We start from the raw sequence: 142239 nt of genomic DNA, 5'->3' as shown, positions 1-142239 counted from the left end.
GCTGCCTCCACTGCTATTTCCATGAGACCATCCCCAAACATAGGCTGATTTTCCTTCCTAGCGTTGAGGTTTGAGTTAGGCCTAGGGTTAGAGTTTTTTAACCAGAAAGCCCTGAGTTCCAAGAACACAGCAGCTGCGAAGGACTACCCAAGAAGAGCACAAAAGTACCACCACATGCCTGCCTCCACTGCTATTTCCTTGGGGACATCCCTAATTCCTGGCTGATTTGCCTTTCTCGTCGTCGGGTTGGGGTTAGGTAGGCCTTGTGCTAGGATTTTGAAAATCAGGAAGCCCAGACCTCCAGGCACACTGGAGCTGTGAAAGGCATCCAAAAGGGAGTGCAAAAGTGCCACAACATGGCTGCTTTCACAGCTTTTTCCTTAGGAAGAACCCTAATACCCGGCTGATTTACCTTCCTAGGGTTACTGTTAGGCTTAGGCCTAGGACTTTTAAAACCAGGAAGCCCTGTGCTCCAGGCACACTGCAGCTGTTCAAGGCATCCCAACGGGAGTGCAAAAGTGACACAACTTGGCTGCCTCCACTGCTATTTCCATGAGACCATCCCCAATTTTAGGCTGGTTTTCCTTCCTAGCGTTGAGGTTTGAGTTAGGCCTATGGTTAGTGTTCTTTTAACCTGAAAGCCCTGAGTTCCAAGAACATAGCAGCTGCGAAGGACCACCCAAGAAGAGCACAAAAGTACCACAACATGCCTGCCTCCACAGCTATTTCCTTGGGGACATCCCTAATTCCTGGCTGATTTGCCTTTCTCGTCGTCGGGTTGGGGTTAGGTAGGCCTTGTGCTAGGATTTTGAAAATCAGGAAGCCCAGACCTCCAGGCACACTGGAGCTGTGAAAGGCATCCAAAAGGGAGTGCAAAAGTGCCACAACATGGCTGCTTTCACAGCTTTTTCCTTAGGAAGAACCCTAATACCCGGCTGATTTACCTTCCTAGGGTTACTGTTAGGCTTGGGCCAAGGACTTTTAAAACCAGGAAGCCCTGTGCTCCAGGCACACTGCAGCTGTTCAAGGCATCCCAAGGGGAGCGCAAAAGTGACACAACTTGGCTGCGTCCACTGCTATTTCCATGAGACCATCCCGAACCATAGGCTGATTTTCATTCCTAGCGTTGAGGTCTCAGTAAGGCCTAGGGTTAGAGTTTTTTAACCAGAAAGCCCTGAGTTCCAAGAACACAGCAGCTGCGAAGGACCACCCAAGAAGAGCACAAAAGTACCACAACATGCCTGCCTCCACAGCTATTTCCTTGGGGACATCCCTAATTCCTGGCTGATTTGCCTTTCTCGTCATCGGGTTGGGGTTAGGTAGGCCTTGTGCTAGGATTTTGAAAATCAGGAAGCCCAGACCTCCAGGCACACTGGAGCTGTGAAAGGCATCCAAAAGGGAGTGCAAAAGTGCCACAACATGGCTGCTTTCACAGCTTTTTCCTTAGGAAGAACCCTAATACCCGGCTGATTTACCTTCCTAGGGTTACTGTTAGGCTTAGGCCTAGGACATTTAAAACCAGGAAGCCCTGTGCTCCAGGCACACTGCAGCTGTTCAAGGCATCCCAACGGGAGCGCAAAAGTGACACAACTTGGCTGCCTCCACTGCTATTTCCATGAGACCATCCCCAACCTTAGGCTGATTTTCCTTCCTAGCGTTGAGGTTTGAGTTAGGCCTAGGGTTAGAGTTTTTTAACCAGAAAGCCCTGAGTTCCAAGAACACAGCAGCTGCGAAGGACTACCCAAGAAGAGCACAAAAGTACCACCACATGCCTGCCTCCACTGCTATTTCCTTGGGGACATCCCTAATTCCTGGCTGATTTGCCTTTCTCGTCGTCGGGTTGGGTTTAGGTAGGCCTTGTGCTAGGATTTTGAAAATCAGGAAGCCCAGACCTCCAGGCACACTGGAGCTGTGAAAGGCATCCAAAAGGGAGTGCAAAAGTGCCACAACATGGCTGCTTTCACAGCTTTTTCCTTAGGAAGAACCCTAATACCCGGCTGATTTACCTTCCTAGGGTTACTGTTAGGCTTGGGCCAAGGACTTTTAAAACCAGGAAGCCCTGTGCTCCAGGAACACTGCAGCTGTTCAACGCATCCCAAGGGGAGCGCAAAAGTGACACAACTTGGCTGCCTCCACTGCTATTTCCATGAGACCATCCCCAACCATAGGCTGATTTTCCTTCCTAGCTTTGAGGTTTGAGTTAGGCCTAGGGTTAGAGTTTTTTAACCAGAAAGCCCTGAGTTCCAAGAACACAGCAGCTGCGAAGGACTACCCAAGAAGAGCACAAAAGTACCACCACATGCCTGCCTCCACAGCTATTTCCTTGGGGACATCCCTAATTCCTGGCTGATTTGCCTTTCTCGTCGTCGGGTTGGGGTTAGGTAGGCCTTGTGCTAGGATTTTTAAAATCAGGAAGCCCAGACCTCCAGACACACTGGAGCTGTGAATGGCATCCAAAAGGGAGTGCAAAAGTGCCACAACATGGCTGCTTTCACAGCTTTTTCCTTAGGAAGAACCCTAATACCCGGCTGATTTACCTTCCTAGGGTTACTGTTAGGCTTGGGCCAAGGACTTTTAAAACCAGGAAGCCCTGGGCTCCAGGAACACTGCAGCTGTTCAAGGCATCCCAACGGGAGTGCAAAAGTGACACAACTTGGCTGCCTCCACTGCTATTTCCATGAGACCATCCCCAACCTTAGGCTGATTTTCCTTCCTAGCGTTGAGGTTTGAGTTAGGCCTAGGGTTAGAGTTTTTTAACCAGAAAGCCCTGAGTTCCAAGAACACAGCAGCTGCGAAGGACTACCCAAGAAGAGCACAAAAGTACCACAACATGCCTGCCTCCACAGCTATTTCCTTGGGGACATCCCTAATTCCTGGCTGATTTGCCTTTCTCGTCGTCGGGTTGGGGTTAGGTAGGCCTTGTGCTAGGATTTTTAAAATCAGGAAGCCCAGACCTCCAGGCACACTGGAGCTGTGAAAGGCATCCAAAAGGGAGTGCAAAAGAGCCACAACATGGCTGCTTTCACAGCTTTTTCCTTAGGAAGAACCCTAATACCCGGCTGATTTACCTTCCTAGGGTTACTGTTAGGCTTGGGCCAAGGACTTTTAAAACCAGGAAGCCCTGGGCTCCAGGAACACTGCAGCTGTTCAAGGCATCCCAACGGGAGTGCAAAAGTGACACAACTTGGCTGCCTCCACTGCTATTTCCATGAGACCATCCCCAACCTTAGGCTGATTTTCCTTCCTAGCGTTGAGGTTTGAGTTAGGCCTAGGGTTAGAGTTTTTTAACCAGAAAGCCCTGAGTTCCAAGAACACAGCAGCTGCGAAGGACTACCCAAGAAGAGCACAAAAGTACCACAACATGCCTGCCTCCACAGCTATTTCCTTGGGGACATCCCTAATTCCTGGCTGATTTGCCTTTCTCGTCGTCGGGTTGGGGTTAGGTAGGCCTTGTGCTAGGATTTTTAAAATCAGGAAGCCCAGACCTCCAGGCACACTGGAGCTGTGAAAGGCATCCAAAAGGGAGTGCAAAAGTGCCACAACATGGCTGCTTTCACAGCTTTTTCCTTAGGAAGAACCCTAATACCCGGCTGATTTACCTTCCTAGGGTTACTGTTAGGCTTGGGCCTAGGACTTTTAAAACCAGGAAGCCCTGTGCTCCAGGCACACTGCAGCTGTTCAAGGCATCCCAACGGGAGCGCAAAAGTGACACAACTTGGCTGCCTCCACTGCTATTTCCATGAGACCATCCCCAACCATAGGCTGGTTTTCCTTCCTAGCGTTGAGTTTTGAGTTAGGCCTAGGGTTGGAGTTCTTTTAACCTGAAAGCCCTGAGTTCCAAGAACACAGCAGCTGCGAAGGACTACCCAAGAAGAGCACAAAAGTACCACCACATGCCTGCCTCCACAGCTATTTCCTTGGGGACATCCCTAATTCCTGGCTGATTTGCCTTTCTCGTCGTCGGGTTGGGGTTAGGTAGGCCTTGTGCTAGGATTTTGAAAATCAGGAAGCCCAGACCTCCAGGCACACTGGAGCTGTGAAAGGCATCCAAAAGGGAGTGCAAAAGTGCCACAACATGGCTGCTTTCACAGCTTTTTCCTTAGGAAGAACCCTAATACCCGGCTGATTTACCTTCCTAGGGTTACTGTTAGGCTTGGGCCAAGGACTTTTAAAACCAGGAAGCCCTGTGCTCCAGGCACACTGCTGCTGTTCAAGGCATCCCAACGGGAGTGCAAAAGTGACACAACTTGGCTGCCTCCACTGCTATTTCCATGAGACCATCCCCCACCATCGGCTGGTTTTCCTTCCTAGCGTTGAGTTTTGAGTTAGGCCTATGGTTAGTGTTCTTTTAACCTGAAAGCCCTGAGTTCCAAGAACACAGCAGCTGCGAAGGACTACCCAAGAAGAGCACAAAAGTACCACCACATGCCTGCCTCCACAGCTATTTCCTTGGGGACATCCCTAATTCCTGGCTGATTTGCCTTTCTCGTCGTCGGGTTGGGGTTAGGTAGGCCTTGTGCTAGGATTTTTAAAATCAGGAAGCCCAGACCTCCAGGCACACTGCAGCTGTGAAAGGCATCCAAAAGGGAGTGCAAAAGTGCCACAACATGGCTGCTTTCACAGCTTTTTCCTTAGGAAGAACCCTAATACCCGGCTGATTTACCTTCCTAGGGTTACTGTTAGGCTTAGGCCTAGGACATTTAAAACCAGGAAGCCCTGTGCTCCAGGCACACTGCAGCTGTTCAAGGCATCCCAACGGGAGCGCAAAAGTGACACAACTTGGCTGCCTCCACTGCTATTTCCATGAGACCATCCCGAACCATAGGCTGATTTTCCTTCCTAGCGTTGAGGTTTGAGTTAGGCCTAGGGTTAGAGTTTTTTAACCAGAAAGCCCTGAGTTCCAAGAACACAGCAGCTGCGAAGGACTACCCAAGAAGAGCACAAAAGTACCACCACATGCCTGCCTCCACTGCTATTTCCTTGGGGACATCCCTAATTCCTGGCTGATTTGCCTTTCTCGTCGTCGGGTTGGGGTTAGGTAGGCCTTGTGCTAGGATTTTGAAAATCAGGAAGCCCAGACCTCCAGGCACACTGGAGCTGTGAAAGGCATCCAAAAGGGAGTGCAAAAGTGCCACAACATGGCTGCTTTCACAGCTTTTTCCTTAGGAAGAACCCTAATACCCGGCTGATTTACCTTCCTAGGGTTACTGTTAGGCTTGGGCCAAGGACTTTTAAAACCAGGAAGCCCTGTGCTCCAGGCACACTGCAGCTGTTCAAGGCATCCCAAGGGAAGTGCAAAAGTGACACAACTTGGCTGCCTCCACTGCTATTTCCATGAGACCATCCTGAACCATAGGCTGATTTTCCTTCCTAGCGTTGAGGTTTGAGTTAGGCCTAGGGTTAGAGTTTTTTAACCAGAAAGCCCTGAGTTCCAAGAACACAGCAGCTGCGAAGGACTACCCAAGAAGAGCACAAAAGTACCACAACATGCCTGCCTCCACAGCTATTTCCTTGGGGACATCCCTAATTCCTGGCTGATTTGCCTTTCTCGTCGTCGGGTTGGGGTTAGGTAGGCCTTGTGCTAGGATTTTTAAAATCAGGAAGCCCAGACCTCCAGGCACACTGGAGCTGTGAAAGGCATCCAAAAGGGAGTGCAAAAGAGCCACATCATGGGTGCTTTCACAGCTTTTTCCTTAGGAAGAACCCTAATACCCGGCTGATTTACCTTCCTAGGGTTACTGTTAGGCTTGGGCCAAGGACTTTTAAAACCAGGAAGCCCTGGGCTCCAGGAACACTGCAGCTGTTCAAGGCATCCCAACGGGAGTGCAAAAGTGACACAACTTGGCTGCCTCCACTGCTATTTCCATGAGACCATCCCCAACCTTAGGCTGATTTTCCTTCCTAGCGTTGAGGTTTGAGTTAGGCCTAGGGTTAGAGTTTTTTAACCAGAAAGCCCTGAGTTCCAAGAACACAGCAGCTGCGAAGGACTACCCAAGAAGAGCACAAAAGTACCACCACATGCCTGCCTCCACAGCTATTTCCTTGGGGACATCCCTAATTCCTGGCTGATTTGCCTTTCTCGTCGTCGGGTTGGGGTTAGGTAGGCCTTGTGCTAGGATTTTTAAAATCAGGAAGCCCAGACCTCCAGACACACTGGAGCTGTGAATGGCATCCAAAAGGGAGTGCAAAAGAGCCACAACATGGCTGCTTTCACAGCTTTTTCCTTAGGAAGAACCCTAATACCCGGCTGATTTACCTTCCTAGGGTTACTGTTAGGCTTGGGCCAAGGACTTTTAAAACCAGGAAGCCCTGGGCTCCAGGAACACTGCAGCTGTTCAAGGCATCCCAACGGGAGTGCAAAAGTGACACAACTTGGCTGCCTCCACTGCTATTTCCATGAGACCATCCCCAACCTTAGGCTGATTTTCCTTCCTAGCGTTGAGGTTTGAGTTAGGCCTAGGGTTAGAGTTTTTTAACCAGAAAGCCCTGAGTTCCAAGAACACAGCAGCTGCGAAGGACTACCCAAGAAGAGCACAAAAGTACCACAACATGCCTGCCTCCACAACTATTTCCTTGGGGACATCCCTAATTCCTGGCTGATTTGCCTTTCTCGTCGTCGGGTTGGGGTTAGGTAGGCCTTGTGCTAGGATTTTGAAAATCAGGAAGCCCAGACCTCCAGGCACACTGGAGCTGTGAAAGGCATCCAAAAGGGAGTGCAAAAGTGCCACAACATGGCTGCTTTCACAGCTTTTTCCTTAGGAAGAACCCTAATACCCGGCTGATTTACCTTCCTAGGGTTACTGTTAGGCTTGGGCCAAGGACTTTTAAAACCAGGAAGCCCTGTGCTCCAGGCACACTGCAGCTGTTCAAGGCATCCCAACGGGAGCGCAAAAGTGACACAACTTGGCTGCCTCCACTGCTATTTCCATGAGACCATCCCCAACCTTAGGCTGGTTTTCCTTCCTAGCGTTGAGTTTTGAGTTAGGCCTATGGATAGTGTTCTTTTAAGCTGAAAACCCTGAGTTCCAAGAACACAGCAGCTGCGAAGGACTACCCAAAAAGAGCACAAAAGTACCACAACATGCCTGCCTCCACAGCTATTTCCTTGGGGACATCCCTAATTCCTGGCTGATTTGCCTTTCTCGTCGTCGGGTTGGGGTTAGGTAGGCCTTGTGCTAGGATTTTGAAAATCAGAAAGCCCAGACCTCCAGGCACACTGGAGCTGTGAAAGGCATCCAAAAGGGAGTGCAAAAGTGCCACAACATGGCTGCTTTCACAGCTTTTTCCTTAGGAAGAACCCTAATACCCGGCTGATTTACCTTCCTAGGGTTACTGTTAGGCTTGGGCCAAGGACTTTTAAAACCAGGAAGCCCTGTGCTCCAGGCACACTGCAGCTGTTCAAGGCATCCCAACGGGAGTGCAAAAGTGACACAACTTGGCTGCCTCCACTGCTATTTCCATGAGACCATCCCCAATTTTAGGCTGGTTTTCCTTCCTAGCGTTGAGGTTTGAGTTAGGCCTAGGGTTAGAGTTTTTTAACCAGAAAGCCCTGAGTTCCAAGAACACAGCAGCTGCGAAGGACTACCCAAGAAGAGCACAAAAGTACCACCACATGCCTGCCTCCACTGCTATTTCCTTGGGGACATCCCTAATTCCTGGCTGATTTGCCTTTCTCGTCGTCGGGTTGGGGTTAGGTAGGCCTTGTGCTAGGATTTTGAAAATCAGGAAGCCCAGACCTCCAGGCACACTGGAGCTGTGAAAGGCATCCAAAAGGGAGTGCAAAAGTGCCACAACATGGCTGCTTTCACAGCTTTTTCCTTAGGAAGAACCCTAATACCCGGCTGATTTACCTTCCTAGGGTTACTGTTAGGCTTGGGCCAAGGACTTTTAAAACCAGGAAGCCCTGTGCTCCAGGCACACTGCAGCTGTTCAAGGCATCCCAAGGGGAGCGCAAAAGTGACACAACTTGGCTGCCTCCACTGCTATTTCCATGAGACCATCCCCCACCATAGGCTGATTTTCCTTCCTAGCGTTGAGGTTTCAGTAAGGCCTAGGGTTAGAGTTTTTTAACCAGAAAGCCCTGAGTTCCAAGAACACAGCAGCTGCGAAGGACTACCCAAGAAGAGCACAAAAGTACCACAACATACCTGCCTCCACAGCTATTTCCTTGGGGACATCCCTAATTCCTGGCTGATTTGCCTTTCTCGTTGTCGGGTTGGGGTTAGGTAGGCCTTGTGCTAGGATTTTTAAAATCAGGAAGCCCAGACCTCCAGGCACACTGGAGCTGTGAATGGCATCCAAAAGGGAGTGCAAAAGAGCCACAACATGGCTGCTTTCACAGCTTTTTCCTTAGGAAGAACCCTAATACCCGGCTGATTTACCTTCCTAGGGTTACTGTTAGGCTTGGGCCAAGGACTTTTAAAACCAGGAAGCCCTGTGCTCCAGGAACACTGCAGCTGTTCAAGGCATCCCAACGGGAGTGCAAAAGTGACACAACTTGGCTGCCTCCACTGCTATTTCCATGAGACCATCCCCAACCTTAGGCTGATTTTCCTTCCTAGCGTTGAGGTTTGAGTTAGGCCTAGGGTTAGAGTTTTTTAACCAGAAAGCCCTGAGTTCCAAGAACACAGCAGCTGCGAAGGACTACCCAAGAAGAGCACAAAAGTACCACCACATGCCTGCCTCCACTGCTATTTCCTTGGGGACATCCCTAATTCCTGGCTGATTTGCCTTTCTCGTCGTCGGGTTGGGGTTAGGTAGGCCTTGTGCTAGGATTTTGAAAATCAGGAAGCCCAGACCTCCAGGCACACTGGAGCTGTGAAAGGCATCCAAAAGGGAGTGCAAAAGTGCCACAACATGGCTGCTTTCACAGCTTTTTCCTTAGGAAGAACCCTAATACCCGGCTGATTTACCTTCCTAGGGTTACTGTTAGGCTTAGGCCTAGGACATTTAAAACCAGGAAGCCCTGTGCTCCAGGCACACTGCAGCTGTTCAAGGCATCCCAACGGGAGTGCAAAAGTGACACAACTTGGCTGCCTCCACTGCTATTTCCATGAGACCATCCCCAACCATAGGCTGATTTTCCTTCCTAGCGTTGAGGTTTGAGTTAGGCCTAGGGTTAGAGTTTTTAACCAGAAAGCCCTGAGTTCCAAGAATACAGCAGCTGCGAAGGACTACCCAAGAAGAGCACAAAAGTACCACCACATGCCTGCCTCCACAGCTATTTCCTTGGGGACATCCCTAATTCCTGGCTGATTTGCCTTTCTCGTCGTCGGGTTGGGGTTAGGTAGGCCTTGTGCTAGGATTTTGAAAATCAGGAAGCCCAGACCTCCAGGCACACTGGAGCTGTGAAAGGCATCCAAAAGGGAGTGCAAAAGTGCCACAACATGGCTGCTTTCACAGCTTTTTCCTTAGGAAGAACCCTAATACCCGGCTGATTTACCTTCCTAGGGTTACTGTTAGGCTTGGGCCAAGGACTTTTAAAACCAGGAAGCCCTGTGCTCCAGGCACACTGCAGCTGTTCAAGGCATCCCAAGGGGAGTGCAAAAGTGACACAACTTGGCTGCCTCCACTGCTATTTCCATGAGACCATCCTGAACCATAGGCTGATTTACCTTCCTAGCGTTGAGGTTTGAGTTAGGCCTAGGGTTAGAGTTTTTTAACCAGAAAGCCCTGAGTTCCAAGAACACAGCAGCTGCGAAGGACCACCCAAGAAGAGCACAAAAGTACCACAACATGCCTGCCTCCACAGCTATTTCCTTGGGGACATCCCTAATTCCTGGCTGATTTGCCTTTCTCGTCGTCGGGTTGGGGTTAGGTAGGCCTTGTGCTAGGATTTTTAAAATCAGGAAGCCCAGACCTCCAGGCACACTGGAGCTGTGAATGGCATCCAAAAGGGAGTGCAAAAGAGCCACATCATGGGTGCTTTCACAGCTTTTTCCTTAGGAAGAACCCTAATACCCGGCTGATTTACCTTCCTAGGGTTACTGTTAGGCTTGGGCCAAGGACTTTTAAAACCAGGAAGCCCTGGGCTCCAGGAACACTGCAGCTGTTCAAGGCATCCCAACGGGAGTGCAAAAGTGACACAACTTGGCTGCCTCCACTGCTATTTCCATGAGACCATCCCCAACCTTAGGCTGATTTTCCTTCCTAGCGTTGAGGTTTGAGTTAGGCCTAGGGTTAGAGTTTTTTAACCAGAAAGCCCTGAGTTCCAAGAACACAGCAGCTGCGAAGGACTACCCAAGAAGAGCACAAAAGTACCACCACATGCCTGCCTCCACTGCTATTTCCTTGGGGACATCCCTAATTCCTGGCTGATTTGCCTTTCTCGTCGTCGGGTTGGGGTTAGGTAGGCCTTGTGCTAGGATTTTGAAAATCAGAAAGCCCAGACCTCCAGGCACACTGGAGCTGTGAAAGGCATCCAAAAGGGAGTGCAAAAGTGCCACAACATGGCTGCTTTCACAGCTTTTTCCTTAGGAAGAACCCTAATACCCGGCTGATTTACCTTCCTAGGGTTACTGTTAGGCTTAGGCCTAGGACATTTAAAACCAGGAAACCCTGTGCTCCAGGCACACTGCAGCTGTTCAAGGCATCCCAACGGGAGCGCAAAAGTGACACAACTTGGCTGCCTCCACTGCTATTTCCATGAGACCATCCCCAACCATAGGCTGATTTTCCTTCCTAGCGTTGAGGTTTGAGTTAGGCCTAGGGTTAGAGTTTTTAACCAGAAAGCCCTGAGTTCCAAGAATACAGCAGCTGCGAAGGACTACCCAAGAAGAGCACAAAAGTACCACCACATGCCTGCCTCCACAGCTATTTCCTTGGGGACATCCCTAATTCCTGGCTGATTTGCCTTTCTCGTCGTCGGGTTGGGGTTAGGTAGGCCTTGTGCTAGGATTTTGAAAATCAGGAAGCCCAGACCTCCAGGCACACTGGAGCTGTGAAAGGCATCCAAAAGGGAGTGCAAAAGTGCCACAACATGGCTGCTTTCACAGCTTTTTCCTTAGGAAGAACCCTAATACCCGGCTGATTTACCTTCCTAGGGTTACTGTTAGGCTTGGGCCAAGGACTTTTAAAACCAGGAAGCCCTGTGCTCCAGGCACACTGCAGCTGTTCAAGGCATCCCAACGGGAGTGCAAAAGTGACACAACTTGGCTGCCTCCACTGCTATTTCCATGAGACCATCCCCAATTTTAGGCTGGTTTTCCTTCCTAGCGTTGAGTTTTGAGTTAGGCCTATGGTTAGTGTTCTTTTAACCTGAAAGCCCTGAGTTCCAAGAACACAGCAGCTGCGAAGGACTACCCAAGAAGAGCACAAAAGTACCACAACATGCCTGCCTCCACAGCTATTTCCTTGGGGACATCCCTAATTCCTGGCTGATTTGCCTTTCTCGTCGTCGGGTTGGGGTTAGGTAGGCCTAGTGCTAGGATTTTGAAAATCAGGAAGCCCAGACCTCCAGGCACACTGGAGCTGTGAATGGCATCCAAAAGGGAGTGCAAAAGTGCCACAACATGGCTGCTTTCACAGCTTTTTCCTTAGGAAGAACCCTAATACCCGGCTGATTTACCTTCCTAGGGTTACTGTTAGGCTTGGGCCAAGGACTTTTAAAACCAGGAAGCCCTGTGCTCCAGGCACACTGCAGCTGTTCAAGGCATCCCAAGGGGAGTGCAAAAGTGACACAACTTGGCTGCCTCCACTGCTATTTCCATGAGACCATCCCCAATTTTAGGCTGGTTTTCCTTCCTAGCGTTGAGTTTTGAGTTAGGCCTATGGTTAGTGTTCTTTTAACCTGAAAGCCCTGAGTTCCAAGAACACAGCAGCTGCGAAGGACTACCCAAGAAGAGCACAAAAGTACCACCACATGCCTGCCTCCACAGCTATTTCCTTGGGGACATCCCTAATTCCTGGCTGATTTGCCTTTCTCGTCGTCGGGTTGGGGTTAGGTAGGCCTTGTGCTAGGATTTTTAAAATCAGGAAGCCCAGACCTCCAGGCACACTGGAGCTGTGAAAGGCATCCAAAAGGGAGTGCAAAAGTGCCACAACATGGCTGCTTTCACAGCTTTTTCCTTAGGAAGAACCCTAATACCCGGCTGATTTACCTTCCTAGGGTTACTGTTAGGCTTGGGCCAAGGACTTTTAAAACCAGGAAGCCCTGGGCTCCAGGAACACTGCAGCTGTTCAAGGCATCCCAAGGGGAGCGCAAAAGTGACACAACTTGGCTGCCTCCACTGCTATTTCCATGAGACCATCCCCAACCTTAGGCTGATTTTCCTTCCTAGCGTTGAGGTTTGAGTTAGGCCTAGGGTTAGAGTTTTTTAACCAGAGAGCCCTGAGTTCCAAGAACACAGCGGCTGCGAAGGACTACCCAAGAAGAGCACAAAAGTACCACCACATGCCTGCCTCCACTGCTATTTCCTTGGGGACATCCCTAATTCCTGGCTGATTTGCCTTTCTCGTCGTCGGGTTGGGGTTAGGTAGGCCTTGTGCTAGGATTTTTAAAATCAGGAAGCCCAGACCTCCAGGCACACTGGAGCTGTGAAAGGCATCCAAAAGGGAGTGCAAAAGTGCCACAACATGGCTGCCTCCACAGCTATTTCCTTAGGAAGAACCCTAATACCCGGCTGATTTACCTTCCTAGGGTTACTGTTAGGCTTGGGCCAAGGACTTTTAAAACCAGGAAGCCCTGGGCTCCAGGAACACTGCAGCTGTTCAAGGCATCCCAACGGGAGTGCAAAAGTGACACAACTTGGCTGCCTCCACTGCTATTTCCATGAGACCATCCCCAACCTTAGGCTGATTTTCCTTCCTAGCGTTGAGGTTTGAGTTAGGCCTAGGGTTAGAGTTTTTTAACCAGAAAGCCCTGAGTTCCAAGAACACAGCAGCTGCGAAGGACTACCCAAGAAGAGCACAAAAGTACCACCACATGCCTGCCTCCACTGCTATTTCCTTGGGGACATCCCTAATTCCTGGCTGATTTGCCTTTCTCGTCGTCGGGTTGGGGTTAGGTAGGCCTTGTGCTAGGATTTTTAAAATCAGGAAGCCCAGACCTCCAGGCACACTGGAGCTGTGAAAGGCATCCAAAAGGGAGTGCAAAAGTGCCACAACATGGCTGCTTTCACAGCTTTTTCCTTAGGAAGAACCCTAATACCCGGCTGATTTACCTTCCTAGGGTTACTGTTAGGCTTAGGCCTAGGACATTTAAAACCAGGAAGCCCTGTGCTCCAGGCACACTGCAGCTGTTCAAGGCATCCCAACGGGAGCGCAAAAGTGACACAACTTGGCTGCCTCCACTGCTATTTCCATGAGACCATCCCCAACCATAGGCTGATTTTCCTTCCTAGCGTTGAGGTTTGAGTTAGGCCTAGGGTTAGAGTTTTTAACCAGAAAGCCCTGAGTTCCAAGAATACAGCAGCTGCGAAGGACTACCCAAGAAGAGCACAAAAGTACCACCACATGCCTGCCTCCACAGCTATTTCCTTGGGGACATCCCTAATTCCTGGCTGATTTGCCTTTCTCGTCGTCGGGTTGGGGTTAGGTAGGCCTTGTGCTAGGATTTTGAAAATCAGGAAGCCCAGACCTCCAGGCACACTGGAGCTGTGAAAGGCATCCAAAAGGGAGTGCAAAAGTGCCACAACATGGCTGCTTTCACAGCTTTTTCCTTAGGAAGAACCCTAATACCCGGCTGATTTACCTTCCTAGGGTTACTGTTAGGCTTGGGCCAAGGACTTTTAAAACCAGGAAGCCCTGTGCTCCAGGCACACTGCAGCTGTTCAAGGCATCCCAAGGGGAGTGCAAAAGTGACACAACTTGGCTGCCTCCACTGCTATTTCCATGAGACCATCCCCAATTTTAGGCTGGTTTTCCTTCCTAGCGTTGAGTTTTGAGTTAGGCCTATGGTTAGTGTTCTTTTAACCTGAAAGCCCTGAGTTCCAAGAACACAGCAGCTGCGAAGGACTACCCAAGAAGAGCACAAAAGTACCACAACATGCCTGCCTCCACAGCTATTTCCTTGGGGACATCCCTAATTCCTGGCTGATTTGCCTTTCTCGTCGTCGGGTTGGGGTTAGGTAGGCCTAGTGCTAGGATTTTGAAAATCAGAAAGCCCAGACCTCCAGGCACACTGGAGCTGTGAAAGGCATCCAAAAGGGAGTGCAAAAGTGCCACAACATGGCTGCTTTCACAGCTTTTTCCTTAGGAAGAACCCTAATACCCGGCTGATTTACCTTCCTAGGGTTACTGTTAGGCTTGGGCCAAGGACTTTTAAAACCAGGAAGCCCTGTGCTCCAGGCACACTGCAGCTGTTCAAGGCATCCCAAAGGGGAGTGCAAAAGTGACACAACTTGGCTGCCTCCACTGCTATTTCCATGAGACCATCCCCAACCTTAGGCTGGTTTTCCTTCCTAGCGTTGAGTTTTGAGTTAGGCCTATGGTTAGTGTTCTTTTAACCTGAAAGCCCTGAGTTCCAAGAACACAGCAGCTGCGAAGGACTACCCAAGAAGAGCACAAAAGTACCACCACATGCCTGCCTCCACAGCTATTTCCTTGGGGACATCCCTAATTCCTGGCTGATTTGCCTTTCTCGTCGTCGGGTTGGGGTTAGGTAGGCCTTGTGCTAGGATTTTTAAAATCAGGAAGCCCAGACCTCCAGGCACACTGGAGCTGTGAAAGGCATCCAAAAGGGAGTGCAAAAGTGCCACAACATGGCTGCTTTCACAGCTTTTTCCTTAGGAAGAACCCTAATACCCGGCTGATTTACCTTCCTAGGGTTACTGTTAGGCTTGGGCCAAGGACTTTTAAAACCAGGAAGCCCTGTGCTCCAGGAACACTGCAGCTGTTCAAGGCATCCCAACGGGAGCACAAAAGTGACACAACTTGGCTGCCTCCACTGCTATTTCCATGAGACCATCCCGAACCATAGGCTGATTTTCCTTCCTAGCGTTGAGGTTTGAGTTAGGCCTAGGGTTAGAGGTTTTTAACCAGAAAGCCCTGAGTTCCAAGAACACAGCAGCTGCGAAGGACTACCCAAGAAGAGCACAAAAGTACCACCACATGCCTGCCTCCACAGCTATTTCCTTGGGGACATCCCTAATTCCTGGCTGATTTGCCTTTCTCGTCGTCGGGTTGGGGTTAGGTAGGCCTTGTGCTAGGATTTTGAAAATCAGGAAGCCCAGACCTCCAGGCACACTGGAGCTGTGAAAGGCATCCAAAAGGGAGTGCAAAAGTGCCACAACATGGCTGCTTTCACAGCTTTTTTCCTTAGGAAGAACCCTAATACCCGGCTGATTTACCTTCCTAGGGTTACTGTTAGGCTTGGGCCAAGGACTTTTAAAACCAGGAAGCCCTGTGCTCCAGGCACACTGCAGCTGTTCAAGGCATCCCAGCGGGAGTGCAAAAGTGACACAACTTGGCTGCCTCCACTGCTATTTCCATGAGACCATCCCCAATTTTAGGCTGGTTTTCCTTCCTAGCGTTGAGTTTTGAGTTAGGCCTATGGTTAGTGTTCTTTTAACCTGAAAGCCCTGAGTTCCAAGAACACAGCAGCTGCGAAGGACTACCCAAGAAGAGCACAAAAGTACCACCACATGCCTGCCTCCACAGCTATTTCCTTGGGGACATCCCTAATTCCTGGCTGATTTGCCCTTTCTCGTCGTCGGGTTGGGGTTAGGTAGGCCTTGTGCTAGGATTTTGAAAATCAGGAAGCCCAGACCTCCAGGCACACTGGAGCTGTGAAAGGCATCCAAAAGGGAGTGCAAAAGTGCCACAACATGGCTGCTTTCACAGCTTTTTCCTTAGGAAGAACCCTAATACCCGGCTGATTTACCTTCCTAGGGTTACTGTTAGGCTTAGGCCTAGGACTTTTAAAACCAGGAAGCCCTGTGCTCCAGGCACACTGCAGCTGTTCAAGGCATCCCAACGGGAGTGCAAAAGTGACACAACTTGGCTGCCTCCACTGCTATTTCCATGAGACCATCCCAATTTTAGGCTGGTTTTCCTTCCTAGCGTTGAGGTTTGAGTTAGGCCTATGGTTAGTGTTCTTTTAACCTGAAAGCCCTGAGTTCCAAGAACACAGCAGCTGCGAAGGACTACCCAAGAAGAGCACAAAAGTACCACCACATGCCTGCCTCCACAGCTATTTCCTTGGGGACATCCCTAATTCCTGGCTGATTTGCCTTTCTCGTCGTCGGGTTGGGGTTAGGTAGGCCTAGTGCTAGGATTTTGAAATCAGAAAGCCCAGACCTCCAGGCACACTGGAGCTGTGAAAGGCATCCAAAAGGGAGTGCAAAAGTGCCACAACATGGCTGCTTTCACAGCTTTTTCCTTAGGAAGAACCCTAATACCCGGCTGATTTACCTTCCTAGGGTTACTGTTAGGCTTGGGCCAAGGACTTTTAAAACCAGGAAGCCCTGTGCTCCAGGCACACTGCAGCTGTTCAAGGCATCCCAACGGGAGTGCAAAAGTGACACAACTTGGCTGCCTCCACTGCTATTTCCATGAGACCATCCCCAATTTTAGGCTGGTTTTCCTTCCTAGGCGTTGAGGTTTGAGTTAGGGCCTATGGTTAGTGTTCTTTTAAGCTGAAAGCCCTGAGTTCCAAGAACACAGCAGCTGCGAAGGACTACCCAAGAAGAGCACAAAAGTACCACCACATGCCTGCCTCCACAGCTATTTCCTTGGGGACATCCCTAATTCCTGGCTGATTTGCCTTTCTCGTCGTCGGGTTGGGGTTAGGTAGGCCTTGTGCTAGGATTTTTAAAATCAGGAAGCCCAGACCTCCAGGCACACTGGAGCTGTGAAAGGCATCCAAAAGGGAGTGCAAAAGTGCCACAACATGGCTGCTTTCACAGCTTTTTCCTTAGGAAGAACCCTAATACCCGGCTGATTTACCTTCCTAGGGTTACTGTTAGGCTTGGGCCAAGGACATTTAAAACCAGGTAGCCCTGTGCTCCAGGAACACTGCAGCTGTTCAAGGCATCCCAACGGGAGCGCAAAAGTGACACAACTTGGCTGCCTCCACTGCTATTTCCATGAGACCATCCCGAACCATAGGCTGATTTTCCTTCCTAGCGTTGAGGTTTGAGTTAGGCCTAGGGTTAGAGTTTTTTAACCAGAAAGCCCTGAGTTCCAAGAACACAGCAGCTGCGAAGGACTACCCAAGAAGAGCACAAAAGTACCACCACATGCCTGCCTCCACAGCTATTTCCTTGGGGACATCCCTAATTCCTGGCTGATTTGCCTTTCTCGTCGTCGGGTTGGGGTTAGGTAGGCCTTGTGCTAGGATTTTTAAAATCAGGAAGCCCAGACCTCCAGACACACTGGAGCTGTGAATGGCATCCAAAAGGGAGTGCAAAAGAGCCACAACATGGCTGCTTTCACAGCTTTTTCCTTAGGAAGAACCCTAATACCCGGCTGATTTACCTTCCTAGGGTTACTGTTAGGCTTGGGCCAAGGACTTTTAAAACCAGGAAGCCCTGGGCTCCAGGAACACTGCAGCTGTTCAAGGCATCCCAACGGGAGTGCAAAAGTGACACAACTTGGCTGCCTCCACTGCTATTTCCATGAGACCATCCCCAACCTTAGGCTGATTTTCCTTCCTAGCGTTGAGGTTTGAGTTAGGCCTAGGGTTAGAGTTTTTTAACCAGAAAGCCCTGAGTTCCAAGAACACAGCAGCTGCGAAGGACTACCCAAGAAGAGCACAAAAGTACCACAACATGCCTGCCTCCACAGCTATTTCCTTGGGGACATCCCTAATTCCTGGCTGATTTGCCTTTCTCGTCGTCGGGTTGGGGTTAGGTAGGCCTTGTGCTAGGATTTTGAAAATCAGGAAGCCCAGACCTCCAGGCACACTGGAGCTGTGAAAGGCATCCAAAAGGGAGTGCAAAAGTGCCACAACATGACTGCTTTCACAGCTTTTTCCTTAGGAAGAACCCTAATACCCGGCTGATTTACCTTCCTAGGGTTACTGTTAGGCTTGGGCCAAGGACTTTTAAAACCAGGAAGCCCTGTGCTCCAGGCACACTGCAGCTGTTCAAGGCATCCCAACGGGAGCGCAAAAGTGACACAACTTGGCTGCCTCCACTGCTATTTCCATGAGACCATCCCCAACCTTAGGCTGGTTTTCCTTCCTAGCGTTGAGTTTTTGAGTTAGGCCTATGGTTAGTGTTCTTTTAACCTGAAAGCCCTGAGTTCCAAGAACACAGCAGCTGCGAAGGACTACCCAAGAAGAGCACAAAAGTACCACCACATGCCTGCCTCCACAGCTATTTCCTTGGGGACATCCCTAATTCCTGGCTGATTTGCCTTTCTCGTCGTCGGGTTGGGGTTAGGTAGGCCTTGTGCTAGGATTTTTAAAATCAGGAAGCCCAGACCTCCAGACACACTGGAGCTGTGAATGGCATCCAAAAGGGAGTGCAAAAGAGCCACAACATGGCTGCTTTCACAGCTTTTTCCTTAGGAAGAACCCTAATACCCGGCTGATTTACCTTCCTAGGGTTACTGTTAGGCTTGGGCCAAGGACTTTTAAAACCAGGAAGCCCTGGGCTCCAGGAACACTGCAGCTGTTCAAGGCATCCCAACGGGAGTGCAAAAGTGACACAACTTGGCTGCCTCCACTGCTATTTCCATGAGACCATCCCCAACCTTAGGCTGATTTTCCTTCCTAGCGTTGAGGTTTGAGTTAGGCCTAGGGTTAGAGTTTTTTAACCAGAAAGCCCTGAGTTCCAAGAACACAGCAGCTGCGAAGGACTACCCAAGAAGAGCACAAAAGTACCACCACATGCCTGCCTCCACAGCTATTTCCTTGGGGACATCCCTAATTCCTGGCTGATTTGCCTTTCTCGTCGTCGGGTTGGGGTTAGGTAGGCCTTGTGCTAGGATTTTGAAAATCAGGAAGCCCAGACCTCCAGGCACACTGGAGCTGTGAAAGGCATCCAAAAGGGAGTGCAAAAGTGCCACAACATGGCTGCTTTCACAGCTTTTTCCTTAGGAAGAACCCTAATACCCGGCTGATTTACCTTCCTAGGGTTACTGTTAGGCTTGGGCCAAGGACTTTTAAAACCAGGAAGCCCTGTGCTCCAGGCACACTGCAGCTGTTCAAGGCATCCCAACGGGAGTGCAAAAGTGACACAACTTGGCTGCCTCCACTGCTATTTCCATGAGACCATCCCCAATTTTAGGCTGGTTTTCCTTCCTAGCGTTGAGGTTTGAGTTAGGCCTATGGTTAGTGTTCTTTTAACCTGAAAGCCCTGAGTTCCAAGAACACAGCAGCTGCGAAGGACTACCCAAGAAGAGCACAAAAGTACCACCACATGCCTGCCTCCACAGCTATTTCCTTGGGGACATCCCTAATTCCTGGCTGATTTGCCTTTCTCGTCGTCGGGTTGGGGTTAGGTAGGCCTAGTGCTAGGATTTTGAAAATCAGAAAGCCCAGACCTCCAGGCACACTGGAGCTGTGAAAGGCATCCAAAAGGGAGTGCAAAAGTGCCACAACATGGCTGCTTTCACAGCTTTTTCCTTAGGAAGAACCCTAATACCCGGCTGATTTACCTTCCTAGGGTTACTGTTAGGCTTGGGCCAAGGACTTTTAAAACCAGGAAGCCCTGTGCTCCAGGCACACTGCAGCTGTTCAAGGCATCCCAACGGGAGTGCAAAAGTGACACAACTTGGCTGCCTCCACTGCTATTTCCATGAGACCATCCCCAATTTTAGGCTGGTTTTCCTTCCTAGCGTTGAGGTTTGAGTTAGGCCTATGGTTAGTGTTCTTTTAAGCTGAAAGCCCTGAGTTCCAAGAACACAGCAGCTGCGAAGGACTACCCAAGAAGAGCACAAAAGTACCACCACATGCCTGCCTCCACAGCTATTTCCTTGGGGACATCCCTAATTCCTGGCTGATTTGCCTTTCTCGTCGTCGGGTTGGGGTTAGGTAGGCCTTGTGCTAGGATTTTTAAAATCAGGAAGCCCAGACCTCCAGGCACACTGGAGCTGTGAAAGGCATCCAAAAGGGAGTGCAAAAGTGCCACAACATGGCTGCTTTCACAGCTTTTTCCTTAGGAAGAACCCTAATACCCGGCTGATTTACCTTCCTAGGGTTACTGTTAGGCTTGGGCCAAGGACATTTAAAACCAGGTAGCCCTGTGCTCCAGGAACACTGCAGCTGTTCAAGGCATCCCAACGGGAGCGCAAAAGTGACACAACTTGGCTGCCTCCACTGCTATTTCCATGAGACCATCCCGAACCATAGGCTGATTTTCCTTCCTAGCGTTGAGGTTTGAGTTAGGCCTAGGGTTAGAGTTTTTTAACCAGAAAGCCCTGAGTTCCAAGAACACAGCAGCTGCGAAGGACTACCCAAGAAGAGCACAAAAGTACCACCACATGCCTGCCTCCACAGCTATTTCCTTGGGGACATCCCTAATTCCTGGCTGATTTGCCTTTCTCGTCGTCGGGTTGGGGTTAGGTAGGCCTTGTGCTAGGATTTTTAAAATCAGGAAGCCCAGACCTCCAGACACACTGGAGCTGTGAATGGCATCCAAAAGGGAGTGCAAAAGAGCCACAACATGGCTGCTTTCACAGCTTTTTCCTTAGGAAGAACCCTAATACCCGGCTGATTTACCTTCCTAGGGTTACTGTTAGGCTTGGGCCAAGGACTTTTAAAACCAGGAAGCCCTGGGCTCCAGGAACACTGCAGCTGTTCAAGGCATCCCAACGGGAGTGCAAAAGTGACACAACTTGGCTGCCTCCACTGCTATTTCCATGAGACCATCCCCAACCTTAGGCTGATTTTCCTTCCTAGCGTTGAGGTTTGAGTTAGGCCTAGGGTTAGAGTTTTTTAACCAGAAAGCCCTGAGTTCCAAGAACACAGCAGCTGCGAAGGACTACCCAAGAAGAGCACAAAAGTACCACAACATGCCTGCCTCCACAGCTATTTCCTTGGGGACATCCCTAATTCCTGGCTGATTTGCCTTTCTCGTCGTCGGGTTGGGGTTAGGTAGGCCTTGTGCTAGGATTTTGAAAATCAGGAAGCCCAGACCTCCAGGCACACTGGAGCTGTGAAAGGCATCCAAAAGGGAGTGCAAAAGTGCCACAACATGACTGCTTTCACAGCTTTTTCCTTAGGAAGAACCCTAATACCCGGCTGATTTACCTTCCTAGGGTTACTGTTAGGCTTGGGCCAAGGACTTTTAAAACCAGGAAGCCCTGTGCTCCAGGCACACTGCAGCTGTTCAAGGCATCCCAACGGGAGCGCAAAAGTGACACAACTTGGCTGCCTCCACTGCTATTTCCATGAGACCATCCCCAACCTTAGGCTGGTTTTCCTTCCTAGCGTTGAGTTTTGAGTTAGGCCTATGGTTAGTGTTCTTTTAACCTGAAAGCCCTGAGTTCCAAGAACACAGCAGCTGCGAAGGACTACCCAAGAAGAGCACAAAAGTACCACCACATGCCTGCCTCCACAGCTATTTCCTTGGGGACATCCCTAATTCCTGGCTGATTTGCCTTTCTCGTCGTCGGGTTGGGGTTAGGTAGGCCTTGTGCTAGGATTTTTAAAATCAGGAAGCCCAGACCTCCAGACACACTGGAGCTGTGAATGGCATCCAAAAGGGAGTGCAAAAGAGCCACAACATGGCTGCTTTCACAGCTTTTTCCTTAGGAAGAACCCTAATACCCGGCTGATTTACCTTCCTAGGGTTACTGTTAGGCTTGGGCCAAGGACTTTTAAAACCAGGAAGCCCTGGGCTCCAGGAACACTGCAGCTGTTCAAGGCATCCCAACGGGAGTGCAAAAGTGACACAACTTGGCTGCCTCCACTGCTATTTCCATGAGACCATCCCCAACCTTAGGCTGATTTTCCTTCCTAGCGTTGAGGTTTGAGTTAGGCCTAGGGTTAGAGTTTTTTAACCAGAAAGCCCTGAGTTCCAAGAACACAGCAGCTGCGAAGGACTACCCAAGAAGAGCACAAAAGTACCACAACATGCCTGCCTCCACAGCTATTTCCTTGGGGACATCCCTAATTCCTGGCTGATTTGCCTTTCTCGTCGTCGGGTTGGGGTTAGGTAGGCCTTGTGCTAGGATTTTGAAAATCAGGAAGCCCAGACCTCCAGGCACACTGGAGCTGTGAAAGGCATCCAAAAGGGAGTGCAAAAGTGCCACAACATGACTGCTTTCACAGCTTTTTCCTTAGGAAGAACCCTAATACCCGGCTGATTTACCTTCCTAGGGTTACTGTTAGGCTTGGGCCAAGGACTTTTAAAACCAGGAAGCCCTGTGCTCCAGGCACACTGCAGCTGTTCAAGGCATCCCAACGGGAGCGCAAAAGTGACACAACTTGGCTGCCTCCACTGCTATTTCCATGAGACCATCCCCAACCTTAGGCTGGTTTTCCTTCCTAGCGTTGAGTTTTGAGTTAGGCCTATGGTTAGTGTTCTTTTAACCTGAAAGCCCTGAGTTCCAAGAACACAGCAGCTGCGAAGGACTACCCAAGAAGAGCACAAAAGTACCACAACATGCCTGCCTCCACAGCTATTTCCTTGGGGACATCCCTAATTCCTGGCTGATTTGCCTTTCTCGTCGTCGGGTTGGGGTTAGGTAGGCCTTGTGCTAGGATTTTGAAAATCAGGAAGCCCAGACCTCCAGGCACACTGGAGCTGTGAAAGGCATCCAAAAGGGAGTGCAAAAGTGCCACAACATGGCTGCTTTCACAGCTTTTTCCTTAGGAAGAACCCTAATACCCGGCTGATTTACCTTCCTAGGGTTACTGTTAGGCTTGGGCCAAGGACTTTTAAAACCAGGAAGCCCTGTGCTCCAGGCACACTGCAGCTGTTCAAGGCATCCCAACGGGAGTGCAAAAGTGACACAACTTGGCTGCCTCCACTGCTATTTCCATGAGACCATCCCCAAACTTAGGCTGATTTTCCTTCCTAGCGTTGAGGTTTGAGTTAGGCCTAGGGTTAGAGTTTTTTAACCAGAAAGCCCTGAGTTCCAAGAACACAGCAGCTGCGAAGGACTACCCAAGAAGAGCACAAAAGTACCACCACATGCCTGCCTCCACAGCTATTTCCTTGGGGACATCCCTAATTCCTGGCTGATTTGCCTTTCTTGTCGTCGGGTTGGGGTTAGGTAGGCCTTGTGCTAGGATTTTTAAAATCAGGAAGCCCAGACCTCCAGGCACACTGGAGCTGTGAAAGGCATCCAAAAGGGAGTGCAAAAGTGCCACAACATGGCTGCTTTCACAGCTTTTTCCTTAGGAAGAACCCTAATACCCGGCTGATTTACCTTCCTAGGGTTACTGTTAGGCTTGGGCCAAGGACTTTTAAAACCAGGAAGCCCTGGGCTCCAGGCACACTGCAGCTGTTCAAGGCATCCCAACGGGAGTGCAAAAGTGACACAACTTGGCTGCCTCCACTGCTATTTCCATGAGACCATCCCCAATTTTAGGCTGGTTTTCCTTCCTAGCGTTGAGTTTTGAGTTAGGCCTATGGTTAGTGTTCTTTTAACCTGAAAGCCCTGAGTTCCAAGAACACAGCAGCTGCGAAGGACTACCCAAGAAGAGCACAAAAGTACCACCACATGCCTGCCTCCACAGCTATTTCCTTGGGGACATCCCTAATTCCTGGCTGATTTGCCTTTCTCGTCATCGGGTTGGGGTTAGGTAGGCCTTGTGCTAGGATTTTGAAAATCAGGAAGCCCAGACCTCCAGGCACACTGGAGCTGTGAAAGGCATCCAAAAGGGAGTGCAAAAGTGCCACAACATGGCTGCTTTCACAGCTTTTTCCTTAGGAAGAACCCTAATACCCGGCTGATTTACCTTCCTAGGGTTACTGTTAGGCTTGGGCCAAGGACATTTAAAACCAGGAAGCCCTGTGCTCCAGGAACACTGCAGCTGTTCAAGGCATCCCAAGGGGAGCGCAAAAGTGACACAACTTGGCTGCCTCCACTGCTATTTCCATGAGACCATCCCGAACCATAGGCTGATTTTCCTTCCTAGCGTTGAGGTTTGAGTTAGGCCTAGGGTTAGAGTTTTTTAACCAGAAAGCCCTGAGTTCCAAGAACACAGCAGCTGCGAAGGACTACCCAAGAAGAGCACAAAAGTACCACCACATGCCTGCCTCCACAGCTATTTCCTTGGGGACATCCCTAATTCCTGGCTGATTTGCCTTTCTCGTCGTCGGGTTGGGGTTAGGTAGGCCTTGTGCTAGGATTTTGAAAATCAGGAAGCCCAGACCTCCAGGCACACTGGAGCTGTGAAAGGCATCCAAAAGGGAGTGCAAAAGTGCCACAACATGGCTGCTTTCACAGCTTTTTCCTTAGGAAGAACCCTAATACCCGGCTGATTTACCTTCCTAGGGTTACTGTTAGGCTTGGGCCAAGGACTTTTAAAACCAGGAAGCCCTGTGCTCCAGGCACACTGCAGCTGTTCAAGGCATCCCAAGGGGAGTGCAAAAGTGACACAACTTGGCTGCCTCCACTGCTATTTCCATGAGACCATCCCCAACCTTAGGCTGGTTTTCCTTCCTAGCGTTGAGTTTTGAGTTAGGCCTATGGTTAGTGTTCTTTTAACCTGAAAGCCCTGAGTTCCAAGAACACAGCAGCTGCGAAGGACTACCCAAGAAGAGCACAAAAGTACCACAACATGCCTGCCTCCACAGCTATTTCCTTGGGGACATCCCTAATTCCTGGCTGATTTGCCTTTCTCGTCGTCGGGTTGGGGTTAGGTAGGCCTTGTGCTAGGAATTTGAAAATCAGGAAGCCCAGACCTCCAGGCACACTGGAGCTGTGAAAGGCATCCAAAAGGGAGTGCAAAAGTGCCACAACATGGCTGCTTTCACAGCTTTTTCCTTAGGAAGAACCCTAATACCCGGCTGATTTACCTTCCTAGGGTTACTGTTAGGCTTAGGCCTAGGACTTTTAAAACCAGGAAGCCCTGTGCTCCAGGCACACTGCAGCTGTTCAAGGCATCCCAACGGGAGTGCAAAAGTGACACAACTTGGCTGCCTCCACTGCTATTTCCATGAGACCATTCCCAAACATAGGCTGATTTTCCTACCTAGCGTTGAGGTTTGAGTTAGGCCTAGGGTTAGAGTTTTTTAACCAGAAAGCCCTGAGTTCCAAGAACACAGCAGCTGCGAAGGACTACCCAAGAAGAGCACAAAAGTACCACCACATGCCTGCCTCCACAGCTATTTCCTTGGGGACATCCCTAATTCCTGGCTGATTTGCCTTTCTCGTCGTCGGGTTGGGGTTAGGTAGGCCTTGTGCTAGGATTTTGAAAATCAGGAAGCCCAGACCTCCAGGCACACTGGAGCTGTGAAAGGCATCCAAAAGGGAGTGCAAAAGTGCCACAACATGGCTGCTTTCACAGCTTTTTCCTTAGGAAGAACCCTAATACCCGGCTGATTTACCTTCCTAGGGTTACTGTTAGGCTTGGGCCAAGGACTTTTAAAACCAGGAAGCCCTGTGCTCCAGGCACACTGCAGCTGTTCAAGGCATCCCAAGGGGAGCGCAAAAGTGACACAACTCGGCTGCCTCCACTGCTATTTCCATGAGACCATCCCCCACCATAGGCTGATTTTCCTTCCTAGCGTTGAGGTTTCAGTAAGGCCTAGGGTTAGAGTTTTTTAACCAGAAAGCCCTGAGTTCCAAGAACACAGCAGCTGCGAAGGACCACCCAAGAAGAGCACAAAAGTACCACAACATGCCTGCCTCCACAGCTATTTCCATGGGGACATCCCTAATTCCTGGCTGATTTGCCTTTCTCGTCGTCGGGTTGGGGTTAGGTAGGCCTTGTGCTAGGATTTTGAAAATCAGAAAGCCCAGACCTCCAGGCACACTGGAGCTGTGAAAGGCATCCAAAAGGGAGTGCAAAAGTGCCACAACATGGCTGCTTTCACAGCTTTTTCCTTAGGAAGAACCCTAATACCCGGCTGATTTACCTTCCTAGGGTTACTGTTAGGCTTGGGCCAAGGACTTTTAAAACCAGGAAGCCCTGTGCTCCAGGCACACTGCAGCTGTTCAAGGCATCCCAACGGGAGTGCAAAAGTGACACAACTTGGCTGCCTCCACTGCTATTTCCATGAGACCATCTCCAACCATAGGCTGATTTTCCTTCCTAGCGTTGAGGTTTGAGTTAGGCCTAGGGTTAGAGTTTTTAACCAGAAAGCCCTGAGTTCCAAGAATACAGCAGCTGCGAAGGACTACCCAAGAAGAGCACAAAAGTACCACCACATGCCTGCCTCCACAGCTATTTCCTTGGGGACATCCCTAATTCCTGGCTGATTTGCCTTTCTCGTCGTCGGGTTGGGGTTAGGTAGGCCTTGTGCTAGGATTTTTAAAATCAGGAAGCCCAGACCTCCAGGCACACTGGAGCTGTGAAAGGCATCCAAAAGGGAGTGCAAAAGTGCCACAACATGGCTGCTTTCACAGCTTTTTCCTTAGGAAGAACCCTAATACCCGGCTGATTTACCTTCCTAGGGTTACTGTTAGGCTTGGGCCAAGGACTTTTAAAACCAGGAAGCCCTGTGCTCCAGGCACACTGCAGCTGTTCAAGGCATCCCAAGGGGAGCGCAAAAGTGACACAACTTGGCTGCCTCCACTGCTATTTCCATGAGACCATCCCCAACCTTAGGCTGGTTTTCCTTCCTAGCGTTGAGTTTTGAGTTAGGCCTATGGTTAGTGTTCTTTTAACCTGAAAGCCCTGAGTTCCAAGAACACAGCAGCTGCGAAGGACTACCCAAGAAGAGCACAAAAGTACCACCACATGCCTGCCTCCACTGCTATTTCCTTGGGGACATCCCTAATTCCTGGCTGATTTGCCTTTCTCGTCGTCGGGTTGGGGTTAGGTAGGCCTTGTGCTAGGATTTTGAAAATCAGGAAGCCCAGACCTCCAGGCACACTGGAGCTGTGAAAGGCATCCAAAAGGGAGTGCAAAAGTGCCACAACATGGCTGCTTTCACAGCTTTTTCCTTAGGAAGAACCCTAATACCCGGCTGATTTACCTTCCTAGAGTTACTGTTAGGCTTAGGCCTAGGACTTTTAAAACCAGGAAGCCCTGGGCTCCAGGCACACTGCAGCTGTTCAAGGCATCCCAAGGGGAGCGCAAAAGTGACACAACTTGGCGGCCTCCACTGCTATTTCCATGAGACCATCCCCAACCATAGGCTGATTTTCCTTCCTAGCGTTGAGGTTTGAGTTAGGCCTAGGGTTAGAGTTTTTTAACCAGAAAGCCCTGAGTTCCAAGAACACAGCAGCTGCGAAGGACTACCCAAGAAGAGCACAAAAGTACCACCACATGCCTGCCTCCACTGCTATTTCCTTGGGGACATCCCTAATTCCTGGCTGATTTGCCTTTCTCGTCGTCGGGTTGGGGTTAGGTAGGCCTTGTGCTAGGATTTTGAAAATCAGGAAGCCCAGACCTCCAGGCACACTGGAGCTGTGAAAGGCATCCAAAAGGGAGTGCAAAAGTGCCACAACATGGCTGCTTTCACAGCTTTTTCCTTAGGAAGAACCCTAATACCCGGCTGATTTACCTTCCTAGGGTTACTGTTAGGCTTAGGCCTAGGACATTTAAAACCAGGAAGCCCTGTGCTCCAGGCACACTGCAGCTGTTCAAGGCATCCCAAGGGGAGCGCAAAAGTGACACAACTTGGCTGCCTCCACTGCTATTTCCATGAGACCATCCCCAACCATAGGCTGATTTTCCTTCCTAGCATTGAGGTTTGAGTTAGGCCTAGGGTTAGAGTTTTTACCCAGAAAGCCCTGAGTTCCAAGAATACAGCAGCTGCGAAGGACTACCCAAGAAGAGCACAAAAGTACCACCACATGCCTGCCTCCACAGCTATTTCCTTGGGGACATCCCTAATTCCTGGCTGATTTGCCTTTCTCGTCGTCGGGTTGGGGTTAGGTAGGCCTTGTGCTAGGATTTTGAAAATCAGGAAGCCCAGACCTCCAGGCACACTGGAGCTGTGAAAGGCATCCAAAAGGGAGTGCAAAAGTGCCACAACATGGCTGCTTTCACAGCTTTTTCCTTAGGAAGAACCCTAATACCCGGCTGATTTACCTTCCTAGGGTTACTGTTAGGCTTGGGCCAAGGACTTTTAAAACCAGGAAGCCCTGTGCTCCAGGCACACTGCAGCTGTTCAAGGCATCCCAAGGGGAGTGCAAAAGTGACACAACTTGGCTGCCTCCACTGCTATTTCCATGAGACCATCCTGAACCATAGGCTGATTTTCCTTCCTAGCGTTGAGGTTTGAGTTAGGCCTAGGGTTAGAGCTTTTTAACCAGAAAGCCCTGAGTTCCAAGAACACAGCAGCTGCGAAGGACTACCCAAGAAGAGCACAAAAGTACCACAACATGCCTGCCTCCACAGCTATTTCCTTGGGGACATCCCTAATTCCTGGCTGATTTGCCTTTCTCGTTGTCGGGTTGGGGTTAGGTAGGCCTTGTGCTAGGATTTTTAAAATCAGGAAGCCCAGACCTCCAGGCACACTGGAGCTGTGAATGGCATCCAAAAGGGAGTGCAAAAGAGCCACAACATGGCTGCTTTCACAGCTTTTTCCTTAGGAAGAACCCTAATACCCGGCTGATTTACCTTCCTAGGGTTACTGTTAGGCTTGGGCCAAGGACTTTTAAAACCAGGAAGCCCTGTGCTCCAGGCACACTGCAGCTGTTCAAGGCATCCCAACGGGAGTGCAAAAGTGACACAACTTGGCTGCCTCCACTGCTATTTCCATGAGACCATCCCCAACCTTAGGCTGATTTTCCTTCCTAGCGTTGAGGTTTGAGTTAGGCCTAGGGTTAGAGTTTTTTAACCAGAAAGCCCTGAGTTCCAAGAACACAGCAGCTGCGAAGGACTACCCAAGAAGAGCACAAAAGTACCACCACATGCCTGCCTCCACTGCTATTTCCTTGGGGACATCCCTAATTCCTGGCTGATTTGCCTTTCTCGTCATCGGGTTGGGGTTAGGTAGGCCTTGTGCTAGGATTTTGAAAATCAGGAAGCCCAGACCTCCAGGCACACTGGAGCTGTGAAAGGCATCCAAAAGGGAGTGCAAAAGTGCCACAACATGGCTGCTTTCACAGCTTTTTCCTTAGGAAGAACCCTAATACCCGGCTGATTTACCTTCCTAGGGTTACTGTTAGGCTTAGGCCTAGGACATTTAAAACCAGGAAGCCCTGTGCTCCAGGCACACTGCAGCTGTTCAAGGCATCCCAACGGGAGCGCAAAAGTGACACAACTTGGCTGCCTCCACTGCTATTTCCATGAGACCATCCCCAACCATAGGCTGATTTTCCTTCCTAGCGTTGAGGTTTGAGTTAGGCCTAGGGTTAGAGTTTTTAACCAGAAAGCCCTGAGTTCCAAGAATACAGCAGCTGCGAAGGACTACCCAAGAAGAGCACAAAAGTAACACCACATGCCTGCCTCCACAGCTATTTCCTTGGGGACATCCCTAATTCCTGGCTGATTTGCCTTTCTCGTCGTCGGGTTGGGGTTAGGTAGGCCTTGTGCTAGGATTTTGAAAATCAGGAAGCCCAGACCTCCAGGCACACTGGAGCTGTGAAAGGCATCCAAAAGGGAGTGCAAAAGTGCCACAACATGGCTGCTTTCACAGCTTTTTCCTTAGGAAGAACCCTAATACCCGGCTGATTTACCTTCCTAGGGTTACTGTTAGGCTTGGGCCAAGGACTTTTAAAACCAGGAAGCCCTGGGCTCCAGGCACACTGCAGCTGTTCAAGGCATCCCAACGGGAGTGCAAAAGTGACACAACTTGGCTGCCTCCACTGCTATTTCCATGAGACCATCCCCAACCTTAGGCTGGTTTTCCTTCCTAGCGTTGAGTTTTGAGTTAGGCCTATGGTTAGTGTTCTTTTAACCTGAAAGCCCTGAGTTCCAAGAACACAGCAGCTGCGAAGGACTACCCAAGAAGAGCACAAAAGTACCACAACATGCCTGCCTCCACAGCTATTTCCTTGGGGACATCCCTAATTCCTGGCTGATTTGCCTTTCTCGTTGTCGGGTTGGGGTTAGGTAGGCCTTGTGCTAGGATTTTTAAAATCAGGAAGCCCAGACCTCCAGGCACACTGGAGCTGTGAATGGCATCCAAAAGGGAGTGCAAAAGAGCCACAACATGGCTGCTTTCACAGCTTTTTCCTTAGGAAGAACCCTAATACCCGGCTGATTTACCTTCCTAGGGTTACTGTTAGGCTTGGGCCAAGGACTTTTAAAACCAGGAAGCCCTGTGCTCCAGGCACACTGCAGCTGTTCAAGGCATCCCAACGGGAGTGCAAAAGTGACACAACTTGGCTGCCTCCACTGCTATTTCCATGAGACCATCCCCAAACATAGGCTGATTTTCCTTCCTAGCGTTGAGGTTTGAGTTAGGCCTAGGGTTAGAGTTTTTTAACCAGAAAGCCCTGAGTTCCAAGAACACAGCAGCTGCGAAGGACTACCCAAGAAGAGCACAAAAGTACCACCACATGCCTGCCTCCACTGCTATTTCCTTGGGGACATCCCTAATTCCTGGCTGATTTGCCTTTCTCGTCGTCGGGTTGGGGTTAGGTAGGCCTTGTGCTAGGATTTTGAAAATCAGGAAGCCCAGACCTCCAGGCACACTGGAGCTGTGAAAGGCATCCAAAAGGGAGTGCAAAAGTGCCACAACATGGCTGCTTTCACAGCTTTTTCCTTAGGAAGAACCCTAATACCCGGCTGATTTACCTTCCTAGGGTTACTGTTAGGCTTGGGCCAAGGACTTTTAAAACCAGGAAGCCCTGTGCTCCAGGCACACTGCAGCTGTTCAAGGCATCCCAAGGGGAGTGCAAAAGTGACACAACTTGGCTGCCTCCACTGCTATTTCCATGAGACCATCCCCAACCTTAGGCTGGTTTTCCTTCCTAGCGTTGAGTTTTGAGTTAGGCCTATGGTTAGTGTTCTTTTAACCTGAAAGCCCTGAGTTCCAAGAACACAGCAGCTGCGAAGGACTACCCAAGAAGAGCACAAAAGTACCACAACATGCCTGCCTCCACAGCTATTTCCTTGGGGACATCCCTAATTCCTGGCTGATTTGCCTTTCTCGTCGTCGGGTTGGGGTTAGGTAGGCCTTGTGCTAGGATTTTGAAAATCAGGAAGCCCAGACCTCCAGGCACACTGGAGCTGTGAAAGGCATCCAAAAGGGAGTGCAAAAGTGCCACAACATGGCTGCTTTCACAGCTTTTTCCTTAGGAAGAACCCTAATACCCGGCTGATTTACCTTCCTAGGGTTACTGTTAGGCTTAGGCCTAGGACTTTTAAAACCAGGAAGCCCTGTGCTCCAGGCACACTGCAGCTGTTCAAGGCATCCCAACGGGAGTGCAAAAGTGACACAACTTGGCTGCCTCCACTGCTATTTCCATGAGACCATTCCCAAACATAGGCTGATTTTCCTACCTAGCGTTGAGGTTTGAGTTAGGCCTAGGGTTAGAGTTTTTTAACCAGAAAGCCCTGAGTTCCAAGAACACAGCAGCTGCGAAGGACTACCCAAGAAGAGCACAAAAGTACCACCACATGCCTGCCTCCACAGCTATTTCCTTGGGGACATCCCTAATTCCTGGCTGATTTGCCTTTCTCGTCGTCGGGTTGGGGTTAGGTAGGCCTTGTGCTAGGATTTTGAAAATCAGGAAGCCCAGACCTCCAGGCACACTGGAGCTGTGAAAGGCATCCAAAAGGGAGTGCAAAAGTGCCACAACATGGCTGCTTTCACAGCTTTTTCCTTAGGAAGAACCCTAATACCCGGCTGATTTACCTTCCTAGGGTTACTGTTAGGCTTGGGCCAAGGACTTTTAAAACCAGGAAGCCCTGTGCTCCAGGCACACTGCAGCTGTTCAAGGCATCCCAACGGGAGTGCAAAAGTGACACAACTTGGCTGCCTCCACTGCTATTTCCATGAGACCATCCCCAACCTTAGGCTGATTTTCCTTCCTAGCGTTGAGGTTTGAGTTAGGCCTAGGGTTAGAGTTTTTTAACCAGAAAGCCCTGAGTTCCAAGAACACAGCAGCTGCGAAGGACTACCCAAGAAGAGCACAAAAGTACCACCACATGCCTGCCTCCACTGCTATTTCCTTGGGGACATCCCTAATTCCTGGCTGATTTGCCTTTCTCGTCATCGGGTTGGGGTTAGGTAGGCCTTGTGCTAGGATTTTGAAAATCAGGAAGCCCAGACCTCCAGGCACACTGGAGCTGTGAAAGGCATCCAAAAGGGAGTGCAAAAGTGCCACAACATGGCTGCTTTCACAGCTTTTTCCTTAGGAAGAACCCTAATACCCGGCTGATTTACCTTCCTAGGGTTACTGTTAGGCTTAGGCCTAGGACATTTAAAACCAGGAAGCCCTGTGCTCCAGGCACACTGCAGCTGTTCAAGGCATCCCAACGGGAGCGCAAAAGTGACACAACTTGGCTGCCTCCACTGCTATTTCCATGAGACCATCCCCAACCATAGGCTGATTTTCCTTCCTAGCGTTGAGGTTTGAGTTAGGCCTAGGGTTAGAGTTTTTAACCAGAAAGCCCTGAGTTCCAAGAATACAGCAGCTGCGAAGGACTACCCAAGAAGAGCACAAAAGTAACACCACATGCCTGCCTCCACAGCTATTTCCTTGGGGACATCCCTAATTCCTGGCTGATTTGCCTTTCTCGTCGTCGGGTTGGGGTTAGGTAGGCCTTGTGCTAGGATTTTGAAAATCAGGAAGCCCAGACCTCCAGGCACACTGGAGCTGTGAAAGGCATCCAAAAGGGAGTGCAAAAGTGCCACAACATGGCTGCTTTCACAGCTTTTTCCTTAGGAAGAACCCTAATACCCGGCTGATTTACCTTCCTAGGGTTACTGTTAGGCTTGGGCCAAGGACTTTTAAAACCAGGAAGCCCTGGGCTCCAGGCACACTGCAGCTGTTCAAGGCATCCCAACGGGAGTGCAAAAGTGACACAACTTGGCTGCCTCCACTGCTATTTCCATGAGACCATCCCCAACCTTAGGCTGGTTTTCCTTCCTAGCGTTGAGTTTTGAGTTAGGCCTATGGTTAGTGTTCTTTTAACCTGAAAGCCCTGAGTTCCAAGAACACAGCAGCTGCGAAGGACTACCCAAGAAGAGCACAAAAGTACCACAACATGCCTGCCTCCACAGCTATTTCCTTGGGGACATCCCTAATTCCTGGCTGATTTGCCTTTCTCGTTGTCGGGTTGGGGTTAGGTAGGCCTTGTGCTAGGATTTTTAAAATCAGGAAGCCCAGACCTCCAGGCACACTGGAGCTGTGAATGGCATCCAAAAGGGAGTGCAAAAGAGCCACAACATGGCTGCTTTCACAGCTTTTTCCTTAGGAAGAACCCTAATACCCGGCTGATTTACCTTCCTAGGGTTACTGTTAGGCTTGGGCCAAGGACTTTTAAAACCAGGAAGCCCTGTGCTCCAGGCACACTGCAGCTGTTCAAGGCATCCCAACGGGAGTGCAAAAGTGACACAACTTGGCTGCCTCCACTGCTATTTCCATGAGACCATCCCCAAACATAGGCTGATTTTCCTTCCTAGCGTTGAGGTTTGAGTTAGGCCTAGGGTTAGAGTTTTTTAACCAGAAAGCCCTGAGTTCCAAGAACACAGCAGCTGCGAAGGACTACCCAAGAAGAGCACAAAAGTACCACCACATGCCTGCCTCCACTGCTATTTCCTTGGGGACATCCCTAATTCCTGGCTGATTTGCCTTTCTCGTCATCGGGTTGGGGTTAGGTAGGCCTTGTGCTAGGATTTTGAAAATCAGGAAGCCCAGACCTCCAGGCACACTGGAGCTGTGAAAGGCATCCAAAAGGGAGTGCAAAAGTGCCACAACATGGCTGCTTTCACAGCTTTTTCCTTAGGAAGAACCCTAATACCCGGCTGATTTACCTTCCTAGGGTTACTGTTAGGCTTGGGCCAAGGACTTTTAAAACCAGGAAGCCCTGTGCTCCAGGCACACTGCAGCTGTTCAAGGCATCCCAAGGGGAGTGCAAAAGTGACACAACTTGGCTGCCTCCACTGCTATTTCCATGAGACCATCCCCAACCTTAGGCTGGTTTTCCTTCCTAGCGTTGAGTTTTGAGTTAGGCCTATGGTTAGTGTTCTTTTAACCTGAAAGCCCTGAGTTCCAAGAACACAGCAGCTGCGAAGGACTACCCAAGAAGAGCACAAAAGTACCACAACATGCCTGCCTCCACAGCTATTTCCTTGGGGACATCCCTAATTCCTGGCTGATTTGCCTTTCTCGTCGTCGGGTTGGGGTTAGGTAGGCCTTGTGCTAGGATTTTGAAAATCAGGAAGCCCAGACCTCCAGGCACACTGGAGCTGTGAAAGGCATCCAAAAGGGAGTGCAAAAGTGCCACAACATGGCTGCTTTCACAGCTTTTTCCTTAGGAAGAACCCTAATACCCGGCTGATTTACCTTCCTAGGGTTACTGTTAGGCTTAGGCCTAGGACTTTTAAAACCAGGAAGCCCTGTGCTCCAGGCACACTGCAGCTGTTCAAGGCATCCCAACGGGAGTGCAAAAGTGACACAACTTGGCTGCCTCCACTGCTATTTCCATGAGACCATTCCCAAACATAGGCTGATTTTCCTACCTAGCGTTGAGGTTTGAGTTAGGCCTAGGGTTAGAGTTTTTTAACCAGAAAGCCCTGAGTTCCAAGAACACAGCAGCTGCGAAGGACTACCCAAGAAGAGCACAAAAGTACCACCACATGCCTGCCTCCACAGCTATTTCCTTGGGGACATCCCTAATTCCTGGCTGATTTGCCTTTCTCGTCGTCGGGTTGGGGTTAGGTAGGCCTTGTGCTAGGATTTTGAAAATCAGGAAGCCCAGACCTCCAGGCACACTGGAGCTGTGAAAGGCATCCAAAAGGGAGTGCAAAAGTGCCACAACATGGCTGCTTTCACAGCTTTTTCCTTAGGAAGAACCCTAATACCCGGCTGATTTACCTTCCTAGGGTTACTGTTAGGCTTGGGCCAAGGACTTTTAAAACCAGGAAGCCCTGTGCTCCAGGCACACTGCAGCTGTTCAAGGCATCCCAAGGGGAGCGCAAAAGTGACACAACTCGGCTGCCTCCACTGCTATTTCCATGAGACCATCCCCCACCATAGGCTGATTTTCCTTCCTAGCGTTGAGGTTTCAGTAAGGCCTAGGGTTAGAGTTTTTTAACCAGAAAGCCCTGAGTTCCAAGAACACAGCAGCTGCGAAGGACCACCCAAGAAGAGCACAAAAGTACCACAACATGCCTGCCTCCACAGCTATTTCCTTGGGGACATCCCTAATTCCTGGCTGATTTGCCTTTCTCGTCGTCGGGTTGGGGTTAGGTAGGCCTTGTGCTAGGATTTTGAAAATCAGGAAGCCCAGACCTCCAGGCACACTGGAGCTGTGAAAGGCATCCAAAAGGGAGTGCAAAAGTGCCACAACATGGCTGCTTTCACAGCTTTTTCCTTAGGAAGAACCCTAATACCCGGCTGATTTACCTTCCTAGGGTTACTGTTAGGCTTGGGCCAAGGACTTTTAAAACCAGGAAGCCCTGTGCTCCAGGCACACTGCAGCTGTTCAAGGCATCCCAAGGGGAGTGCAAAAGTGACACAACTTGGCTGCCTCCACTGCTATTTCCATGAGACCATCCTGAACCATAGGCTGATTTTCCTTCCTAGCGTTGAGGTTTGAGTTAGGCCTAGGGTTAGAGCTTTTTAACCAGAAAGCCCTGAGTTCCAAGAACACAGCAGCTGCGAAGGACTACCCAAGAAGAGCACAAAAGTACCACAACATGCCTGCCTCCACAGCTATTTCCTTGGGGACATCCCTAATTCCTGGCTGATTTGCCTTTCTCGTTGTCGGGTTGGGGTTAGGTAGGCCTTGTGCTAGGATTTTTAAAATCAGGAAGCCCAGACCTCCAGGCACACTGGAGCTGTGAATGGCATCCAAAAGGGAGTGCAAAAGAGCCACAACATGGCTGCTTTCACAGCTTTTTCCTTAGGAAGAACCCTAATACCCGGCTGATTTACCTTCCTAGGGTTACTGTTAGGCTTGGGCCAAGGACTTTTAAAACCAGGAAGCCCTGTGCTCCAGGCACACTGCAGCTGTTCAAGGCATCCCAACGGGAGTGCAAAAGTGACACAACTTGGCTGCCTCCACTGCTATTTCCATGAGACCATCCCCAACCTTAGGCTGATTTTCCTTCCTAGCGTTGAGGTTTGAGTTAGGCCTAGGGTTAGAGTTTTTTAACCAGAAAGCCCTGAGTTCCAAGAACACAGCAGCTGCGAAGGACTACCCAAGAAGAGCACAAAAGTACCACCACATGCCTGCCTCCACTGCTATTTCCTTGGGGACATCCCTAATTCCTGGCTGATTTGCCTTTCTCGTCATCGGGTTGGGGTTAGGTAGGCCTTGTGCTAGGATTTTGAAAATCAGGAAGCCCAGACCTCCAGGCACACTGGAGCTGTGAAAGGCATCCAAAAGGGAGTGCAAAAGTGCCACAACATGGCTGCTTTCACAGCTTTTTCCTTAGGAAGAACCCTAATACCCGGCTGATTTACCTTCCTAGGGTTACTGTTAGGCTTAGGCCTAGGACATTTAAAACCAGGAAGCCCTGTGCTCCAGGCACACTGCAGCTGTTCAAGGCATCCCAACGGGAGCGCAAAAGTGACACAACTTGGCTGCCTCCACTGCTATTTCCATGAGACCATCCCCAACCATAGGCTGATTTTCCTTCCTAGCGTTGAGGTTTGAGTTAGGCCTAGGGTTAGAGTTTTTAACCAGAAAGCCCTGAGTTCCAAGAATACAGCAGCTGCGAAGGACTACCCAAGAAGAGCACAAAAGTAACACCACATGCCTGCCTCCACAGCTATTTCCTTGGGGACATCCCTAATTCCTGGCTGATTTGCCTTTCTCGTCGTCGGGTTGGGGTTAGGTAGGCCTTGTGCTAGGATTTTGAAAATCAGGAAGCCCAGACCTCCAGGCACACTGGAGCTGTGAAAGGCATCCAAAAGGGAGTGCAAAAGTGCCACAACATGGCTGCTTTCACAGCTTTTTCCTTAGGAAGAACCCTAATACCCGGCTGATTTACCTTCCTAGGGTTACTGTTAGGCTTGGGCCAAGGACTTTTAAAACCAGGAAGCCCTGGGCTCCAGGCACACTGCAGCTGTTCAAGGCATCCCAACGGGAGTGCAAAAGTGACACAACTTGGCTGCCTCCACTGCTATTTCCATGAGACCATCCCCAACCTTAGGCTGGTTTTCCTTCCTAGCGTTGAGTTTTGAGTTAGGCCTATGGTTAGTGTTCTTTTAACCTGAAAGCCCTGAGTTCCAAGAACACAGCAGCTGCGAAGGACTACCCAAGAAGAGCACAAAAGTACCACAACATGCCTGCCTCCACAGCTATTTCCTTGGGGACATCCCTAATTCCTGGCTGATTTGCCTTTCTCGTTGTCGGGTTGGGGTTAGGTAGGCCTTGTGCTAGGATTTTTAAAATCAGGAAGCCCAGACCTCCAGGCACACTGGAGCTGTGAATGGCATCCAAAAGGGAGTGCAAAAGAGCCACAACATGGCTGCTTTCACAGCTTTTTCCTTAGGAAGAACCCTAATACCCGGCTGATTTACCTTCCTAGGGTTACTGTTAGGCTTGGGCCAAGGACTTTTAAAACCAGGAAGCCCTGGGCTCCAGGAACACTGCAGCTGTTCAAGGCATCCCAACGGGAGTGCAAAAGTGACACAACTTGGCTGCCTCCACTGCTATTTCCATGAGACCATCCCCAAACATAGGCTGATTTTCCTTCCTAGCGTTGAGGTTTGAGTTAGGCCTAGGGTTAGAGTTTTTTAACCAGAAAGCCCTGAGTTCCAAGAACACAGCAGCTGCGAAGGACTACCCAAGAAGAGCACAAAAGTACCACCACATGCCTGCCTCCACTGCTATTTCCTTGGGGACATCCCTAATTCCTGGCTGATTTGCCTTTCTCGTCATCGGGTTGGGGTTAGGTAGGCCTTGTGCTAGGATTTTGAAAATCAGGAAGCCCAGACCTCCAGGCACACTGGAGCTGTGAAAGGCATCCAAAAGGGAGTGCAAAAGTGCCACAACATGGCTGCTTTCACAGCTTTTTCCTTAGGAAGAACCCTAATACCCGGCTGATTTACCTTCCTAGGGTTACTGTTAGGCTTGGGCCAAGGACTTTTAAAACCAGGAAGCCCTGTGCTCCAGGCACACTGCAGCTGTTCAAGGCATCCCAAGGGGAGTGCAAAAGTGACACAACTTGGCTGCCTCCACTGCTATTTCCATGAGACCATCCCCAACCTTAGGCTGGTTTTCCTTCCTAGCGTTGAGTTTTGAGTTAGGCCTATGGTTAGTGTTCTTTTAACCTGAAAGCCCTGAGTTCCAAGAACACAGCAGCTGCGAAGGACTACCCAAGAAGAGCACAAAAGTACCACAACATGCCTGCCTCCACAGCTATTTCCTTGGGGACATCCCTAATTCCTGGCTGATTTGCCTTTCTCGTTGTCGGGTTGGGGTTAGGTAGGCCTTGTGCTAGGATTTTTAAAATCAGGAAGCCCAGACCTCCAGGCACACTGGAGCTGTGAATGGCATCCAAAAGGGAGTGCAAAAGAGCCACAACATGGCTGCTTTCACAGCTTTTTCCTTAGGAAGAACCCTAATACCCGGCTGATTTACCTTCCTAGGGTTACTGTTAGGCTTGGGCCAAGGACTTTTAAAACCAGGAAGCCCTGGGCTCCAGGAACACTGCAGCTGTTCAAGGCATCCCAACGGGAGTGCAAAAGTGACACAACTTGGCTGCCTCCACTGCTATTTCCATGAGACCATCCCCAAACATAGGCTGATTTTCCTTCCTAGCGTTGAGGTTTGAGTTAGGCCTAGGGTTAGAGTTTTTTAACCAGAAAGCCCTGAGTTCCAAGAACACAGCAGCTGCGAAGGACTACCCAAGAAGAGCACAAAAGTACCACCACATGCCTGCCTCCACTGCTATTTCCTTGGGGACATCCCTAATTCCTGGCTGATTTGCCTTTCTCGTCATCGGGTTGGGGTTAGGTAGGCCTTGTGCTAGGATTTTGAAAATCAGGAAGCCCAGACCTCCAGGCACACTGGAGCTGTGAAAGGCATCCAAAAGGGAGTGCAAAAGTGCCACAACATGGCTGCTTTCACAGCTTTTTCCTTAGGAAGAACCCTAATACCCGGCTGATTTACCTTCCTAGGGTTACTGTTAGGCTTGGGCCAAGGACTTTTAAAACCAGGAAGCCCTGGGCTCCAGGCACACTGCAGCTGTTCAAGGCATCCCAAGGGGAGTGCAAAAGTGACACAACTTGGCTGCCTCCACTGCTATTTCCATGAGACCATCCCCAACCTTAGGCTGGTTTTCCTTCCTAGCGTTGAGTTTTGAGTTAGGCCTATGGTTAGTGTTCTTTTAACCTGAAAGCCCTGAGTTCCAAGAACACAGCAGCTGCGAAGGACTACCCAAGAAGAGCACAAAAGTACCACAACATGCCTGCCTCCACAGCTATTTCCTTGGGGACATCCCTAATTCCTGGCTGATTTGCCTTTCTCGTCGTCGGGTTGGGGTTAGGTAGGCCTTGTGCTAGGATTTTGAAAATCAGGAAGCCCAGACCTCCAGGCACACTGGAGCTGTGAAAGGCATCCAAAAGGGAGTGCAAAAGTGCCACAACATGGCTGCTTTCACAGCTTTTTCCTTAGGAAGAACCCTAATACCCGGCTGATTTACCTTCCTAGGGTTACTGTTAGGCTTAGGCCTAGGACTTTTAAAACCAGGAAGCCCTGTGCTCCAGGCACACTGCAGCTGTTCAAGGCATCCCAACGGGAGTGCAAAAGTGACACAACTTGGCTGCCTCCACTGCTATTTCCATGAGACCATTCCCAAACATAGGCTGATTTTCCTACCTAGCGTTGAGGTTTGAGTTAGGCCTAGGGTTAGAGTTTTTTAACCAGAAAGCCCTGAGTTCCAAGAACACAGCAGCTGCGAAGGACTACCCAAGAAGAGCACAAAAGTACCACCACATGCCTGCCTCCACAGCTATTTCCTTGGGGACATCCCTAATTCCTGGCTGATTTGCCTTTCTCGTCGTCGGGTTGGGGTTAGGTAGGCCTTGTGCTAGGATTTTGAAAATCAGGAAGCCCAGACCTCCAGGCACACTGGAGCTGTGAAAGGCATCCAAAAGGGAGTGCAAAAGTGCCACAACATGGCTGCTTTCACAGCTTTTTCCTTAGGAAGAACCCTAATACCCGGCTGATTTACCTTCCTAGGGTTACTGTTAGGCTTGGGCCAAGGACTTTTAAAACCAGGAAGCCCTGTGCTCCAGGCACACTGCAGCTGTTCAAGGCATCCCAAGGGGAGCGAAAAAGTGACACAACTCGGCTGCCTCCACTGCTATTTCCATGAGACCATCCCCCACCATAGGCTGATTTTCCTTCCTAGCGTTGAGGTTTCAGTAAGGCCTAGGGTTAGAGTTTTTTAACCAGAAAGCCCTGAGTTCCAAGAACACAGCAGCTGCGAAGGACCACCCAAGAAGAGCACAAAAGTACCACAACATGCCTGCCTCCACAGCTATTTCCTTGGGGACATCCCTAATTCCTGGCTGATTTGCCTTTCTCGTCGTCGGGTTGGGGTTAGGTAGGCCTTGTGCTAGGATTTTGAAAATCAGGAAGCCCAGACCTCCAGGCACACTGGAGCTGTGAAAGGCATCCAAAAGGGAGTGCAAAAGTGCCACAACATGGCTGCTTTCACAGCTTTTTCCTTAGGAAGAACCCTAATACCCGGCTGATTTACCTTCCTAGGGTTACTGTTAGGCTTGGGCCAAGGACTTTTAAAACCAGGAAGCCCTGTGCTCCAGGCACACTGCAGCTGTTCAAGGCATCCCAACGGGAGTGCAAAAGTGACACAACTTGGCTGCCTCCACTGCTATTTCCATGAGACCATCTCCAACCATAGGCTGATTTTCCTTCCTAGCGTTGAGGTTTGAGTTAGGCCTAGGGTTAGAGTTTTTAACCAGAAAGCCCTGAGTTCCAAGAATACAGCAGCTGCGAAGGACTACCCAAGAAGAGCACAAAAGTACCACCACATGCCTGCCTCCACAGCTATTTCCTTGGGGACATCCCTAATTCCTGGCTGATTTGCCTTTCTCGTCGTCGGGTTGGGGTTAGGTAGGCCTTGTGCTAGGATTTTTAAAATCAGGAAGCCCAGACCTCCAGGCACACTGGAGCTGTGAAAGGCATCCAAAAGGGAGTGCAAAAGTGCCACAACATGGCTGCTTTCACAGCTTTTTCCTTAGGAAGAACCCTAATACCCGGCTGATTTACCTTCCTAGGGTTACTGTTAGGCTTGGGCCAAGGACTTTTAAAACCAGGAAGCCCTGTGCTCCAGGCACACTGCAGCTGTTCAAGGCATCCCAAGGGGAGCGCAAAAGTGACACAACTTGGCTGCCTCCACTGCTATTTCCATGAGACCATCCCCAACCTTAGGCTGGTTTTCCTTCCTAGCGTTGAGTTTTGAGTTAGGCCTATGGTTAGTGTTCTTTTAACCTGAAAGCCCTGAGTTCCAAGAACACAGCAGCTGCGAAGGACTACCCAAGAAGAGCACAAAAGTACCACCACATGCCTGCCTCCACTGCTATTTCCTTGGGGACATCCCTAATTCCTGGCTGATTTGCCTTTCTCGTCGTCGGGTTGGGGTTAGGTAGGCCTTGTGCTAGGATTTTGAAAATCAGGAAGCCCAGACCTCCAGGCACACTGGAGCTGTGAAAGGCATCCAAAAGGGAGTGCAAAAGTGCCACAACATGGCTGCTTTCACAGCTTTTTCCTTAGGAAGAACCCTAATACCCGGCTGATTTACCTTCCTAGGGTTACTGTTAGGCTTAGGCCTAGGACATTTAAAACCAGGAAGCCCTGTGCTCCAGGCACACTGCAGCTGTTCAAGGCATCCCAAGGGGAGCGCAAAAGTGACACAACTTGGCTGCCTCCACTGCTATTTCCATGAGACCATCCCCAACCATAGGCTGATTTTCCTTCCTAGCGTTGAGGTTTGAGTTAGGCCTAGGGTTAGAGCTTTTTAACCAGAAAGCCCTGAGTTCCAAGAACACAGCAGCTGCGAAGGACTACCCAAGAAGAGCACAAAAGTACCACAACATGCCTGCCTCCACAGCTATTTCCTTGGGGACATCCCTAATTCCTGGCTGATTTGCCTTTCTCGTTGTCGGGTTGGGGTTAGGTAGGCCTTGTGCTAGGATTTTTAAAATCAGGAAGCCCAGACCTCCAGGCACACTGGAGCTGTGAATGGCATCCAAAAGGGAGTGCAAAAGAGCCACAACATGGCTGCTTTCACAGCTTTTTCCTTAGGAAGAACCCTAATACCCGGCTGATTTACCTTCCTAGGGTTACTGTTAGGCTTGGGCCAAGGACTTTTAAAACCAGGAAGCCCTGTGCTCCAGGCACACTGCAGCTGTTCAAGGCATCCCAACGGGAGTGCAAAAGTGACACAACTTGGCTGCCTCCACTGCTATTTCCATGAGACCATCCCCAACCTTAGGCTGATTTTCCTTCCTAGCGTTGAGGTTTGAGTTAGGCCTAGGGTTAGAGTTTTTTAACCAGAAAGCCCTGAGTTCCAAGAACACAGCAGCTGCGAAGGACTACCCAAGAAGAGCACAAAAGTACCACCACATGCCTGCCTCCACTGCTATTTCCTTGGGGACATCCCTAATTCCTGGCTGATTTGCCTTTCTCGTCATCGGGTTGGGGTTAGGTAGGCCTTGTGCTAGGATTTTGAAAATCAGGAAGCCCAGACCTCCAGGCACACTGGAGCTGTGAAAGGCATCCAAAAGGGAGTGCAAAAGTGCCACAACATGGCTGCTTTCACAGCTTTTTCCTTAGGAAGAACCCTAATACCCGGCTGATTTACCTTCCTAGGGTTACTGTTAGGCTTAGGCCTAGGACATTTAAAACCAGGAAGCCCTGTGCTCCAGGCACACTGCAGCTGTTCAAGGCATCCCAACGGGAGCGCAAAAGTGACACAACTTGGCTGCCTCCACTGCTATTTCCATGAGACCATCCCCAACCATAGGCTGATTTTCCTTCCTAGCGTTGAGGTTTGAGTTAGGCCTAGGGTTAGAGTTTTTAACCAGAAAGCCCTGAGTTCCAAGAATACAGCAGCTGCGAAGGACTACCCAAGAAGAGCACAAAAGTAACACCACATGCCTGCCTCCACAGCTATTTCCTTGGGGACATCCCTAATTCCTGGCTGATTTGCCTTTCTCGTCGTCGGGTTGGGGTTAGGTAGGCCTTGTGCTAGGATTTTGAAAATCAGGAAGCCCAGACCTCCAGGCACACTGGAGCTGTGAAAGGCATCCAAAAGGGAGTGCAAAAGTGCCACAACATGGCTGCTTTCACAGCTTTTTCCTTAGGAAGAACCCTAATACCCGGCTGATTTACCTTCCTAGGGTTACTGTTAGGCTTGGGCCAAGGACTTTTAAAACCAGGAAGCCCTGGGCTCCAGGCACACTGCAGCTGTTCAAGGCATCCCAACGGGAGTGCAAAAGTGACACAACTTGGCTGCCTCCACTGCTATTTCCATGAGACCATCCCCAACCTTAGGCTGGTTTTCCTTCCTAGCGTTGAGTTTTGAGTTAGGCCTATGGTTAGTGTTCTTTTAACCTGAAAGCCCTGAGTTCCAAGAACACAGCAGCTGCGAAGGACTACCCAAGAAGAGCACAAAAGTACCACAACATGCCTGCCTCCACAGCTATTTCCTTGGGGACATCCCTAATTCCTGGCTGATTTGCCTTTCTCGTTGTCGGGTTGGGGTTAGGTAGGCCTTGTGCTAGGATTTTTAAAATCAGGAAGCCCAGACCTCCAGGCACACTGGAGCTGTGAATGGCATCCAAAAGGGAGTGCAAAAGAGCCACAACATGGCTGCTTTCACAGCTTTTTCCTTAGGAAGAACCCTAATACCCGGCTGATTTACCTTCCTAGGGTTACTGTTAGGCTTGGGCCAAGGACTTTTAAAACCAGGAAGCCCTGTGCTCCAGGAACACTGCAGCTGTTCAAGGCATCCCAACGGGAGTGCAAAAGTGACACAACTTGGCTGCCTCCACTGCTATTTCCATGAGACCATCCCCAAACATAGGCTGATTTTCCTTCCTAGCGTTGAGGTTTGAGTTAGGCCTAGGGTTAGAGTTTTTTAACCAGAAAGCCCTGAGTTCCAAGAACACAGCAGCTGCGAAGGACTACCCAAGAAGAGCACAAAAGTACCACCACATGCCTGCCTCCACTGCTATTTCCTTGGGGACATCCCTAATTCCTGGCTGATTTGCCTTTCTCGTCATCGGGTTGGGGTTAGGTAGGCCTTGTGCTAGGATTTTGAAAATCAGGAAGCCCAGACCTCCAGGCACACTGGAGCTGTGAAAGGCATCCAAAAGGGAGTGCAAAAGTGCCACAACATGGCTGCTTTCACAGCTTTTTCCTTAGGAAGAACCCTAATACCCGGCTGATTTACCTTCCTAGGGTTACTGTTAGGCTTGGGCCAAGGACTTTTAAAACCAGGAAGCCCTGTGCTCCAGGCACACTGCAGCTGTTCAAGGCATCCCAAGGGGAGTGCAAAAGTGACACAACTTGGCTGCCTCCACTGCTATTTCCATGAGACCATCCCCAACCTTAGGCTGGTTTTCCTTCCTAGCGTTGAGTTTTGAGTTAGGCCTATGGTTAGTGTTCTTTTAACCTGAAAGCCCTGAGTTCCAAGAACACAGCAGCTGCGAAGGACTACCCAAGAAGAGCACAAAAGTACCACAACATGCCTGCCTCCACAGCTATTTCCTTGGGGACATCCCTAATTCCTGGCTGATTTGCCTTTCTCGTCGTCGGGTTGGGGTTAGGTAGGCCTTGTGCTAGGATTTTGAAAATCAGGAAGCCCAGACCTCCAGGCACACTGGAGCTGTGAAAGGCATCCAAAAGGGAGTGCAAAAGTGCCACAACATGGCTGCTTTCACAGCTTTTTCCTTAGGAAGAACCCTAATACCCGGCTGATTTACCTTCCTAGGGTTACTGTTAGGCTTAGGCCTAGGACTTTTAAAACCAGGAAGCCCTGTGCTCCAGGCACACTGCAGCTGTTCAAGGCATCCCAACGGGAGTGCAAAAGTGACACAACTTGGCTGCCTCCACTGCTATTTCCATGAGACCATCTCCAACCATAGGCTGATTTTCCTACCTAGCGTTGAGGTTTGAGTTAGGCCTAGGGTTAGAGTTTTTTAACCAGAAAGCCCTGAGTTCCAAGAACACAGCAGCTGCGAAGGACTACCCAAGAAGAGCACAAAAGTACCACCACATGCCTGCCTCCACAGCTATTTCCTTGGGGACATCCCTAATTCCTGGCTGATTTGCCTTTCTCGTCGTCGGGTTGGGGTTAGGTAGGCCTTGTGCTAGGATTTTGAAAATCAGGAAGCCCAGACCTCCAGGCACACTGGAGCTGTGAAAGGCATCCAAAAGGGAGTGCAAAAGTGCCACAACATGGCTGCTTTCACAGCTTTTTCCTTAGGAAGAACCCTAATACCCGGCTGATTTACCTTCCTAGGGTTACTGTTAGGCTTGGGCCAAGGACTTTTAAAACCAGGAAGCCCTGTGCTCCAGGCACACTGCAGCTGTTCAAGGCATCCCAAGGGGAGCGCAAAAGTGACACAACTTGGCTGCCTCCACTGCTATTTCCATGAGACCATCCCCAACCTTAGGCTGGTTTTCCTTCCTAGCGTTGAGTTTTGAGTTAGGCCTATGGTTAGTGTTCTTTTAACCTGAAAGCCCTGAGTTCCAAGAACACAGCAGCTGCGAAGGACTACCCAAGAAGAGCACAAAAGTACCACCACATGCCTGCCTCCACAGCTATTTCCTTGGGGACATCCCTAATTCCTGGCTGATTTGCCTTTCTCGTCGTCGGGTTGGGGTTAGGTAGGCCTTGTGCTAGGATTTTGAAAATCAGGAAGCCCAGACCTCCAGGCACACTGGAGCTGTGAAAGGCATCCAAAAGGGAGTGCAAAAGTGCCACAACATGGCTGCTTTCACAGCTTTTTCCTTAGGAAGAACCCTAATACCCGGCTGATTTACCTTCCTAGAGTTACTGTTAGGCTTAGGCCTAGGACTTTTAAAACCAGGAAGCCCTGTGCTCCAGGCACACTGCAGCTGTTCAAGGCATCCCAAGGGGAGCGCAAAAGTGACACAACTTGGCGGCCTCCACTGCTATTTCCATGAGACCATCCCCAACCTTAGGCTGATTTTCCTTCCTAGCGTTGAGGTTTGAGTTAGGCCTAGGGTTAGAGTTTTTTAACCAGAAAGCCCTGAGTTCCAAGAACACAGCAGCTGCGAAGGACTACCCAAGAAGAGCACAAAAGTACCACAACATGCCTGCCTCCACAGCTATTTCCTTGGGGACATCCCTAATTCCTGGCTGATTTGCCTTTCTCGTCGTCGGGTTGGGGTTAGGTAGGCCTTGTGCTAGGATTTTTAAAATCAGGAAGCCCAGACCTCCAGGCACACTGGAGCTGTGAATGGCATCCAAAAGGGAGTGCAAAAGAGCCACAACATGGCTGCTTTCACAGCTTTTTCCTTAGGAAGAACCCTAATACCCGGCTGATTTACCTTCCTAGGGTTACTGTTAGGCTTGGGCCAAGGACTTTTAAAACCAGGAAGCCCTGGGCTCCAGGAACACTGCAGCTGTTCAAGGCATCCCAACGGGAGTGCAAAAGTGACACAACTTGGCTGCCTCCACTGCTATTTCCATGAGACCATCCCCAACCTTAGGCTGATTTTCCTTCCTAGCGTTGAGGTTTGAGTTAGGCCTAGGGTTAGAGTTTTTTAACCAGAAAGCCCTGAGTTCCAAGAACACAGCAGCTGCGAAGGACTACCCAAGAAGAGCACAAAAGTACCACCACATGCCTGCCTCCACTGCTATTTCCTTGGGGACATCCCTAATTCCTGGCTGATTTGCCTTTCTCGTCGTCGGGTTGGGGTTAGGTAGGCCTTGTGCTAGGATTTTGAAAATCAGGAAGCCCAGACCTCCAGGCACACTGGAGCTGTGAAAGCATCCAAAAGGGAGTGCAAAAGTGCCACAACATGGCTGCTTTCACAGCTTTTTCCTTAGGAAGAACCCTAATACCCGGCTGATTTACCTTCCTAGGGTTACTGTTAGGCTTAGGCCTAGGACATTTAAAACCAGGAAGCCCTGTGCTCCAGGCACACTGCAGCTGTTCAAGGCATCCCAAGGGGAGCGCAAAAGTGACACAACTTGGCTGCCTCCACTGCTATTTCCATGAGACCATCCCCAACCATAGGCTGATTTTCCTTCCTAGCATTGAGGTTTGAGTTAGGCCTAGGGTTAGAGTTTTTACCCAGAAAGCCCTGAGTTCCAAGAATACAGCAGCTGCGAAGGACTACCCAAGAAGAGCACAAAAGTACCACCACATGCCTGCCTCCACAGCTATTTCCTTGGGGACATCCCTAATTCCTGGCTGATTTGCCTTTCTCGTCGTCGGGTTGGGGTTAGGTAGGCCTTGTGCTAGGATTTTGAAAATCAGGAAGCCCAGACCTCCAGGCACACTGGAGCTGTGAAAGGCATCCAAAAGGGAGTGCAAAAGTGCCACAACATGGCTGCTTTCACAGCTTTTTCCTTAGGAAGAACCCTAATACCCGGCTGATTTACCTTCCTAGGGTTACTGTTAGGCTTGGGCCAAGGACTTTTAAAACCAGGAAGCCCTGTGCTCCAGGCACACTGCAGCTGTTCAAGGCATCCCAAGGGGAGTGCAAAAGTGACACAACTTGGCTGCCTCCACTGCTATTTCCATGAGACCATCCTGAACCATAGGCTGATTTTCCTTCCTAGCGTTGAGGTTTGAGTTAGGCCTAGGGTTAGAGCTTTTTAACCAGAAAGCCCTGAGTTCCAAGAACACAGCAGCTGCGAAGGACTACCCAAGAAGAGCACAAAAGTACCACAACATGCCTGCCTCCACAGCTATTTCCTTGGGGACATCCCTAATTCCTGGCTGATTTGCCTTTCTCGTTGTCGGGTTGGGGTTAGGTAGGCCTTGTGCTAGGATTTTTAAAATCAGGAAGCCCAGACCTCCAGGCACACTGGAGCTGTGAATGGCATCCAAAAGGGAGTGCAAAAGAGCCACAACATGGCTGCTTTCACAGCTTTTTCCTTAGGAAGAACCCTAATACCCGGCTGATTTACCTTCCTAGGGTTACTGTTAGGCTTGGGCCAAGGACTTTTAAAACCAGGAAGCCCTGGGCTCCAGGAACACTGCAGCTGTTCAAGGCATCCCAACGGGAGTGCAAAAGTGACACAACTTGGCTGCCTCCACTGCTATTTCCATGAGACCATCCCCAACCTTAGGCTGATTTTCCTTCCTAGCGTTGAGGTTTGAGTTAGGCCTAGGGTTAGAGTTTTTTAACCAGAAAGCCCTGAGTTCCAAGAACACAGCAGCTGCGAAGGACTACCCAAGAAGAGCACAAAAGTACCACCACATGCCTGCCTCCACTGCTATTTCCTTGGGGACATCCCTAATTCCTGGCTGATTTGCCTTTCTCGTCATCGGGTTGGGGTTAGGTAGGCCTTGTGCTAGGATTTTGAAAATCAGGAAGCCCAGACCTCCAGGCACACTGGAGCTGTGAAAGGCATCCAAAAGGGAGTGCAAAAGTGCCACAACATGGCTGCTTTCACAGCTTTTTCCTTAGGAAGAACCCTAATACCCGGCTGATTTACCTTCCTAGGGTTACTGTTAGGCTTAGGCCTAGGACATTTAAAACCAGGAAGCCCTGTGCTCCAGGCACACTGCAGCTGTTCAAGGCATCCCAACGGGAGCGCAAAAGTGACACAACTTGGCTGCCTCCACTGCTATTTCCATGAGACCATCCCCAACCATAGGCTGATTTTCCTTCCTAGCGTTGAGGTTTGAGTTAGGCCTAGGGTTAGAGTTTTTAACCAGAAAGCCCTGAGTTCCAAGAATACAGCAGCTGCGAAGGACTACCCAAGAAGAGCACAAAAGTAACACCACATGCCTGCCTCCACAGCTATTTCCTTGGGGACATCCCTAATTCCTGGCTGATTTGCCTTTCTCGTCGTCGGGTTGGGGTTAGGTAGGCCTTGTGCTAGGATTTTGAAAATCAGGAAGCCCAGACCTCCAGGCACACTGGAGCTGTGAAAGGCATCCAAAAGGGAGTGCAAAAGTGCCACAACATGGCTGCTTTCACAGCTTTTTCCTTAGGAAGAACCCTAATACCCGGCTGATTTACCTTCCTAGGGTTACTGTTAGGCTTGGGCCAAGGACTTTTAAAACCAGGAAGCCCTGTGCTCCAGGCACACTGCAGCTGTTCAAGGCATCCCAACGGGAGCGCAAAAGTGACACAACTTGGCTGCCTCCACTGCTATTTCCATGAGACCATCCCCAACCTTAGGCTGGTTTTCCTTCCTAGCGTTGAGTTTTGAGTTAGGCCTATGGTTAGTGTTCTTTTAACCTGAAAGCCCTGAGTTCCAAGAACACAGCAGCTGCGAAGGACTACCCAAGAAGAGCACAAAAGTACCACAACATGCCTGCCTCCACAGCTATTTCCTTGGGGACATCCCTAATTCCTGGCTGATTTGCCTTTCTCGTTGTCGGGTTGGGGTTAGGTAGGCCTTGTGCTAGGATTTTTAAAATCAGGAAGCCCAGACCTCCAGGCACACTGGAGCTGTGAATGGCATCCAAAAGGGAGTGCAAAAGAGCCACAACATGGCTGCTTTCACAGCTTTTTCCTTAGGAAGAACCCTAATACCCGGCTGATTTACCTTCCTAGGGTTACTGTTAGGCTTGGGCCAAGGACTTTTAAAACCAGGAAGCCCTGGGCTCCAGGAACACTGCAGCTGTTCAAGGCATCCCAACGGGAGTGCAAAAGTGACACAACTTGGCTGCCTCCACTGCTATTTCCATGAGACCATCCCCAAACATAGGCTGATTTTCCTTCCTAGCGTTGAGGTTTGAGTTAGGCCTAGGGTTAGAGTTTTTTAACCAGAAAGCCCTGAGTTCCAAGAACACAGCAGCTGCGAAGGACTACCCAAGAAGAGCACAAAAGTACCACCACATGCCTGCCTCCACTGCTATTTCCTTGGGGACATCCCTAATTCCTGGCTGATTTGCCTTTCTCGTCATCGGGTTGGGGTTAGGTAGGCCTTGTGCTAGGATTTTGAAAATCAGGAAGCCCAGACCTCCAGGCACACTGGAGCTGTGAAAGGCATCCAAAAGGGAGTGCAAAAGTGCCACAACATGGCTGCTTTCACAGCTTTTTCCTTAGGAAGAACCCTAATACCCGGCTGATTTACCTTCCTAGGGTTACTGTTAGGCTTAGGCCTAGGACATTTAAAACCAGGAAGCCCTGTGCTCCAGGCACACTGCAGCTGTTCAAGGCATCCCAACGGGAGCGCAAAAGTGACACAACTTGGCTGCCTCCACTGCTATTTCCATGAGACCATCCCCAACCATAGGCTGATTTTCCTTCCTAGCGTTGAGGTTTGAGTTAGGCCTAGGGTTAGAGTTTTTAACCAGAAAGCCCTGAGTTCCAAGAATACAGCAGCTGCGAAGGACTACCCAAGAAGAGCACAAAAGTAACACCACATGCCTGCCTCCACAGCTATTTCCTTGGGGACATCCCTAATTCCTGGCTGATTTGCCTTTCTCGTCGTCGGGTTGGGGTTAGGTAGGCCTTGTGCTAGGATTTTGAAAATCAGGAAGCCCAGACCTCCAGGCACACTGGAGCTGTGAAAGGCATCCAAAAGGGAGTGCAAAAGTGCCACAACATGGCTGCTTTCACAGCTTTTTCCTTAGGAAGAACCCTAATACCCGGCTGATTTACCTTCCTAGGGTTACTGTTAGGCTTGGGCCAAGGACTTTTAAAACCAGGAAGCCCTGTGCTCCAGGCACACTGCAGCTGTTCAAGGCATCCCAAGGGGAGTGCAAAAGTGACACAACTTGGCTGCCTCCACTGCTATTTCCATGAGACCATCCCCAACCTTAGGCTGGTTTTCCTTCCTAGCGTTGAGTTTTGAGTTAGGCCTATGGTTAGTGTTCTTTTAACCTGAAAGCCCTGAGTTCCAAGAACACAGCAGCTGCGAAGGACTACCCAAGAAGAGCACAAAAGTACCACAACATGCCTGCCTCCACAGCTATTTCCTTGGGGACATCCCTAATTCCTGGCTGATTTGCCTTTCTCGTCGTCGGGTTGGGGTTAGGTAGGCCTTGTGCTAGGATTTTGAAAATCAGAAAGCCCAGACCTCCAGGCACACTGGAGCTGTGAAAGGCATCCAAAAGGGAGTGCAAAAGTGCCACAACATGGCTGCTTTCACAGCTTTTTCCTTAGGAAGAACCCTAATACCCGGCTGATTTACCTTCCTAGGGTTACTGTTAGGCTTGGGCCAAGGACTTTTAAAACCAGGAAGCCCTGTGCTCCAGGCACACTGCAGCTGTTCAAGGCATCCCAAGGGGAGCGCAAAAGTGACACAACTTGGCTGCCTCCACTGCTATTTCCATGAGACCATCCCCAATTTTAGGCTGGTTTTCCTTCCTAGCGTTGAGTTTTGAGTTAGGCCTAGGGTTAGTGTTCTTTTAACCTGAAAGCCCTGAGTTCCAAGAACACAGCAGCTGCGAAGGACTACCCAAGAAGAGCACAAAAGTACCACCACATGCCTGCCTCCACAGCTATTTCCTTGGGGACATCCCTAATTCCTGGCTGATTTGCCTTTCTCGTCGTCGGGTTGGGGTTAGGTAGGCCTTGTGCTAGGATTTTGAAAATCAGGAAGCCCAGACCTCCAGGCACACTGGAGCTGTGAAAGGCATCCAAAAGGGAGTGCAAAAGTGCCACAACATGGCTGCTTTCACAGCTTTTTCCTTAGGAAGAACCCTAATACCCGGCTGATTTACCTTCCTAGGGTTACTGTTAGGCTTGGGCCAAGGACTTTTAAAACCAGGAAGCCCTGGGCTCCAGGCACACTGCAGCTGTTCAAGGCATCCCAAGGGGAGTGCAAAAGTGACACAACTTGGCTGCCTCCACTGCTATTTCCATGAGACCATCCCCAATTTTAGGCTGGTTTTCCTTCCTAGCGTTGAGTTTTGAGTTAGGCCTATGGTTAGTGTTCTTTTAACCTGAAAGCCCTGAGTTCCAAGAACACAGCAGCTGCGAAGGACTACCCAAGAAGAGCACAAAAGTACCACCACATGCCTGCCTCCACAGCTATTTCCTTGGGGACATCCCTAATTCCTGGCTGATTTGCCTTTCTCGTCGTCGGGTTGGGGTTAGGTAGGCCTTGTGCTAGGATTTTGAAAATCAGGAAGCCCAGACCTCCAGGCACACTGGAGCTGTGAAAGGCATCCAAAAGGGAGTGCAAAAGTGCCACAACATGGCTGCTTTCACAGCTTTTTCCTTAGGAAGAACCCTAATACCCGGCTGATTTACCTTCCTAGGGTTACTGTTAGGCTTGGGCCAAGGACATTTAAAACCACGAAGCCCTGTGCTCCAGGAACACTGCAGCTGTTCAAGGCATCCCAAGGGGAGCGCAAAAGTGACACAACTTGGCTGCCTCCACTGCTATTTCCATGAGACCATCCCGAACCATAGGCTGATTTTCCTTCCTAGCGTTGAGGTTTGAGTTAGGCCTAGGGTTAGAGTTTTTTAACCAGAAAGCCCTGAGTTCCAAGAACACAGCAGCTGCGAAGGACTACCCAAGAAGAGCACAAAAGTACCACCACATGCCTGCCTCCACAGCTATTTCCTTGGGGACATCCCTAATTCCTGGCTGATTTGCCTTTCTCGTCGTCGGGTTGGGGTTAGGTAGGCCTTGTGCTAGGATTTTTAAAATCAGGAAGCCCAGACCTCCAGGCACACTGGAGCTGTGAATGGCATCCAAAAGGGAGTGCAAAAGAGCCACAACATGGCTGCTTTCACAGCTTTTTCCTTAGGAAGAACCCTAATACCCGGCTGATTTACCTTCCTAGGGTTACTGTTAGGCTTGGGCCAAGGACTTTTAAAACCAGGAAGCCCTGGGCTCCAGGAACACTGCAGCTGTTCAAGGCATCCCAACGGGAGTGCAAAAGTGACACAACTTGGCTGCCTCCACTGCTATTTCCATGAGACCATCCCCAACCTTAGGCTGATTTTCCTTCCTAGCGTTGAGGTTTGAGTTAGGCCTAGGGTTAGAGTTTTTTAACCAGAAAGCCCTGAGTTCCAAGAACACAGCAGCTGCGAAGGACTACCCAAGAAGAGCACAAAAGTACCACCACATGCCTGCCTCCACAGCTATTTCCTTGGGGACATCCCTAATTCCTGGCTGATTTGCCTTTCTCGTCGTCGGGTTGGGGTTAGGTAGGCCTTGTGCTAGGATTTTGAAAATAAGGAAGCCCAGACCTCCAGGCACACTGGAGCTGTGAAAGGCATCCAAAAGGGAGTGCAAAAGTGCCACAACATGGCTGCTTTCACAGCTTTTTCCTTAGGAAGAACCCTAATACCCGGCTGATTTACCTTCCTAGGGTTACTGTTAGGCTTGAGCCAAGGACATTTAAAACCAGGAAGCCCTGTGCTCCAGGCACACTGCAGCTGTTCAAGGCATCCCAAGGGGAGCGCAAAAGTGACACAACTTGGCTGCCTCCACTGCTATTTCCATGAGACCATCCCGAACCATAGGCTGATTTTCCTTCCTAGCGTTGAGGTTTGAGTTAGGCCTAGGGTTAGAGTTTTTTAACCAGAAAGCCCTGAGTTCCAAGAACACAGCAGCTGCGAAGGACTACCCAAGAAGAGCACAAAAGTACCACAACATGCCTGCCTCCACTGCTATTTCCTTGGGGACATCCCTAATTCCTGGCTGATTTGCCTTTCTCGTCGTCGGGTTGGGGTTAGGTAGGCCTTGTGCTAGGATTTTGAAAATCAGGAAGCCCAGACCTCCAGGCACACTGGAGCTGTGAATGGCATCCAAAAGGGAGTGCAAAAGAGCCACAACATGGCTGCTTTCACAGCTTTTTCCTTAGGAAGAACCCTAATACCCGGCTGATTTACCTTCCTAGGGTTACTGTTAGGCTTGGGCCAAGGACTTTTAAAACCAGGAAGCCCTGGGCTCCAGGAACACTGCAGCTGTTCAAGGCATCCCAACGGGAGTGCAAAAGTGACACAACTTGGCTGCCTCCACTGCTATTTCCATGAGACCATCCCCAACCATAGGCTGATTTTCCTTCCTAGCGTTGAGGTTTGAGTTAGGCCTAGGGTTAGAGTTTTTTAACCAGAAAGCCCTGAGTTCCAAGAACACAGCAGCTGCGAAGGACTACCCAAGAAGAGCACAAAAGTACCACCACATGCCTGCCTCCACTGCTATTTCCTTGGGGACATCCCTAATTCCTGGCTGATTTGCCTTTCTCGTCGTCGGGTTGGGGTTAGGTAGGCCTTGTGCTAGGATTTTGAAAATCAGGAAGCCCAGACCTCCAGGCACACTGGAGCTGTGAAAGGCATCCAAAAGGGAGTGCAAAAGTGCCACAACATGGCTGCTTTCACAGCTTTTTCCTTAGGAAGAACCCTAATACCCGGCTGATTTACCTTCCTAGGGTTACTGTTAGGCTTGGGCCAAGGACTTTTAAAACCAGGAAGCCCTGTGCTCCAGGCACACTGCAGCTGTTCAAGGCATCCCAAGGGGAGTGCAAAAGTGACACAACTTGGCTGCCTCCACTGCTATTTCCATGAGACCATCCTGAACCATAGGCTGATTTTCCTTCCTAGCGTTGAGGTTTGAGTTAGGCCTAGGGTTAGAGCTTTTTAACCAGAAAGCCCTGAGTTCCAAGAACACAGCAGCTGCGAAGGACTACCCAAGAAGAGCACAAAAGTACCACAACATGCCTGCCTCCACAGCTATTTCCTTGGGGACATCCCTAATTCCTGGCTGATTTGCCTTTCTCGTTGTCGGGTTGGGGTTAGGTAGGCCTTGTGCTAGGATTTTTAAAATCAGGAAGCCCAGACCTCCAGGCACACTGGAGCTGTGAATGGCATCCAAAAGGGAGTGCAAAAGAGCCACAACATGGCTGCTTTCACAGCTTTTTCCTTAGGAAGAACCCTAATACCCGGCTGATTTACCTTCCTAGGGTTACTGTTAGGCTTGGGCCAAGGACTTTTAAAACCAGGAAGCCCTGGGCTCCAGGAACACTGCAGCTGTTCAAGGCATCCCAACGGGAGTGCAAAAGTGACACAACTTGGCTGCCTCCACTGCTATTTCCATGAGACCATCCCCAACCTTAGGCTGATTTTCCTTCCTAGCGTTGAGGTTTGAGTTAGGCCTAGGGTTAGAGTTTTTTAACCAGAAAGCCCTGAGTTCCAAGAACACAGCAGCTGCGAAGGACTACCCAAGAAGAGCACAAAAGTACCACCACATGCCTGCCTCCACTGCTATTTCCTTGGGGACATCCCTAATTCCTGGCTGATTTGCCTTTCTCGTCATCGGGTTGGGGTTAGGTAGGCCTTGTGCTAGGATTTTGAAAATCAGGAAGCCCAGACCTCCAGGCACACTGGAGCTGTGAAAGGCATCCAAAAGGGAGTGCAAAAGTGCCACAACATGGCTGCTTTCACAGCTTTTTCCTTAGGAAGAACCCTAATACCCGGCTGATTTACCTTCCTAGGGTTACTGTTAGGCTTAGGCCTAGGACATTTAAAACCAGGAAGCCCTGTGCTCCAGGCACACTGCAGCTGTTCAAGGCATCCCAACGGGAGCGCAAAAGTGACACAACTTGGCTGCCTCCACTGCTATTTCCATGAGACCATCCCCAACCATAGGCTGATTTTCCTTCCTAGCGTTGAGGTTTGAGTTAGGCCTAGGGTTAGAGTTTTTAACCAGAAAGCCCTGAGTTCCAAGAATACAGCAGCTGCGAAGGACTACCCAAGAAGAGCACAAAAGTAACACCACATGCCTGCCTCCACAGCTATTTCCTTGGGGACATCCCTAATTCCTGGCTGATTTGCCTTTCTCGTCGTCGGGTTGGGGTTAGGTAGGCCTTGTGCTAGGATTTTGAAAATCAGGAAGCCCAGACCTCCAGGCACACTGGAGCTGTGAAAGGCATCCAAAAGGGAGTGCAAAAGTGCCACAACATGGCTGCTTTCACAGCTTTTTCCTTAGGAAGAACCCTAATACCCGGCTGATTTACCTTCCTAGGGTTACTGTTAGGCTTGGGCCAAGGACTTTTAAAACCAGGAAGCCCTGTGCTCCAGGCACACTGCAGCTGTTCAAGGCATCCCAAGGGGAGTGCAAAAGTGACACAACTTGGCTGCCTCCACTGCTATTTCCATGAGACCATCCCCAACCTTAGGCTGGTTTTCCTTCCTAGCGTTGAGTTTTGAGTTAGGCCTATGGTTAGTGTTCTTTTAACCTGAAAGCCCTGAGTTCCAAGAACACAGCAGCTGCGAAGGACTACCCAAGAAGAGCACAAAAGTACCACAACATGCCTGCCTCCACAGCTATTTCCTTGGGGACATCCCTAATTCCTGGCTGATTTGCCTTTCTCGTCGTCGGGTTGGGGTTAGGTAGGCCTTGTGCTAGGATTTTGAAAATCAGAAAGCCCAGACCTCCAGGCACACTGGAGCTGTGAAAGGCATCCAAAAGGGAGTGCAAAAGTGCCACAACATGGCTGCTTTCACAGCTTTTTCCTTAGGAAGAACCCTAATACCCGGCTGATTTACCTTCCTAGGGTTACTGTTAGGCTTGGGCCAAGGACTTTTAAAACCAGGAAGCCCTGTGCTCCAGGCACACTGCAGCTGTTCAAGGCATCCCAAGGGGAGCGCAAAAGTGACACAACTTGGCTGCCTCCACTGCTATTTCCATGAGACCATCCCCAATTTTAGGCTGGTTTTCCTTCCTAGCGTTGAGTTTTGAGTTAGGCCTATGGTTAGTGTTCTTTTAACCTGAAAGCCCTGAGTTCCAAGAACACAGCAGCTGCGAAGGACTACCCAAGAAGAGCACAAAAGTACCACCACATGCCTGCCTCCACAGCTATTTCCTTGGGGACATCCCTAATTCCTGGCTGATTTGCCTTTCTCGTCGTCGGGTTGGGGTTAGGTAGGCCTTGTGCTAGGATTTTGAAAATCAGGAAGCCCAGACCTCCAGGCACACTGGAGCTGTGAAAGGCATCCAAAAGGGAGTGCAAAAGTGCCACAACATGGCTGCTTTCACAGCTTTTTCCTTAGGAAGAACCCTAATACCCGGCTGATTTACCTTCCTAGGGTTACTGTTAGGCTTGGGCCAAGGACTTTTAAAACCAGGAAGCCCTGGGCTCCAGGCACACTGCAGCTGTTCAAGGCATCCCAAGGGGAGTGCAAAAGTGACACAACTTGGCTGCCTCCACTGCTATTTCCATGAGACCATCCCCAATTTTAGGCTGGTTTTCCTTCCTAGCGTTGAGTTTTGAGTTAGGCCTATGGTTAGTGTTCTTTTAACCTGAAAGCCCTGAGTTCCAAGAACACAGCAGCTGCGAAGGACTACCCAAGAAGAGCACAAAAGTACCACCACATGCCTGCCTCCACAGCTATTTCCTTGGGGACATCCCTAATTCCTGGCTGATTTGCCTTTCTCGTCGTCGGGTTGGGGTTAGGTAGGCCTTGTGCTAGGATTTTGAAAATCAGGAAGCCCAGACCTCCAGGCACACTGGAGCTGTGAAAGGCATCCAAAAGGGAGTGCAAAAGTGCCACAACATGGCTGCTTTCACAGCTTTTTCCTTAGGAAGAACCCTAATACCCGGCTGATTTACCTTCCTAGGGTTACTGTTAGGCTTGGGCCAAGGACATTTAAAACCACGAAGCCCTGTGCTCCAGGAACACTGCAGCTGTTCAAGGCATCCCAAGGGGAGCGCAAAAGTGACACAACTTGGCTGCCTCCACTGCTATTTCCATGAGACCATCCCGAACCATAGGCTGATTTTCCTTCCTAGCGTTGAGGTTTGAGTTAGGCCTAGGGTTAGAGTTTTTTAACCAGAAAGCCCTGAGTTCCAAGAACACAGCAGCTGCGAAGGACTACCCAAGAAGAGCACAAAAGTACCACCACATGCCTGCCTCCACAGCTATTTCCTTGGGGACATCCCTAATTCCTGGCTGATTTGCCTTTCTCGTCGTCGGGTTGGGGTTAGGTAGGCCTTGTGCTAGGATTTTTAAAATCAGGAAGCCCAGACCTCCAGGCACACTGGAGCTGTGAATGGCATCCAAAAGGGAGTGCAAAAGAGCCACAACATGGCTGCTTTCACAGCTTTTTCCTTAGGAAGAACCCTAATACCCGGCTGATTTACCTTCCTAGGGTTACTGTTAGGCTTGGGCCAAGGACTTTTAAAACCAGGAAGCCCTGGGCTCCAGGAACACTGCAGCTGTTCAAGGCATCCCAAGGGGAGTGCAAAAGTGACACAACTTGGCTGCCTCCACTGCTATTTCCATGAGACCATCCCCAACCTTAGGCTGATTTTCCTTCCTAGCGTTGAGGTTTGAGTTAGGCCTAGGGTTAGAGTTTTTTAACCAGAAAGCCCTGAGTTCCAAGAACACAGCAGCTGCGAAGGACTACCCAAGAAGAGCACAAAAGTACCACCACATGCCTGCCTCCACAGCTATTTCCTTGGGGACATCCCTAATTCCTGGCTGATTTGCCTTTCTCGTCGTCGGGTTGGGGTTAGGTAGGCCTTGTGCTAGGATTTTTAAAATCAGGAAGCCCAGACCTCCAGGCACACTGGAGCTGTGAAAGGCATCCAAAAGGGAGTGCAAAAGTGCCACAACATGGCTGCTTTCACAGCTTTTTCCTTAGGAAGAACCCTAATACCCGGCTGATTTACCTTCCTAGGGTTACTGTTAGGCTTGGGCCAAGGACTTTTAAAACCAGGAAGCCCTGGGCTCCAGGAACACTGCAGCTGTTCAAGGCATCCCAACGGGAGTGCAAAAGTGACACAACTTGGCTGCCTCCACTGCTATTTCCATGAGACCATCCCCAACCTTAGGCTGATTTTCCTTCCTAGCGTTGAGGTTTGAGTTAGGCCTAGGGTTAGAGTTTTTTAACCAGAAAGCCCTGAGTTCCAAGAACACAGCAGCTGCGAAGGACTACCCAAGAAGAGCACAAAAGTACCACCACATGCCTGCCTCCACAGCTATTTCCTTGGGGACATCCCTAATTCCTGGCTGATTTGCCTTTCTCGTCGTCGGGTTGGGGTTAGGTAGGCCTTGTGCTAGGATTTTGAAAATCAGGAAGCCCAGACCTCCAGGCACACTGGAGCTGTGAAAGGCATCCAAAAGGGAGTGCAAAAGTGCCACAACATGGCTGCTTTCACAGCTTTTTCCTTAGGAAGAACCCTAATACCCGGCTGATTTACCTTCCTAGGGTTACTGTTAGGCTTAGGCCTAGGACATTTAAAACCAGGAAGCCCTGTGCTCCAGGCACACTGCAGCTGTTCAAGGCATCCCAACGGGAGCGCAAAAGTGACACAACTTGGCTGCCTCCACTGCTATTTCCATGAGACCATCCCCAACCATAGGCTGATTTTCCTTCCTAGCGTTGAGGTTTGAGTTAGGCCTAGGGTTAGAGTTTTTTAACCAGAAAGCCCTGAGTTCCAAGAATACAGCAGCTGCGAAGGACTACCCAAGAAGAGCACAAAAGTACCACCACATGCCTGCCTCCACAGCTATTTCCTTGGGGACATCCCTAATTCCTGGCTGATTTGCCTTTCTCGTCGTCGGGTTGGGGTTAGGTAGGCCTTGTGCTAGGATTTTGAAAATCAGGAAGCCCAGACCTCCAGGCACACTGGAGCTGTGAAAGGCATCCAAAAGGGAGTGCAAAAGTGCCACAACATGGCTGCTTTCACAGCTTTTTCCTTAGGAAGAACCCTAATACCCGGCTGATTTACCTTCCTAGGGTTACTGTTAGGCTTGGGCCAAGGACTTTTAAAACCAGGAAGCCCTGTGCTCCAGGCACACTGCAGCTGTTCAAGGCATCCCAAGGGGAGTGCAAAAGTGACACAACTTGGCTGCCTCCACTGCTATTTCCATGAGACCATCCCCAACCTTAGGCTGGTTTTCCTTCCTAGCGTTGAGTTTTGAGTTAGGCCTATGGTTAGTGTTCTTTTAACCTGAAAGCCCTGAGTTCCAAGAACACAGCAGCTGCGAAGGACTACCCAAGAAGAGCACAAAAGTACCACAACATGCCTGCCTCCACAGCTATTTCCTTGGGGACATCCCTAATTCCTGGCTGATTTGCCTTTCTCGTCGTCGGGTTGGGGTTAGGTAGGCCTAGTGCTAGGATTTTGAAAATCAGAAAGCCCAGACCTCCAGGCACACTGGAGCTGTGAAAGGCATCCAAAAGGGAGTGCAAAAGTGCCACAACATGGCTGCTTTCACAGCTTTTTCCTTAGGAAGAACCCTAATACCCGGCTGATTTACCTTCCTAGGGTTACTGTTAGGCTTGGGCCAAGGACTTTTAAAACCAGGAAGCCCTGGGCTCCAGGCACACTGCAGCTGTTCAAGGCATCCCAAGGGGAGCGCAAAAGTGACACAACTTGGCTGCCTCCACTGCTATTTCCATGAGACCATCCCCAATTTTAGGCTGGTTTTCCTTCCTAGCGTTGAGTTTTGAGTTAGGCCTATGGTTAGTGTTCTTTTAACCTGAAAGCCCTGAGTTCCAAGAACACAGCAGCTGCGAAGGACTACCCAAGAAGAGCACAAAAGTACCACCACATGCCTGCCTCCACAGCTATTTCCTTGGGGACATCCCTAATTCCTGGCTGATTTGCCTTTCTCGTCGTCGGGTTGGGGTTAGGTAGGCCTTGTGCTAGGATTTTTAAAATCAGGAAGCCCAGACCTCCAGGCACACTGGAGCTGTGAAAGGCATCCAAAAGGGAGTGCAAAAGTGCCACAACATGGCTGCTTTCACAGCTTTTTCCTTAGGAAGAACCCTAATACCCGGCTGATTTACCTTCCTAGGGTTACTGTTAGGCTTGGGCCAAGGACTTTTAAAACCAGGAAGCCCTGTGCTCCAGGCACACTGCAGCTGTTCAAGGCATCCCAACGGGAGTGCAAAAGTGACACAACTTGGCTGCCTCCACTGCTATTTCCATGAGACCATCCCCAACCTTAGGCTGATTTTCCTTCCTAGCGTTGAGGTTTGAGTTAGGCCTATGGTTAGTGTTCTTTTAACCTGAAAGCCCTGAGTTCCAAGAACACAGCAGCTGCGAAGGACTACCCAAGAAGAGCACAAAAGTACCACCACATGCCTGCCTCCACAGCTATTTCCTTGGGGACATCCCTAATTCCTGGCTGATTTGCCTTTCTCGTCGTCGGGTTGGGGTTAGGTAGGCCTTGTGCTAGGATTTTGAAAATCAGGAAGCCCAGACCTCCAGGCACACTGGAGCTGTGAAAGGCATCCAAAAGGGAGTGCAAAAGTGCCACAACATGGCTGCTTTCACAGCTTTTTCCTTAGGAAGAACCCTAATACCCGGCTGATTTACCTTCCTAGGGTTACTGTTAGGCTTGGGCCAAGGACATTTAAAACCACGAAGCCCTGTGCTCCAGGCACACTGCAGCTGTTCAAGGCATCCCAAGGGGAGCGCAAAAGTGACACAACTTGGCTGCCTCCACTGCTATTTCCATGAGACCATCCCGAACCATAGGCTGATTTTCCTTCCTAGCGTTGAGGTTTGAGTTAGGCCTAGGGTTAGAGTTTTTTAACCAGAAAGCCCTGAGTTCCAAGAACACAGCAGCTGCGAAGGACTACCCAAGAAGAGCACAAAAGTACCACCACATGCCTGCCTCCACAGCTATTTCCTTGGGGACATCCCTAATTCCTGGCTGATTTGCCTTTCTCGTCGTCGGGTTGGGGTTAGGTAGGCCTTGTGCTAGGATTTTTAAAATCAAGAAGCCCAGACCTCCAGACACACTGGAGCTGTGAATGGCATCCAAAAGGGAGTGCAAAAGTGCCACAACATGGCTGCTTTCACAGCTTTTTCCTTAGGAAGAACCCTAATACCCGGCTGATTTACCTTCCTAGGGTTACTGTTAGGCTTGGGCCAAGGACTTTTAAAACCAGGAAGCCCTGGGCTCCAGGAACACTGCAGCTGTTCAAGGCATCCCAACGGGAGTGCAAAAGTGACACAACTTGGCTGCCTCCACTGCTATTTCCATGAGACCATCCCCAACCTTAGGCTGATTTTCCTTCCTAGCGTTGAGGTTTGAGTTAGGCCTAGGGTTAGAGTTTTTTAACCAGAAAGCCCTGAGTTCCAAGAACACAGCAGCTGCGAAGGACTACCCAAGAAGAGCACAAAAGTACCACCACATGCCTGCCTCCACAGCTATTTCCTTGGGGACATCCCTAATTCCTGGCTGATTTGCCTTTCTCGTCGTCGGGTTGGGGTTAGGTAGGCCTTGTGCTAGGATTTTGAAAATCAGGAAGCCCAGACCTCCAGGCACACTGGAGCTGTGAAAGGCATCCAAAAGGGAGTGCAAAAGTGCCACAACATGGCTGCTTTCACAGCTTTTTCCTTAGGAAGAACCCTAATACCCGGCTGATTTACCTTCCTAGGGTTACTGTTAGGCTTGAGCCAAGGACATTTAAAACCAGGAAGCCCTGTGCTCCAGGAACACTGCAGCTGTTCAAGGCATCCCAAGGGGAGCGCAAAAATGACACAACTTGGCTGCCTCCGCTGCTATTTCCATGAGACCATCCCCAACCATAGGCTGATTTTCCTTCCTAGCATTGAGGTTTGAGTTAGGCCTAGGGTTAGAGTTTTTTAACCAGAAAGCCCTGAGTTCCAAGAACACAGCAGCTGCGAAGGACTACCCAAGAAGAGCACAAAAGTACCACAACATGCCTGCCTCCACAGCTATTTCCTTGGGGACATCCCTAATTCCTGGCTGATTTGCCTTTCTCGTCGTCGGGTTGGGGTTAGGTAGGGCTTGTGCTAGGATTTTTAAAATCAGGAAGCCCAGACCTCCAGGCACACTGGAGCTGTGAATGGCATCCAAAAGGGAGTGCAAAAGAGCCACAACATGGCTGCTTTCACAGCTTTTTCCTTAGGAAGAACCCTAATACCCGGCTGATTTACCTTCCTAGGGTTACTGTTAGGCTTGGGCCAAGGACTTTTAAAACCAGGAAGCCCTGTGCTCCAGGAACACTGCAGCTGTTCAAGGCATCCCAACGGGAGTGCAAAAGTGACACAACTTGGCTGCCTCCACTGCTATTTCCATGAGACCATCCCCAACCTTAGGCTGATTTTCCTTCCTAGCGTTGAGGTTTGAGTTAGGCCTAGGGTTAGAGTTTTTTAACCAGAAAGCCCTGAGTTCCAAGAACACAGCAGCTGCGAAGGACTACCCAAGAAGAGCACAAAAGTACCACCACATGCCTGCCTCCACAGCTATTTCCTTGGGGACATCCCTAATTCCTGGCTGATTTGCCTTTCTCGTCGTCGGGTTGGGGTTAGGTAGGCCTTGTGCTAGGATTTTTAAAATCAGGAAGCCCAGACCTCCAGACACACTGGAGCTGTGAATGGCATCCAAAAGGGAGTGCAAAAGAGCCACAACATGGCTGCTTTCACAGCTTTTTCCTTAGGAAGAACCCTAATACCCGGCTGATTTACCTTCCTAGGGTTACTGTTAGGCTTGGGCCAAGGACTTTTAAAACCAGGAAGCCCTGGGCTCCTGGAACACTGCAGCTGTTCAAGGCATCCCAATGGGAGTGCAAAAGTGACACAACTTGGCTGCCTCCACTGCTATTTCCATGAGACCATCCTGAACCATAGGCTGATTTTCCTTCCTAGCGTTGAGGTTTGAGTTAGGCCTAGGGTTAGAGTTTTTTAACCAGAAAGCCCTGAGTTCCAAGAACACAGCAGCTGCGAAGGACTACCCAAGAAGAGCACAAAAGTACCACCACATGCCTGCCTCCACTGCTATTTCCTTGGGGACATCCCTAATTCCTGGCTGATTTGCCTTTCTCGTCGTCGGGTTGGGGTTAGGTAGGCCTTGTGCTAGGATTTTGAAAATCAGGAAGCCCAGACCTCCAGGCACACTGGAGCTGTGAAAGGCATCCAAAAGGGAGTGCAAAAGTGCCACAACATGGCTGCTTTCACAGCTTTTTCCTTAGGAAGAACCCTAATACCCGGCTGATTTACCTTCCTAGGGTTACTGTTAGGCTTGAGCCAAGGACATTTAAAACCAGGAAGCCCTGTGCTCCAGGAACACTGCAGCTGTTCAAGGCATCCCAACGGGAGCGCAAAAGTGACACAACTTGGCTGCCTCCACTGCTATTTCCATGAGACCATCCTGAACCATAGGCTGATTTTCCTTCCTAGCGTTGAGGTTTGAGTTAGGCCTAGGGTTAGAGTTTTTTAACCAGAAAGCCCTGAGTTCCAAGAACACAGCAGCTGCGAAGGACTACCCAAGAAGAGCACAAAAGTACCACAACATGCCTGCCTCCACAGCTATTTCCTTGGGGACATCCCTAATTCCTGGCTGATTTGCCTTTCTCGTCGTCGGGTTGGGGTTAGGTAGGCCTTGTGCTAGGATTTTTAAAATCAGGAAGCCCAGACCTCCAGGCACACTGGAGCTGTGAATGGCATCCAAAAGGGAGTGCAAAAGAGCCACAACATGGCTGCTTTCACAGCTTTTTCCTTAGGAAGAACCCTAATACCCGGCTGATTTACCTTCCTAGGGTTACTGTTAGGCTTGGGCCAAGGACTTTTAAAACCAGGAAGCCCTGGGCTCCAGGAACACTGCAGCTGTTCAAGGCATCCCAAGGGGAGTGCAAAAGTGACACAACTTGGCTGCCTCCACTGCTATTTCCATGAGACCATCCCCAACCTTAGGCTGATTTTCCTTCCTAGCGTTGAGGTTTGAGTTAGGCCTAGGTTTAGTGTTTTTTAACCAGAAAGCCCTGAGTTCCAAGAACACAGCAGCTGCGAAGGACTACCCAAGAAGAGCACAAAAGTACCACCACATGCCTGCCTCCACTGCTATTTCCTTGGGGACATCCCTAATTCCTGGCTGATTTGCCTTTCTCGTCGTCGGGTTGGGGTTAGGTAGGCCTTGTGCTAGGATTTTGAAAATCAGGAAGCCCAGACCTCCAGGCACACTGGAGCTGTGAAAGGCATCCAAAAGGGAGTGCAAAAGTGCCACAACATGGCTGCTTTCACAGCTTTTTCCTTAGGAAGAACCCTAATACCCGGCTGATTTACCTTCCTAGGGTTACTGTTAGGCTTGGGCCAAGGACATTTAAAACCACGAAGCCCTGTGCTCCAGGAACACTGCAGCTGTTCAAGGCATCCCAAGGGGAGCGCAAAAGTGACACAACTTGGCTGCCTCCACTGCTATTTCCATGAGACCATCCCGAACCATAGGCTGATTTTCCTTCCTAGCGTTGAGGTTTGAGTTAGGCCTAGGGTTAGAGTTTTTTAACCAGAAAGCCCTGAGTTCCAAGAACACAGCAGCTGCGAAGGACTACCCAAGAAGAGCACAAAAGTACCACCACATGCCTGCCTCCACAGCTATTTCCTTGGGGACATCCCTAATTCCTGGCTGATTTGCCTTTCTCGTCGTCGGGTTGGGGTTAGGTAGGCCTTGTGCTAGGATTTTTAAAATCAGGAAGCCCAGACCTCCAGGCACACTGGAGCTGTGAATGGCATCCAAAAGGGAGTGCAAAAGAGCCACAACATGGCTGCTTTCACAGCTTTTTCCTTAGGAAGAACCCTAATACCCGGCTGATTTACCTTCCTAGGGTTACTGTTAGGCTTGGGCCAAGGACTTTTAAAACCAGGAAGCCCTGGGCTCCAGGAACACTGCAGCTGTTCAAGGCATCCCAAGGGGAGTGCAAAAGTGACACAACTTGGCTGCCTCCACTGCTATTTCCATGAGACCATCCCCAACCTTAGGCTGATTTTCCTTCCTAGCGTTGAGGTTTGAGTTAGGCCTAGGGTTAGAGTTTTTTAACCAGAAAGCCCTGAGTTCCAAGAACACAGCAGCTGCGAAGGACTACCCAAGAAGAGCACAAAAGTACCACCACATGCCTGCCTCCACAGCTATTTCCTTGGGGACATCCCTAATTCCTGGCTGATTTGCCTTTCTCGTCGTCGGGTTGGGGTTAGGTAGGCCTTGTGCTAGGATTTTTAAAATCAGGAAGCCCAGACCTCCAGGCACACTGGAGCTGTGAAAGGCATCCAAAAGGGAGTGCAAAAGTGCCACAACATGGCTGCTTTCACAGCTTTTTCCTTAGGAAGAACCCTAATACCCGGCTGATTTACCTTCCTAGGGTTACTGTTAGGCTTGGGCCAAGGACTTTTAAAACCAGGAAGCCCTGGGCTCCAGGAACACTGCAGCTGTTCAAGGCATCCCAACGGGAGTGCAAAAGTGACACAACTTGGCTGCCTCCACTGCTATTTCCATGAGACCATCCCCAACCTTAGGCTGATTTTCCTTCCTAGCGTTGAGGTTTGAGTTAGGCCTAGGGTTAGAGTTTTTTAACCAGAAAGCCCTGAGTTCCAAGAACACAGCAGCTGCGAAGGACTACCCAAGAAGAGCACAAAAGTACCACCACATGCCTGCCTCCACAGCTATTTCCTTGGGGACATCCCTAATTCCTGGCTGATTTGCCTTTCTCGTCGTCGGGTTGGGGTTAGGTAGGCCTTGTGCTAGGATTTTGAAAATCAGGAAGCCCAGACCTCCAGGCACACTGGAGCTGTGAAAGGCATCCAAAAGGGAGTGCAAAAGTGCCACAACATGGCTGCTTTCACAGCTTTTTCCTTAGGAAGAACCCTAATACCCGGCTGATTTACCTTCCTAGGGTTACTGTTAGGCTTAGGCCTAGGACATTTAAAACCAGGAAGCCCTGTGCTCCAGGCACACTGCAGCTGTTCAAGGCATCCCAACGGGAGCGCAAAAGTGACACAACTTGGCTGCCTCCACTGCTATTTCCATGAGACCATCCCCAACCATAGGCTGATTTTCCTTCCTAGCGTTGAGGTTTGAGTTAGGCCTAGGGTTAGAGTTTTTAACCAGAAAGCCCTGAGTTCCAAGAATACAGCAGCTGCGAAGGACTACCCAAGAAGAGCACAAAAGTACCACCACATGCCTGCCTCCACAGCTATTTCCTTGGGGACATCCCTAATTCCTGGCTGATTTGCCTTTCTCGTCGTCGGGTTGGGGTTAGGTAGGCCTTGTGCTAGGATTTTGAAAATCAGGAAGCCCAGACCTCCAGGCACACTGGAGCTGTGAAAGGCATCCAAAAGGGAGTGCAAAAGTGCCACAACATGGCTGCTTTCACAGCTTTTTCCTTAGGAAGAACCCTAATACCCGGCTGATTTACCTTCCTAGGGTTACTGTTAGGCTTGGGCCAAGGACTTTTAAAACCAGGAAGCCCTGTGCTCCAGGCACACTGCAGCTGTTCAAGGCATCCCAAGGGGAGTGCAAAAGTGACACAACTTGGCTGCCTCCACTGCTATTTCCATGAGACCATCCCCAACCTTAGGCTGGTTTTCCTTCCTAGCGTTGAGTTTTGAGTTAGGCCTATGGTTAGTGTTCTTTTAACCTGAAAGCCCTGAGTTCCAAGAACACAGCAGCTGCGAAGGACTACCCAAGAAGAGCACAAAAGTACCACAACATGCCTGCCTCCACAGCTATTTCCTTGGGGACATCCCTAATTCCTGGCTGATTTGCCTTTCTCGTCGTCGGGTTGGGGTTAGGTAGGCCTAGTGCTAGGATTTTGAAAATCAGAAAGCCCAGACCTCCAGGCACACTGGAGCTGTGAAAGGCATCCAAAAGGGAGTGCAAAAGTGCCACAACATGGCTGCTTTCACAGCTTTTTCCTTAGGAAGAACCCTAATACCCGGCTGATTTACCTTCCTAGGGTTACTGTTAGGCTTGGGCCAAGGACTTTTAAAACCAGGAAGCCCTGGGCTCCAGGCACACTGCAGCTGTTCAAGGCATCCCAAGGGGAGCGCAAAAGTGACACAACTTGGCTGCCTCCACTGCTATTTCCATGAGACCATCCCCAATTTTAGGCTGATTTACCTTCCTAGCGTTGAGGTTTGAGTTAGGCCTAGGGTTAGAGTTTTTTAACCAGAAAGCCCTGAGTTCCAAGAACACAGCAGCTGCGAAGGACTACCCAAGAAGAGCACAAAAGTACCACAACATGCCTGCCTCCACAGCTATTTCCTTGGGGACATCCCTAATTCCTGGCTGATTTGCCTTTCTCGTCGTCGGGTTGGGGTTAGGTAGGCCTAGTGCTAGGATTTTGAAAATCAGAAAGCCCAGACCTCCAGGCACACTGGAGCTGTGAAAGGCATCCAAAAGGGAGTGCAAAAGTGCCACAACATGGCTGCTTTCACAGCTTTTTCCTTAGGAAGAACCCTAATACCCGGCTGATTTACCTTCCTAGGGTTACTGTTAGGCTTGGGCCAAGGACTTTTAAAACCAGGAAGCCCTGTGCTCCAGGCACACTGCAGCTGTTCAAGGCATCCCAAGGGGAGCGCAAAAGTGACACAACTTGGCTGCCTCCACTGCTATTTCCATGAGACCATCCCCAATTTTAGGCTGGTTTTCCTTCCTAGCGTTGAGTTTTGAGTTAGGCCTATGGTTAGTGTTCTTTTAACCTGAAAGCCCTGAGTTCCAAGAACACAGCAGCTGCGAAGGACTACCCAAGAAGAGCACAAAAGTACCACCACATGCCTGCCTCCACAGCTATTTCCTTGGGGACATCCCTAATTCCTGGCTGATTTGCCTTTCTCGTCGTCGGGTTGGGGTTAGGTAGGCCTTGTGCTAGGATTTTTAAAATCAGGAAGCCCAGACCTCCAGGCACACTGGAGCTGTGAAAGGCATCCAAAAGGGAGTGCAAAAGTGCCACAACATGGCTGCTTTCACAGCTTTTTCCTTAGGAAGAACCCTAATACCCGGCTGATTTACCTTCCTAGGGTTACTGTTAGGCTTGGGCCAAGGACTTTTAAAACCAGGAAGCCCTGTGCTCCAGGCACACTGCAGCTGTTCAAGGCATCCCAACGGGAGTGCAAAAGTGACACAACTTGGCTGCCTCCACTGCTATTTCCATGAGACCATCCCCAACCTTAGGCTGATTTTCCTTCCTAGCGTTGAGTTTTGAGTTAGGCCTATGGTTAGTGTTCTTTTAACCTGAAAGCCCTGAGTTCCAAGAACACAGCAGCTGCGAAGGACTACCCAAGAAGAGCACAAAAGTACCACCACATGCCTGCCTCCACAGCTATTTCCTTGGGGACATCCCTAATTCCTGGCTGATTTGCCTTTCTCGTCGTCGGGTTGGGGTTAGGTAGGCCTTGTGCTAGGATTTTGAAAATCAGGAAGCCCAGACCTCCAGGCACACTGGAGCTGTGAAAGGCATCCAAAAGGGAGTGCAAAAGTGCCACAACATGGCTGCTTTCACAGCTTTTTCCTTAGGAAGAACCCTAATACCCGGCTGATTTACCTTCCTAGGGTTACTGTTAGGCTTGGGCCAAGGACATTTAAAACCACGAAGCCCTGTGCTCCAGGCACACTGCAGCTGTTCAAGGCATCCCAAGGGGAGTGCAAAAGTGACACAACTTGGCTGCCTCCACTGCTATTTCCATGAGACCATCCTGAACCATAGGCTGATTTTCCTTCCTAGCGTTGAGGTTTGAGTTAGGCCTAGGGTTAGAGTTTTTTAACCAGAAAGCCCTGAGTTCCAAGAACACAGCAGCTGCGAAGGACTACCCAAGAAGAGCACAAAAGTACCACCACATGCCTGCCTCCACAGCTATTTCCTTGGGGACATCCCTAATTCCTGGCTGATTTGCCTTTCTCGTCGTCGGGTTGGGGTTAGGTAGGCCTTGTGCTAGGATTTTTAAAATCAAGAAGCCCAGACCTCCAGACACACTGGAGCTGTGAATGGCATCCAAAAGGGAGTGCAAAAGAGCCACAACATGGCTGCTTTCACAGCTTTTTCCTTAGGAAGAACCCTAATACCCGGCTGATTTACCTTCCTAGGGTTACTGTTAGGCTTGGGCCAAGGACTTTTAAAACCAGGAAGCCCTGGGCTCCAGGAACACTGCAGCTGTTCAAGGCATCCCAACGGGAGTGCAAAAGTGACACAACTTGGCTGCCTCCACTGCTATTTCCATGAGACCATCCCCAACCTTAGGCTGATTTTCCTTCCTAGCGTTGAGGTTTGAGTTAGGCCTAGGGTTAGAGTTTTTTAACCAGAAAGCCCTGAGTTCCAAGAACACAGCAGCTGCGAAGGACTACCCAAGAAGAGCACAAAAGTACCACCACATGCCTGCCTCCACAGCTATTTCCTTGGGGACATCCCTAATTCCTGGCTGATTTGCCTTTCTCGTCGTCGGGTTGGGGTTAGGTAGGCCTTGTGCTAGGATTTTGAAAATCAGGAAGCCCAGACCTCCAGGCACACTGGAGCTGTGAAAGGCATCCAAAAGGGAGTGCAAAAGTGCCACAACATGGCTGCTTTCACAGCTTTTTCCTTAGGAAGAACCCTAATACCCGGCTGATTTACCTTCCTAGGGTTACTGTTAGGCTTGAGCCAAGGACATTTAAAACCAGGAAGCCCTGTGCTCCAGGAACACTGCAGCTGTTCAAGGCATCCCAACGGGAGCGCAAAAGTGACACAACTTGGCTGCCTCCACTGCTATTTCCATGAGACCATCCTGAACCATAGGCTGATTTTCCTTCCTAGCGTTGAGGTTTGAGTTAGGCCTAGGGTTAGAGTTTTTTAACCAGAAAGCCCTGAGTTCCAAGAACACAGCAGCTGCGAAGGACTACCCAAGAAGAGCACAAAAGTACCACAACATGCCTGCCTCCACAGCTATTTCCTTGGGGACATCCCTAATTCCTGGCTGATTTGCCTTTCTCGTCGTCGGGTTGGGGTTAGGTAGGGCTTGTGCTAGGATTTTGAAAATCAGGAAGCCCAGACCTCCAGGCACACTGGAGCTGTGAATGGCATCCAAAAGGGAGTGCAAAAGAGCCACAACATGGCTGCTTTCACAGCTTTTTCCTTAGGAAGAACCCTAATACCCGGCTGATTTACCTTCCTAGGGTTACTGTTAGGCTTGGGCCAAGGACTTTTAAAACCAGGAAGCCCTGGGCTCCAGGAACACTGCAGCTGTTCAAGGCATCCCAACGGGAGTGCAAAAGTGACACAACTTGGCTGCCTCCACTGCTATTTCCATGAGACCATCCCCAACCTTAGGCTGATTTTCCTTCCTAGCGTTGAGGTTTGAGTTAGGCCTAGGGTTAGAGTTTTTTAACCAGAAAGCCCTGAGTTCCAAGAACACAGCAGCTGCGAAGGACTACCCAAGAAGAGCACAAAAGTACCACCACATGCCTGCCTCCACAGCTATTTCCTTGGGGACATCCCTAATTCCTGGCTGATTTGCCTTTCTCGTCGTCGGGTTGGGGTTAGGTAGGCCTTGTGCTAGGATTTTTAAAATCAGGAAGCCCAGACCTCCAGACACACTGGAGCTGTGAATGGCATCCAAAAGGGAGTGCAAAAGAGCCACAACATGGCTGCTTTCACAGCTTTTTCCTTAGGAAGAACCCTAATACCCGGCTGATTTACCTTCCTAGGGTTACTGTTAGGCTTGGGCCAAGGACTTTTAAAACCAGGAAGCCCTGGGCTCCAGGAACACTGCAGCTGTTCAAGGCATCCCAATGGGAGTGCAAAAGTGACACAACTTGGCTGCCTCCACTGCTATTTCCATGAGACCATCCTGAAGCATAGGCTGATTTTCCTTCCTAGCGTTGAGGTTTGAGTTAGGCCTAGGGTTAGAGTTTTTTAACCAGAAAGCCCTGAGTTCCAAGAACACAGCAGCTGCGAAGGACTACCCAAGAAGAGCACAAAAGTACCACCACATGCCTGCCTCCACTGCTATTTCCTTGGGGACATCCCTAATTCCTGGCTGATTTGCCTTTCTCGTCGTCGGGTTGGGGTTAGGTAGGCCTTGTGCTAGGATTTTGAAAATCAGGAAGCCCAGACCTCCAGGCACACTGGAGCTGTGAAAGGCATCCAAAAGGGAGTGCAAAAGTGCCACAACATGGCTGCTTTCACAGCTTTTTCCTTAGGAAGAACCCTAATACCCGGCTGATTTACCTTCCTAGGGTTACTGTTAGGCTTGAGCCAAGGACATTTAAAACCAGGAAGCCCTGTGCTCCAGGAACACTGCAGCTGTTCAAGGCATCCCAACGGGAGCGCAAAAGTGACACAACTTGGCTGCCTCCACTGCTATTTCCATGAGACCATCCTGAACCATAGGCTGATTTTCCTTCCTAGCGTTGAGGTTTGAGTTAGGCCTAGGGTTAGAGTTTTTTAACCAGAAAGCCCTGAGTTCCAAGAACACAGCAGCTGCGAAGGACTACCCAAGAAGAGCACAAAAGTACCACAACATGCCTGCCTCCACAGCTATTTCCTTGGGGACATCCCTAATTCCTGGCTGATTTGCCTTTCTCGTCGTCGGGTTGGGGTTAGGTAGGCCTTGTGCTAGGATTTTTAAAATCAGGAAGCCCAGACCTCCAGGCACACTGGAGCTGTGAATGGCATCCAAAAGGGAGTGCAAAAGAGCCACAACATGGCTGCTTTCACAGCTTTTTCCTTAGGAAGAACCCTAATACCCGGCTGATTTACCTTCCTAGGGTTACTGTTAGGCTTGGGCCAAGGACTTTTAAAACCAGGAAGCCCTGGGCTCCAGGAACACTGCAGCTGTTCAAGGCATCCCAAGGGGAGTGCAAAAGTGACACAACTTGGCTGCCTCCACTGCTATTTCCATGAGACCATCCCCAACCTTAGGCTGATTTTCCTTCCTAGCGTTGAGGTTTGAGTTAGGCCTAGGTTTAGTGTTTTTTAACCAGAAAGCCCTGAGTTCCAAGAACACAGCAGCTGCGAAGGACTACCCAAGAAGAGCACAAAAGTACCACCACATGCCTGCCTCCACTGCTATTTCCTTGGGGACATCCCTAATTCCTGGCTGATTTGCCTTTCTCGTCGTCGGGTTGGGGTTAGGTAGGCCTTGTGCTAGGATTTTGAAAATCAGGAAGCCCAGACCTCCAGGCACACTGGAGCTGTGAAAGGCATCCAAAAGGGAGTGCAAAAGTGCCACAACATGGCTGCTTTCACAGCTTTTTCCTTAGGAAGAACCCTAATACCCGGCTGATTTACCTTCCTAGGGTTACTGTTAGGCTTAGGCCTAGGACATTTAAAACCAGGAAGCCCTGTGCTCCAGGCACACTGCAGCTGTTCAAGGCATCCCAACGGGAGCGCAAAAGTGACACAACTTGGCTGCCTCCACTGCTATTTCCATGAGACCATCCCCAACCATAGGCTGATTTTCCTTCCTAGCGTTGAGGTTTGAGTTAGGCCTAGGGTTAGAGTTTTTAACCAGAAAGCCCTGAGTTCCAAGAATACAGCAGCTGCGAAGGACTACCCAAGAAGAGCACAAAAGTACCACCACATGCCTGCCTCCACAGCTATTTCCTTGGGGACATCCCTAATTCCTGGCTGATTTGCCTTTCTCGTCGTCGGGTTGGGGTTAGGTAGGCCTTGTGCTAGGATTTTGAAAATCAGGAAGCCCAGACCTCCAGGCACACTGGAGCTGTGAAAGGCATCCAAAAGGGAGTGCAAAAGTGCCACAACATGGCTGCTTTCACAGCTTTTTCCTTAGGAAGAACCCTAATACCCGGCTGATTTACCTTCCTAGGGTTACTGTTAGGCTTGGGCCAAGGACTTTTAAAACCAGGAAGCCCTGTGCTCCAGGCACACTGCAGCTGTTCAAGGCATCCCAAGGGGAGTGCAAAAGTGACACAACTTGGCTGCCTCCACTGCTATTTCCATGAGACCATCCTGAACCATAGGCTGATTTTCCTTCCTAGCGTTGAGGTTTGAGTTAGGCCTAGGGTTAGAGTTTTTTAACTAGAAAGCCCTGAGTTCCAAGAACACAGCAGCTGCGAAGGACTACCCAAGAAGAGCACAAAAGTACCACCACATGCCTGCCTCCACAGCTATTTCCTTGGGGACATCCCTAATTCCTGGCTGATTTGCCTTTCTCGTCGTCGGGTTGGGGTTAGGTAGGCCTTGTGGTAGGATTTTTAAAATCAGGAAGCCCAGACCTCCAGGCACACTGGAGCTGTGAAAGGCATCCAAAAGGGAGTGCAAAAGTGCCACAACATGGCTGCTTTCACAGCTTTTTCCTTAGGAAGAACCCTAATACCCGGCTGATTTACCTTCCTAGGGTTACTGTTAGGCTTAGGCCTAGGACATTTAAAACCAGGAAGCCCTGTGCTCCAGGCACACTGCAGCTGTTCAAGGCATCCCAACGGGAGCGCAAAAGTGACACAACTTGGCTGCCTCCACTGCTATTTCCATGAGACCATCCCCAACCATAGGCTGATTTTCCTTCCTAGCGTTGAGGTTTGAGTTAGGCCTAGGGTTAGAGTTTTTAACCAGAAAGCCCTGAGTTCCAAGAATACAGCAGCTGCGAAGGACTACCCAAGAAGAGCACAAAAGTACCACCACATGCCTGCCTCCACAGCTATTTCCTTGGGGACATCCCTAATTCCTGGCTGATTTGCCTTTCTCGTCGTCGGGTTGGGGTTAGGTAGGCCTTGTGCTAGGATTTTGAAAATCAGGAAGCCCAGACCTCCAGGCACACTGGAGCTGTGAAAGGCATCCAAAAGGGAGTGCAAAAGTGCCACAACATGGCTGCTTTCACAGCTTTTTCCTTAGGAAGAACCCTAATACCCGGCTGATTTACCTTCCTAGGGTTACTGTTAGGCTTAGGCCTAGGACATTTAAAACCAGGAAGCCCTGTGCTCCAGGCACACTGCAGCTGTTCAAGGCATCCCAAGGGGAGCGCAAAAGTGACACAACTTGGCTGCCTCCACTGCTATTTCCATGAGACCATCCCCAACCATAGGCTGATTTTCCTTCCTAGCGTTGAGGTTTGAGTTAGGCCTAGGGTTAGAGTTTTTAACCAGAAAGCCCTGAGTTCCAAGAATACAGCAGCTGCGAAGGACTACCCAAGAAGAGCACAAAAGTACCACCACATGCCTGCCTCCACAGCTATTTCCTTGGGGACATCCCTAATTCCTGGCTGATTTGCCTTTCTCGTCGTCGGGTTGGGGTTAGGTAGGCCTTGTGCTAGGATTTTTAAAATCAGGAAGCCCAGACCTCCAGGCACACTGGAGCTGTGAAAGGCATCCAAAAGGGAGTGCAAAAGTGCCACAACATGGCTGCTTTCACAGCTTTTTCCTTAGGAAGAACCCTAATACCCGGCTGATTTACCTTCCTAGGGTTACTGTTAGGCTTGGGCCAAGGACTTTTAAAACCAGGAAGCCCTGGGCTCCAGGAACACTGCAGCTGTTCAAGGCATCCCAAGGGGAGTGCAAAAGTGACACAACTTGGCTGCCTCCACTGCTATTTCCATGAGACCATCCTGAACCATAGGCTGATTTTCCTTCCTAGCGTTGAGGTTTGAGTTAGGCCTAGGGTTAGAGTTTTTTAACCAGAAAGCTCTGAGTTCCTAGAACACAGCAGCTGCGAAGGACTAGCCAAGAAGAGCACAAAAGTACCACAACATGCCTGCCTCCACAGCTATTTCCTTGGGGACATCCCTAATTCCTGGCTGATTTGCCTTTCTCGTCGTCGGGTTGGGGTTAGGTAGGCCTTGTGCTAGGATTTTTAAAATCAGGAAGCCCAGACCTCCAGGCACACTGGAGCTGTGAATGGCATCCAAAAGGGAGTGCAAAAGAGCCACAACATGGCTGCTTTCACAGCTTTTTCCTTAGGAAGAACCCTAATACCCGGCTGATTTACCTTCCTAGGGTTACTGTTAGGCTTGGGCCAAGGACTTTTAAAACCAGGAAGCCCTGGGCTCCAGGAACACTGCAGCTGTTCAAGGCATCCCAACGGGAGTGCAAAAGTGACACAACTTGGCTGCCTCCACTGCTATTTCCATGAGACCATCCCCAACCTTAGGCTGATTTTCCTTCCTAGCGTTGAGGTTTGAGTTAGGCCTAGGGTTAGAGTTTTTTAACCAGAAAGCCCTGAGTTCCAAGAACACAGCAGCTGCGAAGGACTACCCAAGAAGAGCACAAAAGTACCACCACATGCCTGCCTCCACAGCTATTTCCTTGGGGACATCCCTAATTCCTGGCTGATTTGCCTTTCTCGTCGTCGGGTTGGGGTTAGGTAGGCCTTGTGCTAGGATTTTGAAAATCAGGAAGCCCAGACCTCCAGGCACACTGGAGCTGTGAAAGGCATCCAAAAGGGAGTGCAAAAGTGCCACAACATGGCTGCTTTCACAGCTTTTTCCTTAGGAAGAACCCTAATACCCGGCTGATTTACCTTCCTAGGGTTACTGTTAGGCTTAGGCCTAGGACATTTAAAACCAGGAAGCCCTGTGCTCCAGGCACACTGCAGCTGTTCAAGGCATCCCAACGGGAGCGCAAAAGTGACACAACTTGGCTGCCTCCACTGCTATTTCCATGAGACCATCCCCAACCATAGGCTGATTTTCCTTCCTAGCGTTGAGGTTTGAGTTAGGCCTAGGGTTAGAGTTTTTAACCAGAAAGCCCTGAGTTCCAAGAATACAGCAGCTGCGAAGGACTACCCAAGAAGAGCACAAAAGTACCACCACATGCCTGCCTCCACAGCTATTTCCTTGGGGACATCCCTAATTCCTGGCTGATTTGCCTTTCTCGTCGTCGGGTTGGGGTTAGGTAGGCCTTGTGCTAGGATTTTGAAAATCAGGAAGCCCAGACCTCCAGGCACACTGGAGCTGTGAAAGGCATCCAAAAGGGAGTGCAAAAGTGCCACAACATGGCTGCTTTCACAGCTTTTTCCTTAGGAAGAACCCTAATACCCGGCTGATTTACCTTCCTAGGGTTACTGTTAGGCTTGGGCCAAGGACTTTTAAAACCAGGAAGCCCTGTGCTCCAGGCACACTGCAGCTGTTCAAGGCATCCCAAGGGGAGTGCAAAAGTGACACAACTTGGCTGCCTCCACTGCTATTTCCATGAGACCATCCTGAACCATAGGCTGATTTTCCTTCCTAGCGTTGAGGTTTGAGTTAGGCCTAGGGTTAGAGTTTTTTAACCAGAAAGCCCTGAGTTCCAAGAACACAGCAGCTGCGAAGGACTACCCAAGAAGAGCACAAAAGTACCACAACATGCCTGCCTCCACAGCTATTTCCTTGGGGACATCCCTAATTCCTGGCTGATTTGCCTTTCTCGTCGTCGGGTTGGGGTTAGGTAGGCCTTGTGCTAGGATTTTGAAAATCAGGAAGCCCAGACCTCCAGGCACACTGGAGCTGTGAATGGCATCCAAAAGGGAGTGCAAAAGAGCCACAACATGGCTGCTTTCACAGCTTTTTCCTTAGGAAGAACCCTAATACCCGGCTGATTTACCTTCCTAGGGTTACTGTTAGGCTTGGGCCAAGGACTTTTAAAACCAGGAAGCCCTGGGCTCCAGGTACACTGCAGCTGTTCAAGGCATCCCAAGGGGAGTGCAAAAGTGACACAACTTGGCTGCCTCCACTGCTATTTCCATGAGACCATCCCCAACCTTAGGCTGATTTTCCTTCCTAGCGTTGAGGTTTCAGTAAGGCCTAGGGTTAGAGTTTTTTAACCAGAAAGCCCTGAGTTCCAAGAACACAGCAGCTGCGAAGGACTACCCAAGAAGAGCACAAAAGTACCACCACATGCCTGCCTCCACTGCTATTTCCTTGGGGACATCCCTAATTCCTGGCTGATTTGCCTTTCTCGTCGTCGGGTTGGGGTTAGGTAGGCCTTGTGCTAGGATTTTGAAAATCAGGAAGCCCAGACCTCCAGGCACACTGGAGCTGTGAAAGGCATCCAAAAGGGAGTGCAAAAGTGCCACAACATGGCTGCTTTCACAGCTTTTTCCTTAGGAAGAACCCTAATACCCGGCTGATTTACCTTCCTAGGGTTACTGTTAGGCTTAGGCCTAGGACATTTAAAACCAGGAAGCCCTGTGCTCCAGGCACACTGCAGCTGTTCAAGGCATCCCAACGGGAGCGCAAAAGTGACACAACTTGGCTGCCTCCACTGCTATTTCCATGAGACCATCCCCAACCATAGGCTGATTTTCCTTCCTAGCGTTGAGGTTTGAGTTAGGCCTAGGGTTAGAGTTTTTAACCAGAAAGCCCTGAGTTCCAAGAATACAGCAGCTGCGAAGGACTACCCAAGAAGAGCACAAAAGTACCACCACATGCCTGCCTCCACAGCTATTTCCTTGGGGACATCCCTAATTCCTGGCTGATTTGCCTTTCTCGTCGTCGGGTTGGGGTTAGGTAGGCCTTGTGCTAGGATTTTGAAAATCAGGAAGCCCAGACCTCCAGGCACACTGGAGCTGTGAAAGGCATCCAAAAGGGAGTGCAAAAGTGCCACAACATGGCTGCTTTCACAGCTTTTTCCTTAGGAAGAACCCTAATACCCGGCTGATTTACCTTCCTAGGGTTACTGTTAGGCTTGAGCCAAGGACATTTAAAACCAGGAAGCCCTGTGCTCCAGGAACACTGCAGCTGTTCAAGGCATCCCAACGGGAGCGCAAAAGTGACACAACTTGGCTGCCTCCACTGCTATTTCCATGAGACCATCCCCAACCTTAGGCTGATTTTCCTTCCTAGCGTTGAGGTTTGAGTTAGGCCTAGGGTTAGAGTTTTTTAACCAGAAAGCCCTGAGTTCCAAGAACACAGCAGCTGCGAAGGACTACCCAAGAAGAGCACAAAAGTACCACAACATGCCTGCCTCCACAGCTATTTCCTTGGGGACATCCCTAATTCCTGGCTGATTTGCCTTTCTCGTCGTCGGGTTGGGGTTAGGTAGGCCTTGTGCTAGGATTTTGAAAATCAGGAAGCCCAGACCTCCAGGCACACTGGAGCTGTGAATGGCATCCAAAAGGGAGTGCAAAAGAGCCACAACATGGCTGCTTTCACAGCTTTTTCCTTAGGAAGAACCCTAATACCCGGCTGATTTACCTTCCTAGGGTTACTGTTAGGCTTGGGCCAAGGACTTTTAAAACCAGGAAGCCCTGGGCTCCAGGAACACTGCAGCTGTTCAAGGCATCCCAACGGGAGTGCAAAAGTGACACAACTTGGCTGCCTCCACTGCTATTTCCATGAGACCATCCCCAACCTTAGGCTGATTTTCCTTCCTAGCGTTGAGGTTTGAGTTAGGCCTAGGGTTAGAGTTTTTTAACCAGAAAGCCCTGAGTTCCAAGAACACAGCAGCTGCGAAGGACTACCCAAGAAGAGCACAAAAGTACCACCACATGCCTGCCTCCACTGCTATTTCCTTGGGGACATCCCTAATTCCTGGCTGATTTGCCTTTCTCGTCGTCGGGTTGGGGTTAGGTAGGCCTTGTGCTAGGATTTTGAAAATCAGGAAGCCCAGACCTCCAGGCACACTGGAGCTGTGAAAGGCATCCAAAAGGGAGTGCAAAAGTGCCACAACATGGCTGCTTTCACAGCTTTTTCCTTAGGAAGAACCCTAATACCCGGCTGATTTACCTTCCTAGGGTTACTGTTAGGCTTAGGCCTAGGACATTTAAAACCAGGAAGCCCTGTGCTCCAGGCACACTGCAGCTGTTCAAGGCATCCCAAGGGGAGCGCAAAAGTGACACAACTTGGCTGCCTCCACTGCTATTTCCATGAGACCATCCCCAACCATAGGCTGATTTTCCTTCCTAGCGTTGAGGTTTGAGTTAGGCCTAGGGTTAGAGTTTTTAACCAGAAAGCCCTGAGTTCCAAGAATACAGCAGCTGCGAAGGACTACCCAAGAAGAGCACAAAAGTACCACCACATGCCTGCCTCCACAGCTATTTCCTTGGGGACATCCCTAATTCCTGGCTGATTTGCCTTTCTCGTCGTCGGGTTGGGGTTAGGTAGGCCTTGTGCTAGGATTTTGAAAATCAGGAAGCCCAGACCTCCAGGCACACTGGAGCTGTGAAAGGCATCCAAAAGGGAGTGCAAAAGTGCCACAACATGGCTGCTTTCACAGCTTTTTCCTTAGGAAGAACCCTAATACCCGGCTGATTTACCTTCCTAGGGTTACTGTTAGGCTTGGGCCAAGGACTTTTAAAACCAGGAAGCCCTGGGCTCCAGGCACACTGCAGCTGTTCAAGGCATCCCAAGGGGAGTGCAAAAGTGACACAACTTGGCTGCCTCCACTGCTATTTCCATGAGACCATCCTGAACCATAGGCTGATTTTCCTTCCTAGCGTTGAGGTTTGAGTTAGGCCTAGGGTTAGAGTTTTTTAACCAGAAAGCTCTGAGTTCCTAGAACACAGCAGCTGCGAAGGACTACCCAAGAAGAGCACAAAAGTACCACCACATGCCTGCCTCCACAGCTATTTCCTTGGGGACATCCCTAATTCCTGGCTGATTTGCCTTTCTCGTCGTCGGGTTGGGGTTAGGTAGGCCTTGTGCTAGGATTTTGAAAATCAGGAAGCCCAGACCTCCAGGCACACTGGAGCTGTGAATGGCATCCAAAAGGGAGTGCAAAAGAGCCACAACATGGCTGCTTTCACAGCTTTTTCCTTAGGAAGAACCCTAATACCCGGCTGATTTACCTTCCTAGGGTTACTGTTAGGCTTGGGCCAAGGACTTTTAAAACCAGGAAGCCCTGGGCTCCAGGAACACTGCAGCTGTTCAAGGCATCCCAACGGGAGTGCAAAAGTGACACAACTTGGCTGCCTCCACTGCTATTTCCATGAGACCATCCCCAACCTTAGGCTGATTTTCCTTCCTAGCGTTGAGGTTTGAGTTAGGCCTAGGGTTAGAGTTTTTTAACCAGAAAGCCCTGAGTTCCAAGAACACAGCAGCTGCGAAGGACTACCCAAGAAGAGCACAAAAGTACCACCACATGCCTGCCTCCACAGCTATTTCCTTGGGGACATCCCTAATTCCTGGCTGATTTGCCTTTCTCGTCGTCGGGTTGGGGTTAGGTAGGCCTTGTGCTAGGATTTTTAAAATCAGGAAGCCCAGACCTCCAGGCACACTGGAGCTGTGAAAGGCATCCAAAAGGGAGTGCAAAAGTGCCACAACATGGCTGCTTTCACAGCTTTTTCCTTAGGAAGAACCCTAATACCCGGCTGATTTACCTTCCTAGGGTTACTGTTAGGCTTAGGCCTAGGACATTTAAAACCAGGAAGCCCTGTGCTCCAGGCACACTGCAGCTGTTCAAGGCATCCCAAGGGGAGCGCAAAAGTGACACAACTTGGCTGCCTCCACTGCTATTTCCATGAGACCATCCCCAACCATAGGCTGATTTTCCTTCCTAGCGTTGAGGTTTGAGTTAGGCCTAGGGTTAGAGTTTTTTAACCAGAAAGCCCTGAGTTCCAAGAATACAGCAGCTGCGAAGGACTACCCAAGAAGAGCACAAAAGTACCACCACATGCCTGCCTCCACTGCTATTTCCTTGGGGACATCCCTAATTCCTGGCTGATTTGCCTTTCTCGTCGTCGGGTTGGGGTTAGGTAGGCCTTGTGCTAGGATTTTGAAAATCAGGAAGCCCAGACCTCCAGGCACACTGGAGCTGTGAAAGGCATCCAAAAGGGAGTGCAAAAGTGCCACAACATGGCTGCTTTCACAGCTTTTTCCTTAGGAAGAACCCTAATACCCGGCTGATTTACCTTCCTAGGGTTACTGTTAGGCTTGGGCCAAGGACTTTTAAAACCAGGAAGCCCTGTGCTCCAGGCACACTGCAGTTGTTCAAGGCATCCCAAGGGGAGTGCAAAAGTGACACAACTTGGCTGCCTCCACTGCTATTTCCATGAGACCATCCCCAACCTTAGGCTGGTTTTCCTTCCTAGCGTTGAGTTTTGAGTTAGGCCTATGGTTAGTGTTCTTTTAACCTGAAAGCCCTGAGTTCCAAGAACACAGCAGCTGCGAAGGACTACCCAAGAAGAGCACAAAAGTACCACAACATGCCTGCCTCCACAGCTATTTCCTTGGGGACATCCCTAATTCCTGGCTGATTTGCCTTTCTCGTCGTCGGGTTGGGGTTAGGTAGGCCTAGTGCTAGGATTTTGAAAATCAGAAAGCCCAGACCTCCAGGCACACTGGAGCTGTGAAAGGCATCCAAAAGGGAGTGCAAAAGTGCCACAACATGGCTGCTTTCACAGCTTTTTCCTTAGGAAGAACCCTAATACCCGGCTGATTTACCTTCCTAGGGTTACTGTTAGGCTTGGGCCAAGGACTTTTAAAACCAGGAAGCCCTGTGCTCCAGGCACACTGCAGCTGTTCAAGGCATCCCAACGGGAGTGCAAAAGTGACACAACTTGGCTGCCTCCACTGCTATTTCCATGAGACCATCCCCAATTTTAGGCTGGTTTTCCTTCCTAGCGTTGAGTTTTGAGTTAGGCCTATGGTTAGTGTTCTTTTAACCTGAAAGCCCTGAGTTCCAAGAACACAGCAGCTGCGAAGGACTACCCAAGAAGAGCACAAAAGTACCACCACATGCCTGCCTCCACAGCTATTTCCTTGGGGACATCCCTAATTCCTGGCTGATTTGCCTTTCTCGTCGTCGGGTTGGGGTTAGGTAGGCCTTGTGCTAGGATTTTTAAAATCAGGAAGCCCAGACCTCCAGGCACACTGGAGCTGTGAAAGGCATCCAAAAGGGAGTGCAAAAGTGCCACAACATGGCTGCTTTCACAGCTTTTTCCTTAGGAAGAACCCTAATACCCGGCTGATTTACCTTCCTAGGGTTACTGTTAGGCTTGGGCCAAGGACTTTTAAAACCAGGAAGCCCTGTGCTCCAGGCACACTGCAGCTGTTCAAGGCATCCCAAGGGGAGTGCAAAAGTGACACAACTTGGCTGCCTCCACTGCTATTTCCATGAGACCATCCCCAATTTTAGGCTGGTTTTCCTTCCTAGCGTTGAGTTTTGAGTTAGGCCTATGGTTACTGTTCTTTTAACCTGAAAGCCCTGAGTTCCAAGAACACAGCAGCTGCGAAGGACTACCCAAGAAGAGCACAAAAGTACCACCACATGCCTGCCTCCACAGCTATTTCCTTGGGGACATCCCTAATTCCTGGCTGATTTGCCTTTCTCGTCGTCGGGTTGGGGTTAGGTAGGCCTTGTGCTAGGATTTTGAAAATCAGGAAGCCCAGACCTCCAGGCACACTGGAGCTGTGAAAGGCATCCAAAAGGGAGTGCAAAAGTGCCACAACATGGCTGCTTTCACAGCTTTTTCCTTAGGAAGAACCCTAATACCCGGCTGATTTACCTTCCTAGGGTTACTGTTAGGCTTGGGCCAAGGACATTTAAAACCACGAAGCCCTGTGCTCCAGGAACACTGCAGCTGTTCAAGGCATCCCAAGGGGAGCGCAAAAGTGACACAACTTGGCTGCCTCCACTGCTATTTCCATGAGACCATCCCGAACCATAGGCTGATTTTCCTTCCTAGCGTTGAGGTTTGAGTTAGGCCTAGGGTTAGAGTTTTTTAACCAGAAAGCCCTGAGTTCCAAGAACACAGCAGCTGCGAAGGACTACCCAAGAAGAGCACAAAAGTACCACCACATGCCTGCCTCCACAGCTATTTCCTTGGGGACATCCCTAATTCCTGGCTGATTTGCCTTTCTCGTCGTCGGGTTGGGGTTAGGTAGGCCTTGTGCTAGGATTTTGAAAATCAGGAAGCCCAGACCTCCAGGCACACTGGAGCTGTGAATGGCATCCAAAAGGGAGTGCAAAAGAGCCACAACATGGCTGCTTTCACAGCTTTTTCCTTAGGAAGAACCCTAATACCCGGCTGATTTACCTTCCTAGGGTTACTGTTAGGCTTGGGCCAAGGACTTTTAAAACCAGGAAGCCCTGGGCTCCAGGAACACTGCAGCTGTTCAAGGCATCCCAACGGGAGTGCAAAAGTGACAAAACTTGGCTGCCTCCACTGCTATTTCCATGAGACCATCCCCAACCTTAGGCTGATTTTCCTTCCTAGCGTTGAGGTTTGAGTTAGGCCTAGGGTTAGAGTTTTTTAACTAGAAAGCCCTGAGTTCCAAGAACACAGCAGCTGCGAAGGACTACCCAAGAAGAGCACAAAAGTACCACCACATGCCTGCCTCCACAGCTATTTCCTTGGGGACATCCCTAATTCCTGGCTGATTTGCCTTTCTCGTCGTCGGGTTGGGGTTAGGTAGGCCTTGTGCTAGGATTTTGAAAATCAGGAAGCCCAGACCTCCAGGCACACTGGAGCTGTGAAAGGCATCCAAAAGGGAGTGCAAAAGTGCCACAACATGGCTGCTTTCACAGCTTTTTCCTTAGGAAGAACCCTAATACCCGGCTGATTTACCTTCCTAGGGTTAGTGTTAGGCTTGAGCCAAGGACATTTAAAACCAGGAAGCCCTGTGCTCCAGGAACACTGCAGCTGTTCAAGGCATCCCAACGGGAGCGCAAAAGTGACACAACTTGGCTGCCTCCACTGCTATTTCCATGAGACCATCCCCAACCATAGGCTGATTTTCCTTCCTAGCGTTGAGGTTTGAGTTAGGCCTAGGGTTAGAGTTTTTAACCAGAAAGCCCTGAGTTCCAAGAATACAGCAGCTGCGAAGGACTACCCAAGAAGAGCACAAAAGTACCACCACATGCCTGCCTCCACAGCTATTTCCTTGGGGACATCCCTAATTCCTGGCTGATTTGCCTTTCTCGTCGTCGGGTTGGGGTTAGGTAGGCCTTGTGCTAGGATTTTGAAAATCAGGAAGCCCAGACCTCCAGGCACACTGGAGCTGTGAAAGGCATCCAAAAGGGAGTGCAAAAGTGCCACAACATGGCTGCTTTCACAGCTTTTTCCTTAGGAAGAACCCTAATACCCGGCTGATTTACCTTCCTAGGGTTACTGTTAGGCTTGAGCCAAGGACATTTAAAACCAGGAAGCCCTGTGCTCCAGGAACACTGCAGCTGTTCAAGGCATCCCAACGGGAGCGCAAAAGTGACACAACTTGGCTGCCTCCACTGCTATTTCCATGAGACCATCCTGAACCATAGGCTGATTTTCCTTCCTAGCGTTGAGGTTTGAGTTAGGCCTAGGGTTAGAGTTTTTTAACCAGAAAGCCCTGAGTTCCAAGAACACAGCAGCTGCGAAGGACTACCCAAGAAGAGCACAAAAGTACCACAACATGCCTGCCTCCACAGCTATTTCCTTGGGGACATCCCTAATTCCTGGCTGATTTGCCTTTCTCGTCGTCGGGTTGGGGTTAGGTAGGGCTTGTGCTAGGATTTTTAAAATCAGGAAGCCCAGACCTCCAGGCACACTGGAGCTGTGAATGGCATCCAAAAGGGAGTGCAAAAGAGCCACAACATGGCTGCTTTCACAGCTTTTTCCTTAGGAAGAACCCTAATACCCGGCTGATTTACCTTCCTAGGGTTACTGTTAGGCTTGGGCCAAGGACATTTAAAACCAGGAAGCCCTGGGCTCCAGGAACACTGCAGCTGTTCAAGGCATCCCAAGGGGAGTGCAAAAGTGACACAACTTGGCTGCCTCCACTGCTATTTCCATGAGACCATCCCCAACCTTAGGCTGATTTTCCTTCCTAGCGTTGAGGTTTGAGTTAGGCCTAGGGTTAGAGTTTTTTAACCAGAAAGCCCTGAGTTCCAAGAACACAGCAGCTGCGAAGGACTACCCAAGAAGAGCACAAAAGTACCACCACATGCCTGCCTCCACAGCTATTTCCTTGGGGACATCCCTAATTCCTGGCTGATTTGCCTTTCTCGTCGTCGGGTTGGGGTTAGGTAGGCCTTGTGCTAGGATTTTGAAAATCAGGAAGCCCAGACCTCCAGGCACACTGGAGCTGTGAAAGGCATCCAAAAGGGAGTGCAAAAGTGCCACAACATGGCTGCTTTCACAGCTTTTTCCTTAGGAAGAACCCTAATACCCGGCTGATTTACCTTCCTAGGGTTACTGTTAGGCTTAGGCCTAGGACATTTAAAACCAGGAAGCCCTGTGCTCCAGGCACACTGCAGCTGTTCAAGGCATCCCAAGGGGAGCGCAAAAGTGACACAACTTGGCTGCCTCCACTGCTATTTCCATGAGACCATCCCCAACCATAGGCTGATTTTCCTTCCTAGCGTTGAGGTTTGAGTTAGGCCTAGGGTTAGAGTTTTTAACCAGAAAGCCCTGAGTTCCAAGAATACAGCAGCTGCGAAGGACTACCCAAGAAGAGCACAAAAGTACCACCACATGCCTGCCTCCACAGCTATTTCCTTGGGGACATCCCTAATTCCTGGCTGATTTGCCTTTCTCGTCGTCGGGTTGGGGTTAGGTAGGCCTTGTGCTAGGATTTTGAAAATCAGGAAGCCCAGACCTCCAGGCACACTGGAGCTGTGAAAGGCATCCAAAAGGGAGTGCAAAAGTGCCACAACATGGCTGCTTTCACAGCTTTTTCCTTAGGAAGAACCCTAATACCCGGCTGATTTACCTTCCTAGGGTTACTGTTAGGCTTGGGCCAAGGACTTTTAAAACCAGGAAGCCCTGGGCTCCAGGAACACTGCAGCTGTTCAAGGCATCCCAAGGGGAGTGCAAAAGTGACACAACTTGGCTGCCTCCACTGCTATTTCCATGAGACCATCCTGAACCATAGGCTGATTTTCCTTCCTAGCGTTGAGGTTTGAGTTAGGCCTAGGGTTAGAGTTTTTTAACCAGAAAGCTCTGAGTTCCTAGAACACAGCAGCTGCGAAGGACTACCCAAGAAGAGCACAAAAGTACCACAACATGCCTGCCTCCACAGCTATTTCCTTGGGGACATCCCTAATTCCTGGCTGATTTGCCTTTCTCGTCGTCGGGTTGGGGTTAGGTAGGCCTTGTGCTAGGATTTTGAAAATCAGGAAGCCCAGACCTCCAGGCACACTGGAGCTGTGAATGGCATCCAAAAGGGAGTGCAAAAGAGCCACAACATGGCTGCTTTCACAGCTTTTTCCTTAGGAAGAACCCTAATACCCGGCTGATTTACCTTCCTAGGGTTACTGTTAGGCTTGGGCCAAGGACTTTTAAAACCAGGAAGCCCTGGGCTCCAGGAACACTGCAGCTGTTCAAGGCATCCCAACGGGAGTGCAAAAGTGACACAACTTGGCTGCCTCCACTGCTATTTCCATGAGACCATCCCCAACCTTAGGCTGATTTTCCTTCCTAGCGTTGAGGTTTGAGTTAGGCCTAGGGTTAGAGTTTTTTAACCAGAAAGCCCTGAGTTCCAAGAACACAGCAGCTGCGAAGGACTACCCAAGAAGAGCACAAAAGTACCACCACATGCCTGCCTCCACAGCTATTTCCTTGGGGACATCCCTAATTCCTGGCTGATTTGCCTTTCTCGTCGTCGGGTTGGGGTTAGGTAGGCCTTGTGCTAGGATTTTGAAAATCAGGAAGCCCAGACCTCCAGGCACACTGGAGCTGTGAAAGGCATCCAAAAGGGAGTGCAAAAGTGCCACAACATGGCTGCTTTCACAGCTTTTTCCTTAGGAAGAACCCTAATACCCGGCTGATTTACCTTCCTAGGGTTACTGTTAGGCTTAGGCCTAGGACATTTAAAACCAGGAAGCCCTGTGCTCCAGGCACACTGCAGCTGTTCAAGGCATCCCAAGGGGAGCGCAAAAGTGACACAACTTGGCTGCCTCCACTGCTATTTCCATGAGACCATCCCCAACCATAGGCTGATTTTCCTTCCTAGCGTTGAGGTTTGAGTTAGGCCTAGGGTTAGAGTTTTTTAACCAGAAAGCCCTGAGTTCCAAGAATACAGCAGCTGCGAAGGACTACCCAAGAAGAGCACAAAAGTACCACCACATGCCTGCCTCCACAGCTATTTCCTTGGGGACATCCCTAATTCCTGGCTGATTTGCCTTTCTCGTCGTCGGGTTGGGGTTAGGTAGGGCTTGTGCTAGGATTTTTAAAATCAGGAAGCCCAGACCTCCAGGCACACTGGAGCTGTGAAAGGCATCCAAAAGGGAGTGCAAAAGTGCCACAACATGGCTGCTTTCACAGCTTTTTCCTTAGGAAGAACCCTAATACCCGGCTGATTTACCTTCCTAGGGTTACTGTTAGGCTTGGGCCAAGGACTTTTAAAACCAGGAAGCCCTGTGCTCCAGGCACACTGCAGTTGTTCAAGGCATCCCAAGGGGAGTGCAAAAGTGACACAACTTGGCTGCCTCCACTGCTATTTCCATGAGACCATCCCCAACCTTAGGCTGGTTTTCCTTCCTAGCGTTGAGTTTTGAGTTAGGCCTATGGTTAGTGTTCTTTTAACCTGAAAGCCCTGAGTTCCAAGAACACAGCAGCTGCGAAGGACTACCCAAGAAGAGCACAAAAGTACCACCACATGCCTGCCTCCACAGCTATTTCCTTGGGGACATCCCTAATTCCTGGCTGATTTGCCTTTCTCATCGTCGGGTTGGGGTTAGGTAGGCCTAGTGCTAGGATTTTGAAAATCAGAAAGCCCAGACCTCCAGGCACACTGGAGCTGTGAAAGGCATCCAAAAGGGAGTGCAAAAGTGCCACAACATGGCTGCTTTCACAGCTTTTTCCTTAGGAAGAACCCTAATACCCGGCTGATTTACCTTCCTAGGGTTACTGTTAGGCTTGGGCCAAGGACTTTTAAAACCAGGAAGCCCTGTGCTCCAGGCACACTGCAGCTGTTCAAGGCATCCCAACGGGAGTGCAAAAGTGACACAACTTGGCTGCCTCCACTGCTATTTCCATGAGACCATCCCCAATTTTAGGCTGGTTTTCCTTCCTAGCGTTGAGTTTTGAGTTAGGCCTATGGTTAGTGTTCTTTTAACCTGAAAGCCCTGAGTTCCAAGAACACAGCAGCTGCGAAGGACTACCCAAGAAGAGCACAAAAGTACCACCACATGCCTGCCTCCACAGCTATTTCCTTGGGGACATCCCTAATTCCTGGCTGATTTGCCTTTCTCGTCGTCGGGTTGGGGTTAGGTAGGCCTTGTGCTAGGATTTTTAAAATCAGGAAGCCCAGACCTCCAGGCACACTGGAGCTGTGAAAGGCATCCAAAAGGGAGTGCAAAAGTGCCACAACATGGCTGCTTTCACAGCTTTTTCCTTAGGAAGAACCCTAATACCCGGCTGATTTACCTTCCTAGGGTTACTGTTAGGCTTGGGCCAAGGACTTTTAAAACCAGGAAGCCCTGTGCTCCAGGCACACTGCAGCTGTTCAAGGCATCCCAAGGGGAGTGCAAAAGTGACACAACTTGGCTGCCTCCACTGCTATTTCCATGAGACCATCCCCAATTTTAGGCTGGTTTTCCTTCCTAGCGTTGAGTTTTGAGTTAGGCCTATGGTTAGTGTTCTTTTAACCTGAAAGCCCTGAGTTCCAAGAACACAGCAGCTGCGAAGGACTACCCAAGAAGAGCACAAAAGTACCACCACATGCCTGCCTCCACAGCTATTTCCTTGGGGACATCCCTAATTCCTGGCTGATTTGCCTTTCTCGTCGTCGGGTTGGGGTTAGGTAGGCCTTGTGCTAGGATTTTGAAAATCAGGAAGCCCAGACCTCCAGGCACACTGGAGCTGTGAAAGGCATCCAAAAGGGAGTGCAAAAGTGCCACAACATGGCTGCTTTCACAGCTTTTTCCTTAGGAAGAACCCTAATACCCGGCTGATTTACCTTCCTAGGGTTACTGTTAGGCTTGGGCCAAGGACATTTAAAACCACGAAGCCCTGTGCTCCAGGAACACTGCAGCTGTTCAAGGCATCCCAACGGGAGCGCAAAAGTGACACAACTTGGCTGCCTCCACTGCTATTTCCATGAGACCATCCCGAACCATAGGCTGATTTTCCTTCCTAGCGTTGAGGTTTGAGTTAGGCCTAGGGTTAGAGTTTTTTAACCAGAAAGCCCTGAGTTCCAAGAACACAGCAGCTGCGAAGGACTACCCAAGAAGAGCACAAAAGTACCACCACATGCCTGCCTCCACAGCTATTTCCTTGGGGACATCCCTAATTCCTGGCTGATTTGCCTTTCTCGTCGTCGGGTTGGGGTTAGGTAGGCCTTGTGCTAGGATTTTGAAAATCAGGAAGCCCAGACCTCCAGGCACACTGGAGCTGTGAATGGCATCCAAAAGGGAGTGCAAAAGAGCCACAACATGGCTGCTTTCACAGCTTTTTCCTTAGGAAGAACCCTAATACCCGGCTGATTTACCTTCCTAGGGTTACTGTTAGGCTTGGGCCAAGGACTTTTAAAACCAGGAAGCCCTGGGCTCCAGGAACACTGCAGCTGTTCAAGGCATCCCAACGGGAGTGCAAAAGTGACAAAACTTGGCTGCCTCCACTGCTATTTCCATGAGACCATCCCCAACCTTAGGCTGATTTTCCTTCCTAGCGTTGAGGTTTGAGTTAGGCCTAGGGTTAGAGTTTTTTAACTAGAAAGCCCTGAGTTCCAAGAACACAGCAGCTGCGAAGGACTACCCAAGAAGAGCACAAAAGTACCACCACATGCCTGCCTCCACAGCTATTTCCTTGGGGACATCCCTAATTCCTGGCTGATTTGCCTTTCTCGTCGTCGGGTTGGGGTTAGGTAGGCCTTGTGCTAGGATTTTGAAAATCAGGAAGCCCAGACCTCCAGGCACACTGGAGCTGTGAAAGGCATCCAAAAGGGAGTGCAAAAGTGCCACAACATGGCTGCTTTCACAGCTTTTTCCTTAGGAAGAACCCTAATACCCGGCTGATTTACCTTCCTAGGGTTACTGTTAGGCTTGAGCCAAGGACATTTAAAACCAGGAAGCCCTGTGCTCCAGGAACACTGCAGCTGTTCAAGGCATCCCAACGGGAGCGCAAAAGTGACACAACTTGGCTGCCTCCACTGCTATTTCCATGAGACCATCCCGAACCATAGGCTGATTTTCCTTCCTAGCTTTGAGGTTTGAGTTAGGCCTAGGCTTAGAGTTTTTTAACCAGAAAGCCCTGAGTTCCAAGAACACAGCAGCTGCGAAGGACTACCCAAGAAGAGCACAAAAGTACCACCACATGCCTGCCTCCACAGCTATTTCCTTGGGGACATCCCTAATTCCTGGCTGATTTGCCTTTCTCGTCGTCGGGTTGGGGTTAGGTAGGCCTTGTGCTAGGATTTTTAAAATCAGGAAGCCCAGACCTCCAGGCACACTGGAGCTGTGAATGGCATCCAAAAGGGAGTGCAAAAGAGCCACAACATGGCTGCTTTCACAGCTTTTTCCTTAGGAAGAACCCTAATACCCGGCTGATTTACCTTCCTAGGGTTACTGTTAGGCTTGGGCCAAGGACTTTTAAAACCAGGAAGCCCTGGGCTCCAGGAACACTGCAGCTGTTCAAGGCATCCCAACGGGAGCGCAAAAGTGACACAACTTGGCTGCCTCCACTGCTATTTCCATGAGACCATCCCCAACCTTAGGCTGATTTTCCTTCCTAGCGTTGAGGTTTGAGTTAGGCCTAGGGTTAGAGTTTTTTAACCAGAAAGCCCTGAGTTCCAAGAACACAGCAGCTGCGAAGGACTACCCAAGAAGAGCACAAAAGTACCACCACATGCCTGCCTCCACTGCTATTTCCTTGGGGACATCCCTAATTCCTGGCTGATTTGCCTTTCTCGTCGTCGGGTTGGGGTTAGGTAGGCCTTGTGCTAGGATTTTGAAAATCAGGAAGCCCAGACCTCCAGGCACACTGGAGCTGTGAAAGGCATCCAAAAGGGAGTGCAAAAGTGCCACAACATGGCTGCTTTCACAGCTTTTTCCTTAGGAAGAACCCTAATACCCGGCTGATTTACCTTCCTAGGGTTACTGTTAGGCTTAGGCCTAGGACATTTAAAACCAGGAAGCCCTGTGCTCCAGGCACACTGCAGCTGTTCAAGGCATCCCAACGGGAGCGCAAAAGTGACACAACTTGGCTGCCTCCACTGCTATTTCCATGAGACCATCCCCAACCATAGGCTGATTTTCCTTCCTAGCGTTGAGGTTTGAGTTAGGCCTAGGGTTAGAGTTTTTAACCAGAAAGCCCTGAGTTCCAAGAATACAGCAGCTGCGAAGGACTACCCAAGAAGAGCACAAAAGTACCACCACATGCCTGCCTCCACAGCTATTTCCTTGGGGACATCCCTAATTCCTGGCTGATTTGCCTTTCTCGTCGTCGGGTTGGGGTTAGGTAGGCCTTGTGCTAGGATTTTTAAAATCAGGAAGCCCAGACCTCCAGGCACACTGGAGCTGTGAAAGGCATCCAAAAGGGAGTGCAAAAGTGCCACAACATGGCTGCTTTCACAGCTTTTTCCTTAGGAAGAACCCTAATACCCGGCTGATTTACCTTCCTAGGGTTACTGTTAGGCTTGGGCCAAGGACTTTTAAAACCAGGAAGCCCTGTGCTCCAGGCACACTGCAGCTGTTCAAGGCATCCCAAGGGGAGTGCAAAAGTGACACAACTTGGCTGCCTCCACTGCTATTTCCATGAGACCATCCTGAACCATAGGCTGATTTTCCTTCCTAGCGTTGAGGTTTGAGTTAGGCCTAGGGTTAGAGTTTTTTAACCAGAAAGGTCTGAGTTCCTAGAACACAGCAGCTGCGAAGGACTACCCAAGAAGAGCACAAAAGTACCACAACATGCCTGCCTCCACAGCTATTTCCTTGGGGACATCCCTAATTCTTGGCTGATTTGCCTTTCTCGTCGTCGGGTTGGGGTTAGGTAGGCCTTGTGCTAGGATTTTGAAAATCAGGAAGCCCAGACCTCCAGGCACACTGGAGCTGTGAATGGCATCCAAAAGGGAGTGCAAAAGAGCCACAACATGGCTGCTTTCACAGCTTTTTCCTTAGGAAGAACCCTAATACCCGGCTGATTTACCTTCCTAGGGTTACTGTTAGGCTTGGGCCAAGGACTTTTAAAACCAGGAAGCCCTGTGCTCCAGGCACACTGCAGCTGTTCAAGGCATCCCAACGGGAGTGCAAAAGTGACACAACTTGGCTGCCTCCACTGCTATTTCCATGAGACCATCCCCAATTTTAGGCTGGTTTTCCTTCCTAGCGTTGAGTTTTGAGTTAGGCCTATGGTTAGTGTTCTTTTAACCTGAAAGCCCTGAGTTCCAAGAACACAGCAGCTGCGAAGGACTACCCAAGAAGAGCACAAAAGTACCACCACATGCCTGCCTCCACAGCTATTTCCTTGGGGACATCCCTAATTCCTGGCTGATTTGCCTTTCTCGTCGTCGGGTTGGGGTTAGGTAGGCCTTGTGCTAGGATTTTGAAAATCAGGAAGCCCAGACCTCCAGGCACACTGGAGCTGTGAAAGGCATCCAAAAGGGAGTGCAAAAGTGCCACAACATGGCTGCTTTCACAGCTTTTTCCTTAGGAAGAACCCTAATACCCGGCTGATTTACCTTCCTAGGGTTACTGTTAGGCTTGGGCCAAGGACTTTTAAAACCAGGAAGCCCTGTGCTCCAGGCACACTGCAGCTGTTCAAGGCATCCCAAGGGGAGTGCAAAAGTGACACAACTTGGCTGCCTCCACTGCTATTTCCATGAGACCATCCCCAACCTTAGGCTGATTTTCGTTCCTAGCGTTGAGTTTTGAGTTAGGCCTATGGTTAGTGTTCTTTTAACCTGAAAGCCCTGAGTTCCAAGAACACAGCAGCTGCGAAGGACTACCCAAGAAGAGCACAAAAGTACCACCACATGCCTGCCTCCACAGCTATTTCCTTGGGGACATCCCTAATTCCTGGCTGATTTGCCTTTCTCGTCGTCGGGTTGGGGTTAGGTAGGGCTTGTGCTAGGATTTTTAAAATCAGGAAGCCCAGACCTCCAGGCACACTGGAGCTGTGAATGGCATCCAAAAGGGAGTGCAAAAGAGCCACAACATGGCTGCTTTCACAGCTTTTTCCTTAGGAAGAACCCTAATACCCGGCTGATTTACCTTCCTAGGGTTACTGTTAGGCTTGGGCCAAGGACTTTTAAAACCAGGAAGCCCTGGGCTCCAGGAACACTGCAGCTGTTCAAGGCATCCCAACGGGAGTGCAAAAGTGACACAACTTGGCTGCCTCCACTGCTATTTCCATGAGACCATCCCCAACCTTAGGCTGATTTTCCTTCCTAGCGTTGAGGTTTGAGTTAGGCCTAGGGTTAGAGTTTTTTAACCAGAAAGCCCTGAGTTCCAAGAACACAGCAGCTGCGAAGGACTACCCAAGAAGAGCACAAAAGTACCACCACATGCCTGCCTCCACTGCTATTTCCTTGGGGACATCCCTAATTCCTGGCTGATTTGCCTTTCTCGTCGTCGGGTTGGGGTTAGGTAGGCCTTGTGCTAGGATTTTGAAAATCAGGAAGCCCAGACCTCCAGGCACACTGGAGCTGTGAAAGGCATCCAAAAGGGAGTGCAAAAGTGCCACAACATGGCTGCTTTCACAGCTTTTTCCTTAGGAAGAACCCTAATACCCGGCTGATTTACCTTCCTAGGGTTACTGTTAGGCTTAGGCCTAGGACATTTAAAACCAGGAAGCCCTGTGCTCCAGGCACACTGCAGCTGTTCAAGGCATCCCAAGGGGAGCGCAAAAGTGACACAACTTGGCTGCCTCCACTGCTATTTCCATGAGACCATCCCCAACCTTAGGCTGATTTTCCTTCCTAGCGTTGAGGTTTGAGTTAGGCCTAGGGTTAGAGTTTTTTAACCAGAAAGCCCTGAGTTCCAAGAATACAGCAGCTGCGAAGGACTACCCAAGAAGAGCACAAAAGTACCACCACATGCCTGCCTCCACAGCTATTTCCTTGGGGACATCCCTAATTCCTGGCTGATTTGCCTTTCTCGTCGTCGGGTTGGGGTTAGGTAGGCCTTGTGCTAGGATTTTGAAAATCAGGAAGCCCAGACCTCCAGGCACACTGGAGCTGTGAAAGGCATCCAAAAGGGAGTGCAAAAGTGCCACAACATGGCTGCTTTCACAGCTTTTTCCTTAGGAAGAACCCTAATACCCGGCTGATTTACCTTCCTAGGGTTACTGTTAGGCTTGGGCCAAGGACTTTTAAAACCAGGAAGCCCTGGGCTCCAGGAACACTGCAGCTGTTCAAGGCATCCCAAGGGGAGTGCAAAAGTGACACAACTTGGCTGCCTCCACTGCTATTTCCATGAGACCATCCTGAACCATAGGCTGATTTTCCTTCCTAGCGTTGAGGTTTGAGTTAGGCCTAGGGTTAGAGTTTTTTAACCAGAAAGCTCTGAGTTCCTAGAACACAGCAGCTGCGAAGGACTACCCAAGAAGAGCACAAAAGTACCACAACATGCCTGCCTCCACAGCTATTTCCTTGGGGACATCCCTAATTCCTGGCTGATTTGCCTTTCTCGTCGTCGGGTTGGGGTTAGGTAGGCCTTGTGCTAGGATTTTTAAAATCAGGAAGCCCAGACCTCCAGGCACACTGGAGCTGTGAATGGCATCCAAAAGGGAGTGCAAAAGAGCCACAACATGGCTGCTTTCACAGCTTTTTCCTTAGGAAGAACCCTAATACCCGGCTGATTTACCTTCCTAGGGTTACTGTTAGGCTTGGGCCAAGGACTTTTAAAACCAGGAAGCCCTGGGCTCCAGGAACACTGCAGCTGTTCAAGGCATCCCAACGGGAGTGCAAAAGTGACACAACTTGGCTGCCTCCACTGCTATTTCCATGAGACCATCCCCAACCTTAGGCTGATTTTCCTTCCTAGCGTTGAGGTTTGAGTTATGCCTAGGGTTAGAGTTTTTTAACCAGAAAGCCCTGAGTTCCAAGAACACAGCAGCTGCGAAGGACTACCCAAGAAGAGCACAAAAGTACCACCACATGCCTGCCTCCACAGCTATTTCCTTGGGGACATCCCTAATTCCTGGCTGATTTGCCTTTCTCGTCGTCGGGTTGGGGTTAGGTAGGCCTTGTGCTAGGATTTTGAAAATCAGGAAGCCCAGACCTCCAGGCACACTGGAGCTGTGAAAGGCATCCAAAAGGGAGTGCAAAAGTGCCACAACATGGCTGCTTTCACAGCTTTTTCCTTAGGAAGAACCCTAATACCCGGCTGATTTACCTTCCTAGGGTTACTGTTAGGCTTAGGCCTAGGATATTTAAAACCAGGAAGCCCTGTGCTCCAGGCACACTGCAGCTGTTCAAGGCATCCCAAGGGGAGCGCAAAAGTGACACAACTTGGCTGCCTCCACTGCTATTTCCATGAGACCATCCCCAACCATAGGCTGATTTTCCTTCCTAGCGTTGAGGTTTGAGTTAGGCCTAGGGTTAGAGTTTTTTAACCAGAAAGCCCTGAGTTCCAAGAATACAGCAGCTGCGAAGGACTACCCAAGAAGAGCACAAAAGTACCACCACATGCCTGCCTCCACAGCTATTTCCTTGGGGACATCCCTAATTCCTGGCTGATTTCCCTTTCTCGTCGTCGGGTTGGGGTTAGGTAGGCCTTGTGCTAGGATTTTGAAAATCAGGAAGCCCAGACCTCCAGGCACACTGGAGCTGTGAAAGGCATCCAAAAGGGAGTGCAAAAGTGCCACAACATGGCTGCTTTCACAGCTTTTTCCTTAGGAAGAACCCTAATACCCGGCTGATTTACCTTCCTAGGGTTACTGTTAGGCTTGGGCCAAGGACTTTTAAAACCAGGAAGCCCTGGGCTCCAGGCACACTGCAGCTGTTCAAGGCATCCCAAGGGGAGTGCAAAAGTGACACAACTTGGCTGCCTCCACTGCTATTTCCATGAGACCATCCCCAACCTTAGGCTGGTTTTCCTTCCTAGCGTTGAGTTTTGAGTTAGGCCTATGGTTAGTGTTCTTTTAACCTGAAAGCCCTGAGTTCCAAGAACACAGCAGCTGCGAAGGACTACCCAAGAAGAGCACAAAAGTACCACCACATGCCTGCCTCCACAGCTATTTCCTTGGGGACATCCCTAATTCCTGGCTGATTTGCCTTTCTCGTCGTCGGGTTGGGGTTAGGTAGGCCTAGTGCTAGGATTTTGAAAATCAGAAAGCCCAGACCTCCAGGCACACTGGAGCTGTGAAAGGCATCCAAAAGGGAGTGCAAAAGTGCCACAACATGGCTGCTTTCACAGCTTTTTCCTTAGGAAGAACCCTAATACCCGGCTGATTTACCTTCCTAGGGTTACTGTTAGGCTTGGGCCAAGGACTTTTAAAACCAGGAAGCCCTGTGCTCCAGGCACACTGCAGCTGTTCAAGGCATCCCAAGGGGAGCGCAAAAGTGACACAACTTGGCTGCCTCCACTGCTATTTCCATGAGACCATCCCCAATTTTAGGCTGGTTTTCCTTCCTAGCGTTGAGGTTTGAGTTAGGCCTATGGTTAGTGTTCTTTTAACCTGAAAGCCCTGAGTTCCAAGAACACAGCAGCTGCGAAGGACTACCCAAGAAGAGCACAAAAGTACCACCACATGCCTGCCTCCACAGCTATTTCCTTGGGGACATCCCTAATTCCTGTCTGATTTGCCTTTCTCGTCGTCGGGTTGGGGTTAGGTAGGCCTTGTGCTAGGATTTTGAAAATCAGGAAGCCCAGACCTCCAGGCACACTGGAGCTGTGAAAGGCATCCAAAAGGGAGTGCAAAAGTGCCACAACATGGCTGCTTTCACAGCTTTTTCCTTAGGAAGAACCCTAATACCCGGCTGATTTACCTTCCTAGGGTTACTGTTAGGCTTGGGCCAAGGACTTTTAAAACCAGGAAGCCCTGTGCTCCAGGCACACTGCAGCTGTTCAAGGCATCCCAACGGGAGTGCAAAAGTGACACAACTTGGCTGCCTCCACTGCTATTTCCATGAGACCATCCCCAATTTTAGGCTGGTTTTCCTTCCTAGCGTTGAGTTTTGAGTTAGGCCTATGGTTAGTGTTCTTTTAACCTGAAAGCCCTGAGTTCCAAGAACACAGCAGCTGCGAAGGACTACCCAAGAAGAGCACAAAAGTACCACCACATGCCTGCCTCCACAGCTATTTCCTTGGGGACATCCCTAATTCCTGGCTGATTTGCCTTTCTCGTCGTCGGGTTGGGGTTAGGTAGGCCTTGTGCTAGGATTTTGAAAATCAGGAAGCCCAGACCTCCAGGCACACTGGAGCTGTGAAAGGCATCCAAAAGGGAGTGCAAAAGTGCCACAACATGGCTGCTTTCACAGCTTTTTCCTTAGGAAGAACCCTAATACCCGGCTGATTTACCTTCCTAGGGTTACTGTTAGGCTTGGGCCAAGGACATTTAAAACCACGAAGCCCTGTGCTCCAGGAACACTGCAGCTGTTCAAGGCATCCCAAGGGGAGCGCAAAAGTGACACAACTTGGCTGCCTCCACTGCTATTTCCATGAGACCATCCCGAACCATAGGCTGATTTTCCTTCCTAGCGTTGAGGTTTGAGTTAGGCCTAGGGTTAGAGTTTTTTAACCAGAAAGCCCTGAGTTCCAAGAACACAGCAGCTGCGAAGGACTACCCAAGAAGAGCACAAAAGTACCACCACATGCCTGCCTCCACAGCTATTTCCTTGGGGACATCCCTAATTCCTGGCTGATTTGCCTTTCTCGTCGTCGGGTTGGGGTTAGGTAGGCCTTGTGCTAGGATTTTGAAAATCAGGAAGCCCAGACCTCCAGGCACACTGGAGCTGTGAATGGCATCCAAAAGGGAGTGCAAAAGAGCCACAACATGGCTGCTTTCACAGCTTTTTCCTTAGGAAGAACCCTAATACCCGGCTGATTTACCTTCCTAGGGTTACTGTTAGGCTTGGGCCAAGGACTTTTAAAACCAGGAAGCCCTGGGCTCCAGGAACACTGCAGCTGTTCAAGGCATCCCAACGGGAGTGCAAAAGTGACACAACTTGGCTGCCTCCACTGCTATTTCCATGAGACCATCCCCAACCTTAGGCTGATTTTCCTTCCTAGCGTTGAGGTTTGAGTTAGGCCTAGGGTTAGAGTTTTTTAACTAGAAAGCCCTGAGTTCCAAGAACACAGCAGCTGCGAAGGACTACCCAAGAAGAGCACAAAAGTACCACCACATGCCTGCCTCCACAGCTATTTCCTTGGGGACATCCCTAATTCCTGGCTGATTTGCCTTTCTCGTCGTCGGGTTGGGGTTAGGTAGGCCTTGTGCTAGGATTTTTAAAATCAGGAAGCCCAGACCTCCAGGCACACTGGAGCTGTGAAAGGCATCCAAAAGGGAGTGCAAAAGTGCCACAACATGGCTGCTTTCACAGCTTTTTCCTTAGGAAGAACCCTAATACCCGGCTGATTTACCTTCCTAGGGTTACTGTTAGGCTTGAGCCAAGGACATTTAAAACCAGGAAGCCCTGTGCTCCAGGAACACTGCAGCTGTTCAAGGCATCCCAACGGGAGCGCAAAAGTGACACAACTTGGCTGCCTCCACTGCTATTTCCATGAGACCATCCCGAACCATAGGCTGATTTTCCTTCCTAGCGTTGAGGTTTGAGTTAGGCCTAGGGTTAGAGTTTTTTAACCAGAAAGCCCTGAGTTCCAAGAACACAGCAGCTGCGAAGGACTACCCAAGAAGAGCACAAAAGTACCACAACATGCCTGCCTCCACAGCTATTTCCTTGGGGACATCCCTAATTCCTGGCTGATTTGCCTTTCTCGTCGTCGGGTTGGGGTTAGGTAGGCCTTGTGCTAGGATTTTGAAAATCAGGAAGCCCAGACCTCCAGGCACACTGGAGCTGTGAATGGCATCCAAAAGGGAGTGCAAAAGAGCCACAACATGGCTGCTTTCACAGCTTTTTCCTTAGGAAGAACCCTAATACCCGGCTGATTTACCTTCCTAGGGTTACTGTTAGGCTTGGGCCAAGGACTTTTAAAACCAGGAAGCCCTGGGCTCCAGGAACACTGCAGCTGTTCAAGGCATCCCAAGGGGAGTGCAAAAGTGACACAACTTGGCTGCCTCCACTGCTATTTCCATGAGACCATCCCCAACCTTAGGCTGATTTTCCTTCCTAGCGTTGAGGTTTGAGTTAGGCCTAGGGTTAGAGTTTTTTAACCAGAAAGCCCTGAGTTCCAAGAACACAGCAGCTGCGAAGGACTACCCAAGAAGAGCACAAAAGTACCACCACATGCCTGCCTCCACTGCTATTTCCTTGGGGACATCCCTAATTCCTGGCTGATTTGCCTTTCTCGTCGTCGGGTTGGGGTTAGGTAGGCCTTGTGCTAGGATTTTGAAAATCAGGAAGCCCAGACCTCCAGGCACACTGGAGCTGTGAAAGGCATCCAAAAGGGAGTGCAAAAGTGCCACAACATGGCTGCTTTCACAGCTTTTTCCTTAGGAAGAACCCTAATACCCGGCTGATTTACCTTCCTAGGGTTACTGTTAGGCTTAGGCCTAGGACACTTAAAACCAGGAAGCCCTGTGCTCCAGGCACACTGCAGCTGTTCAAGGCATCCCAACGGGAGCGCAAAAGTGACACAACTTGGCTGCCTCCACTGCTATTTCCATGAGACCATCCCCAACCATAGGCTGATTTTCCTTCCTAGCGTTGAGGTTTGAGTTAGGCCTAGGGTTAGAGTTTTTAACCAGAAAGCCCTGAGTTCCAAGAATACAGCAGCTGCGAAGGACTACCCAAGAAGAGCACAAAAGTACCACCACATGCCTGCCTCCACAGCTATTTCCTTGGGGACATCCCTAATTCCTGGCTGATTTGCCTTTCTCGTCGTCGGGTTGGGGTTAGGTAGGCCTTGTGCTAGGATTTTGAAAATCAGGAAGCCCAGACCTCCAGGCACACTGGAGCTGTGAAAGGCATCCAAAAGGGAGTGCAAAAGTGCCACAACATGGCTGCTTTCACAGCTTTTTCCTTAGGAAGAACCCTAATACCCGGCTGATTTACCTTCCTAGGGTTACTGTTAGGCTTGGGCCAAGGACTTTTAAAACCAGGAAGCCCTGTGCTCCAGGCACACTGCAGCTGTTCAAGGCATCCCAAGGGGAGTGCAAAAGTGACACAACTTGGCTGCCTCCACTGCTATTTCCATGAGACCATCCCCAACCTTAGGCTGGTTTTCCTTCCTAGCGTTGAGTTTTGAGTTAGGCCTATGATTAGTGTTCTTTTAACCTGAAAGCCCTGAGTTCCAAGAACACAGCAGCTGCGAAGGACTACCCAAGAAGAGCACAAAAGTACCACAACATGCCTGCCTCCACAGCTATTTCCTTGGGGACATCCCTAATTCCTGGCTGATTTGCCTTTCTCGTCGTCGGGTTGGGGTTAGGTAGGCCTAGTGCTAGGATTTTGAAAATCAGGAAGCCCAGACCTCCAGGCACACTGGAGCTGTGAAAGGCATCCAAAAGGGAGTGCAAAAGTGCCACAACATGGCTGCTTTCACAGCTTTTTCCTTAGGAAGAACCCTAATACCCGGCTGATTTACCTTCCTAGGGTTACTGTTAGGCTTGGGCCAAGGACTTTTAAAACCAGGAAGCCCTGTGCTCCAGGCACACTGCAGCTGTTCAAGGCATCCCAAGGGGAGCGCAAAAGTGACACAACTTGGCTGCCTCCACTGCTATTTCCATGAGACCATCCCCAATTTTAGGCTGGTTTTCCTTCCTAGCGTTGAGTTTTGAGTTAGGCCTATGGTTAGTGTTCTTTTAACCTGAAAGCCCTGAGTTCCAAGAACACAGCAGCTGCGAAGGACTACCCAAGAAGAGCACAAAAGTACCACCACATGCCTGCCTCCACAGCTATTTCCTTGGGGACATCCCTAATTCCTGGCTGATTTGCCTTTCTCGTCGTCGGGTTGGGGTTAGGTAGGCCTTGTGCTAGGATTTTTAAAATCAGGAAGCCCAGAGCTCCAGGCACACTGGAGCTGTGAAAGGCATCCAAAAGGGAGTGCAAAAGTGCCACAACATGGCTGCTTTCACAGCTTTTTCCTTAGGAAGAACCCTAATACCCGGCTGATTTACCTTCCTAGGGTTACTGTTAGGCTTGGGCCAAGGACTTTTAAAACCAGGAAGCCCTGTGCTCCAGGCACACTGCAGCTGTTCAAGGCATCCCAACGGGAGTGCAAAAGTGACACAACTTGGCTGCCTCCACTGCTATTTCCATGAGACCATCCCCAACCTTAGGCTGATTTTCCTTCCTAGCGTTGAGTTTTGAGTTAGGCCTATGGTTAGTGTTCTTTTAACCTGAAAGCCCTGAGTTCCAAGAACACAGCAGCTGCGAAGGACTACCCAAGAAGAGCACAAAAGTACCACCACATGCCTGCCTCCACAGCTATTTCCTTGGGGACATCCCTAATTCCTGGCTGATTTGCCTTTCTCGTCGTCGGGTTGGGGTTAGGTAGGCCTTGTGCTAGGATTTTTAAAATCAGGAAGCCCAGACCTCCAGGCACACTGGAGCTGTGAAAGGCATCCAAAAGGGAGTGCAAAAGTGCCACAACATGGCTGCTTTCACAGCTTTTTCCTTAGGAAGAACCCTAATACCCGGCTGATTTACCTTCCTAGGGTTACTGTTAGGCTTGGGCCAAGGACATTTAAAACCACGAAGCCCTGTGCTCCAGGAACACTGCAGCTGTTCAAGGCATCCCAAGGGGAGCGCAAAAGTGACACAACTTGGCTGCCTCCACTGCTATTTCCATGAGACCATCCCCAACCATAGGCTGATTTTCCTTCCTAGCGTTGAGGTTTGAGTTAGGCCTAGGGTTAGAGTTTTTTAACCAGAAAGCCCTGAGTTCCAAGAACACAGCAGCTGCGAAGGACTACCCAAGAAGAGCACAAAAGTACCACCACATGCCTGCCTCCACAGCTATTTCCTTGGGGACATCCCTAATTCCTGGCTGATTTGCCTTTCTCGTCGTCGGGTTGGGGTTAGGTAGGCCTTGTGCTAGGATTTTTAAAATCAGGAAGCCCAGACCTCCAGACACACTGGAGCTGTGAATGGCATCCAAAAGGGAGTGCAAAAGAGCCACAACATGGCTGCTTTCACAGCTTTTTCCTTAGGAAGAACCCTAATACCCGGCTGATTTACCTTCCTAGGGTTACTGTTAGGCTTGGGCCAAGGACTTTTAAAACCAGGAAGCCCTGGGCTCCAGGAAAACTGCAGCTGTTCAAGGCATCCCAACGGGAGTGCAAAAGTGACACAACTTGGCTGCCTCCACTGCTATTTCCATGAGACCATCCCCAACCTTAGGCTGATTTTCCTTCCTAGCGTTGAGGTTTGAGTTAGGCCTAGGGTTAGAGTTTTATAACCAGAAAGCCCTGAGTTCCAAGAACACAGCAGCTGCGAAGGACTACCCAAGAAGAGCACAAAAGTACCACCACATGCCTGCCTCCACAGCTATTTCCTTGGGGACATCCCTAATTCCTGGCTGATTTGCCTTTCTCGTCGTCGGGTTGGAGTTAGGTAGGCCTTGTGCTAGGATTTTGAAAATCAGGAAGCCCAGACCTCCAGGCACACTGGAGCTGTGAAAGGCATCCAAAAGGGAGTGCAAAAGTGCCACAACATGGCTGCTTTCACAGCTTTTTCCTTAGGAAGAACCCTAATACCCGGCTGATTTACCTTCCTAGGGTTACTGTTAGGCTTGGGCCAAGGACTTTTAAAACCAGGAAGCCCTGTGCTCCAGGCACACTGCAGCTGTTCAAGGCATCCCAAGGGGAGTGCAAAAGTGACACAACTTGGCTGCCTCCACTGCTATTTCCATGAGACCATCCTGAACCATAGGCTGATTTTCCTTCCTAGCGTTGAGGTTTGAGTTAGGCCTAGGGTTAGAGTTTTTTAACCAGAAAGCCCTGAGTTCCAAGAACACAGCAGCTGCGAAGGACTACCCAAGAAGAGCACAAAAGTACCACCACATGCCTGCCTCCACAGCTATTTCCTTGGGGACATCCCTAATTCCTGGCTGATTTGCCTTTCTCGTCGTCGGGTTGGGGTTAGGTAGGCCTTGTGCTAGGATTTTGAAAATCAGGAAGCCCAGACCTCCAGGCACACTGGAGCTGTGAAAGGCATCCAAAAGGGAGTGCAAAAGTGCCACAACATGGCTGCTTTCACAGCTTTTTCCTTAGGAAGAACCCTAATACCCGGCTGATTTACCTTCCTAGGGTTACTGTTAGGCTTGAGCCAAGGACATTTAAAACCAGGAAGCCCTGTGCTCCAGGAACACTGCAGCTGTTCAAGGCATCCCAACGGGAGCGCAAAAGTGACACAACTTGGCTGCCTCCACTGCTATTTCCATGAGACCATCCTGAACCATAGGCTGATTTTCCTTCCTAGCGTTGAGGTTTGAGTTAGGCCTAGGGTTAGAGTTTTTTAACCAGAAAGCCCTGAGTTCCAAGAACACAGCAGCTGCGAAGGACTACCCAAGAAGAGCACAAAAGTACCACAACATGCCTGCCTCCACAGCTATTTCCTTGGGGACATCCCTAATTCCTGGCTGATTTGCCTTTCTCGTCGTCGGGTTGGGGTTAGGTAGGCCTTGTGCTAGGATTTTTAAAATCAGGAAGCCCAGACCTCCAGGCACACTGGAGCTGTGAATGGCATCCAAAAGGGAGTGCAAAAGAGCCACAACATGGCTGCTTTCACAGCTTTTTCCTTAGGAAGAACCCTAATACCCGGCTGATTTACCTTCCTAGGGTTACTGTTAGGCTTGGGCCAAGGACTTTTAAAACCAGGAAGCCCTGGGCTCCAGGAACACTGCAGCTGTTCAAGGCATCCCAAGGGGAGTGCAAAAGTGACACAACTTGGCTGCCTCCACTGCTATTTCCATGAGACCATCCCCAACCTTAGGCTGATTTTCCTTCCTAGCGTTGAGGTTTGAGTTAGGCCTAGGGTTAGAGTTTTTTAACCAGAAAGCCCTGAGTTCCAAGAACACAGCAGCTGCGAAGGACTACCCAAGAAGAGCACAAAAGTACCACCACATGCCTGCCTCCACTGCTATTTCCTTGGGGACATCCCTAATTCCTGGCTGATTTGCCTTTCTCGTCGTCGGGTTGGGGTTAGGTAGGCCTTGTGCTAGGATTTTGAAAATCAGGAAGCCCAGACCTCCAGGCACACTGGAGCTGTGAAAGGCATCCAAAAGGGAGTGCAAAAGTGCCACAACATGGCTGCTTTCACAGCTTTTTCCTTAGGAAGAACCCTAATACCCGGCTGATTTACCTTCCTAGGGTTACTGTTAGGCTTAGGCCTAGGACATTTAAAACCAGGAAGCCCTGTGCTCCAGGCACACTGCAGCTGTTCAAGGCATCCCAACGGGAGCGCAAAAGTGACACAACTTGGCTGCCTCCACTGCTATTTCCATGAGACCATCCCCAACCATAGGCTGATTTTCCTTCCTAGCGTTGAGGTTTGAGTTAGGCCTAGGGTTAGAGTTTTTAACCAGAAAGCCCTGAGTTCCAAGAATACAGCAGCTGCGAAGGACTACCCAAGAAGAGCACAAAAGTACCACCACATGCCTGCCTCCACAGCTATTTCCTTGGGGACATCCCTAATTCCTGGCTGATTTGCCTTTCTCGTCGTCGGGTTGGGGTTAGGTAGGCCTTGTGCTAGGATTTTGAAAATCAGGAAGCCCAGACCTCCAGGCACACTGGAGCTGTGAAAGGCATCCAAAAGGGAGTGCAAAAGTGCCACAACATGGCTGCTTTCACAGCTTTTTCCTTAGGAAGAACCCTAATACCCGGCTGATTTACCTTCCTAGGGTTACTGTTAGGCTTGGGCCAAGGACTTTTAAAACCAGGAAGCCCTGTGCTCCAGGCACACTGCAGCTGTTCAAGGCATCCCAAGGGGAGTGCAAAAGTGACACAACTTGGCTGCCTCCACTGCTATTTCCATGAGACCATCCTGAACCATAGGCTGATTTTCCTTCCTAGCGTTGAGGTTTGAGTTAGGCCTAGGGTTAGAGTTTTTTAACCAGAAAGCCCTGAGTTCCAAGAACACAGCAGCTGCGAAGGACTACCCAAGAAGAGCACAAAAGTACCACCACATGCCTGCCTCCACAGCTATTTCCTTGGGGACATCCCTAATTCCTGGCTGATTTGCCTTTCTCGTCGTCGGGTTGGGGTTAGGTAGGCCTTGTGCTAGGATTTTTAAAATCAGGAAGCCCAGACCTCCAGACACACTGGAGCTGTGAAAGGCATCCAAAAGGGAGTGCAAAAGAGCCACAACATGGCTGCTTTCACAGCTTTTTCCTTAGGAAGAACCCTAATACCCGGCTGATTTACCTTCCTAGGGTTACTGTTAGGCTTGGGCCAAGGACTTTTAAAACCAGGAAGCCCTGGGCTCCAGGAACACTGCAGCTGTTCAAGGCATCCCAACGGGAGTGCAAAAGTGACACAACTTGGCTGCCTCCACTGCTATTTCCATGAGACCATCCCCAACCTTAGGCTGATTTTCCTTCCTAGCGTTGAGGTTTGAGTTAGGCCTAGGGTTAGAGTTTTTAACCAGAAAGGCCTGAGTTCCAAGAATACAGCAGCTGCGAAGGACTACCCAAGAAGAGCACAAAAGTACCACAACATGCCTGCCTCCACAGCTATTTCCTTGGGGACATCCCTAATTCCTGGCTGATTTGCCTTTCTCGTCGTCGGGTTGGGGTTAGGTAGGCCTTGTGCTAGGATTTTTAAAATCAGGAAGCCCAGACCTCCAGGCACACTGGAGCTGTGAATGGCATCCAAAAGGGAGTGCAAAAGAGCCACAACATGGCTGCTTTCACAGCTTTTTCCTTAGGAAGAACCCTAATACCCGGCTGATTTACCTTCCTAGGGTTACTGTTAGGCTTGGGCCAAGGACTTTTAAAACCAGGAAGCCCTGGGCTCCAGGAACACTGCAGCTGTTCAAGGCATCCCAAGGGGAGTGCAAAAGTGACACAACTTGGCTGCCTCCACTGCTATTTCCATGAGACCATCCCCAACCTTAGGCTGATTTTCCTTCCTAGCGTTGAGGTTTGAGTTAGGCCTAGGGTTAGAGTTTTTTAACCAGAAAGCCCTGAGTTCCAAGAACACAGCAGCTGCGAAGGACTACCCAAGAAGAGCACAAAAGTACCACCACATGCCTGCCTCCACTGCTATTTCCTTGGGGACATCCCTAATTCCTGGCTGATTTGCCTTTCTCGTCGTCGGGTTGGGGTTAGGTAGGCCTTGTGCTAGGATTTTGAAAATCAGGAAGCCCAGACCTCCAGGCACACTGGAGCTGTGAAAGGCATCCAAAAGGGAGTGCAAAAGTGCCACAACATGGCTGCTTTCACAGCTTTTTCCTTAGGAAGAACCCTAATACCCGGCTGATTTACCTTCCTAGGGTTACTGTTAGGCTTGGGCCAAGGACTTTTAAAACCAGGAAGCCCTGTGCTCCAGGCACACTGCAGCTGTTCAAGGCATCCCAACGGGAGTGCAAAAGTGACACAACTTGGCTGCCTCCACTGCTATTTCCATGAGACCATCCCCAACCTTAGGCTGATTTTCCTTCCTAGCGTTGAGTTTTGAGTTAGGCCTATGGTTAGTGTTCTTTTAACCTGAAAGCCCTGAGTTCCAAGAACACAGCAGCTGCGAAGGACTACCCAAGAAGAGCACAAAAGTACCACCACATGCCTGCCTCCACAGCTATTTCCTTGGGGACATCCCTAATTCCTGGCTGATTTGCCTTTCTCGTCGTCGGGTTGGGGTTAGGTAGGCCTTGTGCTAGGATTTTTAAAATCAGGAAGCCCAGACCTCCAGGCACACTGGAGCTGTGAAAGGCATCCAAAAGGGAGTGCAAAAGTGCCACAACATGGCTGCTTTCACAGCTTTTTCCTTAGGAAGAACCCTAATACCCGGCTGATTTACCTTCCTAGGGTTACTGTTAGGCTTGGGCCAAGGACATTTAAAACCACGAAGCCCTGTGCTCCAGGAACACTGCAGCTGTTCAAGGCATCCCAAGGGGAGCGCAAAAGTGACACAACTTGGCTGCCTCCACTGCTATTTCCATGAGACCATCCCCAACCATAGGCTGATTTTCCTTCCTAGCGTTGAGGTTTGAGTTAGGCCTAGGGTTAGAGTTTTTTAACCAGAAAGCCCTGAGTTCCAAGAACACAGCAGCTGCGAAGGACTACCCAAGAAGAGCACAAAAGTACCACCACATGCCTGCCTCCACAGCTATTTCCTTGGGGACATCCCTAATTCCTGGCTGATTTGCCTTTCTCGTCGTCGGGTTGGGGTTAGGTAGGCCTTGTGCTAGGATTTTTAAAATCAGGAAGCCCAGACCTCCAGACACACTGGAGCTGTGAATGGCATCCAAAAGGGAGTGCAAAAGAGCCACAACATGGCTGCTTTCACAGCTTTTTCCTTAGGAAGAACCCTAATACCCGGCTGATTTACCTTCCTAGGGTTACTGTTAGGCTTGGGCCAAGGACTTTTAAAACCAGGAAGCCCTGGGCTCCAGGAAAACTGCAGCTGTTCAAGGCATCCCAACGGGAGTGCAAAAGTGACACAACTTGGCTGCCTCCACTGCTATTTCCATGAGACCATCCCCAACCTTAGGCTGATTTTCCTTCCTAGCGTTGAGGTTTGAGTTAGGCCTAGGGTTAGAGTTTTATAACCAGAAAGCCCTGAGTTCCAAGAACACAGCAGCTGCGAAGGACTACCCAAGAAGAGCACAAAAGTACCACCACATGCCTGCCTCCACAGCTATTTCCTTGGGGACATCCCTAATTCCTGGCTGATTTGCCTTTCTCGTCGTCGGGTTGGAGTTAGGTAGGCCTTGTGCTAGGATTTTGAAAATCAGGAAGCCCAGACCTCCAGGCACACTGGAGCTGTGAAAGGCATCCAAAAGGGAGTGCAAAAGTGCCACAACATGGCTGCTTTCACAGCTTTTTCCTTAGGAAGAACCCTAATACCCGGCTGATTTACCTTCCTAGGGTTACTGTTAGGCTTGGGCCAAGGACTTTTAAAACCAGGAAGCCCTGTGCTCCAGGCACACTGCAGCTGTTCAAGGCATCCCAAGGGGAGTGCAAAAGTGACACAACTTGGCTGCCTCCACTGCTATTTCCATGAGACCATCCTGAACCATAGGCTGATTTTCCTTCCTAGCGTTGAGGTTTGAGTTAGGCCTAGGGTTAGAGTTTTTTAACCAGAAAGCCCTGAGTTCCAAGAACACAGCAGCTGCGAAGGACTACCCAAGAAGAGCACAAAAGTACCACCACATGCCTGCCTCCACAGCTATTTCCTTGGGGACATCCCTAATTCCTGGCTGATTTGCCTTTCTCGTCGTCGGGTTGGGGTTAGGTAGGCCTTGTGCTAGGATTTTGAAAATCAGGAAGCCCAGACCTCCAGGCACACTGGAGCTGTGAAAGGCATCCAAAAGGGAGTGCAAAAGTGCCACAACATGGCTGCTTTCACAGCTTTTTCCTTAGGAAGAACCCTAATACCCGGCTGATTTACCTTCCTAGGGTTACTGTTAGGCTTGAGCCAAGGACATTTAAAACCAGGAAGCCCTGTGCTCCAGGAACACTGCAGCTGTTCAAGGCATCCCAACGGGAGCGCAAAAGTGACACAACTTGGCTGCCTCCACTGCTATTTCCATGAGACCATCCTGAACCATAGGCTGATTTTCCTTCCTAGCGTTGAGGTTTGAGTTAGGCCTAGGGTTAGAGTTTTTTAACCAGAAAGCCCTGAGTTCCAAGAACACAGCAGCTGCGAAGGACTACCCAAGAAGAGCACAAAAGTACCACAACATGCCTGCCTCCACAGCTATTTCCTTGGGGACATCCCTAATTCCTGGCTGATTTGCCTTTCTCGTCGTCGGGTTGGGGTTAGGTAGGCCTTGTGCTAGGATTTTTAAAATCAGGAAGCCCAGACCTCCAGGCACACTGGAGCTGTGAATGGCATCCAAAAGGGAGTGCAAAAGAGCCACAACATGGCTGCTTTCACAGCTTTTTCCTTAGGAAGAACCCTAATACCCGGCTGATTTACCTTCCTAGGGTTACTGTTAGGCTTGGGCCAAGGACTTTTAAAACCAGGAAGCCCTGGGCTCCAGGAACACTGCAGCTGTTCAAGGCATCCCAAGGGGAGTGCAAAAGTGACACAACTTGGCTGCCTCCACTGCTATTTCCATGAGACCATCCCCAACCTTAGGCTGATTTTCCTTCCTAGCGTTGAGGTTTGAGTTAGGCCTAGGGTTAGAGTTTTTTAACCAGAAAGCCCTGAGTTCCAAGAACACAGCAGCTGCGAAGGACTACCCAAGAAGAGCACAAAAGTACCACCACATGCCTGCCTCCACTGCTATTTCCTTGGGGACATCCCTAATTCCTGGCTGATTTGCCTTTCTCGTCGTCGGGTTGGGGTTAGGTAGGCCTTGTGCTAGGATTTTGAAAATCAGGAAGCCCAGACCTCCAGGCACACTGGAGCTGTGAAAGGCATCCAAAAGGGAGTGCAAAAGTGCCACAACATGGCTGCTTTCACAGCTTTTTCCTTAGGAAGAACCCTAATACCCGGCTGATTTACCTTCCTAGGGTTACTGTTAGGCTTAGGCCTAGGACATTTAAAACCAGGAAGCCCTGTGCTCCAGGCACACTGCAGCTGTTCAAGGCATCCCAACGGGAGCGCAAAAGTGACACAACTTGGCTGCCTCCACTGCTATTTCCATGAGACCATCCCCAACCATAGGCTGATTTTCCTTCCTAGCGTTGAGGTTTGAGTTAGGCCTAGGGTTAGAGTTTTTAACCAGAAAGCCCTGAGTTCCAAGAATACAGCAGCTGCGAAGGACTACCCAAGAAGAGCACAAAAGTACCACCACATGCCTGCCTCCACAGCTATTTCCTTGGGGACATCCCTAATTCCTGGCTGATTTGCCTTTCTCGTCGTCGGGTTGGGGTTAGGTAGGCCTTGTGCTAGGATTTTGAAAATCAGGAAGCCCAGACCTCCAGGCACACTGGAGCTGTGAAAGGCATCCAAAAGGGAGTGCAAAAGTGCCACAACATGGCTGCTTTCACAGCTTTTTCCTTAGGAAGAACCCTAATACCCGGCTGATTTACCTTCCTAGGGTTACTGTTAGGCTTGGGCCAAGGACTTTTAAAACCAGGAAGCCCTGTGCTCCAGGCACACTGCAGCTGTTCAAGGCATCCCAAGGGGAGTGCAAAAGTGACACAACTTGGCTGCCTCCACTGCTATTTCCATGAGACCATCCTGAACCATAGGCTGATTTTCCTTCCTAGCGTTGAGGTTTGAGTTAGGCCTAGGGTTAGAGTTTTTTAACCAGAAAGCCCTGAGTTCCAAGAACACAGCAGCTGCGAAGGACTACCCAAGAAGAGCACAAAAGTACCACCACATGCCTGCCTCCACAGCTATTTCCTTGGGGACATCCCTAATTCCTGGCTGATTTGCCTTTCTCGTCGTCGGGTTGGGGTTAGGTAGGCCTTGTGCTAGGATTTTTAAAATCAGGAAGCCCAGACCTCCAGACACACTGGAGCTGTGAAAGGCATCCAAAAGGGAGTGCAAAAGAGCCACAACATGGCTGCTTTCACAGCTTTTTCCTTAGGAAGAACCCTAATACCCGGCTGATTTACCTTCCTAGGGTTACTGTTAGGCTTGGGCCAAGGACTTTTAAAACCAGGAAGCCCTGGGCTCCAGGAACACTGCAGCTGTTCAAGGCATCCCAACGGGAGTGCAAAAGTGACACAACTTGGCTGCCTCCACTGCTATTTCCATGAGACCATCCCCAACCTTAGGCTGATTTTCCTTCCTAGCGTTGAGGTTTGAGTTAGGCCTAGGGTTAGAGTTTTTAACCAGAAAGGCCTGAGTTCCAAGAATACAGCAGCTGCGAAGGACTACCCAAGAAGAGCACAAAAGTACCACAACATGCCTGCCTCCACAGCTATTTCCTTGGGGACATCCCTAATTCCTGGCTGATTTGCCTTTCTCGTCGTCGGGTTGGGGTTAGGTAGGCCTTGTGCTAGGATTTTTAAAATCAGGAAGCCCAGACCTCCAGGCACACTGGAGCTGTGAATGGCATCCAAAAGGGAGTGCAAAAGAGCCACAACATGGCTGCTTTCACAGCTTTTTCCTTAGGAAGAACCCTAATACCCGGCTGATTTACCTTCCTAGGGTTACTGTTAGGCTTGGGCCAAGGACTTTTAAAACCAGGAAGCCCTGGGCTCCAGGAACACTGCAGCTGTTCAAGGCATCCCAAGGGGAGTGCAAAAGTGACACAACTTGGCTGCCTCCACTGCTATTTCCATGAGACCATCCCCAACCTTAGGCTGATTTTCCTTCCTAGCGTTGAGGTTTGAGTTAGGCCTAGGGTTAGAGTTTTTTAACCAGAAAGCCCTGAGTTCCAAGAACACAGCAGCTGCGAAGGACTACCCAAGAAGAGCACAAAAGTACCACCACATGCCTGCCTCCACTGCTATTTCCTTGGGGACATCCCTAATTCCTGGCTGATTTGCCTTTCTCGTCGTCGGGTTGGGGTTAGGTAGGCCTTGTGCTAGGATTTTGAAAATCAGGAAGCCCAGACCTCCAGGCACACTGGAGCTGTGAAAGGCATCCAAAAGGGAGTGCAAAAGTGCCACAACATGGCTGCTTTCACAGCTTTTTCCTTAGGAAGAACCCTAATACCCGGCTGATTTACCTTCCTAGGGTTACTGTTAGGCTTAGGCCTAGGACATTTAAAACCAGGAAGCCCTGTGCTCCAGGCACACTGCAGCTGTTCAAGGCATCCCAACGGGAGCGCAAAAGTGACACAACTTGGCTGCCTCCACTGCTATTTCCATGAGACCATCCCCAACCATAGGCTGATTTTCCTTCCTAGCGTTGAGGTTTGAGTTAGGCCTAGGGTTAGAGTTTTTAACCAGAAAGCCCTGAGTTCCAAGAATACAGCAGCTGCGAAGGACTACCCAAGAAGAGCACAAAAGTACCACCACATGCCTGCCTCCACAGCTATTTCCTTGGGGACATCCCTAATTCCTGGCTGATTTGCCTTTCTCGTCGTCGGGTTGGGGTTAGGTAGGCCTTGTGCTAGGATTTTGAAAATCAGGAAGCCCAGACCTCCAGGCACACTGGAGCTGTGAAAGGCATCCAAAAGGGAGTGCAAAAGTGCCACAACATGGCTGCTTTCACAGCTTTTTCCTTAGGAAGAACCCTAATACCCGGCTGATTTACCTTCCTAGGGTTACTGTTAGGCTTGGGCCAAGGACTTTTAAAACCAGGAAGCCCTGTGCTCCAGGCACACTGCAGCTGTTCAAGGCATCCCAAGGGGAGTGCAAAAGTGACACAACTTGGCTGCCTCCACTGCTATTTCCATGAGACCATCCTGAACCATAGGCTGATTTTCCTTCCTAGCGTTGAGGTTTGAGTTAGGCCTAGGGTTAGAGTTTTTTAACCAGAAAGCCCTGAGTTCCAAGAACACAGCAGCTGCGAAGGACTACCCAAGAAGAGCACAAAAGTACCACAACATGCCTGCCTCCACAGCTATTTCCTTGGGGACATCCCTAATTCCTGGCTGATTTGCCTTTCTCGTCGTCGGGTTGGGGTTAGGTAGGCCTTGTGCTAGGATTTTTAAAATCAGGAAGCCCAGACCTCCAGGCACACTGGAGCTGTGAATGGCATCCAAAAGGGAGTGCAAAAGAGCCACAACATGGCTGCTTTCACAGCTTTTTCCTTAGGAAGAACCCTAATACCCGGCTGATTTACCTTCCTAGGGTTACTGTTAGGCTTGGGCCAAGGACTTTTAAAACCAGGAAGCCCTGGGCTCCAGGAACACTGCAGCTGTTCAAGGCATCCCAACGGGAGTGCAAAAGTGACACAACTTGGCTGCCTCCACTGCTATTTCCATGAGACCATCCCCAACCTTAGGCTGATTTTCCTTCCTAGCGTTGAGGTTTGAGTTAGGCCTAGGGTTAGAGTTTTTTAACCAGAAAGCCCTGAGTTCCCAGAACACAGCAGCTGCGAAGGACTACCCAAGAAGAGCACAAAAGTACCACCACATGCCTGCCTCCACTGCTATTTCCTTGGGGACATCCCTAATTCCTGGCTGATTTGCCTTTCTCGTCGTCGGGTTGGGGTTAGGTAGGCCTTGTGCTAGGATTTTGAAAATCAGGAAGCCCAGACCTCCAGGCACACTGGAGCTGTGAAAGGCATCCAAAAGGGAGTGCAAAAGTGCCACAACATGGCTGCTTTCACAGCTTTTTCCTTAGGAAGAACCCTAATACCCGGCTGATTTACTTTCCTAGGGTTACTGTTAGGCTTAGGCCTAGGACATTTAAAACCAGGAAGCCCTGTGCTCCAGGCACACTGCAGCTGTTCAAGGCATCCCAACGGGAGCGCAAAAGTGACACAACCTGGCTGCCTCCACTGCTATTTCCATGAGACCATCCCCAACCATAGGCTGATTTTCCTTCCTAGCGTTGAGGTTTGAGTTAGGCCTATGGTTAGTGTTCTTTTAACCAGAAAGCCCTGAGTTCCAAGAATACAGCAGCTGCGAAGGACTACCCAAGAAGAGCACAAAAGTACCACCACATGCCTGCCTCCACAGCTATTTCCTTGGGGACATCCCTAATTCCTGGCTGATTTGCCTTTCTCGTCGTCGGGTTGGGGTTAGGTAGGCCTTGTGCTAGGATTTTGAAAATCAGGAAGCCCAGACCTCCAGGCACACTGGAGCTGTGAAAGGCATCCAAAAGGGAGTGCAAAAGTGCCACAACATGGCTGCTTTCACAGCTTTTTCCTTAGGAAGAACCCTAATACCCGGCTGATTTACCTTCCTAGGGTTACTGTTAGGCTTGGGCCAAGGACTTTTAAAACCAGGAAGCCCTGTGCTCCAGGCACACTGCAGCTGTTCAAGGCATCCCAAGGGGAGTGCAAAAGTGACACAACTTGGCTGCCTCCACTGCTATTTCCATGAGACCATCCCCAACCTTAGGCTGGTTTTCCTTCCTAGCGTTGAGTTTTGAGTTAGGCCTATGGTTAGTGTTCTTTTAACCTGAAAGCCCTGAGTTCCAAGAACACAGCAGCTGCGAAGGACTACCCAAGAAGAGCACAAAAGTACCACAACATGCCTGCCTCCACAGCTATTTCCTTGGGGACATCCCTAATTCCTGGCTGATTTGCCTTTCTCGTCGTCGGGTTGGGGTTAGGTAGGCCTAGTGCTAGGATTTTGAAAATCAGAAAGCCCAGACCTCCAGGCACACTGGAGCTGTGAAAGGCATCCAAAAGGGAGTGCAAAAGTGCCACAACATGGCTGCTTTCACAGCTTTTTCCTTAGGAAGAACCCTAATACCCGGCTGATTTACCTTCCTAGGGTTACTGTTAGGCTTGGGCCAAGGACTTTTAAAACCAGGAAGCCCTGTGCTCCAGGCACACTGCAGCTGTTCAAGGCATCCCAAGGGGAGCGCAAAAGTGACACAACTTGGCTGCCTCCACTGCTATTTCCATGAGACCATCCCCAATTTTAGGCTGGTTTTCCTTCCTAGCGTTGAGTTTTGAGTTAGGCCTATGGTTAGTGTTCTTTTAACCTGAAAGCCCTGAGTTCCAAGAACACAGCAGCTGCGAAGGACTACCCAAGAAGAGCACAAAAGTACCACCACATGCCTGCCTCCACAGCTATTTCCTTGGGGACATCCCTAATTCCTGGCTGATTTGCCTTTCTCGTCGTCGGGTTGGGGTTAGGTAGGCCTTGTGCTAGGATTTTTAAAATCAGGAAGCCCAGACCTCCAGGCACACTGGAGCTGTGAAAGGCATCCAAAAGGGAGTGCAAAAGTGCCACAACATGGCTGCTTTCACAGCTTTTTCCTTAGGAAGAACCCTAATACCCGGCTGATTTACCTTCCTAGGGTTACTGTTAGGCTTGGGCCAAGGACTTTTAAAACCAGGAAGCCCTGTGCTCCAGGCACACTGCAGCTGTTCAAGGCATCCCAACGGGAGTGCAAAAGTGACACAACTTGGCTGCCTCCACTGCTATTTCCATGAGACCATCCCCAATTTTAGGCTGGTTTTCCTTCCTAGCGTTGAGTTTTGAGTTAGGCCTATGGTTAGTGTTCTTTTAACCAGAAAGCCCTGAGTTCCAAGAACACAGCAGCTGCGAAGGACTACCCAAGAAGAGCACAAAAGTACCACCACATGCCTGCCTCCACAGCTATTTCCTTGGGGACATCCCTAATTCCTGTCTGATTTGCCTTTCTCGTCGTCGGGTTGGGGTTAGGTAGGCCTTGTGCTAGGATTTTGAAAATCAGGAAGCCCAGACCTCCAGGCACACTGGAGCTGTGAAAGGCATCCAAAAGGGAGTGCAAAAGTGCCACAACATGGCTGCTTTCACAGCTTTTTCCTTAGGAAGAACCCTAATACCCGGCTGATTTACCTTCCTAGGGTTACTGTTAGGCTTGGGCCAAGGACATTTAAAACCAGGAAGCCCTGTGCTCCAGGAACACTGCAGCTGTTCAAGGCATCCCAAGGGGAGCGCAAAAGTGACACAACTTGGCTGCCTCCACTGCTATTTCCATGAGACCATCCCGAACCATAGGCTGATTTTCCTTCCTAGCGTTGAGGTTTGAGTTAGGCCTAGGGTTAGAGTTTTTTAACCAGAAAGCCCTGAGTTCCAAGAACACAGCAGCTGCGAAGGACTACCCAAGAAGAGCACAAAAGTACCACCACATGCCTGCCTCCACAGCTATTTCCTTGGGGACATCCCTAATTCCTGGCTGATTTGCCTTTCTCGTCATCGGGTTGGGGTTAGGTAGGCCTTGTGCTAGGATTTTTAAAATCAGGAAGCCCAGACCTCCAGACACACTGGAGCTGTGAATGGCATCCAAAAGGGAGTGCAAAAGAGCCACAACATGGCTGCTTTCACAGCTTTTTCCTTAGGAAGAACCCTAATACCCGGCTGATTTACCTTCCTAGGGTTACTGTTAGGCTTGGGCGAAGGACTTTTAAAACCAGGAAGCCCTGGGCTCCAGGAACACTGCAGCTGTTCAAGGCATCCCAACGGGAGTGCAAAAGTGACACAACTTGGCTGCCTCCACTGCTATTTCCATGAGACCATCCCCAACCTTAGGCTGATTTTCCTTCCTAGCGTTGAGGTTTGAGTTAGGCCTACGGTTAGAGTTTTTTAACCAGAAAGCCCTGAGTTCCAAGAACACAGCAGCTGCGAAGGACTACCCAAGAAGAGCACAAAAGTACCACAACATGCCTGCCTCCACAGCTATTTCCTTGGGGACATCCCTAATTCCTGGCTGATTTGCCTTTCTCGTCGTCGGGTTGGGGTTAGGTAGGCCTTGTGCTAGGATTTTGAAAATCAGGAAGCCCAGACCTCCAGGCACACTGGAGCTGTGAATGGCATCCAAAAGGGAGTGCAAAAGAGCCACAACATGGCTGCTTTCACAGCTTTTTCCTTAGGAAGAACCCTAATACCCGGCTGATTTACCTTCCTAGGGTTACTGTTAGGCTTGGGCCAAGGACTTTTAAAACCAGGAAGCCCTGTGCTCCAGGCACACTGCAGCTGTTCAAGGCATCCCAAGGGGAGCGCAAAAGTGACACAACTTGGCTGCCTCCACTGCTATTTCCATGAGACCATACCCAATTTTAGGCTGGTTTTCCTTCCTAGCGTTGAGTTTTGAGTTAGGCCTATGGTTAGTGTTCTTTTAACCTGAAAGCCCTGAGTTCCAAGAACACAGCAGCTGCGAAGGACTACCCAAGAAGAGCACAAAAGTACCACCACATGCCTGCCTCCACAGCTATTTCCTTGGGGGCATCCCTAATTCCTGGCTGATTTGCCTTTCTCGTTGTCGGGTTGGGGTTAGGTAGGCCTTGTGCTAGGATTTTGAAAATCAGGAAGCCCAGACCTCCAGGCACACTGGAGCTGTGAAAGGCATCCAAAAGGGAGTGCAAAAGTGCCACAACATGGCTGCTTTCACAGCTTTTTCCTTAGGAAGAACCCTAATACCCGGCTGATTTACCTTCCTAGGGTTACTGTTAGGCTTAGGCCTAGGACTTTTAAAACCAGGAAGCCCTGTGCTCCAGGCACACTGCAGCTGTTCAAGGCATCCCAACGGGAGCGCAAAAGTGACACAACTTGGCTGCCTCCACTGCTATTTCCATGAGACCATCCCCAACCATAGGCTGGTTTTCCTTCCTAGCGTTGAGTTTTGAGTTAGGCCTAGGGTTGGAGTTTTTTAACCAGAAAGCCCTGAGTTCCAAGAACACAGCAGCTGCGAAGGACTACCCAAGAAGAGCACAAAAGTACCACCACATGCCTGCCTCCACAGCTATTTCCTTGGGGACATCCCTAATTCCTGGCTGATTTGCCTTTCTCGTCGTCGGGTTGGGGTTAGGTAGGCCTTGTGCTAGGATTTTTAAAATCAGGAAGCCCAGACCTCCAGGCACACTGGAGCTGTGAAAGGCATCCAAAAGGGAGTGCAAAAGTGCCACAACATGGCTGCTTTCACAGCTTTTTCCTTAGGAAGAACCCTAATACCCGGCTGATTTACCTTCCTAGGGTTACTGTTAGGCTTGGGCCAAGGACTTTTAAAACCAGGAAGCCCTGTGCTCCAGGCACACTGCAGCTGTTCAAGGCATCCCAACGGGAGTGCAAAAGTGACACAACTTGGCTGCCTCCACTGCTATTTCCATGAGACCATCCCCAATTTTAGGCTGGTTTTCCTTCCTAGCGTTGAGTTTTGAGTTAGGCCTATGGTTAGTGTTCTTTTAACCAGAAAGCCCTGAGTTCCAAGAACACAGCAGCTGCGAAGGACTACCCAAGAAGAGCACAAAAGTACCACCACATGCCTGCCTCCACAGCTATTTCCTTGGGGACATCCCTAATTCCTGTCTGATTTGCCTTTCTCGTCGTCGGGTTGGGGTTAGGTAGGCCTTGTGCTAGGATTTTGAAAATCAGGAAGCCCAGACCTCCAGGCACACTGGAGCTGTGAAAGGCATCCAAAAGGGAGTGCAAAAGTGCCACAACATGGCTGCTTTCACAGCTTTTTCCTTAGGAAGAACCCTAATACCCGGCTGATTTACCTTCCTAGGGTTACTGTTAGGCTTGGGCCAAGGACATTTAAAACCAGGAAGCCCTGTGCTCCAGGAACACTGCAGCTGTTCAAGGCATCCCAAGGGGAGCGCAAAAGTGACACAACTTGGCTGCCTCCACTGCTATTTCCATGAGACCATCCCGAACCATAGGCTGATTTTCCTTCCTAGCGTTGAGGTTTGAGTTAGGCCTAGGGTTAGAGTTTTTTAACCAGAAAGCCCTGAGTTCCAAGAACACAGCAGCTGCGAAGGACTACCCAAGAAGAGCACAAAAGTACCACCACATGCCTGCCTCCACAGCTATTTCTTGGGGACATCCCTAATTCCTGGCTGATTTGCCTTTCTCGTCGTCGGGTTGGGGTTAGGTAGGCCTTGTGCTAGGATTTTTAAAATCAGGAAGCCCAGACCTCCAGACACACTGGAGCTGTGAATGGCATCCAAAAGGGAGTGCAAAAGAGCCACAACATGGCTGCTTTCACAGCTTTTTCCTTAGGAAGAACCCTAATACCCGGCTGATTTACCTTCCTAGGGTTACTGTTAGGCTTGGGCGAAGGACTTTTAAAACCAGGAAGCCCTGGGCTCCAGGAACACTGCAGCTGTTCAAGGCATCCCAACGGGAGTGCAAAAGTGACACAACTTGGCTGCCTCCACTGCTATTTCCATGAGACCATCCCCAACCTTAGGCTGATTTTCCTTCCTAGCGTTGAGGTTTGAGTTAGGCCTACGGTTAGAGTTTTTTAACCAGAAAGCCCTGAGTTCCAAGAACACAGCAGCTGCGAAGGACTACCCAAGAAGAGCACAAAAGTACCACAACATGCCTGCCTCCACAGCTATTTCCTTGGGGACATCCCTAATTCCTGGCTGATTTGCCTTTCTCGTCGTCGGGTTGGGGTTAGGTAGGCCTTGTGCTAGGATTTTGAAAATCAGGAAGCCCAGACCTCCAGGCACACTGGAGCTGTGAATGGCATCCAAAAGGGAGTGCAAAAGAGCCACAACATGGCTGCTTTCACAGCTTTTTCCTTAGGAAGAACCCTAATACCCGGCTGATTTACCTTCCTAGGGTTACTGTTAGGCTTGGGCCAAGGACTTTTAAAACCAGGAAGCCCTGTGCTCCAGGCACACTGCAGCTGTTCAAGGCATCCCAAGGGGAGCGCAAAAGTGACACAACTTGGCTGCCTCCACTGCTATTTCCATGAGATCATACCCAATTTTAGGCTGGTTTTCCTTCCTAGCGTTGAGTTTTGAGTTAGGCCTATGGTTAGTGTTCTTTTAACCTGAAAGCCCTGAGTTCCAAGAACACAGCAGCTGCGAAGGACTACCCAAGAAGAGCACAAAAGTACCACCACATGCCTGCCTCCACAGCTATTTCCTTGGGGGCATCCCTAATTCCTGGCTGATTTGCCTTTCTCGTTGTCGGGTTGGGGTTAGGTAGGCCTTGTGCTAGGATTTTGAAAATCAGGAAGCCCAGACCTCCAGGCACACTGGAGCTGTGAAAGGCATCCAAAAGGGAGTGCAAAAGTGCCACAACATGGCTGCTTTCACAGCTTTTTCCTTAGGAAGAACCCTAATACCCGGCTGATTTACCTTCCTAGGGTTACTGTTAGGCTTAGGCCTAGGACTTTTAAAACCAGGAAGCCCTGTGCTCCAGGCACACTGCAGCTGTTCAAGGCATCCCAACGGGAGCGCAAAAGTGACACAACTTGGCTGCCTCCACTGCTATTTCCATGAGACCATCCCCAACCATAGGCTGGTTTTCCTTCCTAGCGTTGAGTTTTGAGTTAGGCCTAGGGTTGGAGTTTTTTAACCAGAAAGCCCTGAGTTCCAAGAACACAGCAGCTGCGAAGGACTACCCAAGAAGGGCACAAAAGTACCACCACATGCCTGCCTCCACAGCTATTTCCTTGGGGACATCCCTAATTCCTGGCTGATTTGCCTTTCTCGTCGTCGGGTTGGGGTTAGGTAGGCCTTGTGCTAGGATTTTGAAAATCAGGAAGCCCAGACCTCCAGGCACACTGGAGCTGTGAAAGGCATCCAAAAGGGAGTGCAAAAGTGCCACAACATGGCTGCTTTCACAGCTTTTTCCTTAGGAAGAACCCTAATACCCGGCTGATTTACCTTCCTAGGGTTACTGTTAGGCTTAGGCCTAGGACTTTTAAAACCAGGAAGCCCTGTGCTCCAGGCACACTGCAGCTGTTCAAGGCATCCCAACGGGAGTGCAAAAGTGACACAACTTGGCTGCCTCCACTGCTATTTCCATGAGACCATCCCCAATTTTAGGCTGGTTTTCCTTCCTAGCGTTGAGGTTTGAGTTAGGCCTATGGTTAGTGTTCTTTTAACCTGAAAGCCCTGAGTTCCAAGAACACAGCAGCTGCGAAGGACTACCCAAGAAGAGCACAAAAGTACCACCACATGCCTGCCTCCACAGCTATTTCCTTGGGGACATCCCTAATTCCTGGCTGATTTGCCTTTCTCGTCGTCGGGTTGGGGTTAGGTAGGCCTTGTGCTAGGATTTTGAAAATCAGGAAGCCCAGACCTCCAGGCACACTGGAGCTGTGAAAGGCATCCAAAAGGGAGTGCAAAAGTGCCACAACATGGCTGCTTTCACAGCTTTTTCCTTAGGAAGAACCCTAATACCCGGCTGATTTACCTTCCTAGGGTTACTGTTAGGCTTGGGCCAAGGACATTTAAAACCAGGAAGCCCTGTGCTCCAGGAACACTGCAGCTGTTCAAGGCATCCCAACGGGAGCGCAAAAGTGACACAACTTGGCTGCCTCCACTGCTATTTCCATGAGACCATCCCGAACCATAGGCTGATTTTCCTTCCTAGCGTTGAGGTTTGAGTTAGGCCTAGGGTTAGAGTTTTTTAACCAGAAAGCCCTGAGTTCCAAGAACACAGCAGCTGCGAAGGACTACCCAAGAAGAGCACAAAAGTACCACCACATGCCTGCCTCCACAGCTATTTCCTTGGGGACATCCCTAATTCCTGGCTGATTTGCCTTTCTCGTCGTCGGGTTGGGGTTAGGTAGGCCTTGTGCTAGGATTTTGAAAATCAGGAAGCCCAGACCTCCAGGCACACTGGAGCTGTGAATGGCATCCAAAAGGGAGTGCAAAAGTGCCACAACATGGCTGCTTTCACAGCTTTTTCCTTAGGAAGAACCCTAATACCCGGCTGATTTACCTTCCTAGGGTTACTGTTAGGCTTGGGCCAAGGACTTTTAAAACCAGGAAGCCCTGTGCTCCAGGCACACTGCAGCTGTTCAAGGCATCCCAACGGGAGCGCAAAAGTGACACAACTTGGCTGCCTCCACTGCTATTTCCATGAGACCATCCCCAACCATAGGCTGGTTTTCCTTCCTAGCGTTGAGTTTTGAGTTAGTCCTATGGTTAGTGTTCTTTTAACCTGAAAGCCCTGAGTTCCAAGAACACAGCAGCTGCGAAGGACTACCCAAGAAGAGCACAAAAGTACCACCACATGCCTGCCTCCACAGCTATTTCCTTGGGGACATCCCTAATTCCTGGCTGATTTGCCTTTCTCGTCGTCGGGTTGGGGTTAGGTAGGCCTTGTGCTAGGATTTTGAAAATCAGGAAGCCCAGACCTCCAGGCACACTGGAGCTGTGAAAGGCATCCAAAAGGGAGTGCAAAAGTGCCACAACATGGCTGCTTTCACAGCTTTTTCCTTAGGAAGAACCCTAATACCCGGCTGATTTACCTTCCTAGGGTTACTGTTAGGCTTGGGCCAAGGACTTTTAAAACCAGGAAGCCCTGTGCTCCAGGCACACTGCAGCTGTTCAAGGCATCCCAACGGGAGCGCAAAAGTGACACAACTTGGCTGCCTCCACTGCTATTTCCATGAGACCATCCCCAACCTTAGGCTGGTTTTCCTTCCTAGCGTTGAGTTTTGAGTTAGGCCTATGGTTAGTGTTCTTTTAACCTGAAAGCCCTGAGTTCCAAGAACACAGCAGGTGCGAAGGACTACCCAAGAAGAGCACAAAAGTACCACCACATGCCTGCCTCCACAGCTATTTCCTTGGGGACATCCCTAATTCCTGGCTGATTTGCCTTTCTCGTCGTCGGGTTGGGGTTAGGTAGGCCTTGTGCTAGGATTTTTAAAATCAGGAAGCCCAGACCTCCAGACACACTGGAGCTGTGAAAGGCATCCAAAAGGGAGTGCAAAAGTGCCACAACATGGCTGCTTTCACAGCTTTTTCCTTAGGAAGAACCCTAATACCCGGCTGATTTACCTTCCTAGGGTTACTGTTAGGCTTAGGCCTAGGACTTTTAAAACCAGGAAGCCCTGTGCTCCAGGCACACTGCAGCTGTTCAAGGCATCCCAACGGGAGCGCAAAAGTGACACAACTTGGCTGCCTCCACTGCTATTTCCATGAGACCATCCCCAACCATAGGCTGGTTTTCCTTCCTAGCGTTGAGTTTTGAGTTAGGCCTAGGGTTAGAGTATATTAACCAGAAAGCCCTGAGTTCCAAGAATACAGCAGCTGCGAAGGACTACCCAAGAAGAGCACAAAAGTACCACCACATGCCTGCCTCCACAGCTATTTCCTTGGGGACATCCCTAATTCCTGGCTGATTTGCCTTTCTCGTCGTCGGGTTGGGGTTAGGTAGGCCTTGTGCTAGGATTTTTAAAATCAGGAAGCCCAGACCTCCAGGCACACTGGAGCTGTGAAAGGCATCCAAAAGGGAGTGCAAAAGTGCCACAACATGGCTGCTTTCACAGCTTTTTCCTTAGGAAGAACCCTAATACCCGGCTGATTTACCTTCCTAGGGTTACTGTTAGGCTTGGGCCAAGGACTTTTAAAACCAGGAAGCCCTGTGCTCCAGGCACACTGCAGCTGTTCAAGGCATCCCAAGGGGAGTGCAAAGGTGACACAACTTGGCTGCCTCCACTGCTATTTCCATGAGACCATCCCCAATTTTAGGCTGGTTTTCCTTCCTAGCGTTGAGTTTTGAGTTAGGCCTATGGTTAGTGTTCTTTTAACCTGAAAGCCCCGAGTTCCAAGAACACAGCAGCTGCGAAGGACTACCCAAGAAGAGCACAAAAGTACCACCACATGCCTGCCTCCACAGCTATTTCCTTGGGGACATCCCTAATTCCTGGCTGATTTGCCTTTCTTGTCGTCGGGTTGGGGTTAGGTAGGCCTTGTGCTAGGATTTTGAAAATCAGGAAGCCCAGACCTCCAGGCACACTGGAGCTGTGAAAGGCATCCAAAAGGGAGTGCAAAAGTGCCACAACATGGCTGCTTTCACAGCTTTTTCCTTAGGAAGAACCCTAATACCCGGCTGATTTACCTTCCTAGGGTTACTGTTAGGCTTGGGCCAAGGACTTTTAAAACCAGGAAGCCCTGTGCTCCAGGCACACTGCAGCTGTTCAAGGCATCCCAAGGGGAGTGCAAAAGTGACACAACTTGGCTGCCTCCACTGCTATTTCCATGAGACCATCCCCAATTTTAGGCTGGTTTTCCTTCCTAGCGTTGAGTTTTGAGTTAGGCCTATGGTTAGTGTTCTTTTAACCTGAAAGCCCTGAGTTCCAAGAACACAGCAGCTGCGAAGGACTACCCAAGAAGAGCACAAAAGTACCACCACATGCCTGCCTCCACAGCTATTTCCTTGGGGACATCCCTAATTCCTGGCTGATTTGCCTTTCTCATCGTCGGGTTGGGGTTAGGTAGGCCTTGTGCTAGGATTTTGAAAATCAGGAAGCCCAGACCTCCAGGCACACTGGAGCTGTGAAAGGCATCCAAAAGGGAGTGCAAAAGTGCCACAACATGGCTGCTTTCACAGCTTTTTCCTTAGGAAGAACCCTAATACCCGGCTGATTTACCTTCCTAGGGTTACTGTTAGGCTTGGGCCAAGGACATTTAAAACCAGGAAGCCCTGTGCTCCAGGAACACTGCAGCTGTTCAAGGCATCCCAAGGGGAGCGCAAAAGTGACACAACTTGGCTGCCTCCACTGCTATTTCCATGAGACCATCCCGAACCATAGGCTGATTTTCCTTCCTAGCGTTGAGGTTTGAGTTAGGCCTAGGGTTAGAGTTTTTTAACCAGAAAGCCCTGAGTTCCAAGAACACAGCAGCTGCGAAGGACTACCCAAGAAGAGCACAAAAGTACCACCACATGCCTGCCTCCACAGCTATTTCCTTGGGGACATCCCTAATTCCTGGCTGATTTGCCTTTCTCGTCGTCGGGTTGGGGTTAGGTAGGCCTTGTGCTAGGATTTTTAAAATCAGGAAGCCCAGACCTCCAGGCACACTGGAGCTGTGAAAGGCATCCAAAAGGGAGTGCAAAAGTGCCACAACATGGCTGCTTTCACAGCTTTTTCCTTAGGAAGAACCCTAATACCCGGCTGATTTACCTTCCTAGGGTTACTGTTAGGCTTGGGCCAAGGACTTTTAAAACCAGGAAGCCCTGTGCTCCAGGCACACTGCAGCTGTTCAAGGCATCCCAAGGGGAGCGCAAAAGTGACACAACTTGGCTGCCTCCACTGCTATTTCCATGAGACCATCCCCAATTTTAGGCTGGTTTTCCTTCCTAGCGTTGAGTTTTGAGTTAGGCCTATGGTTAGTGTTCTTTTAACCTGAAAGCCCCGAGTTCCAAGAACACAGCAGCTGCGAAGGACTACCCAAGAAGAGCACAAAAGTACCACCACATGCCTGCCTCCACAGCTATTTCCTTGGGGACATCCCTAATTCCTGGCTGATTTGCCTTTCTCGTCGTCGGGTTGGGGTTAGGTAGGCCTTGTGCTAGGATTTTGAAAATCAGGAAGCCCAGACCTCCAGGCACACTGGAGCTGTGAAAGGCATCCAAAAGGGAGTGCAAAAGTGCCACAACATGGCTGCTTTCACAGCTTTTTCCTTAGGAAGAACCCTAATACCCGGCTGATTTACCTTCCTAGGGTTACTGTTAGGCTTGGGCCAAGGACTTTTAAAACCAGGAAGCCCTGGGCTCCAGGCACACTGCAGCTGTTCAAGGCATCCCAACGGGAGTGCAAAAGTGACACAACTTGGCTGCCTCCACTGCTATTTCCATGAGACCATCCCCAATTTTAGGCTGGTTTTCCTTCCTAGCGTTGAGTTTTGAGTTAGGCCTATGGTTAGTGTTCTTTTAACCTGAAAGCCCTGAGTTCCAAGAACACAGCAGCTGCGAAGGACTACCCAAGAAGAGCACAAAAGTACCACCACATGCCTGCCTCCACAGCTATTTCCTTGGGGACATCCCTAATTCCTGGCTGATTTGCCTTTCTCGTCGTCGGGTTGGGGTTAGGTAGGCCTTGTGCTAGGATTTTGAAAATCAGGAAGCCCAGACCTCCAGGCACACTGGAGCTGTGAAAGGCATCCAAAAGGGAGTGCAAAAGTGCCACAACATGGCTGCTTTCACAGCTTTTTCCTTAGGAAGAACCCTAATACCCGGCTGATTTACCTTCCTAGGGTTACTGTTAGGCTTGGGCCAAGGACTTTTAAAACCAGGAAGCCCTGTGCTCCAGGCACACTGCAGCTGTTCAAGGCATCCCAAGGGGAGTGCAAAAGTGACACAACTTGGCTGCCTCCACTGCTATTTCCATGAGACCATCCCCAATTTTAGGCTGGTTTTCCTTCCTAGCGTTGAGTTTTGAGTTAGGCCTATGGTTAGTGTTCTTTTAACCTGAAAGCCCTGAGTTCCAAGAACACAGCAGCTGCGAAGGACTACCCAAGAAGAGCACAAAAGTACCACCACATGCCTGCCTCCACAGCTATTTCCTTGGGGACATCCCTAATTCCTGGCTGATTTGCCTTTCTCGTCGTTGGGTTGGGGTTAGGTAGGCCTTGTGCTAGGATTTTGAAAATCAGGAAGCCCAGACCTCCAGGCACACTGGAGCTGTGAAAGGCATCCAAAAGGGAGTGCAAAAGTGCCACAACATGGCTGCTTTCACAGCTTTTTCCTTAGGAAGAACCCTAATACCCGGCTGATTTACCTTCCTAGGGTTACTGTTAGGCTTGGGCCAAGGACATTTAAAACCAGGAAGCCCTGTGCTCCAGGAACACTGCAGCTGTTCAAGGCATCCCAAGGGGAGCGCAAAAGTGACACAACTTGGCTGCCTCCACTGCTATTTCCATGAGACCATCCCCAACCATAGGCTGATTTTCCTTCCTAGCGTTGAGGTTTGAGTTAGGCCTAGGGTTAGAGTTTTTTAACCAGAAAGCCCTGAGTTCCAAGAACACAGCAGCTGCGAAGGACTACCCAAGAAGAGCACAAAAGTACCACCACATGCCTGCCTCCACAGCTATTTCCTTGGGGACATCCCTAATTCCTGGCTGATTTGCCTTTCTCGTCGTCGGGTTGGGGTTAGGTAGGCCTTGTGCTAGGATTTTTAAAATCAGGAAGCCCAGACCTCCAGACACACTGGAGCTGTGAATGGCATCCAAAAGGGAGTGCAAAAGAGCCACAACATGGCTGCTTTCACAGCTTTTTCCTTAGGAAGAACCCTAATACCCGGCTGATTTACCTTCCTAGGGTTACTGTTAGGCTTGGGCCAAGGACTTTTAAAACCAGGAAGCCCTGTGCTCCAGGAACACTGCAGCTGTTCAAGGCATCCCAAGGGGAGTGCAAAAGTGACACAACTTGGCTGCCTCCACTGCTATTTCCATGAGACCATCCTGAACCATAGGCTGATTTTCCTTCCTAGCGTTGAGGTTTGAGTTAGGCCTAGGGTTAGAGTTTTTTAACCAGAAAGCCCTGAGTTCCAAGAACACAGCAGCTGCGAAGGACTACCCAAGAAGAGCACAAAAGTACCACCACATGCCTGCCTCCACAGCTATTTCCTTGGGGACATCCCTAATTCCTGGCTGATTTGCCTTTCTCGTCGTCGGGTTGGGGTTAGGTAGGCCTTGTGCTAGGATTTTGAAAATCAGGAAGCCCAGACCTCCAGGCACACTGGAGCTGTGAAAGGCATCCAAAAGGGAGTGCAAAAGTGCCACAACATGGCTGCTTTCACAGCTTTTTCCTTAGGAAGAACCCTAATACCCGGCTGATTTACCTTCCTAGGGTTACTGTTAGGCTTGGGCCAAGGACTTTTAAAACCAGGAAGCCCTGTGCTCCAGGCACACTGCAGCTGTTCAAGGCATCCCAACGGGAGCGCAAAAGTGACACAACTTGGCTGCCTCCACTGCTATTTCCATGAGACCATCCCCAACCTTAGGCTGGTTTTCCTTCCTAGCGTTGAGGTTTGAGTTAGGCCTATGGTTAGTGTTCTTTTAACCTGAAAGCCCTGAGTTCCAAGAACACAGCAGCTGCGAAGGACTACCCAAGAAGAGCACAAAAGTACCACAACATGCCTGCCTCCACAGCTATTTCCTTGGGGACATCCCTAATTCCTGGCTGATTTGCCTTTCTCGTTGTCGGGTTGGGATTAGGTAGGCCTTGTGCTAGGATTTTGAAAATCAGGAAGCCCAGACCTCCAGGCACACTGGAGCTGTGAAAGGCATCCAAAAGGGAGTGCAAAAGTGCCACAACATGGCTGCTTTCACAGCTTTTTCCTTAGGAAGAACCCTAATACCCGGCTGATTTACCTTCCTAGGGTTACTGTTAGGCTTCGGCCTAGGACTTTTAAAACCAGGAAGCCCTGTGCTCCAGGCACACTGCAGCTGTTCAAGGCATCCCAACGGGAGCGCAAAAGTGACACAACTTGGCTGCCTCCACTGCTATTTCCATGAGACCATCCCCAACCATAGGCTGGTTTTCCTTCCTAGCGTTGAGGTTTGAGTTAGGCTTAGGGTTAGAGTTTTTTAACCAGAAAGCCCTGAGTTCCAAGAACACAGCAGCTGCGAAGGACTACCCAAGAAGAGCACAAAAGTACCACCACATGCCTGCCTCCACAGCTATTTCCTTGGGGACATCCCTAATTCCTGGCTGATTTGCCTTTCTCGTCGTCGGGTTGGGGTTAGGTAGGCCTTGTGCTAGGATTTTGAAAATCAGGAAGCCCAGACCTCCAGGCACACTGGAGCTGTGAAAGGCATCCAAAAGGGAGTGCAAAAGTGCCACAACATGGCTGCTTTCACAGCTTTTTCCTTAGGAAGAACCCTAATACCTGGCTGATTTACCTTCCTAGGGTTACTGTTAGGCTTGGGCCAAGGACTTTTAAAACCAGGAAGCCCTGTGCTCCAGGTACACTGCAGCTGTTCAAGGCATCCCAAGGGGAGCGCAAAAGTGACACAACTTGGCTGCCTCCACTGCTATTTCCATGAGACCATCCCCAACCTTAGGCTGGTTTTCCTTCCTAGCGTTGAGTTTTGAGTTAGGCCTATGGTTAGTGTTCTTTTAACCAGAAAGCCCTGAGTTCCAAGAACACAGCAGCTGCGAAGGACTACCCAAGAAGAGCACAAAAGTACCACAACATGCCTGCCTCCACAGCTATTTCCTTGGGGACATCCCTAATTCCTGGCTGATTTGCCTTTCTCGTCGTCGGGTTGGGGTTAGGTAGGCCTTGTGCTAGGATTTTTAAAATCAGGAAGCCCAGACCTCCAGGCACACTGGAGCTGTGAAAGGCATCCAAAAGGGAGTGCAAAAGTGCCACAACATGGCTGCTTTCACAGCTTTTTCCTTAGGAAGAACCCTAATACCCGGCTGATTTACCTTCCTAGGGTTACTGTTAGGCTTGGGCCAAGGACTTTTAAAACCAGGAAGCCCTGTGCTCCAGGCACACTGCAGCTGTTCAAGGCATCCCAAGGGGAGCGCAAAAGTGACACAACTTGGCTGCCTCCACTGCTATTTCCATGAGACCATCCCCAACCTTAGGCTGGTTTTCCTTCCTAGCGTTGAGGTTTGAGTTAGGCCTATGGTTAGTGTTCTTTTAACCTGAAAGCCCTGAGTTCCAAGAACACAGCAGCTGCGAAGGACTACCCAAGAAGAGCACAAAAGTACCACAACATGCCTGCCTCCACAGCTATTTCCTTGGGGACATCCCTAATTCCTGGCTGATTTGCCTTTCTCGTTGTCGGGTTGGGATTAGGTAGGCCTTGTGCTAGGATTTTGAAAATCAGGAAGCCCAGACCTCCAGGCACACTGGAGCTGTGAAAGGCATCCAAAAGGGAGTGCAAAAGTGCCACAACATGGCTGCTTTCACAGCTTTTTCCTTAGGAAGAACCCTAATACCCGGCTGATTTACCTTCCTAGGGTTACTGTTAGGCTTGGGCCAAGGACTTTTAAAACCAGGAAGCCCTGTGCTCCAGGCACACTGCAGCTGTTCAAGGCATCCCAACGGGAGCGCAAAAGTGACACAACTTGGCTGCCTCCACTGCTATTTCCATGAGACCATCCCCAACCATAGGCTGGTTTTCCTTCCTAGCGTTGAGGTTTGTGTTAGGCCTAGGGTTAGAGTTTTTTAACCAGAAAGCCCTGAGTTCCAAGAACACAGCAGCTGCGAAGGACTACCCAAGAAGAGCACAAAAGTACCACCACATGCCTGCCTCCACTGCTATTTCCTTGGGGACATCCCTAATTCCTGGCTGATTTGCCTTTCTCGTTGTCGGGTTGGGATTAGGTAGGCCTTGTGCTAGGATTTTGAAAATCAGGAAGCCCAGACCTCCAGGCACACTGGAGCTGTGAAAGGCATCCAAAAGGGAGTGCAAAAGTGCCACAACATGGCTGCTTTCACAGCTTTTTCCTTAGGAAGAACCCTAATACCCGGCTGATTTACCTTCCTAGGGTTACTGTTAGGCTTGGGCCAAGGACTTTTAAAACCAGGAAGCCCTGTGCTCCAGGCACACTGCAGCTGTTCAAGGCATCCCAACGGGAGCGCAAAAGTGACACAACTTGGCTGCCTCCACTGCTATTTCCATGAGACCATCCCCAACCATAGGCTGGTTTTCCTTCCTAGCGTTGAGGTTTGTGTTAGGCCTAGGGTTAGAGTTTTTTAACCAGAAAGCCCTGAGTTCCAAGAACACAGCAGCTGCGAAGGACTACCCAAGAAGAGCACAAAAGTACCACCACATGCCTGCCTCCACAGCTATTTCCTTGGGGACATTCCTAATTCCTGGCTGATTTGCCTTTCTCGTCGTCGGGTTGGGGTTAGGTAGGCCTTGTGCTAGGATTTTGAAAATCAGGAAGCCCAGACCTCCAGGCACACTGGAGCTGTGAAAGGCATCCAAAAGGGAGTGCAAAAGTGCCACAACATGGCTGCTTTCACAGCTTTTTCCTTAGGAAGAACCCTAATACCTGGCTGATTTACCTTCCTAGGGTTACTGTTAGGCTTGGGCCAAGGACTTTTAAAACCAGGAAGCCCTGTGCTCCAGGTACACTGCAGCTGTTCAAGGCATCCCAAGGGGAGCGCAAAAGTGACACAACTTGGCTGCCTCCACTGCTATTTCCATGAGACCATCCCCAACCTTAGGCTGGTTTTCCTTCCTAGCGTTGAGTTTTGAGTTAGGCCTATGGTTAGTGTTCTTTTAACCAGAAAGCCCTGAGTTCCAAGAACACAGCAGCTGCGAAGGACTACCCAAGAAGAGCACAAAAGTACCACCACATGCCTGCCTCCACAGCTATTTCCTTGGGGACATCCCTAATTCCTGGCTGATTTGCCTTTCTCGTCGTCGGGTTGGGGTTAGGTAGGCCTTGTGCTAGGATTTTGAAAATCAGGAAGCCCAGACCTCCAGGCACACTGGAGCTGTGAAAGGCATCCAAAAGGGAGTGCAAAAGTGCCACAACATGGCTGCTTTCACAGCTTTTTCCTTAGGAAGAACCCTAATACCCGGCTGATTTACCTTCCTAGGGTTACTGTTAGGCTTAGGCCTAGGACATTTAAAACCAGGAAGCCCTGTGCTCCAGGCACACTGCAGCTGTTCAAGGCATCCCAACGGGAGTGCAAAAGTGACACAACTTGGCTGCCTCCACTGCTATTTCCATGAGACCATCCCCAACCTTAGGCTGGTTTTCCTTCCTAGCGTTGAGGTTTGAGTTAGGCCTATGGTTAGTGTTCTTTTAACCTGAAAGCCCTGAGTTCCAAGAACACAGCAGCTGCGAAGGACTACCCAAGAAGAGCACAAAAGTACCACCACATGCCTGCCTCCACAGCTATTTCCTTGGGGACATCCCTAATTCCTGGCTGATTTGCCTTTCTCGTCGTCGGGTTGGGGTTAGGTAGGCCTTGTGCTAGGATTTTGAAAATCAGGAAGCCCAGACCTCCAGGCACACTGGAGCTGTGAAAGGCAGCCAAAAGGGAGTGCAAAAGTGCCACAACATGGCTGCTTTCACAGCTTTTTCCTTAGGAAGAACCCTAATACCCGGCTGATTTACCTTCCTAGGGTTACTGTTAGGCTTGGGCCAAGGACATTTAAAACCAAGAAGCCCTGGGCTCCAGGAACACTGCAGCTGTTCAAGGCATCCCAAGGGGAGTGCAAAAGTGACACAACTTGGCTGCCTCCACTGCTATTTCCATGAGACCATCCCCAACCTTAGGCTGATTTTCCTTCCTAGCGTTGAGGTTTGAGTTAGGCCTAGGGTTAGAGTTTTTTAACCAGAAAGCCCTGAGTTCCAAGAACACAGCAGCTGCGAAGGACTACCCAAGAAGAGCACAAAAGTACCACAACATGCCTGCCTCCACAGCTATTTCCTTGGGGACATCCCTAATTCCTGGCTGATTTGCCTTTCTCGTCGTCGGGTTGGGGTTAGGTAGGCCTTGTGCTAGGATTTTTAAAATCAGGAAGCCCAGACCTCCAGGCACACTGGAGCTGTGAATGGCATCCAAAAGGGAGTGCAAAAGAGCCACAACATGGCTGCTTTCACAGCTTTTTCCTTAGGAAGAACCCTAATACCCGGCTGATTTACCTTCCTAGGGTTACTGTTAGGCTTGGGCCAAGGACTTTTAAAACCAGGAAGCCCTGGGCTCCAGGAACACTGCAGCTGTTCAAGGCATCCCAACGGGAGTGCAAAAGTGACACAACTTGGCTGCCTCCACTGCTATTTCCATGAGACCATCCCCAAACTTAGGCTGATATTCCTTCCTAGCGTTGAGGTTTGAGTTAGGCCTAGGGTTAGAGTTTTTTAACCAGAAAGCCCTGAGTTCCAAGAACACAGCAACTGCGAAGGACTACCCAAGAAGAGCACAAAAGTACCACAACATGCCTGCCTCCACAGCTATTTCCTTGGGGACATCCCTAATTCCTGGCTGATTTGCCTTTCTCGTCGTCGGGTTGGGGTTAGGTAGGCCTTGTGCTAGGATTTTTAAAATCAGGAAGCCCAGACCTCCAGGCACACTGGAGCTGTGAAAGGCAGCCAAAAGGGAGTGCAAAAGTGCCACAACATGGCTGCTTTCACAGCTTTTTCCTTAGGAAGAACCCTAATACCCGGCTGATTTACCTTCCTAGGGTTACTGTTAGGCTTGGGCCAAGGACTTTTAAAACCAGGAAGCCCTGTGCTCCAGGCACACTGCAGCTGTTCAAGGCATCCCAACGGGAGCGCAAAAGTGACACAACTTGGCTGCCTCCACTGCTATTTCCATGAGACCATCCCCAATTTTAGGCTGGTTTTCCTTCCTAGCGTTGAGGTTTGAGTTAGGCCTATGGTTAGTGTTCTTTTAACCTGAAAGCCCTGAGTTCCAAGAACACAGCAGCTGCGAAGGACTACCCAAGAAGAGCACAAAAGTACCACCACATGCCTGCCTCCACAGCTATTTCCTTGGGGACATCCCTAATTCCTGGCTGATTTGCCTTTCTCGTCGTCGGGTTGGGGTTAGGTAGGCCTTGTGCTAGGATTTTTAAAATCAGGAAGCCCAGACCTCCAGGCACACTGGAGCTGTGAAAGGCATCCAAAAGGGAGTGCAAAAGTGCCACAACATGGCTGCTTTCACAGCTTTTTCCTTAGGAAGAACCCTAATACCCGGCTGATTTACCTTCCTAGGGTTACTGTTAGGCTTAGGCCTAGGACTTTTAAAACCAGGAAGCCCTGTGCTCCAGGCACACTGCAGCTGTTCAAGGCATCCCAACGGGAGCGCAAAAGTGACACAACTTGGCTGCCTCCACTGCTATTTCCATGAGACCATCCCCAACCATAGGCTGGTTTTCCTTCCTAGCGTTGAGGTTTGAGTTAGGTTTAGGGTTAGAGTTTTTTAACCAGAAAGCCCTGAGTTCCAAGAACACAGCAGCTGCGAAGGACTACCCAAGAAGAGCACAAAAGTACCACCACATGCCTGCCTCCACAGCTATTTCCTTGGGGACATCCCTAATTCCTGGCTGATTTGCCTTTCTCGTCGTCGGGTTGGGGTTAGGTAGGCCTTGTGCTAGGATTTTTAAAATCAGGAAGCCCAGACCTCCAGGCACACTGGAGCTGTGAAAGGCATCCAAAAGGGAGTGCAAAAGTGCCACAACATGGCTGCTTTCACAGCTTTTTCCTTAGGAAGAACCCTAATACCTGGCTGATTTACCTTCCTAGGGTTACTGTTAGGCTTGGGCCAAGGACTTTTAAAACCAGGAAGCCCTGTGCTCCAGGTACACTGCAGCTGTTCAAGGCATCCCAAGGGGAGCGCAAAAGTGACACAACTTGGCTGCCTCCACTGCTATTTCCATGAGACCATCCCCAACCTTAGGCTGGTTTTCCTTCCTAGCGTTGAGTTTTGAGTTAGGCCTATGGTTAGTGTTCTTTTAACCAGAAAGCCCTGAGTTCCAAGAACACAGCAGCTGCGAAGGACTACCCAAGAAGAGCACAAAAGTACCACAACATGCCTGCCTCCACAGCTATTTCCTTGGGGACATCCCTAATTCCTGGCTGATTTGCCTTTCTCGTCGTCGGGTTGGGGTTAGGTAGGCCTTGTGCTAGGATTTTGAAAATCAGGAAGCCCAGACCTCCAGGCACACTGGAGCTGTGAAAGGCATCCAAAAGGGAGTGCAAAAGTGCCACAACATGGCTGCTTTCACAGCTTTTTCCTTAGGAAGAACCCTAATACCCGGCTGATTTACCTTCCTAGGGTTACTGTTAGGCTTGGGCCAAGGACTTTTAAAACCAGGAAGCCCTGTGCTCCAGGCACACTGCAGCTGTTCAAGGCATCCCAACGGGAGCGCAAAAGTGACACAACTTGGCTGCCTCCACTGCTATTTCCATGAGACCATCCCCAACCTTAGGCTGGTTTTCCTTCCTAGCGTTGAGTTTTGAGTTAGGCCTATGGTTAGTGTTCTTTTAACCTGAAAGCCCTGAGTTCCAAGAACACAGCAGCTGCGAAGGACTACCCAAGAAGAGCACAAAAGTACCACAACATGCCTGCCTCCACAGCTATTTCCTTGGGGACATCCCTAATTCCTGGCTGATTTGCCTTTCTCGTTGTCGGGTTGGGATTAGGTAGGCCTTGTGCTAGGATTTTGAAAATCAGGAAGCCCAGACCTCCAGGCACACTGGAGCTGTGAAAGGCATCCAAAAGGGAGTGCAAAAGTGCCACAACATGGCTGCTTTCACAGCTTTTTCCTTAGGAAGAACCCTAATACCCGGCTGATTTACCTTCCTAGGGTTACTGTTAGGCTTGGGCCAAGGACTTTTAAAACCAGGAAGCCCTGTGCTCCAGGCACACTGCAGCTGTTCAAGGCATCCCAACGGGAGCGCAAAAGTGACACAACTTGGCTGCCTCCACTGCTATTTCCATGAGACCATCCCCAACCATAGGCTGGTTTTCCTTCCTAGCGTTGAGGTTTGTGTTAGGCCTAGGGTTAGAGTTTTTTAACCAGAAAGCCCTGAGTTCCAAGAACACAGCAGCTGCGAAGGACTACCCAAGAAGAGCACAAAAGTACCACCACATGCTTGCCTCCACAGCTATTTCCTTGGGGACATCCCTAATTCCTGGCTGATTTGCCTTTCTCGTCGTCGGGTTGGGGTTAGGTAGGCCTTGTGCTAGGATTTTGAAAATCAGGAAGCCCAGACCTCCAGGCACACTGGAGCTGTGAAAGGCATCCAAAAGGGAGTGCAAAAGTGCCACAACATGGCTGCTTTCACAGCTTTTTCCTTAGGAAGAACCCTAATACCTGGCTGATTTACCTTCCTAGGGTTACTGTTAGGCTTGGGCCAAGGACTTTTAAAACCAGGAAGCCCTGTGCTCCAGGTACACTGCAGCTGTTCAAGGCATCCCAAGGGGAGCGCAAAAGTGACACAACTTGGCTGCCTCCACTGCTATTTCCATGAGACCATCCCCAACCTTAGGCTGGTTTTCCTTCCTAGCGTTGAGTTTTGAGTTAGGCCTATGGTTAGTGTTCTTTTAACCAGAAAGCCCTGAGTTCCAAGAACACAGCAGCTGCGAAGGACTACCCAAGAAGAGCACAAAAGTACCACCACATGCCTGCCTCCACAGCTATTTCCTTGGGGACATCCCTAATTCCTGGCTGATTTGCCTTTCTCGTCGTCGGGTTGGGGTTAGGTAGGCCTTGTGCTAGGATTTTGAAAATCAGGAAGCCCAGACCTCCAGGCACACTGGAGCTGTGAAAGGCATCCAAAAGGGAGTGCAAAAGTGCCACAACATGGCTGCTTTCACAGCTTTTTCCTTAGGAAGAACCCTAATACCCGGCTGATTTACCTTCCTAGGGTTACTGTTAGGCTTAGGCCTAGGACATTTAAAACCAGGAAGCCCTGTGCTCCAGGCACACTGCAGCTGTTCAAGGCATCCCAACGGGAGTGCAAAAGTGACACAACTTGGCTGCCTCCACTGCTATTTCCATGAGACCATCCCCAACCTTAGGCTGGTTTTCCTTCCTAGCGTTGAGGTTTGAGTTAGGCCTATGGTTAGTGTTCTTTTAACCTGAAAGCCCTGAGTTCCAAGAACACAGCAGCTGCGAAGGACTACCCAAGAAGAGCACAAAAGTACCACCACATGCCTGCCTCCACAGCTATTTCCTTGGGGACATCCCTAATTCCTGGCTGATTTGCCTTTCTCGTCGTCGGGTTGGGGTTAGGTAGGCCTTGTGCTAGGATTTTGAAAATCAGGAAGCCCAGACCTCCAGGCACACTGGAGCTGTGAAAGGCATCCAAAAGGGAGTGCAAAAGTGCCACAACATGGCTGCTTTCACAGCTTTTTCCTTAGGAAGAACCCTAATACCCGGCTGATTTACCTTCCTAGGGTTACTGTTAGGCTTGGGCCAAGGACATTTAAAACCAGGAAGCCCTGGGCTCCAGGAACACTGCAGCTGTTCAAGGCATCCCAAGGGGAGTGCAAAAGTGACACAACTTGGCTGCCTCCACTGCTATTTCCATGAGACCATCCCCAACCTTAGGCTGATTTTCCTTCCTAGCGTTGAGGTTTGAGTTAGGCCTAGGGTTAGAGTTTTTTAACCAGAAAGCCCTGAGTTCCAAGAACACAGCAGCTGCGAAGGACTACCCAAGAAGAGCACAAAAGTACCACAACATGCCTGCCTCCACAGCTATTTCCTTGGGGACATCCCTAATTCCTGGCTGATTTGCCTTTCTCGTCGTCGGGTTGGGGTTAGGTAGGCCTTGTGCTAGGATTTTTAAAATCAGGAAGCCCAGACCTCCAGGCACACTGGAGCTGTGAATGGCATCCAAAAGGGAGTGCAAAAGAGCCACAACATGGCTGCTTTCACAGCTTTTTCCTTAGGAAGAACCCTAATACCCGGCTGATTTACCTTCCTAGGGTTACTGTTAGGCTTGGGCCAAGGACTTTTAAAACCAGGAAGCCCTGGGCTCCAGGAACACTGCAGCTGTTCAAGGCATCCCAACGGGAGTGCAAAAGTGACACAACTTGGCTGCCTCCACTGCTATTTCCATGAGACCATCCCCAAACTTAGGCTGATATTCCTTCCTAGCGTTGAGGTTTGAGTTAGGCCTAGGGTTAGAGTTTTTTAACCAGAAAGCCCTGAGTTCCAAGAACACAGCAACTGCGAAGGACTACCCAAGAAGAGCACAAAAGTACCACAACATGCCTGCCTCCACAGCTATTTCCTTGGGGACATCCCTAATTCCTGGCTGATTTGCCTTTCTCGTCGTCGGGTTGGGGTTAGGTAGGCCTTGTGCTAGGATTTTTAAAATCAGGAAGCCCAGACCTCCAGGCACACTGGAGCTGTGAAAGGCAGCCAAAAGGGAGTGCAAAAGTGCCACAACATGGCTGCTTTCACAGCTTTTTCCTTAGGAAGAACCCTAATACCCGGCTGATTTACCTTCCTAGGGTTACTGTTAGGCTTGGGCCAAGGACTTTTAAAACCAGGAAGCCCTGTGCTCCAGGCACACTGCAGCTGTTCAAGGCATCCCAACGGGAGCGCAAAAGTGACACAACTTGGCTGCCTCCACTGCTATTTCCATGAGACCATCCCCAATTTTAGGCTGGTTTTCCTTCCTAGCGTTGAGGTTTGAGTTAGGCCTATGGTTAGTGTTCTTTTAACCTGAAAGCCCTGAGTTCCAAGAACACAGCAGCTGCGAAGGACTACCCAAGAAGAGCACAAAAGTACCACCACATGCCTGCCTCCACAGCTATTTCCTTGGGGACATCCCTAATTCCTGGCTGATTTGCCTTTCTCGTCGTCGGGTTGGGGTTAGGTAGGCCTTGTGCTAGGATTTTTAAAATCAGGAAGCCCAGACCTCCAGGCACACTGGAGCTGTGAAAGGCATCCAAAAGGGAGTGCAAAAGTGCCACAACATGGCTGCTTTCACAGCTTTTTCCTTAGGAAGAACCCTAATACCCGGCTGATTTACCTTCCTAGGGTTACTGTTAGGCTTAGGCCTAGGACTTTTAAAACCAGGAAGCCCTGTGCTCCAGGCACACTGCAGCTGTTCAAGGCATCCCAACGGGAGCGCAAAAGTGACACAACTTGGCTGCCTCCACTGCTATTTCCATGAGACCATCCCCAACCATAGGCTGGTTTTCCTTCCTAGCGTTGAGGTTTGAGTTAGGTTTAGGGTTAGAGTTTTTTAACCAGAAAGCCCTGAGTTCCAAGAACACAGCAGCTGCGAAGGACTACCCAAGAAGAGCACAAAAGTACCACCACATGCCTGCCTCCACAGCTATTTCCTTGGGGACATCCCTAATTCCTGGCTGATTTGCCTTTCTCGTCGTCGGGTTGGGGTTAGGTAGGCCTTGTGCTAGGATTTTTAAAATCAGGAAGCCCAGACCTCCAGGCACACTGGAGCTGTGAAAGGCATCCAAAAGGGAGTGCAAAAGTGCCACAACATGGCTGCTTTCACAGCTTTTTCCTTAGGAAGAACCCTAATACCTGGCTGATTTACCTTCCTAGGGTTACTGTTAGGCTTGGGCCAAGGACTTTTAAAACCAGGAAGCCCTGTGCTCCAGGTACACTGCAGCTGTTCAAGGCATCCCAAGGGGAGCGCAAAAGTGACACAACTTGGCTGCCTCCACTGCTATTTCCATGAGACCATCCCCAACCTTAGGCTGGTTTTCCTTCCTAGCGTTGAGTTTTGAGTTAGGCCTATGGTTAGTGTTCTTTTAACCAGAAAGCCCTGAGTTCCAAGAACACAGCAGCTGCGAAGGACTACCCAAGAAGAGCACAAAAGTACCACAACATGCCTGCCTCCACAGCTATTTCCTTGGGGACATCCCTAATTCCTGGCTGATTTGCCTTTCTCGTCGTCGGGTTGGGGTTAGGTAGGCCTTGTGCTAGGATTTTGAAAATCAGGAAGCCCAGACCTCCAGGCACACTGGAGCTGTGAAAGGCATCCAAAAGGGAGTGCAAAAGTGCCACAACATGGCTGCTTTCACAGCTTTTTCCTTAGGAAGAACCCTAATACCCGGCTGATTTACCTTCCTAGGGTTACTGTTAGGCTTGGGCCAAGGACTTTTAAAACCAGGAAGCCCTGTGCTCCAGGCACACTGCAGCTGTTCAAGGCATCCCAACGGGAGCGCAAAAGTGACACAACTTGGCTGCCTCCACTGCTATTTCCATGAGACCATCCCCAACCTTAGGCTGGTTTTCCTTCCTAGCGTTGAGTTTTGAGTTAGGCCTATGGTTAGTGTTCTTTTAACCTGAAAGCCCTGAGTTCCAAGAACACAGCAGCTGCGAAGGACTACCCAAGAAGAGCACAAAAGTACCACAACATGCCTGCCTCCACAGCTATTTCCTTGGGGACATCCCTAATTCCTGGCTGATTTGCCTTTCTCGTTGTCGGGTTGGGATTAGGTAGGCCTTGTGCTAGGATTTTGAAAATCAGGAAGCCCAGACCTCCAGGCACACTGGAGCTGTGAAAGGCATCCAAAAGGGAGTGCAAAAGTGCCACAACATGGCTGCTTTCACAGCTTTTTCCTTAGGAAGAACCCTAATACCCGGCTGATTTACCTTCCTAGGGTTACTGTTAGGCTTGGGCCAAGGACTTTTAAAACCAGGAAGCCCTGTGCTCCAGGCACACTGCAGCTGTTCAAGGCATCCCAACGGGAGCGCAAAAGTGACACAACTTGGCTGCCTCCACTGCTATTTCCATGAGACCATCCCCAACCATAGGCTGGTTTTCCTTCCTAGCGTTGAGGTTTGTGTTAGGCCTAGGGTTAGAGTTTTTTAACCAGAAAGCCCTGAGTTCCAAGAACACAGCAGCTGCGAAGGACTACCCAAGAAGAGCACAAAAGTACCACCACATGCTTGCCTCCACAGCTATTTCCTTGGGGACATCCCTAATTCCTGGCTGATTTGCCTTTCTCGTCGTCGGGTTGGGGTTAGGTAGGCCTTGTGCTAGGATTTTGAAAATCAGGAAGCCCAGACCTCCAGGCACACTGGAGCTGTGAAAGGCATCCAAAAGGGAGTGCAAAAGTGCCACAACATGGCTGCTTTCACAGCTTTTTCCTTAGGAAGAACCCTAATACCTGGCTGATTTACCTTCCTAGGGTTACTGTTAGGCTTGGGCCAAGGACTTTTAAAACCAGGAAGCCCTGTGCTCCAGGTACACTGCAGCTGTTCAAGGCATCCCAAGGGGAGCGCAAAAGTGACACAACTTGGCTGCCTCCACTGCTATTTCCATGAGACCATCCCCAACCTTAGGCTGGTTTTCCTTCCTAGCGTTGAGTTTTGAGTTAGGCCTATGGTTAGTGTTCTTTTAACCAGAAAGCCCTGAGTTCCAAGAACACAGCAGCTGCGAAGGACTACCCAAGAAGAGCACAAAAGTACCACCACATGCCTGCCTCCACAGCTATTTCCTTGGGGACATCCCTAATTCCTGGCTGATTTGCCTTTCTCGTCGTCGGGTTGGGGTTAGGTAGGCCTTGTGCTAGGATTTTGAAAATCAGGAAGCCCAGACCTCCAGGCACACTGGAGCTGTGAAAGGCATCCAAAAGGGAGTGCAAAAGTGCCACAACATGGCTGCTTTCACAGCTTTTTCCTTAGGAAGAACCCTAATACCCGGCTGATTTACCTTCCTAGGGTTACTGTTAGGCTTAGGCCTAGGACATTTAAAACCAGGAAGCCCTGTGCTCCAGGCACACTGCAGCTGTTCAAGGCATCCCAACGGGAGTGCAAAAGTGACACAACTTGGCTGCCTCCACTGCTATTTCCATGAGACCATCCCCAACCTTAGGCTGGTTTTCCTTCCTAGCGTTGAGGTTTGAGTTAGGCCTATGGTTAGTGTTCTTTTAACCTGAAAGCCCTGAGTTCCAAGAACACAGCAGCTGCGAAGGACTACCCAAGAAGAGCACAAAAGTACCACCACATGCCTGCCTCCACAGCTATTTCCTTGGGGACATCCCTAATTCCTGGCTGATTTGCCTTTCTCGTCGTCGGGTTGGGGTTAGGTAGGCCTTGTGCTAGGATTTTGAAAATCAGGAAGCCCAGACCTCCAGGCACACTGGAGCTGTGAAAGGCATCCAAAAGGGAGTGCAAAAGTGCCACAACATGGCTGCTTTCACAGCTTTTTCCTTAGGAAGAACCCTAATACCCGGCTGATTTACCTTCCTAGGGTTACTGTTAGGCTTGGGCCAAGGACATTTAAAACCAGGAAGCCCTGGGCTCCAGGAACACTGCAGCTGTTCAAGGCATCCCAAGGGGAGTGCAAAAGTGACACAACTTGGCTGCCTCCACTGCTATTTCCATGAGACCATCCCCAACCTTAGGCTGATTTTCCTTCCTAGCGTTGAGGTTTGAGTTAGGCCTACGGTTAGAGTTTTTTAACCAGAAAGCCCTGAGTTCCAAGAACACAGCAGCTGCGAAGGACTACCCAAGAAGAGCACAAAAGTACCACCACATGCCTGCCTCCACAGCTATTTCCTTGGGGACATCCCTAATTCCTGGCTGATTTGCCTTTCTCGTCGTCGGGTTGGGGTTAGGTAGGCCTTGTGCTAGGATTTTTAAAATCAGGAAGCCCAGACCTCCAGGCACACTGGAGCTGTGAATGGCATCCAAAAGGGAGTGCAAAAGAGCCACAACATGGCTGCTTTCACAGCTTTTTCCTTAGGAAGAACCCTAATACCCG

This window comes from Melospiza georgiana, chromosome 12, assembly GCF_028018845.1.
Source record: "Melospiza georgiana isolate bMelGeo1 chromosome 12, bMelGeo1.pri, whole genome shotgun sequence".
Taxonomy (NCBI): Eukaryota; Metazoa; Chordata; class Aves; order Passeriformes; family Passerellidae; genus Melospiza; species Melospiza georgiana.
This window is presented reverse-complemented; position numbering follows the sequence as displayed.